This window comes from Monodon monoceros, unplaced genomic scaffold (genome assembly GCF_005190385.1).
Source record: "Monodon monoceros isolate NGI ecotype Baffin Bay Population unplaced genomic scaffold, NGI_Narwhal_1 Super_Scaffold_1, whole genome shotgun sequence".
Lineage (NCBI taxonomy): Eukaryota > Metazoa > Chordata > Mammalia > Artiodactyla > Monodontidae > Monodon > Monodon monoceros.
In genome coordinates, this window is record NW_021703765.1 from 58,906,088 (window position 1) to 59,047,666 (window position 141,579).

Here is a 141,579-nt window from a genome sequence, read left to right on the forward strand (position 1 = left end):
TCCCCTATTTTCAAAGGTCATCTCGGGTGTTACCTCCTCTTCCAAGCCTTTCCTGATCCCCTCTGTTGGAAGTGTCTGCTCATTTTATATGTAACTCCCTTAGAATACCTTTCCTTCTGCTGTGGACATTCATAAGTTTACCTGGAATCCATGATCAGACTGTATCCTATGGGAGTCATGTCCACTTTGGTTTATCTATTAAACCTCCACGCCACCTGGCAGAACCTGGCATAAAATAAATGGGAAATTATCGTTGGCAAAACAGAAATGAGAACGCGGAAATCCTGCCGTGCATTTTAATTCCAACCCAGAAAGATTGCCATCTGTTCTTTTCTTAATTGAAATATAATTCACATACCATGAAATTCACCCTTTTAAAAACTGTACAACTCAGCAGATTTTTAGCGTATTCACAAGGTCGTGGAACCATCACCATTACCTCATTCCAGAACACTTTCATCTTTCCAGAAAGAAGCTCCCTGCCCCTTAGCACTCACCCCTCCCCCTGCCACCCCTGACCACCACTGATCCACTTTCTCTCTTTATGGAATTGTCTGTTCTGGACGTTTTGTGTAAAAAGTCACACAATATGTAGTCTTCTGTGTCTGGCTTCTTTCACTTGACAGGATGTTTTCACCCATATAACATGGACCAGCACTTCATTCCTTTTTATGGCCAAATAAAGGCCACCGTATGGATCTGCCACCTGCTACTTATTATCTGTTCTTTCAGTTGGTAGATATAATAGCTAAAATGTGTGTTTCCACTTCTTAGCTATTATGACTAATGCTGCCGTGAATGTTCGTGTACAGGTTATTGTCTGGACGTATGTTCTCATTTCTCTTGGGTGCATATCTGGGAGTGGAATGGCTTGGTCATATGGTAACTCTCTGTTTAACTTTTTGATGAACTGCCAGACTGTTTTCCAAAGCAGCTGAATCACTTTACATTTTCACTGGCAACATGTGAGGGTTCCAATTTTTCCACGTTCTCATCAACACCTGTTATTGTCCATCTTTGTTTTTATTACAGCCATCTTAGTGGGCGTGGAATGGTATACACTGTGGTCTGGATTGGCATTTCTCTGATGACTAATGTTGCACATCTTTGGGTGCGCTGATTGGCCATTTGTACATATTCCTTTGAGAAATGTCTGTTCAAATACTTTGTTCCTTTCGTAATTGGGTTATTTGTCTTTCTGCTGTTGCGTTGTAGTGGTTTCTTAAATATTCTGTCTGCTGGAACCTTTTGTTCTTAACCACGTGTAACTCTGCACCTTATGCCCTAACCTGCAGAATATCTGTTCAATAGTGAATAATGTCAAGTTTTGCCTCTATTTTTATACTTTTAATTGCCTTGTACAATTGCCTTGCAATATCCATAGTCTAATTCCAAGTTTCTAGATATGGACCTTACCAACATTTACATATTTATGGAGGGGTGGGTATGTGAAATTTTCTCAGATGTCAGTGTACTTTGAAACCCTGTTTTATCAACGTAGATGTGAAATCAGCAGAACCCGATAGTTTATGATGAACAGGATAATTTAACAGCAGTAACACAGAAATACAGGGACATGGTGGGGGGGTGGGAAACAGCGGCCTTAGGAAGAGGGGAGGGAGGGAAGGGATGGGTAGGGGAGGTTGTGTATTTTGAAATAGGCGCGTTGTGAGTTTTGACTAACTGACACGTGAGAACAGAAAAGGAGAAACAGAAAAGGAGAAAAGGAGCCGGGAAGGAAGCGAAGTTGGGGCCGGGCTGTGGGGACCCAGGGCCTCTCGAGGCGAGGCAGGTGCGCGCGGCCGGTCGTTCCTGTGGCGGTCGCCAGGTGGCGCTGCGGCGCGGGAAGTCCGATGGATGGGCAGCAGCTGCTCCCGGACCGCGGTCCGCACTGGCCGCCGGGCGGGTAGCGGGGAAACCGGCTTGTACTGAGCTCCCAGGTGTGAGTGGTGGTGCTGGGCGAGAGGTGAAAGCGAAGGATGCCCTGCCAGTGGCAGAGCGGGCCCTGGAGGGGTGGACCCCACCGACAGGGCCCTTACCTGCGCACACCTGCACACACCTGCAAGCGGCAGCATCCCCCAGTGGCGGTTAAAGCGGCGCCTCCTTTGTGTGGTCCCTTTTCTCTCCTGGGAATAATTGTTCTGTGTGCCTGTGTGATGCTGTACATCCCCGGACAGGTCATGCACCTGTCCATTCTGCACGACTGTTCCCGCCATCTCTGTCCCAAGGAGGGCACCCCACCTCCTGACGACCACCGGTTCTAGTTTTGTCCGGCCTGTAATCAACTCTCCACGTAAAATTTGCCCCATCCCTGTCCTGCTGACAGCTTTGACTTCCGGCCGTCCTGGGGATAAAGAAGCATCCCTAACAGAACCCACAGCCGGACAGCGTGAGTCGTGACTCCTTGGGGCAACACCGGCCGTGCCATCAGCACTGCATAAATACTCGGGGAGACTGATGATAAACTCCACACAAACAAAATCCAGCTCGCCAGCAGGTAGGAAGGAAAGGAACCAAGAAATGAGTGAGAGGGGTTCTCACTTCTCCATGACTGATGTTATGTTCCCTTCTCCCCCCCCTTTATTTATCTCTTTGTTGTTGGCATGGACACATGGTATTTCTATATTGTTCAGTGGCTTAGAAGTCACTCCTGTACTTAAATACCTTGGTGCTGAAATCATCCCAGATTTGGCCAAATAGGAGCCCCTTCTGTCTGGTCTTGTGTTCTCGGGAGGTGCCCCCAGCATTTGAAAGCACTTTCCTACTTTCTGGCATAACAATGTTCCAGATTTATCTGTGGCTCCCCTGCCCCCACCCCGGAATCTGCCGTTTCTCCGAGGAGGCCTGGCTCCTCTGGGTTGCGTGATACTGAAGACCAAGGCCTGGGCACTAGGTGCGCTCACCGCCACTGGCGTGTCTAATGCCTGGGTCTTTTCAGCAGACAGAACGAGGGAATAGATGCGTGTGGCACATGCACAGGTGTACAGTGCACATAATCACAGACACATACGTACATACTCTAGACATCACGAGCTCATTCCGGTCGCTACCATTCCAGTCCATCCCATGGGCGTGCCTTGCGTTTCGCCATTCCGTGTTTGTCCATCCTCTTTCTCTCTGAAAATCCTGGTTCTCGGTAACCACCTCAATGCACCTGTCCACCTGCCCCGTCCTGTCATTCATGCACCTAAGGGTTTGGGATTTGCACTCAGAGTGTCCCTTTTGAACCTCAGTCTTGAATTTATCTGTCGTCTAAATTCATCAAACCGTTCCTACTTAATGAGCAAATAAACCACGAACGGGAAATACAGACGATCCCTAGGCTTTGTCTCCCTTGTTCACAGCCCGCGAGCTTCAGAAAGAGCCCGTGCAACCTTCCTGGGAAAGGCCCATAGTTCCCACCTATGATGGAGCAAGTTCATGTTCTGTTTCATATACAGGTTGACATTCTATTACAAGGGAAACTGTTGCTTTACACTCTGTGAGCCAAATTCTAAAAGAAACCAGTTGCTAAGGCAACTGAGTGAAGAGTTAATTAATTCATCAGTCATTATATGCAGATTAATCTGCCTGTGTTAGCAAGGAGGTGGGCTTGTTTGATTTCTCGTTTTGGAAGAGAGAATGGTGCGATTTTTTTCACACCAGTCAGAGTTCCTTCTGGAAAGGGCTCAGGCTTTGGGATCAGACAGAGCTCCACCCCCATCAGGCCCCTGTGGAACCTTCGGACCAACAGCCTTCTCTGCAAAGTGTGGATAATCTTGTAGCTGTTGCGATGATCTGATCAGATGAGCCACTAGAAACAGAGCACCTTTCAGTGTCTTTTTAAAAATAAGACGAAGGGTGACTTACAAAGGTTAACACACATCGCTCTAAGGAAGGAAGTGACATTTTTCTTCACTTGTATAATTGACTACACACCCCTATGTGCTCCCACTGTAATCTCTACAGAATCCCGAGGACTTGATTGCACGTCTGCTCCTCTCTCCTAGCCGATTAAACTGCTTGCGATCAGGGACAAGGTCGAGTTCGTCCTTGTAATCTCAAGGCTACGTGTGTGTAGGATTCAAAAAAGGCTCTTCGGTGAGTGAATGATGGAAACTCACCGCTTTACAGGCTCCCCGGAGCCCCCTTCTGACTCCAGGGTGTGCATCGCCACCTGCTGGTCAGAACTATAACTGCAGTAGATGTTTGTATAGGAGGAATTAAAGTCACGTAGCTGTAATCGGAAGCCTGAAAACGAATAGCGAGAAATCACGGGCGAAAAGGATTTCTGTCTTCAACCACGGTCACGATGAAGACCCTAAATGTAAATTTTTTTCTTGTCTTTTTGTGGTTAAATATACATAACGTATAATTGACCATCTTAACCATTTTTAAGCACACAGCTCAGTGGCGGTTAAGTACATTCTCGTTGTGCAACCATCACCTCCATCATCTCCAGAATTTTTCATCTTCCCAAACTAAAACTCCAACCCCCATCAAACATTGGCTCCCCCTCCCCGTCCACCACTCCCTGGTAACCACCATCCTACTTTCTAATGTAGTCAGTGACCACCTCGCGTTTTCACACCAAAACTAAACCCCTGTCTTCGGCACTGAGTGGCATCTTCCAATGAGGATATTTCAGTCCTGGGTTTTTGGACACAGGGTGAAGTCAAAGACAGTTAACCTACCTTTCCTACTCATTTGCTATTTGGGTTTTTTAAGCCATCAGTTAAAAAGACTGCATCCCTACCCTTTATGGATGGCACTTCTGAAAGCTCCTTAATACTACTTTGCTGTAGGAGTAGGGGGAAAAGAGAAATTAATTCAGTAAATTCTAAAATATTTGATTGCAGAGTGCTATGTACAGAAAGGGAATGTTGAAAACGTTTCCCTACTTTTCTATTTAAAAATGTAAAAAAAATTCACAAGATTTTTCAAGTGTGTTGTGATTAGGTCGTGGGGTGAGAATGCTGCTGAGAATGAAAATAATCCACGCAGACCATTTCCACCGAGACACTAAGAAAGGAAAGAGAGAAAACAACTAACTGCAAGGTGTTAAATGACAGGGAGCAGCACGAGGGCCGTGTGCACACAGGCCACTCCACTGCCCCGGCTCCAGCTCCACCAAGTTTGTTTACAAAACTGGGCGCAGCTTTTCGTTTCTTCGGCCTGGTCACTGCATTGAGTGAGGGTTTGGCTCTCCCACTCTGCTTTGTTCCTCTTCTTTAAAATCTTTCAATGTACCTGCTCCAAATGCCTTAGAGTGCAGTTTTAACCCTTACAGTATAAAATGCTAGACCAGTTAACGTTTTAAAACTTTGATTTTTTTAAAATTAAATTCAATATGTCAGCTATCTCATGCCAGACAGCATTCTAGTCACTTTTCAAACTGGCTCAGCATCTCCTGGATCCAGGCCTGTAGTGATGTGAAACAGTTCCTTTGAATTTTTCATCTTGTTAATTAAATTTCTGCGGAGGTCCTCCTTATAACGGGAGACAAATTTTGTTCTCATTGTTATCAACGAGGACTTGGGTCCAGCTAACCAGAGAACAGCTGTGATCTTTTCGACATTTGCCAACTTCAATCGGAGGGGCTCAAACAAAAACAGATTTCAAAATTGTTATTCAAAATTCACAAAACTAAGTACAAAAGAAATTCAAATAATTCAAATGCACTTAGTCAAATGCACTAAGACTTCTGAGACACCTTGTCTTAAACATCAACAAGAGCAGGAAAACACCACTTTGTTTTACGTTTGCCCTTTCGCCCCAAACTTTGTGCCTTCCCAACCCTTCTTGCTGCCCAGGGCGTCCCCCGCCCGGCCGCCCCCTCTGCTGGCAGCGCGCTGCCGGCGGCCCTTCGCCTCCGTAGGTGGGTGTGCGCCGCGCGAGTGGTGCTGATGCTGCGCTGCCGTTGCCTAGCGACAGATGCCGGCACTGCCAGCTCCAGGCTGCTCCCCAACAGCGCCGCTCCCGCGCTCCAGGTGAGCCAGCAGGGATTCTGGATTCTGATCCCAGGGTTCAAAACTCAAATGAGGATCGGTTTCCCAGACCAGACTAGGAAAAGGCCAGGTGACTGGGTTTTTTTTTTTTTTAAAGTGTCTTGAGCTCCTACCTGATAATAGACTATGTAAAGATGGGCTTGGCATTTCTCATCAGAAAGGTTGCATCGCTGTGTAGGCACGTAGCTTTTACGTTTTGGAGTGGTTAGCAGTGTTGTGTGCACTTACAGTGCAGACGCTGCAGCCAGGCTGCAAGGGTTTAGATCCCAGACACACCTCTTATGCACCCTCTAACATTCTGTAAAATAACGGTCACAGTAGTTCCTTTTAGGGTTATTGCAAATACTAAATAAATTGCTCCATGGGAAAGGATTTAGCCCAGGGCCAGTAATCACTGGATAAGTCGTAGAAACGAGTTATTTTAACCCTAATTCCTAGATATGAACAAGTGAAAACCTTTTGCTATGTTTTCAGGGTTCCAGGTTCTAACTTTTTTCTCCCTTTATAAGTTTGGTGGGATTTGTTTTGTCCCCTTTTCTTCCAGCTAACAATTTATAGAAACCTTGGCATTAAAAAAAGAGACAAATCTTTTAAAACATCCCACCGCACTCTATTTTTGTACACCTGTTCTCGCCTCCGACTGCCCCGTCAGCCACCGAACAGGCCATGTGGATGTTGCTGTAGGTGAATGCTTGTGTTAACACAAGGAGTGAGGCCTCACAACAGTGCTAAACAGTGTCCCTCCACAAGCTAAAACTTATCCAGCTCAGAATATGGCATGGCACTGCGTGTTTGCTTCTGCTGTGTCAAGAAGAGACACTACTGCTTTTGTTTTTTAAAGAGTATTCTTATTTGGATACAGTACTAAACTGGACAAGTATTTTATGAATTTAAAATCTGATCGTCAAATTCCTTTCATGAGAACCCACACTTGGAGCGGGAGTTATCTTTGGCCTTCGTGAATTTGTTCATCCATCAAACAAAGACTCAAGGGGCATCTCCCCGGGCCAGGCACTGAACTGGGCACAGCCCGGCAGGTGTGAAGTGCAGGCTCCGCCCCGGCCCTCACTGGGTCTCGAGTCCAGTGGACATTTGAAAGAGCAGCAAACAAACCATTACAGTGTACGTGCTGTGAGATACTGGAGAACAGAGAAGGGGGCCTGGCCCTGACTGTGGAAGCAGTGGTGAGGCAGGAAGGGTGACTAAGAGTTGGTCAAGTGAAGAAGGGGCCACACGTCTCCCAGAGAGTGAAGCAGCGCATGCACCCACGCCATGCACTCGGGTGTCCATGTGCAAGGGGTCAAAGGGGGGCTGGGGCAGCGCCAGGAAGGGGGGACATGAGAGCTGAAGCTGAGGAGTTTACACGGACCCAGTCTTGATGGACCGTGGCTGGGGGCTTGGCAGTGGTGGGGACAGTGATGTGGTGAGATTTGCATTGTCACTGTGGCAGCACTGTGCAGGTGTGCCGGAATGTGTGAGCAGGAGGCCACTTGTGACATCCAGCCTGGACAGTGACCATGGCAACGGCAGATGGGGTAGAAAGAACAGGAACGATGTTTAGGAAACGGACCCAAAGGAATACGGTAACTGGGTTTGCAAGAAGGGAAAGGAGTCAGGAATGACTGCCATGTTCTGGTTGGGAAAATCAGTGGCCTTATTCACAGAGAGAGAGAGGAGCGCGCTGGAGGTGTGGGTGGGCACGGGGAGGAGATCCTGGAGGCACGGAGGTGGAGGTGTGCTTGCCGCACTGGTGGTCAGGAGGGTGGGCTGGGCTGGAGGTCTTGTGTGGCCGTCGTCAGAGCCGCGTGTGCAGAGGATGGGGGAGGCAGTCAGCCCCCGAGGGCAGGGCATTAAGGGGACAAGGGCTGTGCTGGGTCTGAGCCTCCTCTCCAGGTGGAGAGTGGGCGGGAAATCCAAAGGCCACGTCGGGGAAGCCGAAGGACCGGAGAGACTCCAGGAGGGTCAGAGAAGGTAAAGACCACAGTTCCTGGATGAAGTTTGACCCCGGGGGTCCACTGATGACCCCGTGAGAGTATTTCAGTGAAGCAGGTGGGCCGAAGCCAGGTGCCGGGACCTGAGGCGTGAATGGGAGGTGGGGAATGGCAAAGGGAGTCAGATTCCGGTTTTAACTCGGAGCCGGTCTGTGGGCAGGAGGACACGGCGGGGCTGACGCAGGGCCTGAGGCTGTAGGATGGGCCGTCAAATGGGACGGAGTTGAACGTGTTTGTCCGCCCGACGGAACAATCCGTAGAGAAGGGAGGAGAAGAGAGCGGGGAGGCGGGTGAGGCCCGCGGGGCCCAGGGCACAGGGGCAGGGGCGGCGGAGACCGCGGTCCGTGCAGGAGGCCAGGCGCGATGACCGCGAGGGAATACGGTGGAGCCGGAGGGGAGTGGGGACTTGACGGCGGCGTCAGGGCCCCTGGCCTGGAGACCCGAAACTGGTACCAGCGACGTACCGGGAGGCGACCTCCGCGGTCACGGCTCTGCGCCCCCCGCGTCCAGCAGCGCGGATGGGGAGCGACGGGCATCCGCTCAACAGGTGTAAACCAGCAGCCGCCCTCACTGGTTCTGGCAGCGGTGCCAGGCTCGGGGCCACGGCGTCTTCCAGAAAAGTAGCAAAGCTGCTCAGAGCGCGCAGAGAGCCGGGGGCGAGAGGCACACAGGAGGCTGCGGGAGGCGGCGTGGGTGCGCTGGAACCGTCTAGAACGGTAACGGGGGAAGGCGGGGTGCCCGAGCCCGGCACGGACCCTCCCCCTGATAGAATATGCATGATCATGCGCGAGGCCTCGCGCGCTGGGAGCCGGAGGCGGCGCGGGATCCGGGAGCGCACGCCCAGACCTAGTGCCACTGGGGCTGCGAGGGAGCCGCGCGCCGCGTCCGGACCGCAAGCGGGTGAGCCTCCGCGGGGGCCCTTCGAGGGCGGCCGCCACCCCTCCAGACCCCGGGACCCGCGGCCTGGACACCCCCGAGCCGGCTCCCCACCCCGCCGCGGAGAGGCCCTAGGGGCTCGGACCCGGCATGGGGCGCGGGTGGCCGGCGGGTGTTCGCAGTTATTGGCGGGGACCCGGTGTGCTCCGTCCCTCCGCGTCGCGTTCGGCCGCTACCGGCGGGGCCCGGGCACCGGGCCGAGCGTGCCTGCTCGGGGTATCCCCGGGCAGCGCATCGGGCGCGGGGCGAGGGGAGGGCCAGCGCCACCCAGCTGGCTCCGGCGGTCCTGCCGCCCTTGGCCCCGTCTCCGCTCACTGCTGTTTATCCAGCAGATAATTCTAAACAAGTGTCTTTAAAAAGTAGTTGGCTCCGCGCGTCTTCCTTGTGTCCTCTTAGTCGAGAGTTCGCGGCGGGGAGGGGGAGGGAGAAGAAACGCCTGTTCCGATCGGAAAACACCGAGAGACCTGAGCATCTCTTTCAGCAGCGAGGAAGAGGGGCCGCCGCAGGATCCACACACAAACCTACAACTCTCTACTTTTGTGCAATTCCTAACTGCACCTGACGTCCACGCAAGCGGTCAGGCATGGGGTGTTTGGGCAACAGCAAGACGCCAGAAGACCAGGGCGTCGATGAAAAGGAAAGACGTGAGGCCAACAAAAAGATCGAGAAGCAGTTGCAGAAGGAGCGCCTGGCTTACAAAGCGACTCACCGCCTGCTGCTACTGGGTAAGGCGGGGGGCGCGCGGCGGCGCCCGGCCCGAGCGGAGCGCACGGCCCGGGGCGCACGGCCTGGAGCGCGGAGAGGGCCGGGCGGGCAGGGCCCGCGCCCCCGCAGATAGCAAGAGCGCACCTGGAAACGCCCGCGTGGGGGCAGGACACTAGTTCAGGCTCGGTAGGCGTGAGAGATGGCTACGGTCCTCGGCCACAGATCACAGCATTCTCTCTGTTTGTTTGTAGGGGCTGGTGAGTCTGGGAAAAGCACTATCGTCAAACAAATGAGGATCCTGCACGTCAATGGATTTAATCCCGAGTAAGGAATGACCGATTTCGGGTTTGCTTCCCAACTGCATGCACATTTTGTCACTGCTTTCCCGGCCTCCCCAAAGTGTTTTCTCTAAACAGTTAATTTGATCTTTGAGTCGACCTTTTGGGGGAGGGGGGGCGGACATAGAAGTAAGTTGTTGAATTTGGCATATTTAGGCAAATCTTTCTTCTGGTAGTGTCTACATCAAAATAAAATAACAATATATGATTTATTAAATACTCTTGAGGTATTGATCTGCATTATCGATATTGCGCTGAGCACACTTAACCAATGTGTCTATATATACTTCTCTCTATATCATTTGTCTGCATCTATTTCAATCAACATATGGATAGATTCAAATAAAATATATTTACAGGTGTAGCCCTGTAGTGTTTATATGCAATAGTCATGATGATTTTGCCATGTTATGTAAAACCTGTGTTGTTGTCTAGAGCTAGAGATTGTGGTGTGTGCACGTTTGTTTAGAGTCCAAACCAGTAAAGGTGGATGTTTTCCTTTTCCACATAAAAAACTTTGCACTGTTGTCCTGGGGCTAATGTTGACCTCTGGTAGTACCATTGTAGACCCCCTGCAGCTGGGAATTTAAAATCCCACTCAATTGATTTGGGGCAATGTGTAAAGTTAATTAATAGCCATTCTGTTTTCATACAGGGAGAAGAAACAGAAAATTCTGGACATCCGGAAAAACGTTAAGGATGCTATTGTGGTAAGGAATTTTTTTTTTTTTTTTTGGCCTTGCCACGCAGCATGCAGGATCTTAGTTCCCCGACCAGGGATTGAACCCGTGCGCCCTGCAGCGGAAGCCACTGGACTGCCAGGGAAATCCCAGGAATTTTTAAAAATATTTGTTCAGTAGTAAGGTTGCACCCTCTGCTCCCTCAAACTGCGTAGACAGAAATTATGCACTAGATTACCACACATGGAGCCTAAATGGTTTATTTATCCATGATTCTTTTTCCTTCACTCCACTTTAGACGATTGTTTCGGCGATGAGTACTATAATTCCCCCAGTTCCACTGGCCAACCCAGAAAACCAGTTTCGATCAGACTATATCAAGAGCATAGCCCCCATCACTGACTTTGAATATTCCCAGGTAAGTAAATCCTTACTGAAATATTTTAAATGGTACACGGTGGAACAGTTTTTTAACGAGGTGGCTTACTGAGAACCAACGTTAATATTATTTCATCTTTGACTTTCTTCAAAATCTAGCTCTCTGCTTAGGAGAAGTGCTTCCCTCCATACCCAAATATTAACGTGTTAAAAATACTAAAGACAATAAGATTGTAAGAAATGCTTTTATGAGCATATCAGTGGGGGTGATGATCAGGTAGACAGCATACCTCTAAGAAATATTGGTAGTACTTTTTCCACTGTGTATTCCTAAATCAACAATTAAGCCGTTTCCCAGATAACAAAAAAGTAGAAATTACACGAGCAGAGAGAAAGGCTTTATGGTATGTGACTGCATCCTTGGGAGTAATAGAACAGAATTCAGTTCACTCTTAAAAGACATGCATCCTTCAGCTCAAATGAGAGGCGCATGCCAGCTGTACGTCATACATGGATTACTTCTGAATGTTGACTGTATCCTGGGAAAACGTGATTTACTTCAGATCTGCAGGATTTAGGGCTGCTTTTCTAATCACTTGGATGGCAATGTTGCTTATGCGAAAGGGTGTTATGAATATTAGTTTTCTCTTGTTTGGTGGACGTACGTTTCTTTAAAATATTGTTATTTGGTAATTTGATTAAACATGTCTTGAAGGAGAAAATAGTTTTTCAATTTCTCAGAAAATCATTTTTGTTAGCAATTGTGCCCAAAGAGCATGTGTGTGTGTGCATGTGTACCCCTCCAAAACAGTATTTCAAAGTCTCCACTGCCTGGCATGGTGGTCTTGAGACATTTTTCATTCTCAGAATCCTCTTTTCTGAGGGAAGCTGATGCAGGACCCAGTGTGTAAGACAGATGGGCCCATGTGCCCCCTCCCCTCCCCTTCAGTAGAACACACCTGCCCTGTAGGTTCTGTATCCAGATGGCGGATAAGAATTACATTTTAAAGCTTTTTTTTTTGCATCCTCTCATGTGATTTTTGTTTCTGATAAGCATTCCCATATAGCCAGTGAAACTCCTAGAATTTCTAAAAAGACAGAGGTAGCGGTGGTGAACTACCTAGAAAAGGGGGCCACGCCAGCTGGCGTGGCAGGCACAGTGTTTTTTAGTTAACTGTGTCTTTAACTGAGTGGTGTGGAGGGGGCTCAAGGAGACGATGGGAGGCCAAAGCCGTGCTTCAGCCAACTGGAGCTCTGGGTCCTCCCAGCTCACTGTGATGATTTACATATTGGAAAAGTCACCCAAGACTGCAAGGTCCTAGCTGAAATCAGGTTGTTCTTATTCAACTTCATATTTACACATTTATAGACATGTATTTGAGTTTTAAATTTTGTCCTGCATGCTTGCCTAAAAGTCATCATAAAACATTTCCTATGTGGTTCTGATGAAGGGAAAAGTTATTCTTAGCATATAAAGAGAAATTAGCATCAAGATGTATCGATCTGTCACATCTTCTTTCTTCTGTTTATGACAAACTCACATGTGACAAGAGCTCCCAGATTCTATCTGAAATCCAGTAACTCCCACGTGGGTTACTAAGGAATCCAAAGCACCTAATTTGCAAATGTGTTTTTGAGGTATAGCATGATTTTTAATTAAAAAAATAAAACTCAAGAAACCATTTGCATTGAAGGCATGTATTTTCGTATAGATGTGTTGAGGCAACTTAAAAATGATTGTCGGGGGCTTCCCTGGTGGCGCAGTGGTTGAGAGTCCGCCTGCTGATGCAGGGGACATGGGTTCGTGCCCCGGTCCGGGAAGATCCCACGTGCCGCGGAGCGGCTGGGCCCGTGAGCCATGGCCGCTGAGCCTGCGCATGAGAGGCCACAATAGTGAGAGGCCCGCGTACCGCAAAAAAAAAAAAAAAAAAGATTATCGGAAATCATAATTAACTATTAATAAAATAAAAGAGAATTGGGAACCAGCAGATGCAAATGCAATTATAATACTTTTTCAGAGGTAATACTTTTTTTGGTAGTTTTTAAACCTACATTCTGTTGTCATATGTGTCTCTGTCCATGTCAAGTGAGATTATTTTTACAACTGAGCCTACACTTATATAAATGAGGAAATTAATATCTAATATATAACTTTCTTCCTGAAAATTGTGTTTTAATATGCACACAGTTTTCAGTAACACTTATTCTATAGTACTCTGAAATATTCATCACTTATATCGTTAGATTAAATAGTTCTTGAATTTATGTTTTGATGATCCCCTTAAGAGTGACATTAAGACAAATCTCTGACTTATGTACTAATAACACTTGGTACATTTGAAGACAATTAACTTTTGTTTAAAGAAAATGTGTATTGTAAAAGTCATAAAAGTAGAGCTAACTCAAGTATTTCAGTAGTAAACATAACACGAATTTACTAAGTCTAGTACTTTTTTTTGGTTAAATCCTTGAGAAAGTCTGTGTCGCAATCCAGTTCCTTGAGGATCTTGTTTATTTTCCTGTAGATCTAGAACAATTTTTGAACCAAATATGTCCTATCATTAAAAGTTAATTTCAGAGTTATTTAATTTTAGAAGGAAAACTTAGAAGAATGTTTAAGATTCTTCTTTATTATTAAGAAGTTGAGATTCTACGTGAGATTACTCTTTATAATGAAAAATCTACAGTATCTTAGTAGAATCCTAAGAATTTCCTCTAAGAATGTCACACTTGGGTTTACTCTTTACATTGCCTCCTACTTGAATTTCAGTTGGATTATAGAAAGAAGAGTGAGGCTGGCGGGTGGCCTGCCTAGGGGACGGTGCCGGGGGAAGTCAGGGCCAGCATCAGGGGCCACAGATCTCACTGGCCTCTTAGGCCTGGTCTGTCCCGACCTGGAAGGGCTCTGGAGCCCTCTCAGAGGGCATTTTCGTGACCTGAGTGTTTTATCAAGGTCGCTCTGGCCTTTGGCGGAGACGGGCTCTGGGGAGGAAGAGGTGACTCCTGTGACAGTCCGGATGGCAGACACCGGGGCAGCCTGGGTGGCCTGGGATGGCTCACTGGCCGTTGCCTGTTCACAGCGTTTTGCTCATGAGCACGCCAGATCACCTCCGCTCTGGACAGGGCTCCACCTGGGACCCCTTCCTGGGACGGCACCCCGTCTGTGCACCCAACCCATCGACACGGGAAGCGGTAGGAAATACACAGGCTCAGGTGGTGGTCCTGAGAGAACGCACATCACCTGATCATTTACAAAGTGGGAAAATATTGTGGTTGCCCCCGCAATTCCCAAAACTCTTCGCACAATACGGGACAAAATCACTGACGGATTAAATTGGAGTAATAACTTGTTCGTTTGGTATTTTCTTCCCAAAATGTGGTTATTTTATTAGCTCCTTAAAAGTGTGTTTTGCTGGCATTTATAAGGGTCAGTGGATAAGTGAGGCTTAGTGAGAAATGTGAAAGCAGTCGGGTCAGTCAGTACTCTGTTATCACCACCCATTTCCTAAGTGAACGTTTATCAGAATCGCATGTGGTCACACACCCGGAGAGCAGGCGTTACTCTTCCCAGCAAACATTTGCTTGGGGTGCAGGCCAGCTCGCCAGAGTGGACCTGGCCGTCCCCGGGAGCCTGCCCGCCCACCGTGGGCCTTGGCTCCACTTCAGAGCAAGTTGTGACCTGGAGCAAGAGGCCTCCCGCTCGGCGGACAACAGGGTGGGAGCTGGGCTTCCTGGGGCAGCGCTGCGGAGGGCAATGGGCTGGGAGCCCTGCCAGGTGCCAGCGCCAGTGGCTCCCAGCTGCCCCTCCTTTGGGGAGTATATGCAGAATCCTGATTCACACCATCCAGGCTAGTGGTTTTCCTTGTGATATTTTAAGCAACTGAACCCTCTCGCTCCCCCACCCCAAAAAGCCTTTGAAGCCCACCGTACAAGTCAGGTAGGAGCGCCCAGGCCGCAGCCCCACGGGGACCCCCGGCATCTGCCCTGGACCCCACCAGGCACCGTCGGAAACCACAGGGGGGTGGGGTGGCGGGTGGCGCCAGAGCCAGACCACCTGGGCCCAGATCAGACCCGTGGCTGGATCTGAGCAGTGTCCCCAATGCCTCCCAGCCTGCCTGGGGGTGTCTCAGCTGTCCCCAATGGGTGATCCTTGCCTCTCAGATTACAGAAGCCCAGGTGAGAGCCCTCCCAGGTAACCCCTGCCTGGTCTCCGTCACCAGCAGCCCCCAAACACTGAGACACTGTATGTGCCAGGCACTTTGCTAAGTGTTAGGAGCACAGAATAGCGATGAATCAGAAGGTCTTGCCATATAGTGAGAGACAGATCATAAACAGAAAATTCCAATATGCCAGGGTAGTGCTGTGAGGCCACAGCAAACAAAGAGGAAAGAGGACTTACTGTCTAAGGAAGCACTCAGGTACCCTGCTTCCTTGTCAGAAGTACAAGCTACCCGGACTAACACATCGATATTAACACATCCAGGAGTCTAATCTTCTCAACAAGTATGACCAAAGAGTCTACCAAAATTGCCAATACCTTGTAGTTTGCAAAGTCCCACCCTGCCCTCTTCCTCTCCCTGCACCTTAGTTTCAGTCAGATTCTCCTAAACCGGCCCTGGTCCTGCTGCTTTGCCACCTTCTCTGCCCGCCTCTGTCCTGCCCTCCAGGTGGCCTCACCGGCCACAGGTTCTCTGAGGCCCCTGGACGCACCTGTATTTGCGAGATCTCAGATCTCGGTCAGACCCCTGGGGTTCCAGGTCCCACCCAGTTTTGCCACAAGTTCCAGCAAGCTTCTGGCTGTTCTTCCAACCGAGCACTCCCCCACATGCCTCTGCCTTGTGCTGCCTGGTGATGGGGGCTGAGCCGGTCCCCACCCACAGGGAGCTCACACCGAAATGTCCCATTTCCAGAGCCGGTGTCTTTTCAGGACACTTACCCGCATTTTGAATTTTCGTAAATAAAATATTTAAAATGTCCTAGGGTATGTTCTCTAGTTATTAAAAAAAAAAAAAAAAAACCTCATCCAGGGGCCACCCTCTGTCTGTGCCCCTGGAATGTGCTCAGGGGCTGGTCTGAATTGGGAGGGGGCGCTTTCTCCATCAGAGACCTGCCTCCAGGACTCCCATGGCTTCTGTCCAAACGCTGCCAGGAGGAGGGTGGCTCAGACAGTTAGCGCTTAGATCCGTCCTGCACGTTCCTTGTGCTGGGGAAAGGAAGGGCTGTCCTTTTAGTAAAATATCCCAGTTAGATAATTAGTCACACTAGGGCTTCACAGAAGATACTTTTTAAAAATTCCATCTTCTTCTTTGAAATATTATCATAAGGGATATTCCTAATAAATAATAACTTTTTTTGAAGCAATTTTCAACTTACCCCCAAAATGCAAAAGTAGGACAAAGAACTCCCATACCCCGCACCCAGGTTCATCAAGAGGTAACCTCTGGCCACATTTGCTCTCTGGCCCTGTCTATACTAAAACACACCTTTACGAGCCATTTGATAGCTGGTTGCAGCCATCATGCTCCCCATAAATACTTCAGTGTGTATTTCCTACAAACAAGGCCCTCCGCTTGTATAACGAAAGCACAGTTATCAAAATTAGGGGATTTAGCATTAATACAATGCCTATGCAGATTTCACCAGTTGTCCCAATAATTATAGTGAAATTATGGTAATAATAATAATTCTGTTGGTAACCCTGGTCAATAATCCAATGCAGGGTCTGGTGGCCTTCCCAGTGGTTGGGGACATTAACTCTGGTCACTTAGTGAAGGTGGGGTCTGCCTCTTTCTCCTCTGTAAAGTTACCTCCCCCTCTTGTAGCTCATGAGTACGTTTGGGGAATATCCTTTGAGACTGTGTAGATACCCTGTTCTTTTCAAAACTTCCACACTCTCATTTTAGCACACTAATAAATTTCATCCACAATAAATATTTAAGAGGGAAAGCTATTGGCAATTCTTTCAATTATTTCTAAATCCCATAAAGAGAAGTAAATAGAGTGTGGAGCCTGGTGCTGCCTTGCGTATGATAAAAAGCTTGTCATTCATGCTGTTAACAATCAGAGTTTGTGAGGGTCACTCAGAGCAGCATCCTCTCATCTATACCCTCACGGCGAGAAATCTGGGCTGAAACCACGAGACACATTCTCCCTAAAGTATTTTTCTTTATAGAAAATACACTCTAAGGGTTACAAAGTAAGGCAACATTTTTTTAAAATTCCTTGGAGAAGATGTCACTGAAACTTTAGATCCTTTGAAAGTGTGAGATTTTTGTTGTCAGGGTTCCCCTCAAATTTGGATGTATTGGAAGTTTGTCATCAGGTTTACCAAAGCAAAGTTCACTTCTGAGGACACTTGCACTTTTCAGAAGCATTTGACATTAAAAATACCATAGTAATGGGGCATTTTGTCCTTACCATTGCAGTTTTTTTTTTATTTTATTGAAGTATAGTTGACTTACAATGTTGTATTAATTTCTGCTGTACAGCAAAGTGACGCAGTTATGTGTATGTGTATGTATATATATATATATATATATATATATATATATACTCTTTTTCATATTCTTTTCCATTATGGTTTATCCCAGGATATTGAATATAGCTCCCTGTGCTACACAGTCGGACCTTGTTGTTTATCCATTGTATATATAATAGTTTGCATCTGCTCATCTCAAACCCCCAGTCCTTCTCTCCCCCACCCCAACTTCCCCTTGACAACCACAAGTCTGTTCTCTATGTCTGTGAGTCTGTTTCTGTCCCGTAGATAAGTTCATGTCGTATTTTAGATTCCACATATAAGTGATATCATATGGTATTTGTCTTTCTCTGTCTGACTTACTTAATATAATAATCTCTAGGTCTATCCATGTTGCTGCGAATGGCATTATTTCATTCCTTTTAAGGCTGCGTAATATTCCTTACCTTTGCAGTTTTATGTAACTCTGAGAGAAAACGTTTTTACCTTTTCATCTATCTCTCCGGAAACGGAGGAAGGAGCAAAATGAGTTGATCTTCTTGTGTCAAATTAAGGCTTGAGTGAGTCAACACACGTGGCTTATGACACAGGTACATGAGGTTTTCAGAAGCAGAAAAAGGAAGTTGCTCCTGAGAAGATTCCTTTGAAACACTGACTTTTCAAGTTTTTAGTTTTGCATGAGAATGTCATCCATGAATATGTGGGGGTTTTCTTCACCTCTTAAAATAATCCCACACAGTTTTTATCCTGTCCTTTATTACGGCATATAGATTGAATTAAATCAACTTCACATGTAACATTCTCACTGCACATAGCAATTTCATGTTTTAAGTTGTATTTGTATTTGTTTGAATAGGAAGTGTCTGTATGTGACACAAAATCCAAAAGATAGGAAAGAATGACAAGTCCTTCCTCACTCCTGCCCCCAGGCACCCACGTGTCGTCCCCAGAGACAGCCAAAGTGACGTAAAATCGACTTAGGGTCCTCGAAGAGCAATCTTTTAAACATATTTTGATCTCATAGCAAATAGTCAGTTATAAAATGTCATTGCAGTTAATCTTATCAGTATGGAGAAAATATCTAGCCTGAATTGCCAAGTAAGCATTTTTTCAAATAACATTTAACATTACAGTAAATTGTATTGAAACTGTTTTGATGCCGAGACAAAATGCCAGAGTGGATGGTGACGAAAATAAGAGAGGTTTATTAGGCATCCATAAAATACTGAGATTTTAAAGTGCAGAAGCTGCAGGCGTCATCCTTGGAGGGAAACCACAAATGACACAGTTAAGCAGAGCAGGACACGGGAGGGCACTTTACCTCTGGGTTCTGTGTGGTGGGTGACCTCTTCGGTCTGACCCCATCCCGCCTTGGCTTTAGGACACACCGTCTCCCCCGACACCCAGCTTCCTTTCACAGACCTCACTGGAAGTTTCTGCCCAAGAGAAAGCCCTAAAAATACGTAAAGGTATTTTCCATGTCCTATTCTTCTGAAAAGGGCAAGTGTCCCCAGGTGTGACGTGCTTTCCTCCATCTGCAGGTCATTCCCCAGCTCTGGCTCTTTCCACCTTGAAAACCCACCTGCTGATTTTTCTTCCTCTGTTTGAAAAGCTCAGATTCCCGAGAGCACAGTGTTCACGCTGTATATTTGCCCTTATTTAAATAGTGATTTGCCAGGGTCCGTCCTGAGCACTCAGTAAGCACCCAGTTAATGCTGAGTGATCAGAATAACTAAAGAAACAAGTTATTGGCCGCTTTTAAATCCCTCCAACTAACAAGGCTAGACTTACTTAGAAAGCAGATTATGTGTCATGATTCCAAATGCTTAACGTTTACGCCTGTCCTTTTATCTGAAGCTCACATCATGACTAGTCATGTTGAGTTTTGCCAGTAAACGTGCATTTACGGGGTGTGGGAGTCTCTTCCCCTTGCTTGGCACGGCATGTGGCATATAGTTATGCTCCGAAAACGTGCTCGAGAATCACGTGTTTGCCATGTGCTCAGTGCTACACTTAGGACCGTGAGTTACACTAAGAAACTCTGAGTTATGACTTCTCACCTCCAGAAACTTACGACTTAATGAAGAAACAACATGTTCGTAATGTGTAACATCTGTAACATATAATACGTAACATAGAATTAATGAACAATAAAGTATCCTGTAATGTCAGGCTACCTTCTGTGGGGTAGACTGGAAACTCTGTACCCATTCAGGGAAGAAGACCCGTAAGAACCACAGGTGCTCAGACCACAGGCTTGGTGACCATGCCCTGGGGGAGAGGGGCTTCCTGGGCTAGTAGTAGTGTCACCAGCAGAGCAGTAAGAACTGAGGGTCGTGGTAGGGAGGACCCAGCACAAGTCAGAGGTGTGTATTGAAGGGAGATGGAGCATTACAGAGGTGGGACATCGAGCCCCAAACTAACTGGCACACTCAATCAGATGACTGTCGGTAGAAGAATGACAGTTGGTATTTGAGCTTTCATTTTTATCAGCTACAGTGTTAAAGGATTTATGGAGTTATCATCATTTATTCTCATCCACAGTAGTGTGTTCATTACCCAGAAGAACACCTTTTACTACAAGTTGGTTGATTTGAGAAATTACTAGGGGGTTCCTACACCACTTTCCCAAGCCTCTACTCCTTAGTTTCCCAAACCCTCTCCTGAATTTTAGACATTGTCTAAATGTCCCATTGCTTTACATAGTAAATAATGGCATATCATTTCAAAGTATTCAGTATTAAATTTTTAAGGGTATTTTTCATAGTTCTTAAACCATTGTATTTTTATTTGTTTCTTTGCTAAACTGTGTCATCACCTCCCAAAGAAACTCAAATGGCACCAACTGGCATCTTTAGCTGCTTGAAAGAATTTAGGTGATAAAGATTATCATCCATGTTTCTTATTTCTACGGTTAAAAAATTATAAGTAAGTAGTACATCATATCCATATCATCACATAAATTCCTCTAATTCACTAGAAGTTAAAATCTTTCAAGTCAACCTTCATCCGTTTTATCTAAAGAGGCATCCTATTCGATTTTTTTTTCAGTGATTGCCTGATATGTGTCAGGAACCGTGTTAGGCGTTGGAAGTACCAGTGTGAATGCATGCCCGTCTGCATGCCTGTGAGGAATAACAGGGTGCATGCAGAGTTCAATAAATAATTAGGAAAGGTTCGCACATGGGTGCAGGGGAGGAGGGATTGCTGGTGAGGTTTGGGTGGCTCGGTCCCAGGGGAGCCTGGACTGACTTGTGGACAGGTCCACAGGTTGACCGGGGACAGAGGGCAGTGTGGCCAGAGTTTACAGTGGGGGATGCATCCAAGGGGTCCATCTCCCAAATCCCTACATCATATGAAGAACTTAGAGAGTCTAGCCCTGCAGAAGTACCATGGCCAGATGGTCTTGGAGTCCCAGCCCTCATGAAGCTAATATTTAGGTAATTCAGCTGGAGACTTTTACACTAACTGCAGTGTAACATTTCATAGTATGAATATTATGGTAGAAATAAAAACACCAGTGCCGGTAGTAGAAAAGAATTATGAGGCATTTAAATGGTTGTGCCTCAATAAAAAGATTGTTTTACATTGTTCTGGTTGATTGTATGGAGAGTACATTTGAAACTACTTAGTATTTAAGCTAGATTACTAGCCATGCTTCTCTTTGGTTCTCTTTACCAAGAAGTCTGGGAGAGTGAGCGTGTGAGGCTTCTGCCTCTAGCCTTGTTCTGTGCTCCCTGGAGCCCCCAGCCCTGCTGTGGCGTCAGCGGGTCCTGGGTCGGGCACACCTGGCAGCCCACCTGGTGTTGACGGTGCCCCTTGTCTACACTCTGGCGGCCGCTCCTTGAATCTCGGCCTTTCAGCCGGTCGTGACTTCAGGGTGTCTGGTCCAAGTCTCACTTTGTAGACCGGCACAGAGTCTTACGGGGGGTGTCACCCAGGCGTGCTGCCCTGGAGGTCGGGTCAGGACAACGACAGTCTTCTGACCCCCACAGGCGGTCTGCTCACCATCCTTATCCGTGTGTGGGTCGGACCCACATTTGTGCCGAGGAGCTTTATGATCTGTTCAACAGAAACATAAGAAATTGCCCACGTGTGGCCATTTTTGACCTACAACATGGCCGTTTCATGAGGTTTAACCTTGTGGACTTCGTGCCACCTGCCAGCCTCGGTCCCTTCGGTCGCCTGGTCCCTTGCCCTGCATCTGTGTGGCGGGCGCCCCCGAGGGGCCCAGCTCTGTCCTCTCCGTGCTGGGCTCCCTCCTCAGGGCTGCCTTTCACTCTGGTCACTTCCGTCACCCCCACCGCCAACCCCGAGGTGCTTCCCTCCCATCCCGGGTCTCTTCCTGTGTTTGGGCAGAAACCTTCCAACCAGCCCTATCTCCTGGGAGACCCCCCCACCGTGAGATGAGAGACAGCCCCAGTGTCCCCCTCTGAAGCCAGTGTCCCCCCCCGAAGCCATGTGCTCACGTGTCCCATGCCCACTCCCCACCTGGTGCCTCTCATTCCTGCGCCTTCAGTGCTGGTTTAGCCAAAGCCACAAATTTTGGGTAACTAAGCATATGATGTGTTTGCTTATCTACAGTTGTAACAACTACAGGTTCACACAGTCTGTTTAAAGGATTTTGTGTGAAATCACCCCAAAAGAGCCTCAGTGTATGTTGGGGTGGGAGAGAAACAGGATGCTCTCTGCATAACAAGTCTCTGAAATAATTCCCTTAGTCAGCTCGGTGTCCTTTCTTGAGGCTCTTTTTTGGAAAGAAAGGAAGCAGAGTAGTACCAAAACTCTAATCATAAGAGCTTGACATATATAATTATATAAAAACCGTTGTATCTGAATCATTCTGGTGGATACAGTAAAAGTTCCTCAACCATGTGTCTGAGGACGCAGTCTCTGTGGTTCCTGTCCTGTCTCTGCCTCCTCCTGCAATCTTGGGAAAGGTGAGGAGCATCTCTGGGCTCAGTTTTCTCATCTGTAAAATGGAGTCAGTAATAATGATGCCTGTCTCATGAAACTGTGACGGGAATTCAGTACAGTCATGCATCTAAGTGCTCGGGATTGTGTCTGGATGCTGCAAACGTCCAACAAACGTCAGCCGTCATCCTGGTTGCCCTTTCATGTGATATTTGTAAATGTATGTACACTGCCTTCTGAGATGTTGCCACATGCTAAGCTTTGGAAACTTCACTCAGGGATTTTGTCATCAAATCACACAGAGAACCCTGTTGCTGATGAAAGGAGAGTTGAGACCTTACATCTCTCCTGAGGATGGCAGTGAGCTCTCAGTGTCCTTGCTGGATTCCTGAGACCAGCAGGGCCCTGGGGAGCAGGGAGACGGGAGCCTCCACGAGGCTGGGATGGAGCCCGACCATCCCCGCTGTTGGATGTCCGAGCTGCACACAGGCTGCCCCGTCTGACGGCACCACTGGGAGTGGTCCCAGAACAAGCCTGCCTCTGACTAACGGGTCTGGCTGTGGTGTTTGCAGGGGCCTCTCTTCTGTAGCTTTTCCAGGATTGGGTTGCATGGGCAGAGTCAAAAATACTATACTGTGCAGAAAACGTTTTGATCTGGGATAAATTCATAGTTTAGAATAAAAATGTAAAGAAAAACAAAATTGGGATTTTAAAATACATAAAAGTCTATCAAAAAATTTTTTCTCCCCCTCGGTTTTCATCCTTTTTTGGCGATGTTGGTCAATCAGCTTGATACAAGTGAAAATAAGGCCTCAGCTCCCAAAGCCCTCAGGCCACACCCTGTCCTGAATCCAGTGGTCACAGCATCTCTGTCATCCTCCCTGCATACCTCAGGAGACAGGAGCTCGGAGAAGGCGGTTGACTGGTCCAGGGTCAGAGCTGGGATCTGGGAGCAGGTGGTCGGGGCTGGAGCCCGGTGGTCTGACTCTGGAGCCTGCTGTGTGGCCTTCCTGGGCTCGGGAACTGCTGGTCCATCCTGATCGCTGGGTCAGCCTCATTCCAGCTGAGGGTGTAGGGGTGGGGGCTTGGTCAGGCCACGTGCAGCCCCTCGGAGCAGCCTGGAAAGGGGAAATTTCCTGGAAGAACAGGGTGTTCTCTGGAGTCACTCCGGTCCACCTCTAGTGGTGCTGTAAACAGTCAGCTTTGGTGGCCACTCAGTTCTCTTAGGAGCAAAAATGCAAGTGAATGAAAATGAAAGTTGGGAATTATTGGATCATTCACTCATTCAAGTAGAATTTCCTGAAGGCCTCCTGGGTGAAGGCTAGGGTGGCCTGGAAAATGGAACATCCCAGTGACCAAGACACGGTCCTGCCCCGAAGGGCACTTCATTCACCCGACTTTCACTGCAAGTTGGCCATTTCCACGGGCACACTCTTGCAGCTGTGTTCATTCCCTTGCATCATACTGCAAACATTTAGCTGTACAGTCAATTAATTAATCAAGGTGGAAAGTATCAACCAGGGATTATTTTTCTACTCCCTTGAAGAAGCGTCGTGCAGCTTCCTGAGCTGGTGAAAGACGCCTCTAATAATTTGTTGTTGTTGTTTATGAACTAAATAGGCCATTAGAACGTGGATCATCACCCCATTAGGGCCTCTTCCCAGCTTTTGGTTTATGCTCTTCCTTGGGGTCTCAGATGGCTCGTGTTACATTGCTCGGACATAGTATAAAAATATCTCTGTGATAGGGACCTCCCTGGCGGTCAAGTGGTTAAGACTTCGCTTCCAATGCAGGAGGTGCAGGTTCCATCCCTGGTCAGGGAGCTAAGATCCCACATGCCTTGCGACCAAAAAACCAAAACATGAAACAGAAGCAGTATTGTAACAAATTCAGTAAAGACTTTAAAAATGGTCCACATCAAAAAAATCTAAAATCTCTGTGGTAAGTTTCTATTTTTAACTTTTTAAACTTCTTTTCATACTCTGACACCCGAAATTATTCTATAGGAACTTGAGTCCAGTCCCCAAAGTAGAGGGATTTTTGCATAGTCACGTCCATGCCCTCCTGGCCAGGTATTTATCCCTGTGTGCTGTTGGTACATATTTGAATTCTATTATGTAAGCCCATCTTTTAGAGAAAATATCTAAAAATTTTTATAATGTGCCTGATATTTTAGAAAGGATAAGGTTTTGTCACATTTAAGATGTGCTAACTCTGGGACTTTAAGTATTTTCAGGTCTTCAAAAAAGTCAATGCTTATGGGAGCCTCTTTGGCTTTTTAAAATAAAATATTCCAGCTGTAAGTGGAAGGATGGGGCCTCTCTCCAGACAGTTTTCAGAATTATTCCAACCAGCCCCAGTGAAGTCAGGTGCAGCACGGCGAGCCCAAGATCTGAAGGACTTGAGTCAGTTCTTGGCCAGACACAGTCTCTTAGCCAACTTGCCTTTGAATTTTCCCGTCTGTAAAATGGGGACAGTAATAGGTGCTTCATGTCTGAGAATGAATTAGATCTCATGAGAAAGCTCGGTAATTTAAAGAAGAGAATAGCCGTGAATCATTATGGTTACTACCGTTGGCCAAGTTGAAATACGAGAACCAGAAAGGGACTTGGAATTACAATAAAAACTAGCAGGAAATCCAATTTGATGTACACACTGCTGCCAACCCCACTCCTCGCCCGTAAGACCTGGGTCATCCCAAGGCCTAAGTGACTGATGACAGGTGTTATCCTCCAGGTGTCTGTCATTTTAACCGACTCAGAGCCTGGGACCACAGGATTGATATTCTACAAGTTCAATTTTAAATATCAACCAGTGAATGACTAAAACTTCTCAGTGCTTTTTATGGCTGTTTCAAATTAGGGTTTAAGTGTAGGGAAAATATATTTTCTTTTTCGTTATAGACGTTTCCTCTTATAGGCATCTTTTCAACATGCCACATCCATGGTCGCTGCAAATTAAGCATCCCCTGACCTATACATAAGAAAGTGGACTCAGAAATGCCTAACCATTGATGTACAGCTCTGAACAACTCTGAAGTTTCCTTTGTGTCACCCAAGCCAGGGAGCCCAAGCCAGAGTTGAGGGAGCCTAACCCAGGATTAAGGGAGCCTTATTACCATACACCTTTAAAAATGTGGAATCTCTGAAATTGCCATGTGTCTTATAATAGCTATTCACATTTACTGTGACAGCATTCTCCTCCCATACACCCCCTCACCCCCAAAAATCTATTATTATAACTGTAGTACATCCAGAATGGAGAAAATACAGCATTTTGTGGAAAATTAAATATCATATTGCTTCGAAAAAAGGAAAAGAACAGTTGTAAACATTTCCTTGGCTAATTACATAATTCTTAAAAAATATATCATTTTACATAATGAACAAATTACTGAGTTCTTTGAAGATAAACCTTGTCCTTTGTGGTGTGTGTGTGTATATATATATATATAATTAAAGGGACTGAAAAGCTGTATTTGATAAGCAATATGGAAAGGAAATACTGAGTTGCACAGGATAGAATTCCCAAGATACTGGATGTTTCTTTATTCTGCCATTTTTGAGGAAAACCTAGGAGATTTCTGGCTACTGCAGGGATTACAGTGGATTTCAGAATTAAGTTTGTTTTAATTAATAAGTGTTATCGTGAGGAATGTATAACAGGAAACGTAGTGGCACTGTTCTTAGAACCAAAGGCTGGAACAGCCCATCCCATCCATAGGATAGTGGACACAGACCCTGCGGGAACCAAGGGGGACGGGTGCAGCAGCAGTGGATCCCACCCCCATCACGACATGGGTGGGTCTCCGTGTCTTTATGGTGAATGAAGAACTGAAGTGATGAAAGGTTATATAGAATACAGTACTCTTCTATGAAGTTCAAAAACAAGCAAAACTGGGCTTCCCTGGTGGCGCAGTGGTTGAGAGTCTGCCTGCTGATGCAGGGGATACGGGTTCGTGCCCCGGTCCGGGAAGATCCCACATGCTGCGGAGCGGCTAGGCTCGTGAGCCGTTGCCGCTGAGTCTGCGCGTCCGGAGCCTGTGCTCCGCAACGGGAGAGGCCGCAACAGTGAGAGGCCCGCGTACCGCAAAAAAAAAAAAAAAAAAAAAATTTTGTAAGAGAGAAGAGAATGAGCATCACAGTACTTGGGGTGCGCGCGAGGAAGCAGGAGAGGGCTGCAGAAGGTGAACATCAGTTATCCATCACGCTGGGTGCGGGGGATGGGAGGGGCTCAGAGTGTTCCCTGTATTATAAACAAATACGTAACAAAACAAAGGCAAAGAGGGCCCTGTGTCATTCCCCAATTCTGCTCACCTGCAGTCCCCATTAAAAAGAAATTGGAGTTGTCTAATTTATTAGCATAGATTCTTCTTTGTGCCCTGTTCCCACTTAGAGGGAAGTTTACATAGATGAACTCGAAGGGGCTGTGTGAGCACAACATCCAGTAAAGAAAATCCTAAATCTCAAGAGTTTTACTGAGGTTTGCATTTCTTGTGATAGAAGATGGTGCTTTAAGATTCGCTGGCACGACGCTGCTGAGGGTATTTCCTCCGTAAGGACAGATTCCAGGGACTTCCCTGGGGAGCAGGGGTTAAGAATTCCCGCCTGCCAATGCAGGGGACACGGGTTTGAGCCCTGGTCCGGGAAGATCCCACATGCCGAGGAGCAACTAAGCCCGTGCGCCACAACTACTGAAGCCCGTGCGCTCTAGGGCCTGCAAGCCACAACTACTGAGCCCTTGTACCACAACTACTGAGCCGTGCACCTAGAACCTGGGCTCCACGACAAGAGAAGCCACCACAATGAGAAGCCCGCGCACCACAACAAAGAGTAACCCCCGCTCGCTGCAACTAGAGAAAGCCCATGTGCAGCAATGAAGACCCAATGCAGCCAAATAAATAAATAAATAAAATTTAAAATAAATAAATAATTAAAAAAAAAAAAAAAACAGATTCCGATTGTGCAGAAGGCACAGTGGAAGATCGGTGTTGAAGTAACTGTCATTCTGGAAACCTCATATCACATCCTGGCAGTAATTCTTACAGTAATTCCAGAGATGGGTGCTGTCCCTTTTCTTTTTTATTATGAATGTAAGCCAGGTTATTTTGAAAGTATTCTAAACTTTCAACATTCAAAAGAAATGGGTGTGGGGAGAGGCTGCTGCCTGAGCCTGAGTCCGGCTCTGCCCTTCCTGGCGACCCCACCACCCTGAGCCTCAGTGTGTCCCTCTGTTGAATGGACATGACAGCAGAACCTCTGCCCCAAGCCCATGAGGATTGAATTGATTGAGTTAATATACGGAAAAGGTTGGCCACCACCTTTGCTGGTCTCGGTATTCCCGATTAGCTATTCAGAAGAAAACCATTTTTAAATCAAATGTTTATGTTGCCTGTTTGCAAAGCCAAGACACTCTGCTGATCTCAAAGCAACTGCATCACTACATGAGACCATGGCCGGCCCTTCTCAGTGAGCGTGTCCTCCACGCCAGCACTGACCAGATACAGAAAATAGGGGTATAGTGAGAGCCACAAATGCAAACCATGTGTGTAAATTTACATTTTCTAGTGGCACATTTTTTGAAAAATGAAAAGAAACAGGTGAAATTTAATAATATATTTTACTTAACGTGATATATGACTTCAATGTGCAGTTTTTACAAGTTATTCATGAGATAGTTTGTCATCTTTTTTTTTAATCAATCTTTGGAATCCACTGTGTATTGCGCATGTCAGCACACCTCAAGATGAAGAAGCCACATGCCAGGTGCTCAAAAGCCACCTGTCAATGGCGGCTGCCACATCAGACAGACAGGGCTGGACCCGAGGATGGGGCAGAGGACATAGTGATTTCTTCTTAACCAGCCTGAGCGTTGGTGCTAGTGACAGGTGCAGGCCAGTGGCTGTTTGTTGGGCCTCTCTGAGCCCCCACTGGGACCCTGAGGTCCACGTGGCCATCCGAGCCCCGGCTGGTGGGGAGGGACACCCTGAGGAGGGGCCTGGCCTGGGCCGGGCAGCGTGTGTCCTCCTCACGGGGCAGGCACACTCATCTGCCCTCCCGATGCTGATGAAAACTTCCTCCTCCTATAGAACCTTCTCTGCAAGGCTTCTCTGTCTGCAGGTCGGTGGGTGAGGTGCCCGCCATTTAGCATGACTCCAGTCCAGCTCCCTGCCTCTCAGCCTCCCGTGTCATTCGCCATGTCCTGACTCTGGGACAGTCAGCCACGTGGCCCTCGTCCGTATCTGTAGGTGGTGTTGCCAGCGGCCGGGCCTCTGTGTGTACAGCAGGTGTACCTCCAAGACCTGCTTCACCACACTCCCCAATGACGCCCCTGTCATGATCGAAAGCTGCCATGAGCCTAGCGCCGTGTGTGTGACGCGTACCCTTCTGGGTGCTTTTGCCCAGAAAGTGCCCTGTGGCTCTGGATTGCTTGAGCAGAGACAGATTGTGCGATTTTGTTCTTTTCGTTTTCTTTTATGCGTGCACTTTCTTAGGGCATTGAGTAATTCACTGAAAACATACAAATTAGCATTTACTTCTGAGCCCAGCAATTGGCTCTTTGCTATGTGTGTTTAAAAAGACTGTGTTATGAATCTAAATAGGATACATAGGGGGAGAAAAGATTCCATTTCAGCTCAGTGCGGAGGAAAAAGCCAGAACCCGATTTCTGAGCCTTAAAGGAACTCACTGTGCGTGTTCTGTCGGATTCTGAGAGCTGGGCGGGCCTGGGTGTCCGTCTTTGAGGGAGTCAGAAAAGTGGGAGGAAATGTGTGATTCATGGTGAGCAGAGAATCCGAGTTTGGAAACGGGGAATGAGCAAGAAGCATTACTCAGTTGCTGCTATTTAAAACTGGGGACCAGAGGACAATGCGCACAGTGGTGTTTGAAGAGAAAAAGTTCCAGATATTGTAACATTTTTAGTCTCTCCGAAGTCTGGAATTGCTGTGATTCATACTTTTTGTCTGTCCCATGCTTAGTTTTTGTCCCCTGTCAGCCATTTGAAAGGAGCACCTTTCTTCCCCAGCTTCAGTCCCCTGAAGACTTCTAGGTATTTCTTTTTGCAAGATTTTGCCCCAGTGGCGTTTGAAAATCGAGTGTAGACAGGTGAGAGGGGAGAGGGGAGCTGAGAGTTGGGACGAGGCTTGGGTAGGTGGACCTGGATTCTGCCCACTCCCCGGCATCATCCCTGGGGAGGCTCTGCAAAGGTGCGGTGGGTGTCTGTAGGGCAGATGGGCAGTTGGGATGCTCCAGAGCAAGCTGTGTGCCTTGAGCCTCCCAACAAGTAGAACAAATGGACAAGGTAAATTTTAGAGCTCTGACAATTAGAGGAAACAAGGGTGCTGGGCCGCACTCGGAGGTGCCAGCACTCGTGCCCAGGTGCTGGGGGCTTCCGCCCAGCCCAGCCCAACGACGCCAGCAAGGGTCCGCTGAGAACCCTGGTCCCAGTGAGCTCCCATCCAGCCTTTCCAAGGGTTTTCTTTCTCTCTCTCTCTCTCTCTCTAGCGTACAATTCATCACATTAGGTAAAATAAGTCAGTGCTGGTGAATTTAAAACCGAATTGCATTGTTTCTGGTTTGGTTTTGATTTTCTGACAATGTGTCTTTCCTAAATTGGGCTCAAGTTGTTGAATGCGAGGCCATAAAGGGTCATTCTGACCAGAGACCTGGGGTAAGTCCCCCTCCAGCAGAATATCAAATATTCGGAGTCTCGGCTCCCAACGGGTTACAGCACCCGCACCTCCTCCAGCTCAGCCCTGTGTCGAGCTGTTATTAAAGTCTTGAAAGATTTCCACCCACCTCCCGCCCACTCTCCTGGCAAGTGAAAGACGTTTGAATTCCTCTCTCAAGGGAGAAAATTATTAAAGTGAAAGAAAATGACTGTTCCCTGTTCTGAAAAGGAGAGAGGAGAAAAGTGGGTTGTGGCCCTCCTTTGCTATTCTGTACCTGTGAGGATGCTGTCATGCCGGCTCCCAGAAGTCAAGACAAGGAAGCTGATCCCAGCTGCCTTGTGTGCCTATTTCAGCTTAGAACCCAGGGTCCTGAAATACAGAGCAGGAGATGCCATGACTGGAAGACCCCAAGTAACTGAATGCAGAGAAGAATGTCAAAGGGGAAGGAAAGGAAACTCGGTTTATGTCTCCCACCCCTGGAGCCCTAGAACTGCCACTGAAAATGAATCCACTTGGGGGTCAGATCTGGATGAGAAGTAATGATTCTTTTACACTTGACTAAAGACTGTAGGGGGATGGATCCTCACACATCTCCATTTAAATCTTTTTGTATTTTATGAACATCATTTCATAATTTGTTAGTTCAGCTCACCTTTCTACATCCCAAGCTAATGAAACTGTTCAAGTTATGTTCACAGAGCCCCAGCCATGCTGGAAGCATCAGGTTAGGGGCTCAGACAGGGGTGAGGGGGTGGGGTAAAGATTTTTTAAATAATCCCTGTTCTAGGGCTCGTGGTCTAAGTAGGAAGATAAGACCAACACACATGAAAAGCTACAGATCAAGAGATCCTAGAGGGCTTCCCTGGTGGCGCAGTGGTTGAGAATCTGCCTGCCAATGCAGGGGACATGGGTTCGAGCCCTGGTCTGGGAAGATCCCACATGCCACGGAGCAACTAGGCCCGTGAGCCACAACTACTGAGCCTGTGCGTCTGGAGCCTGTGCTCCGCAACAAAAGAGGCTGCGATAGTGAGAGGCCCGTGCACTGCGATGAAGAGAGTGGCCCCCGCTTGCCGCAACTAGAGAAAGCCCTCGCACAGAAACGAAGACCCAACACAGCCAAAAATAAATTAATTAATTAGTTTAAAAAAAAAAAAAAGAGATCCTAGGATTTCACTAAACCCTAGTCTAAAACTGTCTCTACTTTCCACAAATACAAAAGGAAATAAGAACCTGACAATGGCGAAAGTCTATTCCATACAAATTTCAAAACAATGCCTTCCCCATCCCCCTTCAGATGTAGAAGTATTAGAACTGAAGTCTCTGCCGATAACGCATCACTTTTCTGGCGACAGGTCTGGTGCCTGGAAGTGACAACACGCTATTCAGTGAGATGGGTGGAAGCCATTCTCGACCTTTGCAGCATCACCTAATTTTATCATTAGTGACTTTTTGCAACAATGACATAAAGGATGAATATAGAGCATTTCAGACCTTGGCATCGTTAGGTAGTATCATTAACTAATAAACGTTAAACCCAGTTGGGTGATTTCCTATATTTGAGATCACCTGCCTTGATCAGTTCTACGTCATGAAGTTTTCATGCATATTTAGGGAGCTTACTGGGCTCGTGGGCCACCTGCGCTGGGCTGGCTCCACGATAAAGGCATAGGGTGGACTTAGGCACCTGTTCCATTGCCGTTGCCAGTTTCCCACTGCCTTCTGCAGACTTTTCTTTTTACTTCCTGCTGCCCCAATAAATAATCCTGATCAAACCTGGAGCCGATCCCATAATCAGGCCTTCGAGATCTGAAGCAGCCTGAGAACTTGGCAGCCACGGGGTCAGTGCATTATTCCCAGATCAGGCCGCACCTCAGAATCGTCTGGGGAGCTTTTAAAGCAAGATCCCAACGCCTGCCCTCGGAGACTTTGAGTAGGAGTTCTTGGGGAAGGTTAGAGGAATCTGTGCATTTGAAAAGCTCCCTGAGGTTTCCACTGCACCCCCAGGTTGGGCAGTAATGACCAGACTCCTGGTGTGGTTCTCAGCGCCTGGTGGGGCCGGGTTGCGGCCGTGGACTTGCAGTGACTTCTGGTTATGGGGTGTGGGTTGCCGGACGTATATGTAGCTTCACTTCAGAATCACAGTGATAATTGCACCTTACTGTAGCCATTTTTGTATTTACAATTCAGGGTAAGTCTTGATTCATTCAAAGTCATCGACAGTATTTTTGCTTAAAAACAGAATGTGTGATACATTAAATGTCAAGGATCGATCGTAAGGAGGGCTTGACACCTGCGCCCCCTCCAGAGGGTCGTCCAGCCCCAGGCAGGGTGGCCTGAGCCTCCTTTGGCCTGTCCTTCTGCTCCCACCCCCACCAGGCCTGCGGGGAAACTGGGGCGGCTGGGGCGGGCTTGCTGGGAAGCTCTCTGCGCAGCACAAGTGCTGGGGGGTCGCTTTGGAAGCCGAGAAGGTGGTGGGACAGCCCAGGCGGAGCCGTAGTCCTGAGAATATGGGCACCTCGTGTTTCAGCGGGAAACGCTGAGGGATTAAAGAGGCTTCAATGGCGTTAGGAACTCTGCCCCCCGCGCCAGCGCCCCCCCACTCCGCCTTGTATGCGAGGTGCTCCAGAGTTGGGTACTGCAGGATGGGGTCGCTCCTTGTCGGCTCAGCATTTTCTCCCAGCCCCGCCCCCCCATCTCACCCCATGTACAGGGAGGGCAGGGCTGTGCACCAGGGAGTGTGTCTAGGGGGAGACCACACAGAGACAGCCAGATTCCCTCGGATCAAATCAGGCAGTTATGCATCTTACGGATGACAAACACAACCCACATCTCCTTTGTAACGTGGATTTTTAAAATAAAGTTCTCTGTGTTTCTCCTTTTATCCTATTTACATTTTATGCCCACTTTTTTCTTGGCATTAGCTACCATAATTTGGAAACAATCTTAAACTGACGGAGTTTTACATGTCATTTACACAAATAAGGCTCATCTGATATTGAGGAGGTATAGGAAGAGTTTAGACCCAGAAGCTATAAAAGCACCTTGTTGTGAAATGCGTTGTAACAAGATGCAGGCTGCCACCGTCTGTGCTGCTGTGTTTCAGAGTAAAAGCCTCAACAAAAATGTTTTGTTTGAAGTAAAAGTAAACATTTTATTGGGAGCACCTCACAAACCTGATTACATGTATCTGAGATACACACTTGAAGAAGAGAAGACTCATTTGCGATTATTCAAATGGCGAGTTGGTATGTGTACACCTGAAACTAGTGTAATGTCCTATGTGGATTACACCTCAATAACATGAATAGTAAATAAGTAAATATGTAAGGAAGGAAAGACTCAGGTCACTGATGCGAACATGAGAAGAAAATTTTAGGAAACCAAGTTCAAGGCTATAGTTTTCTGGAGATCCCCAAGGGTCCGGGAAAGGTGCTCTTTTCAAAAAATAATGAGATGCCAGATGTATTCAAAGTAAAGATTAAAGTGAGGAATGGCTTTTAATGGTGTGAATAGAATCACTGAGCTGAGTGTGGGGTCTCTGTGGGGTGGGGTGGGGTTGGGACCTCACCCCGCTCACCCAGCTCTGCTGCGATGGCTGTCACGGCCTCTGATTCCCACGCTGGCATCACTGAGTCCTCGGAGGGGGATGTCTACCAGCTGGATCCACCTCACTGTGAGTGCAGACGTTCCAGGAGTTTCTGACACTGTTGTGAATTCTCAGCACCACAGCAGGTCGGGGTTCAAAGGGAGGGGGAGCCTGTTAACATGTTTGACCTTGATCTCTGAGACCCCTGGGCAGTTAACATCATGTCAAATTCTGTGGTCTGTAGCCTGTTGATTTTTCTATCAGAGCTATTTCAGTACTTAGTAAAAGAAAGAAAAGGACTGCTTAGAATGTACAGAGCAAGGTACCCTGACTTAGGAATGATGCTGTGTCCCTTTAGTGTTGGGAAGGGAAGCTGGGTGTTGAGAAGCTTGTTGGATTCGTGAGACGTGCCTGGGATCCTAACGAAGGTTTCCAGGAAACCTCGGTTATCTTCAAATTCCCTGTCCACGGTGTCCCCATTGCCAGCCACCCAAGCGGAGCCAGTGAGGTGTTTTTCTGTAGCCACAGCAGAGCAATAGACACCCAGGTAGGAGGAGAGACCAGAAGAGCCATAAGGGAGCCTATTTGCCTTCTCAACAAAAGGCTCATTATCAAGAGATCACGCTTGTTTGTTTCAAATACATGAGCTGATTTCTCTCCTGGGTGCTTTTCTTGGTAAAACATTTTAAAGGCTTTCAAAAAGGAAAAAGAAAACACAAACCTATAACCAACTCCACACGATCTAAATAAGATGCTACGCCCGTATCGTATCCCCTCCCCCCACAAGAAAATCAGCGACTAGAGCATGTCTTACCCATTTAGGTAAGACAAGGTCAGTAGAGCATAACCAGGTCAGCTTGTAGGTATGTCACGCAGACTTGGGTGGCCCCCTGGTATCACATCTCCCACCCAGTAAGTTAAGCCAGTCTCTTCAAGGCTCCTGGCTGTTACCACCTTCATCGCTCATGTCCTGCTGACTTTTTTTTTTTTTTTTTTTTTGGCTGTGTTGGGTCTTCGTTGCTGCGCGTGGGCTTTCTCTAGTTGCGGAGAGCAGGGGCTACTCTTCATTGCGGTGAGCAGGCTTCTCATTGCGGTGGCTTCTCTTGTTGCAGAGCACGGGCTCTAGGCACGAGGGCTCAGTAGTTGTGGCTCATGGGCTCTAGAGCACAGGCTCAGTAGTTGTGGCACACGAGCTTAGTTGCTCCGTGGCATGTGGGATCTTCCCCAACCAGGGCTCGAACCCATGTCCCCTGCATTGGCAGGCAGATTCTTAACCACTGCGCCACCAGGGAAGTCCCCCTGCTGACTCTTTGAGTTTAACTCTACCTCCTTTGGAGACCTTTCCAGTCTGTTCTGAAATGGGGCGATCTCGCCCTTTCCCGAATTCCGGCAGCTTTCATTTCCTGTGGCTCTCCTAGTTGGCACTCCAGCTTTGGTCATTATATTATATCCAGTACTTATTGCCCTTTATAGTCACCTAATTATTCGGTATATCTGAGCTGCAATCTCCTTACTGAAAGTGTTAACTTCTTGAGACCAGGAGTCGTGGCTTATTCTGGGGGTCCCTCTCCCCAGCTCCTCGCCTCATGCTGAGCACATAATCTGCAAAATTTCAAGCTCCTTGAGAACAGGGACCACCTCCTCACTCACTCACCTCACTCTCCCCAGCCCCTAACACAACACCTGCCACAGAGCTGAAACTCAGTAAACATTTGGTGAATGATTGATGGTTGGCACTTAGGGGATACTTGGGCTTTGATGACAAGTTTTGAGGGAGGAGGTCATCCTTGTTTTAAAATGTCTTTGACAAACTACCATCATGGTGACATGACGATGAAACTTCCATATGAGATTCTTCATAGTCCATTTTGTGGAAGAGAGAGCACTACAAAAATTTTTAATAAGATTAGGCATGTTTATGTAGTATGGACTTGTTATAGTATTGAAATATGTCATTTTCCAGCAAAAATTCATGTGAATTTGAGAAATAATCTAGATTGAACTAACCCTATTAACAACATACATAACCTTACACCATACACAAAAGTTAACCCAAAATGGATCAATGGCCTAAATCTAAGAGTCAAAACCATAAAATGCTTAGAAGAAAATATAGGGATAAGTCTTCCTGACCTTGGATTTGACAGTGATTTCTTGGATATGACACCAAAAGCTCAAGCAACGAAAGACGAAATAAATACATTGGACTTGATCGAAATTTAAAACGTTTGTGCCTCAAAGGACATTATCAAGAAAGTGAAAAGAAACCCACAGAATGGGAGAAATATTTGCAGATCATATATCTGATAAGGGCCTAGTATCCAGAATATATAAAGAACTCTCACAACCCAACAACAAAAAGACAAACAGCTCAATTTAAATATGAGCAAAGGACTTGAATAGACATTTCTCCAAAGAAGATGCACAAATGGCCAATAAGCACAAGAAAAGATGCTCAACATCATTAGCAAATCAAAGCCACAGTGAGATACCGTTTCAGACCTGCTAGAATTGCTGTAAGGTTTTTTAAAAACTTGAAAATAACAAGTGATGGTGAGGATGTGGAGAAACTAGAACCCTCATATGCTGTGGGTGGGAATGTAAAGTGACGGAAGACAGTTCAGCAGTTTCTTAAAAGGTTGAACATAGAGCTATCATCATATGACCCACAGCAATTCCAAAATAATTGAAAGCAGGGCATTGAGGAGATGTGTAAACTAGTGTTGATAGCAGCGTTATTCAGAACAGCCCAAAAGTGGAAACAAACCAAAAGTTCATCAACAGATGAACTGACAAACACAATGTGGTGGATCCATACAATGGAATATTGCTCAGCTGCAAAGGAATGAAGCTGTGACACATGCTGCAATGTGGATGAGCCTCGAAAACATGCTCAGTGAAGGAAGCCAGACACAGAGGGCCACGTGTTGTGTGATTCCAGTTGTATGAATCATCCACACTAGGTAACATCCATAGAGACAGAAAGCAGAAAAGTGGTTGCCTCGTATTGCGTGGAAGAAAGGATGGAGAGTTACTGCTCTGTGGGCAAGGGATCTTCTTTCGGACGATGGAAGTTTTGGGACCTACAAATAGAGGTGATGGTTACACAACATCGTGGTTCTACTAATGCACACTTTAAAATAGTTCACTTTCTATTCTGTGAATTTCACCTCAATTTTCTTAATCTTTTAAAAAGACGTACATAAGCAGGCATCTAACAATGTCTGTGCCTACCGTCAGGAATAATTACCTTTCTTAAATTTCTGTTGAGTGAAAAATAGATTAAAGTAACTTATAAATATTGCATTTTGACCATGTATTATTCATGCTAAGCTACAGATTTGAGGATAATGACCAAGAGGCAGATGTAATGAAAAGCCTTGTAACTGAAAGTGAAATTAGTTTTGTTGTGAGGAAAGTCCTGCTCAGGCCGAGAGAAGGGGACTTTCCAGAAAAGCTTATTCACCCAAGCACTCGTGACACAAATATTTATTGAGCTCTTACTAAGTGTCAAGGACAAAAAACATGAAGATCCCTGCCTCGTGGGGCTGACAGTGTAGCAGGGGATACAGAGACTAAGTAGGACATAGTGAATGAGTTAATTGCAGGCTTTAGGAAGTGCTTAGTGCTGTGGACACAGGAACAGTCAGGGCAGCGGAGGGGCCTGGGCGTGGAAGACTGAGGATGGTTAGAGAGGGTCTCATTGGGAAGGGGATTGGGGAGACCCCGAAGGAGAAGAGGCAGCTGCACAGCAGGGCTAAGGCGCTGCCCAGGTGCAAGAGAGAGGCCAGTATTGCTGGAACAGTGACCGAGAGGGAGGGCAGAATGGGGACAAGATGCTGGATAGGTCACGGAAAGGGGGCGCCAGAGAAACAGGGCTGGTGTCACGCAGGGACCCTGAGCGGACAGGCTGTAGGCGGTGAGCACGGCAGTGACCCCAGCTGACTGCTCTGTGCAGCCCCGAAGATGTGGCAGGTGGGAGGCGCTTGCAGTAATCAGGTGAGAGAGGCCGCTGGTCGGAACCCGGCAAGCGGTGGAGGTGGAGCCATGGTGATGGATTTTACGTGCCTGAGAGACACAGGAGCGTCCAGGTGACTTCAGGGCTCAGTCTGAGCCACCGGAGAGACACAGCCTCCATCCACCAAGTTGCAGGGCAGGTATGGGGGGTCAGGAGCTCGGCTCCAGCCGTGTCGAGTGTCCAGTGTGCACTGGACATCCGGGGAGAGGCCAGAACTGCTCTTCACCTTCAGGTAACAGGTTCTTCTGAGGAAGTTGCTCGTGGCCACAGAGTGAGGACATGGTGCTCAGATACGTGCTCCCGGGCGGGTCCTCGGAACAGTCACCGCGGTGAGCCGAGCGGTGCAGAATCATCACACGGACCACTTATGACATCAAAGCTTTTTCCAGCATGGACCTGGTTACCCAATTCCCTGGAAGGTTAGGAACATTTTTCTTGTCTAGGAAGAAAGTGGGTTTCGGGTAAAGATTACAAGAAAAATGTTTCTTCTTCCTACAATTGTCAGATGCCTTCTTTGCTTCCCTCTGGACAGTGCACTTGCCAAACAAATATCATTTTCTTGATATTTAGAGTCAAGTTAGCAAAAAACTAATAAAGATCATGCTTCTTATGGGTTTTCCCCCAAGATCCTGTTGTCACCACTGAGGTAACTGGCCTAAAAGATTGAGAGAGTAAGAGCAGAAGCCATCCATTTACAGGGTTTCTTGTGTCACAGACAGCCCCTTGGGCTGCGCTGATCTCTCCTCTTCCAGACCATCGTAGCCAAAGTCAGCTCAGGAGGCAAAGAGTGGGCCCAGGAGGAGGCTTCCTTGTTGTCGGGAATTGTCGGGAGCTCCAGGAATGTCAGGTCCATCTGTGTTCAAGTTTAAATCAGAAACACGTTCAAGGGGCTTCCCTGGTGGCACAGTGGTTGAGAGTCCTCCTGCCGGTGCAGGGAACACGGGTTCGCGCCCCGGTCCGGGAAGATCCCACATGCCACGGAGTGGCTGGGCCCGTGAGCCATGGCCGCTGAGCCTGCGCGTCCAGAGCCTGTGCTCCGCAACGGGAGAGGCCACAACAGTGAGAGGCCCGCGTACCGCAAAAAAAAAAAAAGAAAGAAAGAAACACGTTCAAGAGCTGGATGAGAGTGACATCTTGTAACAGTGGCTGCACTGCCTGCCTCTGTTCGAGTAAAAAAACGTTTAATAAAGCTGCTAAATGCTGAGATGAATTAAGCATGATGAATCAGAAATTCCAACAAGTAACTCTTGTAAAATGGTTCCTGATGTTTCTCTTGGGAAAGGAGGCCCCCTCCTAGGTATATACCCAAGATAATTAAAAACCTACATTTACTCGAATACCTGTACATGAATGTTCACAGCAGCACTATTCACAACAGCCAAAAAGTGCAACAACCCAAATGTCCATCGAAGGATGAATGGATGAACCCACGTGGTCCATCCACACAGTGGCATCTCATTTGGCCATAAAAAGAATGAAGCACTGACCCATGTTACACCCTTGAAAACATTACGCTAAATGAAAGCCTGACACAAAAGGCTACGTATCGTATGAGTCCCTTTTTAATGAAACATCAGAACAGGCATATCCGTAGAGACAGAAAGTGGACTGGTGTTTGCCAGGGGCAGAGGGAGGTGAGAATAAGGAGTGACTGCTCGTGGGTGCAGGGTTTCTCTGGGGTGATGGACACGTTCTAAAGGTGATCGTGGTGATGGGTGCAGAACTCCGTGAATAAACTAAAAACTACTGACTTGTACACTTTAAATGGGTAAACTGTATGGCATATGCATTATAGGTCAATAAAACTGTTCCTTTAAAAATAGACAGAGGGAAAATATAAAACTTAAAATCAGAGAGTCCCAGAACTGGAAGAAATCTTAAACGTGATCTCATACAAACACATGAGTTTAGAATATCAAGGTCTTTGGGTTCTTTGGACAGTTTTCCTTCCCTTTTGTGTCTGGTGCCAGATTCGCAGCTGCTGCAGGTTTGCACAGGAGATCTGCTGCGCCCTTGAAATCTTTTATTTCGTGGAAATGTGAATCCCCTAATCCCTCCAGGAATGCACCGCGGGTGTTGCGTTTCCATTTAGCCATTGTTTCCTCTCAGGGAGGCTGCACATTCCCACTGAGGACACCCTCAGCCTGTTGTAGGGTGTCGGGTACACGTGCAGCTTAGTTAATTACTAAGATCCCCCTTAGTAACTGGGGATCCTTTGCCTGCACCCTGGCCCAGCCCACTCCCCTTCCTCATCCCCGCCCCCCAGCTGCCTACGGGCTGAGGTGGGGTTCTCCAGGGCCCCGGGGACCCCCTCCCGTGTGGGGACTTGGAAGCTCAGCTTCCAGGCGCCCTTCCATGGGGCTGCACACGTTCTCCTACGAGGGCTTGGCCCTTGTTTCTAGAAAGCAGCTGCAGTCCTGTTCAGCCAGCCCCACTCCCTCTCCAGCTGTAAGTGCAGGAATCTGGGGGCCTTGTGGCGGGGAGCGGGGGGGTCTGGGAGCCCAGGCACCAGAAGCTCAGGGTGCAGCTCAGTGCGACAGCAGTGCCCTCGGGGCTCCTGTCCCCGAGGCCCACTCTTGGCCACCATAACCTACCTCTTGCTGGTGATCTGGCCGTTCCCTTCTTGTGTTCAGAACCCGTGCCCCCTCCCCAGCGCCTGGTGTGATGCCTCGTGCCCTTGGGTGTCCTGAAGCTGTTTCTGGAATTCAGTCCTCAAGCCTGCACGGCCTTCTCTTCCCTGCCACGTGCTTCTCTGTGAGCCTGTTGGCACCTGGCGGCCTTGTCATGATGCTGCCAGATCTGCAGCCCGTGTTCTGGCCCTGTCCTTGTGCCCAAAGCCAAGAACTCCCTGGCCCTCCCCCCAGCAGCACTTCACAGGTCGGTCCTCACCTCTTGGCTGTCCTGAGGCCTGGTCCACCCACCCCCTTCTAATTTTGTCTTCCTGCTACCCTCTCACCGCCTCCCTCCTGCCCTGGCCCCTCATGTGCACATCCTCAACCCCCTCCTCCACCTGTCGGCTGTGTGCTCATCACTCCAGCTGAAGCTCCAGGCTCTGACCAGAAGGACCCGTTCTGTCCCCGGGGAACAGGACATAGTGGTCAGAGTGAAGAAGCTCCCCCGGCTGGGACCTGAACCCCAAATCCATGCTCAACCAGAAATATCGTTTTAGGATTCCTCATTAGGCACCTCTACTATGTTTTACACTAAAATTTTCCCAAAGAAATATGTATCTAATTCTACAGCCATTGTCAGTAGGAATATACCAAACCCACTTTTACAGACATTTGTTTTAAATCTAACCTGTTCCCAAAAAGAGGGTCTTCTCCCTCCATTTTGCCTCTCAGCACGTAAAACAGGACTCAGAGTGACTAAAAGACCAAGAATAATACCTCCAGGTGTTACATAATCAAGCTTGATGCCACAGAGAACTTTTGTCAGATGACTTGACAGAGCCTGTCTGGAAGCAAAGACCAAAGTCGTGATTCTTTGAGTCTCTTATCCCTAATAAAAATACATAATTATTTTATTTCTGTTCCCACACAAATAAGTTTCTCCTGTGAGTCTCTTTGGCATGCTTTAAGTGCACAAGTTTCTCAGAGAATTAGGATTTTAGAGAGAGAATCTTAGGTATAAGAGTGGGAGTATTGTGAAGGAGAAAATCAAAAGCTAAAAAATTAATTTTGTGGGGAAAAAATACTTAAGGAAAATTATATGTTCCCATCACAATGGGGTAGATTTATTTAACTCTCTACTATGGGTCATGGATCTAATTACTAGAACTTTATACTTATCAGTTGTTTTGTGAGACTATAATTTGGAAATAAAAGGTAGAGTCCTTACACAAATCTTACTATATCTTAAAAAGAATTTTTTTTAAACCAAGTGCAAGAGCAGCAAAAGGCATGCAACCTGGCCATGGTGGGCAGCAAAGGCCCCTTTGGCTCAGTCCCCCTGAACCTTGGAACCACAGGGAATTCTGATTCTGCCCCAGCCCTTGTGGGTCATGCTTCAGGGAGAAAAGAGACAGGCCAGAGCTTTGTGGGTAACTCTCTGTGCTCAACTACACAGGAAGGAAGTGAAAGCCTCTGGAACTAATACATGAAATTAACAAGGTTGCTGGATATAGGATCGAATACAGATGTCAACTGTATTTCTTTGTACTAGCCATGAAAAATTCCAAAAATGAAATTAAAAAAAAACATGGACCTTCAAAACAACATCCAAAAAAGTTACTTAGGAAAAAAACCCTAACAAATGAAAGATGTATACACTGAAAACTAGGAAACATCATTGAGAGAAAATAAGACACAAACAGATATTACCATGTTCATGGATTAAAAAGCTCATTGTTGTTAAGATGGCACTTCTCCCCAAAGCAACCTAGAGATGCAGTGCAATTCCAGCCAAATACCAGCAGCTTTTCTATAGAAACTTCCAGGCCAGTTCTCAGACATATGTGGAAATTCAGAAGACCAAGAATAGTCAGAATGATGTTGGAAAAGAACAAAGTTGCAGGACTTAACACCTAATTTTAAGACTGACTACAGAGCTACAGTAATCATGATGGATGGAGTTGGCACAAGGATGGACATGTGGGTCGGTGGAACAGAATTAAGTCCAGGAACAGACCCACGTGTGTATGGTCAGTTTCAGCAAAGGTACCAAGGTCAGTTTCAAAAATTCAATGGAGAAAGGGTAGTCTTTTCAGTAAATATGCTGGGGTGGGGGGGGAAGCTGCATATCTGCATGGAAAAAAGTGAAGCATGACCCTTTCCTCCCACCATATCCCCAAATTAACTCAGATTGTAGACCTAAATCTAAGAGCTAAAAATATTAAACTTTTAGAAGAGATCTTGGAGAAAAAAACTTTACTTTGGGTTAGGCAAAGATTTCTTGGAGCACAAAAAGTGAAAAGCAAAAACTGATTAATTAGGGACTTCCCTGGTGGTCCAGTGGCTAAGACTCCACACTCCCAATGCAGGGGGCCCGGGTTCGATCCCTGGTCAGGGAACTAGATCCGACATGCATGCCGCAACTGAGAGTTCCCACACTGCAACTAAAGATCCCACATGCCGCAACTAAGAACTGGCACAGCCAAATAAATAAATAAACTTAAAAAAAATGATTAATTAGACATCATCAAAATTAAAAGCTTTGCTCATCAAAAGATGCTTAGGAATGGGCTTCCCTGGTGGCGCAGTGGTTGAGAGGCCGCCTGCTGATGCAGGGGACACGGGTTCGTGCCCTGGTCTGGGAAGATCCCACATGCCGCGGAGCGGCTGGGCCTGTGAGCCATGGCTGCTGAGCCTGCGCCTGTGGAGCCTGTGCTCCGCAGTGAGAGAGGCCGCAACAGTGAGAGGCCCGCGTACTGCAAAAAAAAAAAAAAAAAAAAAGATGCTTAGGAAAATTAAAATGCGAGCCACATTGGGTGAGAAAATGTTGGTGAAACCTGTAGCTAAGAAAGGATTTGAATCCAGGCAATTTTTTAGAATATTTTACTCTTATGAAAAATAAAACAATAATAAGAAGACATACAACCCAATTTTTTAATGGGAAAAATATTTGAACAGACACCTCAAAATGAAGATATGTGAGCAGCCAACGTGAAACGATGTCCATCGTCATTGACCATAAGGGAGATGCAAACTTAAACCACAGCCAGATGCCATTACACACCCATTAGCATAATTAAAATCAAAAAGACTAACAAAACCAAGTATTGGTGAGGTTTGGAGGAACTCGAACCCCTACCCATTGCTCTTGACAGTGCAAATGGAATGGTCACTTTGGAAAACAATTTAGCCACTTTTTAAAGTTAAACATGCACCTGTCCTGTAACCCAGCAATTCCACTCCTGGGTATTAACCCAAAAGGGATGATAATAGAAGTCCATACAAAGCCTGGTACACAGATATTCCTAGCAGCATTACTCATAACAGTCAAAAACCATAAATAACCCCAATGTCCATCCACTGGTGAGTGAGTAAACAAACAAAATGTGGTCTTATCCATACAATGGAATAGGACTCAGCAGTTTTTTTTTAAGCTGCTAAAATACATAACAAAATGGGTAAATCTCAGAGAAATCAGGCTAAGTGAAAGAAGCCAGACACAAAAGACTATATGACTTCATTTGTACAAAATTTCTAGAAAAGGCAAAACTATAGAGACCAAAGTAGATTGGCAGTTGTCTGAGACCAGGGAAGGGGGCAGATGGTGGAGGGGTTCTAAGACTTGGCTGTGTTAGTTGGGTGTGTGACCGGATAAGTAAATGGGTGAATTTTAGGGCATATAAAGTATACCTCAAGAGGCTGTTAGAAATGATTCTAAGAATAATTAAAGTTGGCTGTCACAGGGGGAGAAAGACGAGTGTGATGTATATTGTAAATGTGGGTTTGCTCTCACTGGTCTCCAGCCATGAGGAGCTGCTACAGAAGAGAAGGAGGAAGCTGGCCAGGCCCTGAGGCTGCTTCCAGATCCAGACTGATCACGTCCTAGTCAGGGGCTCAGGCAAGTACAAAGGATCCAAGATCATTCCCATTTCGTCATCTGTAAAGCGAGAGCTGCATCACCTGCATGGCAAGGTATTTGAGACTCAAGTGAGCCCTCGGCCAAAGACCCTGAGAAGCTTGCCTGGGACCCACGAGGCCCCAGGAAAGGCCAGGGTGACGCCACTTTACGTTTGGTTACTTGCTGTGGTTGTCACCCACGGAGGTCGTGCTTCATGCTGGGAAAGACTCGGGCTTGGGGACCCCTGATTACTGTCGACACTTTATTTGGTTTGTTTAGCCTGGTCTCTGAAAGCTGTTTCTAAATAGAATTTGAAGCATCCTGTATTAACTTAGACCTGAGGATGGACAGAGATTATAAATAACCAGGCGTGACGGATCCCACACAGACCTTCAACTTGCATCCACCAGATATCTGAAAAAAGAAATGACAGAAACCTATTAGATCGTTCTACTCCCCGAGGGGTAAAACTGAGTAGGTGTATTTTAAATGAATCAGACCCAAACTTGAGCTTTAGAAAATTCTACTTAAATGGCTACTCTCCTGACTGTTTCTGAGGCCCATTTGATGGTCGTGGTGGCCGTTGTTCACTGCATTACCATGGAAAGTTCCGGTAATCATTTATTTTTGCTCCAGCGTGTTCCAGAAAGGATTTAGTGCCACTCACAAAGTTATAATACAAGTTAATTTAAAAAAACCAAAGTATGGCAGAAGGAAGCTAGGAACAGGTGAGTGAGTGATGTGGTAGCAGAGATGAAGTTGGTACCCAGAGCATAAAGGCAAGGTCTACACACAAGCTGGGACCAACCCCCAAATGGGATTTCTGAGCTTCTTGGCGGTCAATTCAGTGACATAAATGAAAGCAGCAGAAAAGTCACAGGATCCCAGAGGATTAAAAATTAATAATGAAATTGGTAAAGCATTTTCTTGAGAGATGCAAAAAAGTATTACTGACACTAAAATTAAAGAGGAATATTTTCCATAAGACATCCTAGGAATAACATTTTTCACTCAACCCAGTAAGGGTTTCCACCACCCTCAGGACAGGGCACCACATGTGGGAGCAGCTCCACCTGAGACCTGGGTGCCCTCCAGGCCACTGGACGACATCTCTTTCACCAGATAAGAAATATTATGCTTTTGATGGTTATGTCCAAAACAAAAAGTGAATCTTAAGTGTCAGTGTAACCAAAAGTTGTTTTATTGTATTACATTAGCAGAGAAATCATGCAATAATTTTTTTTTTACATTTCTTATTGGCAGACATTTATTTCTGTTTTAAAGCAGTTATGAAGAATTTAAAAAAATTTTTTTTTTTTTTTTTTTTTTTTTGTGGTACGCGGGCCTCTCACTGTTGTGGCCTTTCCCGTTGCGGAGCACAGGCTCCGGATGCACAGGCCCAGCAGCCATGGCTCAAGGGCCCAGCCGCTCCGCGGCATGTGGGATCTTCCCGGACCGGGGCACGAACCCGCGTCCCCTGCATCGGCAGGCACACTCTCAACCACTGCGCCACCAGGGAAGCCCTAAAGATTTTTTTTAAAGTTGTTACCTACCTGAGAATTCCAGGCTAGCTTTGAGTACACTTTATACCTACAGGAAGGCGTAAACAGCAGAACGAGAAGGAAAGTGCTGTAATAGGAAATGGAGGAGTCGGGTATTTAATTTTAGTTTAAATTTTGATTTAAACATCAAAATTATGCTATGAAAATTTAAAGCCTTGCTTTTTAAAAGCAGGTTTAATTTGGTATCATTATCATGTTTATTTTCTATAACACAACTCAAACTCCTTTGAATTAGAATGACATAAATGACCATGTATTTCAGTTGCTAAATATATGAAGATCACAAGGTGATTCTCAAATTCAATAATACAGAAAAAATTAAGAAATGTCATTTAGTAATTTTCTTTTTATGCTCTCAGTGTCTCTCAACTCTCAGATGTCAAAAACAAGTGAGACTTCACTGTGAATCACCTTTTCAGTCACACACACACACACACACACCACTGAAATTATTTTTATTTAGTATTATTCATCTTAGTTGCTAACGGAGGCATACTAAAAGTATTCCTCATATTTATTTCCCAGTTGTTTTAACAAATGTACGAGAATTCTAGCCAGGCTCTGGACAAATGTGTGAGCACAGCTACAGAAGCTGCAGGGGTTAATGATTTTACAGAATCACTTCTTTACTGGTTTATGTATTTTTATTTGAGATTGTAGTATTGTGGCTATGACTTCTAAAGATTTATCTTTTAGAAATAATGTTGAAATAAAATAATATGGTGTGAGAGAACTGCTATTAAATAATAAAGGTGGAGAAACGGGCTGAGATACAGATAAAAGAGAACAGCCACTTGAGTGTGGAATCTGCCTGTGGGTAGTGAGTGCCCAGGGGGCGTTCTCTCTCCTTGTGTAAGTTTGACATTTTCCCTGATAAAAAGGTGAAGGGGCCACAGCAGCAGCAGCCCTGGAATTTTCCACGAAGATCTGAGAACTCCTTAAAGAGTAAACGTAGGGAGTCCTGGGGACCTGGCCCTGGTCTAACCCCGCGTCTTGTTTCCCAACAAGGAAGACAAAGCAGCAGATCGAGCCTGTTCTGTCTCCTCCGTGTTGTCCACGGCGCCTGCTGTAAGATCCCGGCACTCACTGTTCCCATCTCACTCTGCTGTCGGCATGTCCCCAGGAACCGTGCATTTTGTTTCTTGGGTCAGGCACCCCTCTGTGACTCTGTCTCAAAGGCTTCTGCTCAGACTATTGAAGAAAAAATGATTCTGACACTTGTTAAAGACAGTAAGGAACTTTCTTCCAGGACCACTGCACAGGGGTTTGCAGTAGGGGGAAAGTGGGGCTCAAATCCCAATGTCACCGCGACAGGGGTATAACTGCCCTCCTGGACCATCCGGATAATAGCACAATAGAGCATTTCTCTTTAGACCTGGGGTGCGTGTGTGTGTGTGTGCGTGCATGTGTGTGTGGTGTGTGTGTGTGTCTCCTCATTTGACTCTTTGAAGGAAATTTTTCAAGGAAGCCCACAGACTCCTTCAATGGAGTGATGGGAGCGGCCCTGGAAGATTCCAGAAGGAAGCGTCAATCCAGGGAGACAGGATAAACGCTGAGGGTCCAGCTTCTCTCCTTGGCGTGGAGACTGTCCCTTCCTGTCACCTGTGGGCAGTTTGGGTTTGTTGTTGATGAGGACAGACAGGCAGACACTATAGATACAGAGACGTGCAGCACAAGCTTAAAAGCTGTTCCCGACACTGGGAGTCAGGCTGGGATGGACTAGAGCCTGGTGAAGCTGCACTCAGGGCCCCCTGCTCCCCCTTCCAGGTCTTGTACCTGATTTGTACTCATAACTCTGTGTTCCTTTTTTTCAAAGAGTGTCCACAAGTTGTATAAGCATCAGGCCCCTCAATACTTGGATCCACCCTTGTATGGAATCGTGAACCAACTCAGGTCTTGTTTCTTCCTGCAAAGAATCTGCGCTGATTCTTAGGGAGAGCAGCCTCGACTGCTTCCTGGCGGGGTCACCCCAGGCCCTCTCCTGCAGAGCAGAGATGGAAATCGGTGCTTCCTTGGTTTGGGAAGGGATATAAATATTCTAACAAAGAGTTTTGTGAAAATTTATGTAACTTATTTTATATTTAGCTGCTAATGTATAGTCATCTGCTTCCATAGCACTGTTCATTTAATTTGGATAATTTTGGAAATACGGATTCATAGAGCCACCTTTACTGAGGTAGACAGGCTGCTCTTTCAGAGGCTGCTGGTGCCGTAAGGGATGGGCCTGCGCACTGTGTGTGAACCAAAAATCCCAGTTCACACTTAACTCAGAGTTTCTAAAAAGGTCAAAAACAGTAAATCACTATCCCCAAAGGGTGTAATTTTAAAAGTTTCTTTCTTATGTACCTAATGCTTTGGGGCTGAATTTAACCCGTCTGCTCAACCATGTCTATTCATAATCGTGGCTCACCTAGAAAATTTAAAAGAAGCAGCTAAAACAGAACTTGCCATTGTAACAAGCATGTTTTTTCACGGCTGAAATGGCCATTCTGCTAGTCAGGTCGTTGAGTCCTAAGAACTTTAAATTCTTAGTTGTATTGATAGTTGGTGGATGTCATTAATTTTTGACTTGTCATTTCCACTGTGAGGAACTTTCTGGAACAATAAGAATGTTTGAGCAGTAGACTGAGTGGTGAGATCTGGGCCTTCCACCCCATGTGTGGAGTCAACCTCCACGAAGAAAACAATTTATGCACTCCCTGTAAATGTTTTTGGCATTTTCTTTTTACTTTTAACTTTCAGAAGAAGGTAACACATGGGTTTTCTTATCTGTAACTTTTTCAAACTTCAGGAATTCTTCGATCACGTGAAGAAGCTCTGGGATGACGAAGGTGTGAAGGCCTGCTTCGAGAGGTCCAACGAGTACCAGCTCATCGACTGCGCCCAATAGTGAGTCTGTCCGCGAGGACCAATCCGTGCTGCCCTCCCAGAATCTCTGAACTTCCTTAAGTACAAGGAACAAATAATTAACGACTCATTGCAGAAGCCAGCTTTTAACATAAGACGAGTTTAGTAGACGCATAACTGAAAATCCAGCAGGAGGCAGTGTTTCAGGGAAGAACCAGAAGCAGATGTATTCATTTTACCTCGATCTTTGTATTCAGTTCTAGTCATTTTTTGCCTTCTATAGAGTTATAGGCATGTTCATAAATTATAACATACTTAGTTATTCATTACTATATTTTAATTTTGGAGCCACAGGGCCCCCAAATTAAAATTTAAATAATCCACATCTGCCGTCAAGCCGAAGCTCTTACTTAATGTAACGAGGTCATCGTACACACATTTGAGGTAGACTAGAACCTCAAGGGTAGACGGTAATTAAAATAATAAGCAAATATATGATGAAAAAAATGTATGAGGAGAAATAAGCAAAGGACTCTGGTGCCAAGGCTGGCTCATTGTTTTTCCCTGAAATTCTCATTTTCCTATTTCCTATCTTTCGCTATTTTAGATTCAGTCTATAACTATTACAGCATAATGGTCCCCAGAAGAAGGTTAATCAGTGAGTTTTAGCTGTGTTTGCTCGTTTGATAACAAAAACTGTATTTAAAGTTTGTCTTAGATAACTCTTTGTGCAGCAAGAAATAAGCTTTTTTATATTTTAAGTCTGTAAACTCTAAAAATCCATACTTGTGGAAAAGGTTCCAGAAGCGTAAAACCTGGGAATTCACAGTATTTGGGACCAAATCTACACTATTTAGAAATACACTGTGAATACTGACTTTAAGGACAGGGAGGTGTGGCCGCCCCCGGGCCCTCCTCACCCCGGGGAGCTCAGGCTCCATCACCTGTCACTGGCGAGGGGTGCTGAGCAGGGTGGGCAGGGCCCAGGAGGGGATGCGGGCGTGTCCCCAGCACTGACAGGAAGCGTTGTGGGCACCCAGCGGTGATGGAGGTGGCCGTGGACAGGCGAGAGGGGTCGAGGGGCCACACCCTCCCAGGCCAGGGAACGTGGATTTTCCTCCGGACGCAGCGAGCGGCCATCGGCTGGAAGAGTGAGGCTGTCAGGTCTCTGGTGCTGCGTGGAGGGTGAAACGGAGGCGGCAGAGACCCGTGGGTGCACACAGGCAGGTGGTGGCCGTGGAGGTGAGCCTGGCGCCTCAGGGACAGAGTCAGGCACTGGATCGAACAAGGGAGGTGGAGGAAAGGGGGGCGGTCAATGAGGATGACCACGGGGCCGTTATTGGGACAGGGACCCAGGAGATGTCGTTTATGGAGGACAGGATGCCATCAAGCTCTGGTTTGGGGAAGTCTAGCTGTGATGCCAGAGGGAATTTCTAGCACAGCTGGAGATAACATTAACATTCGTATAGGTTTGCGTTTGAGGTTCTGGGGGAATGTGTCTGATCGTGGTTCCCAGTATTTCTTGAGCGAAGTCGCCTCCGGACCAGAGCGCCCTTCAATGTCGCATTAGGAGTTTCTCTTTCTTATAAAAAGAGACAACGCATCACCATAGCAATAGAATTAATGGTTTACTTTAAAATAGAATATGCAAAGTAAATTTGACAAAAAGAAGCAACATGAGCTTTGACAACAGGCAGTCAGGATCCAGATATTTGCTCTGCTGCCGAGAGCAGAGAGTTTGGGCAGGTTACTTCCATGGGGATAAAATTTTGGGCTGTATTCCTGTACAGTTGTTGTAGGGTTAAATAGAGACCCGAAACCCCAGAGTGGCACCTGGCACACGTAAGCCCTCCTGAGCTCTTGCTGCTGTGTCTCCAACGTGGGAACCGAGGTCCAGGGGGTAACCTGAGGCCACTGAGATCAGGGTTCCCACCTGGGGGGTGGTGGGGCGGGGAGCCCCCGCCAAGCTCTGCTATTTCTTTCCGTACTTTCAAATTACAGAGAGTGAGACTCTGAGGCACGAGGTCAAGACCCCAGGCTCGTCAAAAATAAAACACCAAGATTCCTGCGGTCTTCACTCTGGGCTCGGCAGAGTCACAGAAAGCCGTTCGCCCCTAAACCTCACTATCTGGGTCAATCATAGCGTCCAAGCTTTGCTTTTTTAATCCATTTTAATATACATGGGAATCAGGTTAGGTCAGCAACCTTTGTCTCTTAATAACAATCTTGTTTTTCCTCTGCACACAGATGTTGAGGTTAGGGGTGAGACATTTCAAAAACAAGTAATATTTCAGTAACTCTTGTTAGACCGACACATGGAGACAGATGTTTTTTTGTTGTCAAACAAGATGTTGAAGGAATGTAGCTGCTTCCACCTCCCATCACCTTTGCTCATGAAATAAAGGACAGAAAGGACATTTCAATGTCCCACCGGGGATGTCCTGGGACCAGGACGCTCATGCCGGCTTGCCCAACACCCCGGAGTTCCAGTTCCTTGGGGAATGCGTGTTGTTCCTCCTCAAAGACCTGACTCCTTAGTGGGAGTTCCTGCATGAAATCAGGGCTATTGGAAATAAGTGAATGGGCAGATCGGGAGCCCGGGGCTCAGCGCAGGGCCGATGGGGCACTGAGCTTTGCCCTGGCAGAGTCCAGGGTTCTGACAGGTCTTCTTTTCCTCTCTCTTCTGAATCCTCTGAGAAAAAATCTGCCGACATCTCGGTGTGACTCTAAGTCACTATGTTACCTGCTCAGCAGTCTTGTGTTTTGAGCCCAAGTGCTAATTAAGAAGGGATTCATTCTAAGCCCTGTTGAAGTCATTTCTTCCACGGCAGAAACCAGGGGAATATCTGGGGGAAGAGGCGCTTCCCAGGGGGGCTGAGCTGCCAGTGAAGAATCCAAGGATGGTCTCACCACGGTAACTCAAAAGCTTAAACACAGAGGAACCCGGCAGTTTCTCCCCTGGGTATACACCCAAGAGAATTAAAAACATACATCCACATAATGATGTGTACATGAATGTTCACAGCAGCATTATCCACAACAGCCAAAAAGTGCAAACAATGCAAATGTCCATGAAAGGGTAACTGGATGAACAGACGTGGTCTGGCCACACAATGGGATCTTACTTAGCCATAAAAGGGAACGAAGCACCAACACATGGTACAACATGGATGAACCTTGAAAACGTGAGGCTCAGTGAAAGAAGCCAGACATAAAGGCCACATATCGAATGAGTCCAGTTGTATGAAATGCCCAGAACAGGCAAATTCATAGAGACGGAAGGTAGATTAGTGGTTGCCAGGGGCTGGGGGAGGGGGAAATTGAGAGTGACTGTTAAAGGGTACGGGGTTTCTTTTGGGGATAATGAGAATGTTCTGGAACTGAATCGTAGTGATGGTTCTAAATATACTAAAACCCACTAAATTGTGTACTTCAAAATGGTGAGGTTTATGTTATGTGAATTATATCTCAATTTAAAAAAAGAAATATTACGGGGGAGGGAAGGGTCCAGGGCAGGACAAGCAATGGCACCACCAGTCAGTCTTGGTGAGGACTCCTGAGAGCAGAAATCCTGCCTCTTCTCGGTCCTCTTCCCGACAACAGATTGAAGTCTAAGCAAGTATTTTAAGGGCTGCTTCTTCGTACCCGCCGCCCCCTCTCCAGTCTGCGACACACGGGCGCATGTGGAGCTCCCAAGTTATAAATCACCTTTCATATAAAAATGAGAAAGTCTGCTCAGGTCTGTGTGTGCTACCTGGCATGCAAGGTGCGGACACTTGCTAAGACTCCTTCAGGAAAGGGGGGATTTGTTCTGAGTCTCTCAGAGCCACTGAAGCCCGAGGCATCACAACTTCTCTGTCCCTGTCTGCTGACCCGTGGGGCCATCCCATAACCCTCAGACCAGGGCCCAGAGGAAACAGGGCAGACGGGTTTGCTCCAGCTGGGCAGCTTTGTCCCTGTCACCCCGGCCATCGGCCACCTCTGCGTCCCCAAGCAAGGCTGCGGCAGGCGGGGTGGGCACTGCACCATCCAACACCAGGACCAGCCTGGCTGGAGGAGCGTGACAACAATCATTATTATGAGCTTCAAGGGTTATACATTTGAGTGTCTTTGCAGCATCAAGCAAGCTGAGCAAATTAGCAGAGATTATATTTCATACAGACGTCCCCAATTCCCACTGTGAAAATTAAAAACAATCTCTACTGCATTATCCCCCAAAATGCGTTTCCTCTAAGTGCTAATAATATGTGATTATGTAGCCATGGAAACAGCTATTTTGGGAGAAAGGAAATCAGGGAAAATCGGATTTTTATTTATTTATTTATTTTTGGCTGCATTGGGTTCTGGGTTGCTGCATGCAGGCTTTCTCTAGTTGGGGAGAGCAGGGGCTACTCTTTGTTGCAGTGCGCAGACTTCTCATTGCGGTGGCTTCTCTTTGTTGCGGAGCACGGGCTCTAGGGCGCTTGGGCTTCAGTAGCTATGGCACGTGGGCTCAGTAGTTGTGGCTCACGGGCTCAGTAGTTGTGGCTCATGGGCTCAGTAGTTGTGGCTCATGGGCTCAGTAGTTGTGGCTCGTGGGCTTAGTTGCTCCGCAGCATGTGGTATACCCGGACCAGGACTCGAACCCGTGTCCCCTGCATTAGCAGGCAGGGATTCTTAACCACTGAGCCACCAGGGAAGTCCCTGGAAAATTGGATCTTTAGAACAGGTTTATAAAATCATACTCTGCTTAATCTAACTTGAAACTCTACAGCTTGGAGTGTATGTAGGTTCTCACGCTTTGCACACGTGTGTTTACGTGATACTCACCTTTCGTATACATCCATTTACATAATTGGTTTTAGAACACTCTGGAAAGGAGAGAATATCCCCCTCAAAAGAAAAGAGCAGTGAGAAAGGTGTAGTGATTTCCCACGTGTGCCCTTTGCCGCCCGGCAGGAGCCCATGGGGGCCCTGTTTGTCCCCTCCACACCAGCCTGGATCTCAGGGCTTGCAAGTCCTTGAATGTGAGCTTTCAGGACAATCTGGAAATTATTCACAAAAATGAAGTTTCAACTTCAAAGTGGATTTTTAGGTCATTGTAAAATAAACTATAATTTTAAATATGCATCTTACTATATAGTGTTAACTCACTAAATATCCAGTCAATTATCTGAGTGCTTCTGAACCCTGGATTTGACCTTCATTTCAGCCAAGTTTATTTTCACATTCATTTTCTAGATCTGTAGCGTTGGAAGTGCTCCTGTTTATGGGCAGTAACGTTTTTAAGTATGAAGAATAAATTACATGCAAATATCTCAGTATAAGTGGGTCAGCCTGGTTCCCCTCTGCCCTCTTTGGAAACTTCACCCCGAGAAGCAGCTTCTGAGAGGGTCCTGAGGGTGGGAACCTGCACTTTCCTCGTGGGTCCTCTTTGCTCCCACTGTGACCACACTCACCACACTCTGACACCAGATGTGTTACACCAGCGAGGTGTCCCACCATTTAACTCAGTTCTGACACTCCCTTCCCAGGAGATCCTCAGGCCCCACAGGGTAAGGGCTCAGGCCACAAGACACCCCACTTCAGGTGCCAATCATGACGAGGTCCCCAGGGGACCCCCCACGTCTGTCCCACTTGACTGCAGATCAGAGGTGCCCGTGTCCTCCTCCACCTTGGATTCAGTTTTCTGCTTAGAACAGCTCACAGAATTCAGGGAAATGCCTACTTAACGTTTACCGGTTTATTAAAGGATATGATAAAGGACACAGGTGAACATCCAGATGAAGGGGTCCCCAGGGCAAGGCCTAGGAGGGTCCTGAGGGTAGGAGCTTCTGTTCTGTGGAGTTGGGGGTCCCCCCTCCCAGCACGTGGGTGTGTCCACAGCAGGGGAGCTCTCCAGGCCCCATGCTGCTGGGTTTGCTGTGGAGGCTTCCCCATGGGGGCATGATACATCATTAACTCAGTCTGCAGCCCCTCCTCCCTTCCTGGAGGATGCAGGTGGGGCTGAAAATTCCCAGCTTCTAATCACAGGTTGGTCTTTCTGGTGACCAGCCCTCAACCAGGAGCCCACCCAGAGTCACCCCATTAGAACAAAAGATGCTCCTCTCACTTAGGAAATTTCACGGGTTTCAGGAGCCCTGTGTCAGGAACCAGGAACAGAGACTACCTTTTTTTTCCGTGATTTCACACTGTATACGTGGGTTTTTTTAAACCTTTCAGAAAAACTACTCCCCTGAGCGGAGAATCCTGGGGGATTCCCGTTCCTTGTCTCATGGGTCCTCAGACTTCCTGTAAAGGCGGCAGGACCCCACGTCCTCGCCCCTTCCAGCAGGTGGAAGGAGTTTCCTGTTCACTGTGTATTGTCAGATTCATTCTGAAGGCTGTGGACATAGGGCCATTGAACCAGACAGTGTTAAGCGCGTGCACACACACACACACACACACACACACACACACACTTTTCGCTGCCTTACAGCTGTTCTTCCTCGTGTTCCTTAGAGCTAGACCCTTTGTCAAACAGTATCCCACGTGGGGTGCCAGCGTGCCGAGGGCTCCGCAGGGCTGAGGAGCAGGATGTGTCGCCCTTAGAGCCCCCCCCAGAGCCTTTGTGGCCCCTCAGTTGATGCCAGGAAACCCCAGTCTCCACGGGGCCCAGGTTAAAAATTAGGGCTAGTGTCCAGAATTTGTAGCAGCAGAATGAAATGCATCAAATACCAAACCAAAGTGGTACTTGAGTAGAGTGAAATTTTCAGTGTTCACACTGGTAACACTTAACTTACTATACGACCTGTGTAGTGTGGGTATGGAAGGCGGCTGGTCTCCTCTGGGCTCAGCGTCCAGGGTCTCCTGCGGGGGGAGGGGTGTGTGGAAATATTCTGGTTTATGTGGTTGAGTAGCTGCAAATGGCAGCAGAAATGGGTTTTTTCGAGTTGGCCTTATAATCAATCACAAGAAACATTTAAGTTAATTATGCAGGAATGTGGAAAGGAGAAATGCAAGAAATTTCCCACCAACTGGAATTCCTAGCAGCCCCTAACCACTCCTCCCATTCCTTAAGGTAAATGTAAAGTCAGATAGATGCTTAAATGTTTTAATGTGTCACATTTCCAACTGTGATGACGGGACTCTGACCCTCACGTGAGCCCGAGCTTCAGTGACATCTGAAGAAGCAGGTGCCCTGTCCTCACCTCGAGGTCCTGCAGCTGGACGGGGCTGGTCATCTAAGCAGTAGATGTCCTTTCTCCCAAACAACCGCACATCTAAAAACATGTGCATAACGTCTTGATAAGAGTTAGCGTTACACAGGTGTACGCATTTGTCAAAACTCAGCAAACGTACACTCACAATTTGGGTTTCTATGGATCAAAATTTCCATCCAAAGAGTGAACTGTGAACAAACATTGATTTTAGCTAGTGACCTGGGTGCTGAATCATGTAGGAGGAGGCATTCTGGTGTTTGCGATTTTGTTGAAATTATCAAAAATAAGATGGATAAATGGGGTAGATGTGTGACTTTTAAAAGTACAGTAAAGGGATTCCCTGGTGGCAGGGAAGTGGTTAAGAATCTGCCTACCAATGCAGGGGACACGGGTTCAAGCCCTGGTCCAGGAAGATCCCACATGCCGCGGAGCAACTAAGCCCCTGCGCCACAACTACTGAGCCTGAGCTCTAGAGCCCACGAGCCTAGAGCCCGTGCTGCTCAACAAGAGAAGTCACCGCAAAGAGAAGCCCGCACACCGCAACGAAGAGTAGCCCCTGGGCTTCCCTGGTGGCTCAGTGGTTGAGAGTCCACCTGCCAATGCAGGGGACATGGGTTCGTGCCCCGGTCCGGGAAGATCCCACATGCCGCGGAGCAGCTGGGCCCGTGAGCCATGGCCGCTGAGCCTGCGCATCCGGAGCCCGGGGAACAGCAACAAAGACCCAACGCAGCCAAAAATAAATAAAATAAATAAATAAAAAATAAAGTACAGTAAAAATGGTAATGGCAGAATCTAGGTGGTGGGTATTCAAGTATTCACTATAAAATTATTTCAAGTTTGCTGTGTGTTTGAAATTTTTCATAATAAAATGTAGGGGGAAGAAAAATATACATAAGAATAGATGTGATCAGAAGTCTACAGAAAAATAACATAGCGGCACAGAGTAATGCATTGGTAGTACCCCATGAAGTATATAATGTGGCACATAAGACATTTGATGTGGAAGGGTTTTACTACCATTCTTTTAAGTGTTCGTTGAATTATGTGAAACACTTGCAAAGAGCCCAGGGAACTCAGGCTGAAAACCACTCATACTACTAACTATTAATAAGATGTGCAGCTGCAGAGTAATGTTAAGAGACGTGTCCTGTAATTCTCAGCTTCCAAGTGTAGCTGCAGAGTAGCCCATTGTTATAGAAACTTACCGTGCACATCATATGAGTTAACATATCCATCCTCACACAAACCCAGGGAGTTTATTATCTCCATTCTACAGAGGAGGAAACAAAACTGCCCACGACTACATAGAACTACCAGGCTGTTACTTGATTTAGCCAGGATTTCACATTTTAAACCTAAAGATTGTGAGAGACTATTATGGTTTAAAAGTTTAACAAACATTATGTGAGCATGAAATGCATGCCAGGTGCTGCCACAGAATAAATTTTAAAGATGATGAGGGTGGATCCTAGCTTATAAATAAGTGGATTTTCACAAGGACACCCATTTTCTCAGATTCTGAAGTCACTCTCCTTAACTGTTCATTTTTATCACATTCGTGTATCAAACATAGTTTGCAAATGAAAACCAGGATAGTTGGGGTTTTTTTATAGAGGTCCTCATAGTTCAAGAAATTTAAAGGATAATTCACCGAAAAGGGAAAATATTTGTAAACTATGTATCTGATAAGTTATTTGTATCCAGAATATATAAAGAACTCTTACAACTCAATAACAGAAAGATAAATAGGGCTTCCCTGGTGACACAGTGGTTAAGAATCCGCCTGCCAATGTAGGGGACACAGGTTCGAGCCCTGGTCCGGGAAGATCCCACATGCCGCGGAGCAGCTAAGCCCATGTGCCACAACTACTGAGCCTGTGCTCTAGAGCCCACGAGCCACAACTACTGAGCCCACATGCCGCAACTACTGAAGCCCGTGCTCCTAGAGCCCATGCTCTGCAACAAGAGAAGCCACCTCAATGAGAAGCCCGCACACCACAATGACGAGTAGCCCCTGCACACCGCAACTAGAGAAAGCCCACACACAGCAATGAAGACCCAATGCAGCCAAAAATAAATAAACTTATTTTTTAAAAAGATAAATAACCCAATTTTAAAATGAGCAAAGGATCAGAAGAAACATTTCCCCAATAAGATATATAAGTGGCCGGTAAGCTGTGAAAATGTGGTCAACATCATTGGCTCTCAGGGAAATGCAAATTGAAACCATAATGAGACACCACTGTACACCCACTAGGATGGCTAGAATCAAAGAGTCAGATGAAAACTAATGTGGCGAGGATGTGGGGAAACTGGAACCTTCATATTTTTGCTGGTAGAGATGTAAAATAGTGCAGCCGCTTTGGAAAACAGTCTGGCAGTTCCACAAAAAGTTAAACACAGAGTTACCGTATGACCCAGCAATTCCTAGGTATACATCCAAGAGAATTGAAAACATACATCTATACCAAAACTTTAAGACAGGGACTTCCCTGGTGGTCCAGTGGTTAAGACTCTGTGCTCCCAATGCAGGGGCCACGGGTTCGATCCCTGTTGGGGGAACTAAGATCCCGCATGTCATGCAGCACAGCCAAAAAAAAGAAACAATCCGAATCAACTGATGAATGGATAAACAAATTGCGGTCTATGCAATGGAATATTATTTAGCTGTAAAAAGGAATGAAGCACTGACACACACAGTACAACATGGATGAGCCCTGAAGATGTGATAAGTCAAAGAAGCCAAACACAAAAGGCCACATACTGTGTGATTCCATTTATATGAAATACCTAGAATAAGTATTTCTGTAGAGACAGGAAGTAGGTTAGGATTGCATAGGGCTGAGGGGAGTTGAGGGGGCGGATGAGGAGAGGACCTGCTTGATGGGTACCGGCTGCCCTTTTGGAGCAATGCAAATTCTAAAAGTGATCGTGGAGCTGGTTGCACAAGTCTGGAAGTACGAAGAAAAGCACTGAATTGTGTGCTTTAAATGCACTTTGAGACCCCCTGTTGCAACTGGCTTGTTAGATTAATTTGGACACCACAGTAAAATTAAAATGGAGACTGCGGACCATTTGAATCTGCCTAATTTCAGGGCATTTCTATTTAATACCAAGGAAAAAGCAAAAAGAGAGACTCCGTTCAAAAGTGGTGAACGATTGCTCCACAGAAGTGAATGCTCCTGACCCTATAAAAGGATCTCTGTCTCACCTGTGTGCTTGAACTGGCAGTACAGGTATGCTGCTGAAAGAAAAGGGAAGAGGAGAAATGGAAAAACAAAAATACTGATTCAAAATATGATTCCCATACTGAAAAGATGTTTTGATATCTCTAAAAAATATCTTTATGGAAACTGGCAGGTAATTTTATAAGAAGTTATTTCCATAGGATTTTGAGCTGTTCTTCTCCACACAGTGCCCGACACAGTAACATCTCATTAAATATTTGTTGAATGAATAAGTAAATCTAATCAGGTATTTTAAACTCTCCGTTATGGATGGGTCAGTGGGCCGCTGCTGGCTGTTCCCCACCATGCCTGGAACAAAGCCCAGCACACAGTAGGTGTTCAGAAAGCAACTGTTACATGAATGGACTTTTACATTTTAACTGTTCATTCTCGTTTGTACAGAATTCATCTTTCTCTAAAACTCAGATAAAGGCACAATATCTGTTCATAGCGTTATTCAGAATAGCCAGAAAGTGGAAATAACGCAAATGTCCATCGTACGATGAAAGGAGAAACAAATGTGGTCTAATCAGACAATGACTGTTGTTCAGCCTTGACAGGATGAAAGGCTGGTTCCTGTTTTCACATGGCCTCCTTTCGAGCAGAAGCATTCACTTCTGCTCAGAGAAAACGGGCTGCTCTAGTAAATAGTACATCACCTAAGGACTTCCCTCCTTCCAGTAAACAGTGAGCATGTGTTCACACTGTCAAGAAATGTAATTACAGCCTTTCAAGTATGATTCAAGGAGTGAGGAAGCTGCCCTTTGGTAATTTCACATCAAAGAAAGCTTTCAAAAAAGGAAGAAAGTAAAACCGTCCTTCTTCCTTACACCAAATTCCATTGATCACATAATAATTAGACTCCATGATACCAACAGAAAGCTACCTTTCAAATACAAACTTCATTCTGTTCTTATATTAACTTACTAAGCACAGATGGAATTCCCGTGTGCTCGCTAACAGTTTTATCCACGTGATCACAGTTAAGTGCTTGGTACTCAGTGTTTCCCATCCTGTTCTCCATCGATGTGAACCTCGAGGGCCGGGCATTGTTTCTGAGGAGAAGGAATGAAGGATTCCTCATACCAGCTACGGGGGATCAGAAGGAAGTCACTTTGCCGTGACTCTCTGCTAAGATGTATGCAGTAACTAAATATATCCTCTTCTTTTTTTATATATAAATTTATTTATTTATTTTATTTTTGGCTGCGTTGGGTCATCGTTGCCGCGCGCAGGCTTTCTCTAGTTGCAGCGAGCAGGGGCTACTCTTCGTTGTGGTGTGCGGGCTTCTCATTGCGGTGGCTTCTCCTTACTGCGGAGCACGGGCTCTAGGTGTGTGGGCTTCAGTAGTTGTGGCACACAGGCTCAGTAGTTGTAGCTCGTGCATGGGCTTAGTTGCTCCACGGCATGTGGGATCTTCCCGGACCAGGGATCGAACCCATGCCCCTGCATTGGCAGGCTGATGGTTAACCACTGCACCACCAGGGAAGTCCCAATATATCCTCTTCTAAAACTGACAAGACTTACATCATTTTTCCAAGAAAGGATACATTTTATTATCCTCAATTGACCATGTTTAACGACATCTCAGATCCCTTCTAAAATAAGAAATTTGGCGTGAAGTGAGCACAGATTGGAGGGCCCGTTTCTCACTGCGGTTCTTCCTCTGATACATGGTGTGCTGGTGTGACACAGTGGTGTATCTGGTCTCTGACGACAGGGCGGCCCTGGGCCTCCAGAAGACTGTCTGCATCGGGAAGCCCTCAGTTGACCCCCTGCTTCTCAGGCTGGCCTGCCCTCGGTCAGCTGCCTCTCCAGGACCTGGGAGGTGGTGGGACCTGCGTCCCGGGGCTGTGACAGGCACACGACACGGTGGACACCACCTGTGCTATTTCCTTGCTTTATTTCACGTGAAAGACATTGAAGAATTTGCAGCATTTCCCCCATTTGTGTAAGCTGAAATTCAGGGAGCTCTGAACTCTCTTTTAACCCCTAAACTGCTCTGAAAATACATTTTCTCTCTCCTGCAGTATGCTAGAGTTTACTGTTAAGTATTGTTTTCCAGATGTTAACCCTGGCTAGGATTTATTATATTTAGGACACAGTTAAACATGCCTCAAGGCAGCCTAGTGGTTCCTGGAATAGAAATATCTGCTAGAACCTAGCCTCACTGGGCAGATTTATCAGGGAAGCTCCGCCAGCACCTCTGTGCCCCAATTGTGGCGACCCTTCCAAAAAAAGAAATGCGGGGGAAATGCACCCCTCTGCTTTGTGGAACAGTATAAATGCATCACGTGTGTGGATTACTTACCTGTCCCCACCTCCCACCTCCGCCGTACATCCCGAGCCTCGAGCCAGGCAGTACTTGTGGAAACAGGTGTGAGCTGGAAGAGTCTGGCCCAAGTCCACAAAATAGTAGAATAAGAAAGCATAGCCAATATATTTTAGTTCAGATACCTTGTATCTGATGACTTAGTTCAAAACCATTTTAAAGCTGACACTGCTTTTAAAAATACCTACCTTTGGCCTCCTTCAGACCACAAGTGTTCACTGTCTCAGAGAAACTGAAGGCTATCATAGTAATTATAGCAATGTAGACGTGTTAACAAGTATCTGGCTTTTTTAACAGGATTTTCCACGTTTTAAATAGAAGTTTTAAGTTATTTCTAGTAGGATTCATTGAGTTAAGTTATAGTGGAGTTCTCATCCTGTTTTGCTTCCTAACTAAAGATATCAGCTTAAACTAACAAAACCTTTATATTTTGGCTCAAAAGCTTGATTGCAGCTCCTCCTTGAACAAAAGAAATTGCGAGCTTGGGCACTAATGGCCCGGGACTCCTTCTTTTATGTGGACAGTGTGGGTTAAACTAGACCTGGAGGGACTTTAAGTGGTTGTCAGAGTACATGGCTGTCAGCACTGTCCTTTGTTCTGTGGCCATGGGTATTTTAAATCACATGACCCACTTAAGCTTAATTTAACTGTGACAGGATGCTACTTAAAAGCTGTGTCCCGGGATGGGTCAGATACAGCACCGATTAAGGATGTGGGTGTATCAGCTGCACACACCGGAACCAGGAGCGGCAGTGAGGGACCCAGGGTTGGGTCCCGACACTCAACCCCACCAAGCCCGAGGACGCTCTGCTTCTAATGTCTCCATTATCCCCAGAAGGAGCTGCCAGAGCAGGCCTAGACAGGGCTGTGATGTGTCGCAGATTTACTGCCCAGGGTGCACAGTAGCTGTTTTTAACGTACGGCTTGTAAGCTGAATGTTCAAGTTTAAGGGAAAAAAAGCTTGTGTGAGAACCGTCAGCCTCCAGGTTCCTGGAGAGCGGTCCCCTCTGCAGCCCGGCTGGACCGGCGAGCAGTCCTGTCCACCTGCCCCAGACCTGTGGTCCTGAAATCCCTTCCGACCCAGAGCAGTGGCCACAAGATGACCTACTTCCCATCAGGCACCCAGGCACCTGTTAGGTACTGCAACATGTTTCTATGCAGGGAATAAGCTTTTCTTTAAAATAAAGAAAAAGTCGCAGAATAAAGATTCCCAGTGACGAATGGAAAGAGTGACGGGAAGAGGCGTGCAGGCACATGTCCCAGACCGTGAAATATTTCAGGTCTTTGTTTTCCAACCACAGTTCCTTACTCTCTGCTTATGTTCATCTGTCCCTTTGAGGCAGGAGGAGGAGATTTTCTCACCAAAGGAGGATATTTTCTTCCTACAGACTTTTGTATGTGGAGGAGTAACATAAAGATAGACACAGTCCGCCTTCTCCCTTTTGCTGAATCTTCTCTGCGCGTTCCACATGAGATCTGGCAACATCCATCACAAATTGCTGGGAGAAAAGCAATTTAAACAGTACATTTTTTTCTCTAAGTAAATCGTAAAACGAATCTCTACAGATTGTTTTAGGGATTTTTTTTAATGGGATTATGCCGTGTATACCATTTTGGTCTGTTCCTTTTGCTCCAGTTAAGTTTTTAGGATGTATTCATGCTTTGAGTACGGGTATAGCTATTTATTTTCATTGCTATGCAGTATTCGATTGTAAAAATCTGCTACAATTCATATCTCTGTTCTGTTCACAGTTACGTTGTTTCCAGGTTTAGGTCATGACGTCTTGTTTTGTAGCCGGGGCACACATGCAAGCGTTTCTCTGGGGTGGATCATTGCAAGCAGAACTGGTGCTCATGGGGGTGCACTTTTTAACTTTATTAGATAAAAAAGAGAGGTTATATCTACTGACACTCCCACCAGTAGTGTATGAGAGTCTTCACTGTTTCACATCTTGGCCAAAACACACTATTTTGAGACTTTGCCTGAATTATTTGAATTCAGGGATTTTTTTTTAAATTTAATAGTTTTGAGCAGCCTCCCCTGGTTCCAGGACCTGATGAAGACGTGACTGTTAGATCCTAGGTCCTCCCTTTCCAGTTTTACAATTGAGGAAACTGAGGCCCGTAGAAGTGAGCTGGTCTACGCCAGATCACACGAGGAATCACCCAGCTTTACCAGAAGGGACCAGCGCCCGGTGCCCTGACTCCCAGTCAGGGTCACACCCAGGCCTCCCCCTCTTGCTTTCACATTGCTTCTTTTGTTGGGAAAGTCCAAAACCGTCCTAAAATAAGACCAAACTGAAGAGAATCTGGAGTTATGTTTTAACAAAACTCAAGTGGGGAAATTAATATTTAGAGTCTTAAAAAAAAAAAGAAATTACTGCTATTGCTGTTTTCTGAATCAGATTGTTCTTTATTGCAAAGAGGATCGGGAAGGGGTGTGGAGGCTCCTTCTGTGAACGGCTGGGTGCAGTAGGGATTGCTTTCCTCTGCACCAAGGGAAATCCCGGAAGTCTTTAGAGCCTAGAGTGTTGAGGTTTCATTTTCAGCCTGTCGTCAGATCAGTAAGGTGTTCAGCATAGAGCAGGAGAATCCCTGTGTCCGTGTGATTAGACCATCAGGACAGGGGGACTCGGGCTGTGCTGCCACCGTGAGGACCACTGACCGGGCGTTTCCCAGCTGCACCTGTGTGGAGCATCGTGGCAGTCCACTCAGGGGCGACTTTTCTGTTTCCTTCTAACGCTTTCTTGTTTTCATTTTTCAACCTGGACATCATGTTAATATAATTTGAAGGACAATGGCTTTGCGATTTCCCAAGGTTTGAGGAGTCTCGGAGTCTCACATTATGGCTGTGTTCCTAAATGAATAGAGAGGAAAATTGTATATATAATAGGTGCAGTGGTGTATGTCATGCACTCCTGGAAATGGTCACCAAGGGGGTATGTGCCCAGTGCCGGGTCCTTCGCCTGCAGTCATATGTTCAGCAGAAACACATTGAGCTTCCGTGTGTCCCCGAGGGTGACTGGTACCTGGTGCCAAGCAGTGAACTTTCAGAAGCGGGTGGTTCCAGATGATCCCTAAGAATCTGACCTGAACAGCTGGGTGCATGGAATGCCCTTTAGCAGGAGGAGCAGGTTTAGGGGGAAGGACCGAGCAGTCAGTGGGAGGACTTGCCAACGGCCTTGCACCCCCAGCTCTCCAGGGTCAGCAGGTCGTTGGAACATTGGGCTCAGAAGGAAGCTGGCTCTAGGAAAGTGACCATGAGAGCTTCAGCCTGGGTCATACTGAGCACAGTGGGGTGGCTGAGGTGTCAGAGAAGAAAGCAGAGGGCCGGGCCTGGGAAGCAGGGCCCACGGCGAGGTCAGCCTCCCCTCGGCATCCAGTCTGCCCGGGCCTCTGGAGTCCTCAGCTGGAGTCTGGAGTCCAGGCTGTCCAGCAGCCAGAGGAGACCTGCCTCGGTCAGCAAGCATAGCCTCAGGGGCTGTCAACTTCTCTGAGCAGCCTTCCTTAGCTCCTGTTAACCTTGCGGTCAATCCAGTCCTCAGCTGTCTCAAAACAACTCCTGCTGCATCAACCTCTTCCTTTAAGTGGAAATGATAGCTCCACTGGATCCCATGTTAACTTACTGCATCCCCCATTGTTTCTTACTTGTCCCACCGCAGCCCTGGAATCCCATTCCTCACGCTCAGCAGCTGTGGACCCAGCCAGTGGCTTAGCGTGCTGTGCTCCAGTTCCCTGGCCCGTAGGATGGAGGTGTTAACAGCGTCTACCTCCTAGGGTTTGTGAGGATGACATGGGTCAATTCATGCAAAGTGGCCGGAACAACCCAGCACATCAGGACTTAATATGTTAGTTGTCATTATCCTCATAATCTGTCAAGGTTTCTCATGCTTATATTCCAAACCCTGTCACCTAATGGAACAGGCCATGGGTAATGGTCAAGGAATTGGCTTGCTGACTGCAAGGGACCCAAAAGAAAGGTGGGGGGGACAGTGGGTGAGCAGTGGAGGGGGTGGGGCCCTCTAAGCCCCACTTTAAACAGATTTCTTCCCTTTATTGGTCTTTTATATTCTGTTTCTAGGAATGTCTCACGTGAAGAAAGAGTTCTGCTTTAGGGAAAAAAAGTAATCTTGGCTAAGCTGCTGACGAGGGTAACGTCTTAGCCCCTCTCAGCCACAGTTCAACTCAGCAAAACCTTACTGGGTTCAGTGCCTGCTGTTTGCAGAGCGTGTGCTGGGTTCCACAGGGAGAAAAAGGAATAAGACTGTTCTCTGCCTCCACGCAGTTCATAATATAATAGGTACCCGGACCCCGTGCCAGGCAGTCTGACATGTGTGCTGTGCGGGGTAAGGGGACGGCACGGAGCGGGGGTCCTGGAGAAGCAGCTTTGAGCAGGGGCAGGATCACAACAGGCAGAGATGCGACGGCTAGAAGCCCAGGCAGTGGGGACAGTGTCCGGAGGACCATCCCTCCTCATCCACACTGACCAAGTGACACAAATGGTGTTCAGCCTCCAAGCTCAGTCTGGCTTGACTGGGTGGGGAGGGAAAGAAAAGGGAGGGTGGGGACTGTGTTCGCTGTGTGCCTTTCTGCTCAGGTTTTGGAGCAAGAGAGTGATATAACCAGAGCTGCGTTTTAGGAAAATGCATGTGCAACAGCACCACTGGCAAACTATCACACGAGGCCCAAAGGGATGGTGAGACTTTGGATTAAAACTTTCTCAAACAGAATTACTCTCAGAGTTCATTTTCAGCCTAGCTCCTTAGGGCAGGTTGGGCCCTGCTATGTTGTTATTGCTGTACGGGAGGAATCTTCCTAAAAGAAAAAAGCCACAGCACAGTCTGCTGCCATCTGAAAGCCTGCACTTCTAAAGGGTATAATACATGGTGACAGTTTTGATCTATGCCAGTGGGTGTGGGTCCCAGTACTTCACCATTTAAAATGACAGTTTCGTGTCAAAATGAAATGTGAGTGAAGTTCCTTGGATATTTATAAAATATCAAACAGAATCATGTCAGCAAAAGATGGGTCTTTTATTACTAAACCACACAAGGATTTTTGTATGTTTGGAGTTGCTGGCAACTCATCTACAAGCTGACCTTCAGCCACAGCATAGACGAGGTGGTCCGCGAACCAGAAGGTATTTTCACCCGCTGCAGTAAAAGGATGTCACAGGCTGCAACCAGATTGTCCTCAAAGACCGAGGCGCAGGTCAGTGATACAACTTTCTCTGTTTCGTACTTTTAATTATTAACGGTCCACGTTCCCCTGAGAAAGTGGAATTTGCCAGAGCAGATGGAGAAGGCTGTGGTCTGCTAACCTCAGGACAGCTTCCTGGTTTCCAGCCGCTGGCCGGACACCTCAGGCCACCAAGTTTGGACAGTTTTTACGTGCAGCTCCAGACAATCCTGTCCGTGCCTACGAAAGTGCGTGGACACGCATTTCCGTTAATTTACTAATGCTTCAGTTCTTTAACAACTGGTGCGGGGGGCGGGGGGGGACTCGGTGCAGACGGCGAGCGCGGGGGTCAGGGGGGCCGCGATAAGCGCTGCAACATCTGGCCGCCTGGGCCCAGGTGCGCCTCGTCCAGGTCCGGGAGCCCCGCCCCCTACGCCGTGCGCCCCGCCTGCCCGCTCCCGGCGCCGAGCGATGACGTCACGGTCTGCGCCGCGTGCTGCAGAAACGGGAAGTGGGACCAAAACAAAGGAGCGGCGGCCGGGAGCGGTCTTTCTTTTCCTACCTCCTCCGGCTTCCACCTCGGCCCCGGCCGCCGACCCCCGGGAGCCGTCCGATCATGTCCAACATGGAGAAACACCTGTTCAACCTAAAGTTCGCGGCCAAAGAACTGGGCAGGAGTGCCAAAAAATGCGACAAGGAGGAAAAGGCCGAAAAGGCCAAGATTAAAAAGGCCATTCAGAAGGGCAACATGGAAGTTGCGAGGATTCATGCCGAGAACGCGATTCGCCAGAAGAACCAGGCGGTGAATTTCCTGAGGATGAGCGCGCGGGTGGACGCGGTGGCCGCCAGGGTCCAGACGGCCGTGACGATGGGCAAGGTGACCAAGTCGATGGCCGGTGTGGTTAAGTCGATGGACGCGACGTTGAAGACCATGAATCTCGAGAAGATCTCCGCCCTGATGGACAAGTTCGAGCACCAGTTCGAGACGCTGGACGTGCAGACGCAGCAGATGGAGGACACGATGAGCAGCACGACGACGCTGACCACTCCCCAGGGCCAGGTGGATATGCTGCTGCAGGAAATGGCAGACGAGGCCGGCCTCGACCTCAACATGGAGCTGCCGCAGGGCCAGACCGGCTCCGTGGGCACGAGCGTGGCCTCGGCCGAGCAGGACGAACTGTCCCAGAGGCTGGCCCGCCTGCGGGACCAAGTGTGACCGCGGAACCCGCTCTCAGGCGTCCCGGCCGCAGCCACCTTCGAAGACGGATACTCTACGCTAGAAACTCGGAACCGGCCGGAATGCTGAACTGCTCTTACTCAAGATGCTTCTACCTTTGGGTTTTACAGTGCTCTCCAGATACACGAAGACGTCCCAGGCCTTCTCCACTCTTAAATGGATTTGAAAGTTCTGTATAGCTTGTTATCATGTGTATTTTTATAGCTGCCTTTTAACAGATCTGGTTAATTTGGCGTATATGAATCTTTCTCAAAAATTTGGTCAAAACTCTAGTTCCCGTGTATTCAGTATTCTGCCCGAATTACCAGAATTGAAGGTTTTCTTTTTAATTTTGTGTAATCGATAATATCTAGAGTTGACGGGAGGTGATTACTTAGGTTGATTACAGCGCTATCAACACCTCATTAAGAGATTTATTTCATGGGCAGTGCTATTCTGTGTATCCTTTGTTTATTGTAATCAGATCCAGACTAAAGGTGACTATTCATCTGTTCTCATAACTTACACTAAAATTATTTTACGATTTTCCTGCATAATGTTCAGTTACTCTTTACGTCCTATAAATTTTTCTTATGGTAGTTGTCTTTTTATAACTGGAAATGCCACGTAACTTCCATTTATCATAAGAGAAAAGTGTTCATTTATGGTTTTAAGATTTACAAGGTTTAACGTTAGTATGACAGTTTTTTCCAAGTGAACTTCTCTCTCACGTTTCTAGTTATTTTCCTATTTAATTAGACTTCTTTTAAAGTATGGCAATTAGCATGACAGTCACATTACTCTGACGTTGCCAAAGAACCGTTGATTGGTTTGAGAAAGCCCTGGGACTGTGTGTTTGTAGGTTTTGTTTTGATTTTAATCAAAAATAGAAATAAAATTAGAACTGCATTTTAGGTTCTAATTATTTGCATTTATTATCTTGTCTTAAAAGCAACAGCTCTTTTAAAACCTCGAAAATACAAGTTGGAGTGTTTGGCTTAGCCATGCAAATCCCTTACACATACATGCAGCCACCTGGAAGTCTGGGAAGGACAGATGCAGGGTCAGACAGTAGGCTCGACCCTCTCAGGCCAGAGCCCGGATGTGCTGCCTTCCATCTTTCTGGAATGGTGGTGTGTAAAGTAAAAGTGAAAAAGCAGAGCCTGTAGCTACCACTTTCTCAGAGCCACAAAACATGGAGAACAGCAACTTGCTTTTGCCTTGGCGAGCATATTAATCTACGTTAAACACTTAAGGATATTTTAAATTCCCTCTTCCCTTCACTGGAGAGAATTCTAGTATTTCAGAAAATAATTAAACGGACTCTTCCAAGCCCTTTGAAAGATTGAGAACCAAGTATTCACTGTTACAACATGTCCTACTGTATGAATGTGTGTGTATTAAGGGGGGAAAAAAAATGAAGAGTTGTGTGCAGATGAGGACTGACCCTCGTATATAAGTGTCATTATGTCTGACTGGATGTTGTTCCAAAGTCTTCTGTAAGGGACATCTGCCAGTCGTCTGCCCCAAGTCCTCTTTCTAGAACTTGTCCCTTTTGGTGTCACCTCTCATCCACAAGGTTGCCCAGAGGCAGCTGTTGGTGAGCACAGCATGAGTCCTAACCCCTCTTTAGACTGAAAACATCATTACAACTTAAATAATAGCTTGGTGTTGACCCTTTGGGAAATTGAGGACCCTTTTATAGTGCAGATAATTCCCAACAATACTAATATATTTTGTGAGATTAAACAATGCTTATATATGCTTGAACTTTCTTAAAATATGTTCATTTCAAACTATATGAATGTACATTTTTATGAAACATAAATATTTTCAAAAGCATACCAGGCCCATGAATTATTTCCTTAGTTTTGCAGTTGATGAAATGCTGGAATATGAACCACAGAAGTTTGTCAAATAAATCATTTTAAACTGCATGTTATTGCATACTTACTGTACATCCTGTTTACAAAGCTATTTAAGGAAAAAGAATTCAGAGGTTGATTTGGTTCAGAAAGCATAGTATTTTTCCAGACTCACCTTTAGCACCTGAATTTCTGTTTGCATGCATATTTCTAGAAGCCCAAGTTGTTATTTCTTTACTGTAATAGTTTCTTCGTGGCAACAAGGTTCTTCCTCATACTGAAACTTGCCTAGGCTAAAGAGAGAATTTCCAAAAGGATCCAACTCAAACATACCAGGGAAATGGTTCATCTTCCATGCAACTACTAGTATAATTTTTGCTCTTATTTCTCCTTTGTATTTTTCTGCCTTCAAATTCACAGTTTCCAAATGGATTTAGAATAAAATTTTAAGTTTACTTTAGGAACTATTCAGTTTATTTCAGTTCAGATGATAACTGCACTATTGGAGACCTTTCTTACTACAGATGCTTCTTCCTGAAGGAGCCTTAATGTGTGTGTGCCTTTCAGATGAGGGTGCCGTGTGCCCACCCTGCTGTCTTCGATTTGGAAAGGTGCCGCCTAAAGTAAGCACCCATCTGACAACCTTATTCACTGAACGTGATCTCAGGGTCAGCCAGACAACCTCACCTCATTGAGCAGAAGTGAGGCACCTCATGTTCTAGATTCCTCCCCTGCAACAGGCATGACACCCTCTTGGAAGCGTTTCCATAGCCAAAATCCAAAGCTCAGGACCTCGGGTGCTGTTGGCAAAAAGCTGTGAGCCTGTGGTCACTGAACAAACTGATGAACAGGCCCCCATCTCTTTTTTTTCTTTTAATCAACTGGTTGGAATGAGACAGTGCCTGCCTGCTGTACCGGGGTTTGTTTTCCTACAACCAGATAGTAGGTTCCGTGTGGGGCAGGACCAGTGCATCTCAGTCATGGTTCCTGGGCATCAGGTGGTATACCCAGCTCAGTAGGTGTGAATGCAGATCTCCCTTGGGTGCTGTCACTCGTGACCACGCCCAGAGCTCCCCGGTGACAGCATCACAGTGGGTGCAGGGGCCCTCAGCAGAGCCCAGATGTACCCTCAGGACCACCCTGTCCTCTTCCTTCATCGTGTTTCTCCAAATTGAGGTATTTGCTCCTGCTCTTTAGGGTTTGTACATCCTCCATCCCTCCTGAACGGTCAGGACAAACAATTCAGCAGTGTTTGTTGAGAACAACTGAATACAGTAGAAGATTTGGACTGAGGTGTGTCAGATGCTGGCTGTCTGGGGCTTCTTTCTAGAAATAAAGACATGCTTCTGCCTTAAACGGTCCTCAGTGGAGTTAGGTAGATAAGGCACGAGGAAAATACACAAGTGTACACAGGTGTGATAGAGTCATCAAGATGAGTAATGTCAGTGCTCTTTGCGCACCGTTTTATACCTCAGCTTATACAAGGGGGGAAATCACGATGTAAGGTGTGTTCCGAGCTAATCAAATCATGAAACAAACTACATGGAGGATGGGATTATAGTGTCCTGAAACTGGTTTCTTTTTTCTTTTCTTCCTTTTTTTTTTGAAGTAGCACTGGGTTATGACACATAAGTTTCATGTTTACAACATTCTACTTCTGTACACACTACAGCAAGCTTGCCACCAAAAATTTCGTTTCCAGCCATCACCTCACAGTTGATCCCCTTCACCCATTTCCCCCTCCCCCTGCCTCTCCCCCTCTGGTAACCACTACTCTGTTCTCTGTATCTATGTGTTTGTTTTTATTTGGTTTGGCTTGTTCATTTATTTGGGGGTTTTGTTTGTTTTTTTATAGTCCACGCATGAGTGAAATCATACTGTATTTTCTTTCACCACCTGCCTTACTTCACTTAGCATAATACCCTCAAGGTCCATCTGTGTTGTCACAAATGGCAAGATTTCCTTCTTTGTGTGGTTGAGTAATATTCCTTTGTGTGTGTGTGTGTATGTGTGTGTGTGTGTGTATGTGTGTGTATATATATAATCTTCTTTATCCATTCATCTGTCGATGGACACTTAAGGTTGTTTCCATATCTCAGCTATTGTAAGTAATACTGCTATGAACGTTGGGGTGCACATATTTTCTGGAATTAGTGTTTTTATTTTCTTTGGATAAATACCCAGGAGTGGAATTGCGGGTCCATAAGTAGTTGTTCTGTTTTTAATTTTTTGAGGAGTATCCATACTGTTTTCCACAGTGGCTGCACCAATTTACACTCCCATCAACAGTGTACAAGGGCTCCCTTTTCTCCACATCCTCACCAACACTTGTTATTTCTTGCCGTTGATGACAGCCATCCTAACAGGTGTGAGGTGATATCTCATTGTGGTTTTTGTTTGCATTTCTCTGATGGTTAGCAGTGGTGAGCATCTTTTCATGTGCCTGTTGGCCACCTGTATGTCTTCTTTGGAAAAATGTCTCTTCAGCACTTCTGCCCATTTTTAAATCATGTTTTTTTTTTTTGTTATTGAGTCATGTGAGTTCTTTATATAGTGTGGATATTAACCCCTTATCAGATATATGATTTACAATTACCTTCTCCCATTTGGTAGGTTGTCTTCTTGTTTTGTTGCTGGTTTCCTTTGCTGTGCAGAATCTTTTTAGCTTGATGCAGTCCCATTTGTTTATTTTTGCTTTTGTTTCCCTTGCCCGAGGAGACATATCTAGAAAGATACTGCTAGGACCAATGTCAAGGAGCATACTGCCTATGTTTTCTTCTAGGAATTCTGTGGTTTCAGGTCTTGCGTTCAAGTCTTTAATCCTTTTTGAGTTTGATTTTTATGTAGGGTGTGAGGTAATGGTCCAGTGTGATTATTTTCCATGTAGCTGTCCAGCTTCCCCAACACCAGTTATGGAAGAGACCATCCTTTCTCCACTGTATGTTCTTTGCTCCTTTGTCATAAATCAGTTGTCCGTATGTGTGTGGGTTTGTTTCTGGGCTCTCAATTCTGTTCCATAGAATTGGCTTCTTAGAAGAGGTTGGGTTCAATCTGAGGCTTCAAAGAAAAAAAAGTGGGGATTACACAAAGGTCTGAAAAGCGAAAACTACGTGGGGATTTGACTGGAGTGGAGGGTTTGACATCAAGAAGAACAAGGAAGAGATGGGACGCATTGCAAAGGGCTCGGAGGCCAGATTCAGGGTTGACTTCACTGAGGGCGGGAACAGGATGTGAGTCATCGGGTGTGCCATTCAGGTGACGGGGGAGGACAGGCCAGGGCAGGGGAGGAAAAGGCATGATGCTTCTCAGACATCCAAGGGCACGTGGGTCACTCATCCAACCCGGCTCTGGCTCAGCCGCAATCCCGATGCCCGGGCTCTGGTCCGAGGACCACCTCTGACGTGGCCTGGATCTCAGCCCTGCTGCACATTAGATCAGGCTGATGCTCTGTCACTACTGCTAACGTTTTCCTCCAGTATTTTTTTACATCAAATTTTTTACATCATCATGAAGTGAATTTTAGTAAGACACTGAGAAAAGGGTTTTACTTGTGTCGATTTAAAAAAATGCACATCAGAGTTGCGAGTTGTTTTATTTGGGGCAAAATGAGGACTACAGCCCGGGAGACAGCCTCCCAGATAGCTCTGAGAAACTGCTCCAAAGAGGCAGTGGGGGAAGGTCAGTATATATGTGATTTTGGTGAAGGGGGAATACATGCAACTGAGCACATACTATTTTGCAGAAGGTTTCTGCTAGTCACGAGGAGCAGTCGTCACCATGAAGGATTTTAGTGCTTTTCTAGATATGAACAGATACAAGAATTGGGCTCATAAAATCGGCTTCTGAAAACATCCAACTCTCTGAAGACCTGTTCTGCCAGTTTTTCCCGGAGCACAGAGTGCCTCATTTTTGCTGTCCACCTGAACTCCTTTCAGGGGGTGTTGAAAGCCAGCAGCTGCAGCAGCACAAGAGTTAATCCTTGTAGAGGTCGATGGCAAGTGCCAATGGAAAATGCCAATTTGTAGTTGACACTTGGCTTGACACAGCTCCGACTTGCTGCATTTTTCATAAAAGAAATAAATCATTTTAAGTACATTTTAATTAAACGTCGTTGGTGCTTCTCCTGAGATCCAGTTGTTCAAAGGCATTTAACAGGATAGCTTCATCTTTTCACCATCCCCCCCCCTCAACCCCCACCCCCGGCCCACAAGAACCCGAGTTACTGGGGTGGCAGACAGATGAGAAGTGAAGAGTGAATTGCTGTTTCGTGCCAATGTCGAGCAGAGGGGGATCCCAGTGGCCAAAATAAAAACACTTCTGCGAACGCAAATATCCTCAGCTGTAGCAGGAAACAGTGAAGAGAGATCAAAGTCAATTGCCTTTTAACTGCTTTTCTTAAAGTGACCATAAGGGTGGGGGGTGGGGGTGACACTTCTTTTTACTATTTATTTATTTACTTATTTATTTGGCTGCACCGGGTCTTACTTGCAGCATGTGGGCTCTAGTTCCCCAACCAGGGATCGAACCCAAGCCCCTGCATTGGGAGCACAGAGTCTTAACCACTGGACCACCGGGGAAGTCCGGGACGTGACTTTCTATAATTGTATTTTGTTATTGTCCTGCGACTCTTTATCTAGTGGGAGTGAATGGTCTACAAGTGGAATTCTTAGATCTTGTTAATTTTATGGCAAAGCAGGCAGTGGTATATTTAGGGACAAAACCTTTTAAATTTTAGTCATACAAAATTCTGTGCATGATTTGGAAGATCCTTTTAAAACTCCTCTCTCTATATATTAAGAGCCCCAGTTTGAAGAAGTCCTACTACAACGTGTGGGAGATACACCAGTTGAACCAAAGATTAAGTCAAAAGTCTGGCAGAAGTCAACTGCTAGCCTTTACTCCTTAGAGAGGCTCTCAAATGTCCAGGGAAACATTCACATCCGGGGAATTTTCACATTTTACTTCCATTGCACAAACTTGAAATCCATGAATTCAGAGGACTATTCACCATCAGTAACAATTCAGAAGATGCTCTGGGAAATGTTCACTGATGCCGGTCAGGTCTCAGGTGGTTAAGTACCAGAGCTGGAAGGAACCCTGGACACTCACCCCGGGCTCAGGGGTGGGGACAGATGGTATATCTTTCCTTAGTCGCGGTCAGGAAGTGGTCAGGAAGGTACTCCCACGTGTCCTCGGGAAGGCGGTCTCTGATCTTTCAACAACTTCTGATGTCTTTTTTGTTAACCACACGTCATTGTTTCTACTTAACCCGTTATTACCATCTGAACAGATTCACCCACCCCCTCCACCCTGTCTGCATCGTGTTTGAAATCGGGCGCCTCCTACCCTCTAACCAGGGCTGAAGGCTTCATATTTGGTTTGATTTTCAGTTCCTTCCAGCCCTTTCGATCGGAGATGATCAGTATCTGTATCACCTTCTCATTTTAGATGTCCCTGCCGAGAGGACAGACCACTTCTGCTTCAAATTATTACATCCATACACAGGGAAGGGGGGTGGCTCATCTCCCCACCGAAGCCCCCAGGTTTCTGGGCTATAGTCTAGAGTCCCTCCCCACCTCGGCAGACACCCCTCCCTCTTCATCACAGACTCAAGTCTTCTTGCCCCTTTCCTGTCCTGCTAGACGGTCGGGGTGGACTTTGAGGTGCCCTCCACTCCACCAAATGCAAGGCCGGCAAGGACTGGGCCAGAGTGCACTGTGGTTTTCAAACCAGACTCAGCTCTCAGGGGTCCCCTCCTGTGGCTCCTCCGGGGTCTTCTGCACTTCCACCTCCTCCTGTGAGCAGCTCAAGGGCCTGCAGTGCTGGCTGGGGAGGGGGGCTGTGTGGAGGTGGGGAGGTGCTCCCCCCTCTGTGCAGAAGCTCACGGGCACACAGGCTGGGAGAAAGGCCCACCATGACTTTACTCCAGATACGGAACAGTGGACCCCGAGCTGTCCAGGCAGGGACTCCGGCCGAGTCCCCCTGATCCAGGTCACATCCACTCTCCCCAGGGCCAGAGCCCCACCTCAGCCACAGGGACCCCCCACCAGGAGAGCCCCGCCCACTCATCACACACTCTGCTACCCCCACCCCTCGAGAAGTGGTCCTTTGCTCACTGGTTAACCAGCGCTGTGTCTTCCTGTGTCGGCTGCAGGCTGGGCCTCACAGCCCCCTGCTCACTTCATCCCACAAATATGCAGGGTCTGGGCTGCCCCACAGGCGCTGGGGAAACCTGGCCAACAAGCCAGATCTGCCCTGTGGGTCCCACATTTGGAGGGAGAGACAGACGATAAACAGAAAGACAAATACATGTCAAACCTGTCAAGGGAGGGCAGAGGCCTGGACCCCCGCTCCCCCACCGCGACGGATCAGGACCCTCAGGACTCTGACCTGCTGGGGAGACATGTGTCCAGGAAGAACGCGGGAAGCTGCTGGCCCGTGGCTGCCCCGTCCCCCTGGGCTCGTGCAGGCCCTGCATACCTGCCCCCCAGCCCAGAGGCATCCCCAGAGCGGTCCCAAGCACGTCTGGCTTTCTTTTCAGCTTCCTGGAGAGAATTGACAGCGTCAGCCTGGTGGACTACACGCCCACAGACCAGGTAGGTGGGGTTGGGCCACGACCACCGCCCGAACCGGGGGACACTGTACCCTCGGGGCCCAGCCGTGCTCCTCCGGGAGGCTCCCTGCACACCCCCCCCTCCGCGAGGTCTGAGCTCCTGGTCGTCCCCTGGAGTCCATCCCTCTACGAGGCCGACCCTGGGAGCTCAGTTACCCTGGCCTTGAGCCTGCCCCTCGAGTCTGTCCTCACACTTCTCATCGGGCTCACAGGGGCCACCGCCCTCCACTTCCAGAGTCACTGCGGTGGCCAGTTTACATCCTAATGGATCTGGTGACCAGGAAAGAAACCCTGACACCTGACAGGCCAGCAGAGGTGTCAGCCTTGTGAAACTGTACGGCTTTCTCATCATCTTTTACCTTAGAGACTAGAACTGTGAGAGGAGAGTGAGTGAGTCTGATCCGGAGCGGCAGCTGGCGGGACGGGTGCCTCTCCCCAGACACTGGGGGGCTGTTGGGGACATGGTGTCAGTAGGGAACACTCAGGAGTGATTACAAGAAGCTTCTAAAGGAAATAAAAGCAGAGCCATCAAGTCTCCAAGACCAAACCAGTACATTAACTGTGACTTTCTCCGGGGAGCGAGACCAAGAGCATTTGTCTCTTGGTCTCAAGTCCTGTTTCTTTTCCGATGGAGGGAATTGCTGTTTGGGACACTCGCAGCCTGTGGCTGCCCCGGGCTGTCCTCCTGAGGACAGGGGTCACTTGTTTGCTTCTCTCTGCCCCCAGGACCTCCTCAGGTGCAGAGTTCTGACGTCAGGGATTTTCGAGACACGATTCCAAGTGGACAAGGTCAACTTCCAGTAAGCGTGTGGGCAGGACCCTCCCGCGGGGCCCCCAGGCCTGGGGTCGGGGAAGCGGCCTGGATACCGGGCGATCCCGGGCCTGCAGTGCTGCAAACCCGTGTGCGCGCCCGCAAGCCCAGGTGTCAGTGCAGGGAAGGGAGGCACTCGAGCCCGGTGGCCTCAGGCAGGTGCAGAGGAGGAGGACGCAGGCAAGGGGCTGCCCAGGGGGAAGGAGAGCCAAGCAGCCACTGATCACAGGGCTAAGGGCCGGGATCAGAGAAATACCGGGGTGTGGACACCCATCTGGGCCAGACTGGGGAGGCCCCGCTGGGCCCGTCTGCAAGGTCACCCTGGGGAGCAGAGCCACGGGCCAGGGGGAGGGAGAGAGCAAAGGACGGATGTCCTCCCGCCCCTGGCTAACGGCACCCCCCAACCCATGTTCTCCCCCAGCATGTTTGACGTCGGAGGCCAGAGGGACGAGAGAAGAAAATGGATCCAGTGCTTCAACGGTGATTTCTCCCTCTCTCAAGAAAATGGGGACAAACCCACACTCCCTCCTGCTGCTGTGTTTCAGTAGCTTTCAATCCGCTCACCTATCAAGTGTCTTAGTTCCATGAATACGGAAGTTAAATATCCTGGGGTCACACTGTCTCTGCTAGTTTGGGGGCCCCGGGTCAATTCTGCGATCACAAGGGAGCTCTCCCCGGACACGGGTGGCTGTAACTGCTCTAAATAACCAAGGTGCCTCCCCCACTCCTCCCACCCAGACGTCACCGCCATCATCTACGTGGCCGCCTGCAGCAGCTACAACATGGTGATCCGGGAAGATAACAACACCAACCGCCTGCGGGAGTCCCTGGACCTTTTCGAGAGCATCTGGAACAACAGGTGACAAGACAGTAAACTCGGCCTCCCGCTGCGTTTAAAAATAATGCCTCTCGGCTTGCTTTCATCTTTGTTCTCTGATGCAGTCCTTCCTTGTGATAAATCTTCTAAAACCGTAAGAAGCTTCTTTCAGTCCATTTAATGTAGAGACTTACTTAAGATGGGGGTGTGAAGCTGATGGGACTTTGTCAGGAAAATCCAGCCTCTGTTTTGGAAGGTTATATACGGTTCAAAATTGGTTTCGTTTGGTTTTTAAAATGCAAAAAGCGCCCATTTAAAACATCGCTCATGACTCGATGACCCCTGAGCCCCTCCCTCGACTTGTCAGCGAGGTGACAGGTCCCCACCCAGACCCTCAACACCCAGCTCCTCGCCCAAGAGCCGCAGATGCCCTGCGTGACCATCTATTCTGTTTCTGTTGTTGTGAGAGCTTTAACTTCTCCCGCTTTTCTGACCCTTTACTAGTAAATTACACCACACAAATCCCAGCGTATTTATTCCTGACGTGAACCTTGGCTTTGGCGCCAGTACAGCCCTGTGGAGCTGAATCCTCCTCCTGAGGGTTTATCCTCATGAGGGAGTCTTGTGTGCAGATGGAGTGGGGGCTGAGGTTCCGGGGCATCAAATAATCCCAAGCCCGGCGCCTCGTCCGGAGGGCAGCACGTTGTCCTCTCCATGGATAATGCCTGCGACTGAGGTGCCTGCTCAGGCAGTGGGCCCACACCTGTGTGTGTTTCCTGCTCCTTTCCAGGTGGTTACGGACCATTTCCATCATCTTGTTCTTGAACAAACAGGATATGCTGGCAGAAAAAGTGTTGGCAGGGAAATCAAAGATTGAAGACTATTTCCCAGAGTATGCAAATTATACTGTTCCTGAAGACGGTAAGATTCCAAAATAAGTATCTTGCGATTAAGGGAAAGAACTGTTCTTTCCATAGCCCTGTAACTGTAATTCCTACGGTTCTGATGAATCTAGGAAACTCAGTTAATTTAGATCAATCTTCTTGACTCCTGCCCCACCCTTAGCTTCTAGAGTATTAAAATGTCCTTAGGGTCCCATTTGTAAAATTTTCAGAGTTCAGCTTGGTCCACGCTGAGCAGAAGGAGGAAGGGCAGCTTGACGTGCATGCGGGGTTTGCAGGGAAGCTCTGCCTCCCGGGGCCCCGTGTCGGTCGGTCCGCCTGGACCTGCCTGCTGACCCCGCACAGTGACTGACCGGGATGTCGCTGTCTGAGTCACTCCGGCCAGGCCCGCAGGGATGGGGCAGCAGTGACCTCTGTCCCGAGCCGCCCGCTGCCGACCACCGTGTTGAGGCCTCTGTCCCCAGCGATGACTTTGGCCACAGCATGGTGACTTCATCGGGTGACCAGCCGTCCCGGGAGGCTGTGAGGCTCCTGGGACGCGGGAATTTCAGTGCTGAAGCCGGGAAGGTCCCGTCTGGCAAACCTGGAGGAGTCAGGACACATTTCCAGTGGCTGCTCTTGGGTTTTGAGTTTCCTGGGCCACCAGAGTCTCCAAGGAGGGATTTGCTTATGGCAAAATAACCCCACTCCTCAAGGTTTTATCCGAAACTGAATAAAGCAGGATGAAGGGGGCTCTCCCAGAAACTTCAGTTAGAAGTTAAGAAACCTAATCGCGGTCTTTGCACCAACCTCAGCCAGCCTGGCGGGGTGCTTCCTGGGCCCGGGTAGTAGCCGCCTTCTGGGAGCACCCCAGCCCCCATGCCACCCACCCCGCAGCAGCCGGGCCTGCTCTGACCTTTCCTGGGAACCAGCCCCTTGCTCCCCTTACCCTGTCTGGTCAGCATTTTTCCTGGGAAAAGTCTCAGGATGAGCTGGCAGCCCTCCCTGCAGGACGGTTCACCAGGTGCAGGCGACTGGGGGCTGGCTCACCAGTCAGTGAGACGCTTCATCTGACTTGAGTAGAAGCTGTTCACCCGGCACCAAACATAAACCACTGTTGAAGTCAAAGTGACCTGGGAGGAGGAGAGAGATGAAGGTCACGTTTCAGTCTTTGGCTGCATGGCCCGTGTGCTTCCGTGCTCTGTGTGCACAGGCTCCATCCAGCTGTATCTGTGTGTCATGTCACTTAAATAAAATTCCCTTTGATTTTCTACAGCAACACCAGATGCAGGAGAAGATCCCAAAGTCACAAGAGCTAAGTTCTTCATCCGGGATCTGTTCTTGGTGAGCATTTTCCTTGCCCTTTGCTGTCCTGCCACCTTAGGGTGACCCTGCTCTTTGCACTTAGTCTCTCACGAGCTTCTCACGAGCTTATTTAATCTCCCCCAAACAATGAGGGATGGGAAGGTGTTGTTCCCTCATCTCACAGCGGAGCACACGGAGGCTCAGAGAGGTCGGACTTCCGACCTCAGGTCACACAACTTCCCAGCAGGAACGGGCAGGGTACAGGCCCTGGGGCAGCACTGAGATGACCGACCCCGCTTGCGTGTTGCCTTTCAGTGGGATGCGGGGTGTGGCCTCTCCTCAGCTGAAGGGTCACATGGAAACGGACCTGCTCAGGTTCAGACGTTCCCTTTTTGAAAAAACTCTGTATTTTGAGATGATTTCAAACTTACATAAAAAGTGAGAAATGGGGGGCTCAGCCCTGACACAGACGCCCCCACCCCCGGCCCTCGGTCCCCCGGAGCTGACGGGCTGCATCTCCGCAGCGCATCAGCACGGCCACGGGCGACGGCAAGCACTACTGCTACCCGCACTTCACGTGTGCCGTGGACACAGAGAACATCCGCCGTGTCTTCAACGACTGCAGGGACATCATCCAGCGGATGCACCTCAAGCAGTACGAGCTCCTGTGAGCCCCCCAACCCCGCCCCGCGTCCCAGGGCCACCCGGCACAGAGCAGCGAGTCCCCGTCCATCGTGCGGGCTCTCGTGACCTCCGGGCCCCCGGCCACCTCTGCCCCCACCACCCCGCCCCGGTCTGTGTGGGGGTGAGGGGGCCCCGACTCGTGGAGAACTTGGCAGATGGGGAGACGCACTGGCCCAAACGTGATGGGGTGTCGCCCTTCTGACCCCATGGGCCCACGACTCAGAGGAGCCCCCAAGCCGCAGTGGGAACAGACCCCCCTTCAGTCCTGTCTCCAGGGGCGGCTGGCCTCAGCCTCTGTGTCAGAGCCCCTCTGACCATCCACACATCAGCAGAAACCCCCCCCTCGCTCTGGCCACATGTGTCCCATCCACGATGGTCCCCAGACTCACGCTGCTCAGGCAACGGCCTCCTTTCATAGGTTCTTTTTGTTGTTTTACTGCTGGTTTATTACACTGTACAGACCACGAAATGTAATATTATTTTGTATAACTACTCAAGGAAAATCCCTGTAGATCTCCGTGCCTTGACTATGGCTGTCCCTGTAAAAGAAACGTGTTTCTGTTGTGCTGAACAGCTGTCATCATACTGCCGCTTGCTCTGAGAAAGGGAGTGAATGGTGTATAGAGAGTTTAGGGTATTTTATCAGGTTGGTACTTTTTAACAATACTCCTTGATAAATATATATATAAAAATTTCTATAAATATAAATGATACACGTTAATCATCCACATTTCACAAAATGCCACACCCACATCACAAGCTTCTTTCGGGGAACCAAGGATGTCTTTTTCTCTCCAGAAAACATGTTTCTCAATTATCTGGCAATTTAAAGACTTTTCCAAGGTCACCCATTCCCTTAGTCAAAGTTTTTGAACCACTTACTTGACCACAGGTCTCATCGTAAACAAAGAGTGAGAAAAAGACAAGGGTTCCAGGCTTGTGCCTGGCCTTGGAGAATCAAAGGATAGAATGTGATTTGCCTTTTGAAGAAGAAACATTACAAAGCCTTTATCTGAAATACAAAGTCAAAATACATGGCTGTTTCTCAACCTTGAAAGACTTGCAAATGCAGCCTCATGAGTTACATCCAGCTCAAGACCTAGAAAGCCATTCTCATCTATCCATGGCCTTGAGGGCGGTTTTCTCAGGTCAAAGACAATCTTTTAAATTGTCCAAGCTTATATTTCAACGACACAAATGCAGAGATGGGGCAGCCTAGCCTGCGTTACTGCATTAACTTCCATTTCGTCTTTTAGTCTTTAATATTTTTAAGTTTACTCTATAAAGCAGCATCTTATAATCCTTTGTAAACTCATCCACATTTAAATACTGCTCTTCCATGAAATAAAGGATGACAACTTTACAGACAATGCACCATCACATTTTTTTAATTTCATTATCATCGAATTCCTCTTCCTGTCATCCTTGATTATTTCATAAAACTCTCAGTTGAACTGAGACATATAAAGTGGAAATGATTTTCAGTTTCCATTGCATTTTCAAAGTAAAACATGAAAATCTGAAGAGCTACAGCCCCACACATACACCCAAAAAAATGAAATTGTATATTTTCACATGCATTATTATTCAACAATTCCACTGTAACTAAACTTCCTATTTAAAAGTCTGATTGAAGAGCCAGACTCTTAGGAAAAAAAACACAAAAAGAATACATTTTATCCGGTTTAAAATTACCACAGCATATTTATTTTTAAATACAAAAAGCCTCTTCCTGGTCCATTTTCCAAGTTTCTTTTGATCACTGACAGGCATTCAATTCAAATTTAACAACTTGGTCTGCTGGAGAGAAAATTACACTCATCTAAAAATCTGATTCCAGGGACTTCCCTGGCGGTACAGTGGTCAAGACTCTGTGCTTCCACTGCAGGGGGCACAGTTTTGATCCCTGGTCAGGGAACTAAGATTCTGCATGCCGCATGGCGCAGCCAAAAAAAATTAATTAATTAATAAAAATCTGATTCCATTAATTTAGCACAGAAATACAAAAGCCTTGAGAACAATGTATTCCTGCTTGTAGCATCTGTATTTTATTTTAAGTATACAGCTTTATAAAATATAAGAACTTGAGAACTACTCATAGGAGGACAGAAGCAAACCCAGCATTTGTGAACAGCTGACCCTCCGTCTTGGGGAAGGGAGGCTGTCTAGTGCATGCAAGTGATGACATTCATAGCTTTTACACACTGTACAGACACAATCTTTGATTACACATATATTTGATAAAACGAGAAGACAGACCAGCTGTAGAGACAAGTCCCATTTTCGCAGCGTGAGAACAGCACAATCAACTATTGATTCTGCAGGACTCTGCACCAGCAACCCAGATCCTACGAGCTGTGCCCATGGCCCACTTTGGTCTCGCCCTCCGTAAGCACTGCCCGAAGTTCAGTTTCGTTGGCTTCGGGACTTACTACTAAGTGCAGAACGTCTCCTGCTACTCACGTGGTCTTAAATTTTCTGAGCATGTTCCAACCGAAATGAAAAGGTGAGGCTACAAGCCCAGCGTGGACTAACGTGAGGAGCACAAGGCCCCCGGCCGCCGTGCAGTACGTGGTCAGAACCGTGTCCTCGCAGGGCAGGTAGCACTTGGCAAGGGCGTACTCTGTGGGTGTGACGCTGCCCTGGAGAGTAAGCGAGACCGTTAGCTGCCGTGACAGCGCCAACCCACAGACCCAACCGAGGAAAGGCAGCCACTGGGCGTGAGGCACTGAGACTGCGGGCACAGCCTTTAGCCACCCCCCCCCCAAGCACTGGGTGGGAGTGTGCTGAGTGCGCACGACCTGGAGCTGACCTCCGCTGAATCTAGCCCCTAGCACGGGGGGTTCCTCTAAAACCCGCGGGGGGGCACATGGCAGAGGGGTTCAGAGAGGCCTGGAGACTTAGCATCAGTGGTCATCCAGGAACAAGCAGGACACGGCTGTTTTCCACACCACTTGATGCTGAAATAAGCAACTGTTACCAGAAATACGTGTGCTGGGGGCATCTCAGTGGGCTTTTTTTTTTTTTTGGTAGATGTTTTTGCTATGTGGAATGACAGTGGGGAACGTTCATTTACTTTGAATTTGAAAACAGGAGGTTTTCCCCATCTTGTTATGAAGTAGAAGCCCCTGACATGAAAGCACTGTGACCTGGATGCTGGACTCATGTGTCAAAGAAAGGAGCTGAAGCTTCAGGTCATCACTAATTAACATCTTTAATAAACATGCAAGAGCTGTAGCATTTTTCTGTCAGAACAAATGGGCATGTTTGGAAAATAACACAAGATGACCCTGCTTCCTTAGAAAACGGAATAGGCAGAGCTGGTACCCAAGGGCACTGCAGGGACGCAGGATGAGACGCCTTGAGGTGTCCCTGCGCAGCCGCAACTGTCCCCTGAGAGGTGTTCCTGCTGGTACGCCTGGGGGGTGGTGTTTACAGCTTCTGTGTATTTTCACAGATTGCAGCAATTCAGTAGTTGATCACTGTGTTGATTTAAATACGTATGAAAGCTTTGAGACGAAAATAAAGGTTCACGTACCATGATGAAACTGGGGTTGTTTCTGTTCCTCCAACTGAAAGATGGCACGCTGACCTCCAGGACGCCGGCCCCGTGCAGGACCTCGCAGGCGCTGTGCGTGTGGCCACTGAGGACCAGGCGCGGCCGGAGCCACCACAGCAGCTGCAGTGACAGCAGAGGTGGGGAGAGTGCAGCCGGGGCCCAGGGCCACCACCACAGACACCACCCCGCGGCCACTGCCCCGTGGCTACCACGAAGCCCCCACAGGTGGGCGGGCCTGCTTCCCTCGGCCCTGAAAATCCTTTGGGCTGTTTAGACTCCACCAAAAGTTGAGCTCAGGCTCTTAGGGAGAATCTATTCTTCTCATCCCAGATTTCATATTTTCAATTATATTTTTCTCTTTATAAATATTTTTATAAATCTACTTCATAAATGTACTTATATTTTGCTTTGCATATTACATACACCATATAGTATATCAATATTCGTGTGAATATATACATACAGACACACACACTTAAGAAAGCACATTCTAATTAAGTCCCTAAAAACTTAACTCTAAGTGTCATTCACCTTCCCAAATACGTGGTGATAGGAAAACAGAATAAAGAATAGCTGAGAACATTATTAACTAGATCTTAGGGAAGAGAAGTGGATTTCCTGGGGAGGGGGCGGGGGGGGAGGATGAAACAGCTGTGCAGGCACTGCCTGTCCCACCCCGCGTCCCTGTGTCCCCAACATCCCTGCGTCCCAGAGGCAGCAAACCTTCCTCGAGGCCTCCTGGGAGAGCGCGTCGTAGCGCTCCTTGAAGGGGGTGTACTTCTCGTCGGGGGGTGCCGCGTCCTTTCCGGAGCAGTTGGCGTCATTTCTCCGGTAAAGCGGGAAGTGCTGTCCAAGGTCAGAGAGGAGTCAGGGGACCATAAGACCCTGGACGCTTCCTCCAAACACGGGCGGGGACCCCCTCACCTGCAGGAGGATGGGGGCCGAGGCCGGCAGCCGCTGCCTGTCTCCACACTCTTGGGGGCGATGCTCCTGCTGGTCAGAGGTCAGGCCCTTAACTCACACCCCGGCCTTCACTGGACGGTGGACGGTGGGGAGGGAAGGCAGGGAGGCCATGCCCTGGGGGTGGGAGTGTGTGGGGTCCTACCTCCCGGGAGCAGTTCAGCCGGTGAGAGATTTCCAGGAGCTCAGCCTCTGCTCCGGAGCAGATATCACAGCTGTCCCCTTCCAGTGCGACGCTGTTAACCATCACGAAACTGAGGCAAGGGCAGGAGATCAGCCATGGGCCACCTGTGCTGTCCGCTGGCAACTGTGTCCCTGGGACACAGAAGCTACACACCCACGGGGAAGAAACCCCAGCACAGCTGTAAGTCTCAGCCCGGCTGTGCTGTGTCTGCAGGTGCAGACGATGCTAAGAGGACAAAACAGCATCTCTGGGCGAGTCCAAGATGCGGTAAAGGCTTTTCCACCCTGAACGTGTGAAAGGTCCCAGGTGACCGCCATGCTGAGCGTCTGACCTTGTGTGCCTGGATCTTGGCTGTAAAATGGGGAGACGAAGACCCACCCACACACCCTGGCTCCCTTTGGAGATGACGTGAAATAAGACAACAGAGCAAAGCCTAAAACCCAGCGGGGGTAGGGGTGCTGCAGAGCTAGCTGGGCCAGAGGAGCCCAAACTGGGATTGACAACAAGGCCAGCTGTGGTTCCCTGGGCCCCCTTCCCTCTAGTGCACTGTCAGAGACGCCCACTACATGTGCCTTCCTTTCCCACATGCACGTCCACCGGGCACGAAGAAGGTGCCTGACACTTAAAGAATTTAGAGATAAGAAGCCGATTAATCCAATGATCTGGGACATGACCATCGTGTTTAAACTTTCTTAAGGAAATTCAAGTTCTAGGGGTCTTCATAAGAATTCACAGATGATACTCACTTAATTCCTTTCCAAGAAAACAGCCTTTCAGGGTTGAAAACTTTCTCAAATCGCTTTATTTTGTATGTGTTCATCCTACGTTCAATTGTAAAAAGAAACAGTTTTCAGAACGAGCCATTTTAAGACATCTTAAGGAGTATCATGAACACAGAAAGTAACTTCCGGGACCTGAGGGCCTGACCAGCACCCTTCGTTCTGAGCTCCCATGGGCCCCAGGTGGGCGAGGTACCACCCCTACTGCCCCACCACTGACCAGCCCAGGGCCTGGAGCCTGGGGCTAGCGGCTTCGTCCCCAGGGCCCCAGCTTCCTCACTGGTACAGTGGGTAAAGTAATAAAAAATACTAGGTAAAATAGGAGATTAAATGTACAGAAGTACAGTGCTTCCAACAGGCTGGCACATCAGAAGCACTGTGTGAACATTAGCTAGTAAAGCCCAAATCGTCTTGTTTTCTGATTCCCGAAGAAAACTGGCCACGAAATGTAAGTTTCAAGTTAGAATCACTCCAGGGCACATACAGATCAGCCGTGGGGCAGGTGTATGATGTGCAGGACAGCAGTCCCGCCCGCGTGGAGCCCCGCCATCTGACCGCACAGGTAAGGCCCCCCAGGCTGGGCAGGCAGGAAGGCACAGCCGTGCGCAGGGGCCTCCTCTGACCACTCACTGGTAGTGGAAGCCGATGTCATGGTTACCGGCCACGGCCCTCAACTGCACATGGGGCGGGTGTCGGAAGATCTTCCAGAAGCGCCCCACGTCGTCCGCCCAGGCCTGCGGGGAGAAGCACCACCGCTGTGGCCCGGGAGCCTTCCCTGCCCTGTTTTGAGGGTGAGGAGGTCACTCCCGCCCAGATCAGACGTTCATAAAGCCATCGTGCGGAATTTCTAACATTCTTTTCCCAAAACTAACTTAATATTTTAACTATTTAATTTGATGCCAAATTTTAATGAAATGGTGTTATCTCCCCAAACCACCTGCTTCATACACCCACTACTACTTCAAGGTCACCTGACGGCCACGCACAGACCCCAGGCTGAGTGAGGATGCCCGCAGATCTGAGCATGTCCTAAGAACGGGCTCTGCAGAAACGTCAAGTACACTGTGTGTCCCCCGAGGATGAGGACCAGCAGCTCCCGCGGGGTCACACTCCCTGGGGCTGGACGGTGGGGTAGGGCCCAATGAGACGTGGGGGAAAGACAAAGTCCAACAAATCTCTCAAGACTTTTCCGACTTTAACTGTTAAAGCTTGAGAATGATGCTTGTTTAGTTCTTATTTTTATTAAGCCTAAAAACATAAACTGGACAAACACTCCAGGCTGGACGATACCTAGTTGAATAGTAGTCAACTTTATCCTAAAAGTTTTAAATTTGGCCCAACCAAGGGAAATAAGCTGGATAGAGATTCCTTCAATACATTTACAAAGACCTTAACAAATAATACTTAAGGTTAGAATAACATAAAATTAGAAAAAGATAAAATGTTCCCTTTGATTTGCAAAACCACCATCTATATCCAACCTCATTTTAATTAGCTGCTTTTTACACACAGCATTTCCACTGTTTCATACTTAGTTCTGCACTAGGTCACAACAAACACTGCAACCCTATGAATACTGGGTTTCTGTCATACCCGGACCAAGACTTTCTTTGTACAGCTTAGGACCGTCCTGCGAAATTTCAATGAATTTTTTAAAAATATCTTCCAGGGGACTTCCCTGGTGGTCCAGTTGGTTAAGACTGCACTCCCAATGCAGGGGGCGCGGGTTCGATCTCTGGTTGGGGAACTAAGATCCCACATGCTGCACGGCGCAGCCAAAAAAAAAAAAATCTTCCAAAACCATTGGTGACAGAACATTTTTAACTAAGCAGCGAGAACAGCTTTTTTTTTTTTTTTCCCATTAATCCCAGGAATGTAGTAGGCAAAGCATTCTGACAGCCAAGGTAAGAAGGGCCTTTCTCTCTGGTTTGTGGAAAGGGTCACATCACCCGGTCTCGGGCCCGAGGGCAAAGGAACCTCCCACCAAGGCCTGGCTCCCCCCACCTTCCTCAGAGGAAGGAAAATGAGAGGAAAGCAAGTAACCTGTACATAGCACAATCTCATGATGTAGCCATTATATTTTAAGAGCCTAAAGTCAAGCTACGTTTCAGCATGTACTCTGTAACTCTGGGGACAACTGAAACACTTCCCTCTTGCTTACTTTTCCCCTTCCGAGAGCTTCGTGGGAAGCGTCTGGCTAACCCAGGTGTCTCCTACACAGGCAAACCTAAGATAAGCCGACCTAACTCACGACTGTCTTGACACACAGCCCAAAGACCTCAGGACAGGCCACACACTGTTCATGCTGGAACCTCCGACCCACGGCCAGGGCTCCACGACCCCCTGGGCTTCCTATGCTGGACCTCAGCACAGGACCAGGGTGCCAGGGTTGCAGGGTCCCACCTGGGAGGAGCTCCACTTCCCTTCGTCAAAGACGTCTCCCAGGATGAAGACGACTTCGGGCTGCAGCAGCCACAGTGCCGTCTGGAAGGCTCGCTCCATCTGCCACTCCCTGGAGGCCAAGAGAAAAGGAAGGGTCAGTCCACTTCTCGGGCAGAGCTACATCCAGCGGACGGTCTGACAGGCCATTTAAAATGTGAACTAAAAGGTCCCCGCTCCTTCTTCCATGGCCCCCCTTGCTTGGAAGAGCCAGGGTCCCCACCTGCTTCACTGAGGGGGCAAAGGCACCAGGGGACCGTCAGGCTGCCCCTCCCACCACCGCAGGGACTGCCTCCCTGGGTGGGACCCTCAGACCAGCCCCACCCTGCACATGAAGCTGTCCCTCCTTCACCAGAGCCCAGGGGCCTGGGAGGCCTGGATGCGGCTTCCAAAGATGCCAATGCCGACGGACACACAGAGGAGATGCAGCACAGGGCTTATTGGGGGAGACGAGAGACACAGCCCAGCATTAGAACTCCCGGAGGAAGATGATCGCTCAGAGCCTCGGGTCTGCAGCCCATCAGGCCACAGCCCAACACAGCGCCCTCCAGCAACCCGTGGTCGCCTCGCCAACGCTGCCTACTGCCTTTGATTCCTGGTTTCTCTGTGGTCAACGAGACAGTGAAACCTGCTTTCACGGCTAGTCACGGGATGAAGCGAGCGGGCACGGTGCCCACACTGGTGGGGCTTCAAATTGGCAGCGCCTGTCCCGCCTCCAGCTCCCTGGCCAACTCCGACTCCACCACTGTCCTGCGATCCCAGCTCCTCTCCCCTCCCAAAGCGGGCGTCACGTCTGGTACACAGTAGAGGGGACGGTAACTGTCCGTCAGGGGAGACTGAGGCCAAGAAACCTCTCTGCGTGGCCACTGCTTCACCCAGGACGCCTCACAAATACACATCTTGGTTTGCCCTGATTTACTGTTATTCACCCTGGCGAGGAAAGCGTGTAGAAGCAGCAGAAGGAGGACACGGCAGGCTGCTCGTGGGACTGCTCATAAACAAGGCTCCCTAGGTGAGGCCCAAACAGAGAACCCGGGCCTCACCCTAGCCCTGGTCTAGCTCATGCCTCCTGGGGTTTAAAACTCTGAGGAAGAAGGTACAGCAGCCCCACCATCCATCCCGCCTCCTTCGCCCACCCTGGGGACATCCCAAGCACTGGAGGACATTCCCGCCCACAGGAGTAAAGGCCTGTCCAGGGAGGCACAAATGAAGCCATGGTGACGAAAAGGTGCCAGGGACAGGGCCACCAAGCCAGGAATTGCCTTCATGCCATCAAGCACAAAGGCCAAAGGGTGGAAGCAACCCAGTGTCCAGGAACAGATGACGGATAAACAGAATGTGGTCCGTCTAGACAGCAGAGTAAAACTCAGCCTCAAAAAGGAAGGGGGTCCTGCTACCTGCCACCACACAGATGGACCTGGAGAACGTTCCACTCAGTGAATCAAGTCAGACACAAAAGGACAAACACTCACTGTGGGACCCACTTACTGAGGGACACAGAGCAGTCAAGTTGCTGGAGACAGAAGTAGATGGTGGGGGACCAGGGCCTGGGGGAGGGAAGGGGAAGTCAGTGCTCAGTGGGGACAGTGTCTCAGCTGGGGAAGATGATGGGGTTCTGGGCATGGATGGGGTGACAGCTGGGCAGTGCTGTGAATGTGCTTAATGCCACCAAGCTGTGCACTTAAAAATGGTTAAGATGGTAAGTTTTACATTATTTGCATTTTACCACAGTTAAAAATAACATTTTTAGGAACTTCCCTGGTGGCACAATGGTTAAGAATCTGCCTCCCAATGCAGGGGACGCGGGTTTGATCCCTGGTCAGGGAACTAGATCCCACATGCATGCCGCAACTAAGAGTTCACATGCCACAACTAAGGAGCCTGTGAGCCGCAACTAAGGAGGCCACGAGCCGCAACTAAGGAGCACACATGTTGCAACTAAAGGAGCCCACGAGCCGCAACTAAGGAACCCACGTGCCACAACTAAGACCCAGCGCAACCAAGAATAATTAATTTAAAAAATTTTTTTTAAATAACATTTTTAAAAGCCTTCCAATGAGATAACAAACTAAGCCAAGCAGGTCTAAGCTGTCCCCAGGGAAACAACCACAAATCTGCTCCTCCTCCAGTCTCCCAGAGGGGCAAACCCAAGGGCTCAAAATTTCACACCAAAGAGGTGAGGGGGAGAGGAAGACCGCTCCGCGGACCTCGTCCACATGGCCTGTGAGGTTTCCCGTATGAATCCACTTGCAGACGGGGAGACAAAGGAGCTCAGAGGCCTGATAACTATTCCAGAGCCACAGGACTCAGACCCACACCCGACTCACAATCCTGGGTCCTTGTACGTAACAGACACTCAGTAAATAGTAAGTTAAAGGAAAAGCCAAATGCCCCAAACGTCCTTCTTTGAGAAGAAAATAACGAATGCGTCCCTAAAGCCGTGAGGCCCAACCTGTGGGGAGAGGCCGACAAGCCTCCAGCCTACGGACCCACAGAAAACCCTCCGTAATTTGTCCAGCCCCTACCTCCGTAATTTGTCCAGCCAGTGGCCTCTCACAGCCCCAAGCAGGTGGGTGTCAGCCAAGAACATGGCCCTGAGCACAGGCTCAGGGGTCCCGAGTCCACCGGCATCCGCGGGAGTTTTCACTGCAGGCCAACTGCACCGGAAGATCACTAGGTAATAGATTAGAAATTCACAAAAGAGAAGCACAGCAAAGACGATGGCCGTGAGTCTCAGCAGCACCAAGCCCCTCCTCTTCAGTGGACGGAGGTGCTGCCTCCCGGCCCCCAGCCGGGTCGAGGCCGTGTCCTCTGCAGCCATGTCCCTGCCTGGGGGTGCAGCAGCCAAGTCAAATCCACGAGACTTCCCACAAGGAAACTAGACTCCTGGCCAGGTGCAGCTGGCGCTGGTGTCTTAGCTGAGTACCTGCAGGGAAAGGAAGAGGACGGGTGATGTGTGTCCCTTAACAAGCCACTGTCACTAGACCTCCATTAAGAACTAGCAAGTTCCAGAACCCTATCACCTTCCCAGATAAACAGGACTGTCCTGTACTTTCACAAGGACGACCCACCACATGACTTACAGATAAGGGAAAACAGTGGCTTCCTAGGCGGTCTCTACACCTCCACATGACAGGATAGCGCTACTAGAATGATCTTCCCACCAAGATGACAAAGTTTTGTTACTACTTTAGAAATCATGAGGTGGAGGGAGTCTAGGGAAGGATGTTTAAGGTGCGAGACATAACAGGAAAAGTCAACAATTAGCAAACAGGTGCCACTTGGCTCCCAAAAGGATGCCCACCCACCTCCGCAAAAATCAACAGGCCGTAGCCCCATGTAACAGCGTTGCCTTTGGTGTGAATTCTCCACCTTTCTACACGGCTCTTCCACAAAAGAAGTAGACATTCACAGACAAGGTGTTTCCTCGCTGGCTCAGGGCTGGGGTCTGATGCAGCCACAGCCATGAACACTGCGTTGGGTTACACACATTCCCACAAACATGGGTTTTCACCTGCACATCAGCCTTAAACTCTAGATGGCCTTCCTTTATAAGACATTTATGTGCAGTTGTCTCTCTTCGGGAACCTTTCAAATGTTCACGGGTTCATCTGAATCACAGATGAACTTTGCATCCATTTTTGACACATCTGACGAGAATGTTGATGAAAGAGTGGCCTGAGGTGGGTTTTGAGAGGTGGCCTTCCACTTTAGGTTCCTCCACTAGTGCTCAAGACCAGAATCCTACAACAGGCGGTGACCTGGAGGCCACAGAGAGCTCAGACTCGGGAGAAGCCCCAGAAGGCAGGGGGAACTGTGGAGACACCCACCATGGATCTTAACTGAGCCAATAAATACAGAGTCCTTTCCAGGGAGGTGATTTTCTAGGATGGATCTAGGAACCTTCATATGGTTGACAACCAAAGGGACAAGGACACTCATTCTTTTAGGGCTTAAAACAATCGCCGCAAAGGCCGGCTTCCAGAATGTTCGCACCTGCACCTGTAAAAGCCCATCCTACTCCACAGTGGGGTTTATAACACACAACTCCTAAGACGTGGGAAAACAGCAAAACCTCACCTAAAAACAAACAGGGGCAAACGTGTATGCTGAGCCATTAAACAAAAGCTTAAAACACAACCCAGTGTTGAAAATACCAGAAACCGATCAATGAGGAAGCCGGCTTGCGACGACTGAAATCATGCTGACGGCTGTGGGGCTGCACTGCTCAGGACTCACCTCCACAGGCGGCTTTTTAGAAACGAGGAAATGACGGGCAGGTGCTTCCCACCTCCCCATCCTGTCCCGTGTCTGCCCGCGAACCGCATTGTTTATAGCAAGTACCCGATGGGAGAGGGAGCAGGGCTCAAAGGCTAGATTTTAAACACGTCCCTTGGGACACAGAGGTCACAGGCAGCCGCGCATGTGACCTGGGATCACGGAAGACGCACGACACACGACAGCTTTACCCCCAGGTCTGGGCCGTCAGTGATGGGAGCCAGCCCTTCCCCTCTGACCTGGACTGTCCTCCCCACCTGTTTTCTCCAAGGAGAGTGCAGAGTGGCTCTGAGGGTGGTAGCGCCGCCTCCTGACGTGTGGTCACCCGACGCGAACCTCTGCCCACATGGCCAGCGCTTCCTCGGATGGCACGAGGAGGAGGAGCAAGTCCTTTTTGCTGCCATGCACTCGTCACGGTCACACCTCAGGTGTGGACAACCGTCAGTGTGACTCGGGGCACGGACTCTCTGCTCGCTGATAAAAGAGGGAAAAGCGAAGGGACTCAAAGGAGTAACGAACCCTCTCAACACCATCAGCCTCCGCCTGGACTCATTCAAATGTACCAAAACCACTTGCTCTCACTGTCCCATTTTCTTTCAAAGTCCTAGAATCTCCTAAAATTCTGAAAGCCAAGGCCAAAACAGCAGCTGAAACTTGCTAGACCCTAATGTCCCCAACCACGAGGATGAGAGGGAGGGAGCCCCAGCCCTGGGGCTGGTCTGGAGCCTTCCGTCAGCAGCCTTTGCTCTGTGGGTCCCAGTTTCCCAAGAGAAAACCCTAAGGACAAAGTTAAATGGCTCCTCCACACCCACTGCTCCGTCAGAGAACCTTGTTCCCCACGGCATGGTGACAGAGACCTGGGAGCACAGGGAGGTCACACCCCGCGGGGAGGACACAAGAGCACGAGGACAAGCAGAGACACGGTGGGTTTGCACCGTGGGCACGGGGGACCCCTCCCAGCCCGCCCTATGCCCCACAGCTATCAGCTTAGATAAGGGCCCAGGTAAACGGGTCAGAGGGCACAAGCCGAGCCCTGGCCCTTCCTCAGGCTTCCGTGTTCTTTCTGCCATAAACAAACAAACCAGAGGACTTAGAAGGAAGGGGGGGGGGAAGGGGAAGAAAGGAAAGAAGGGGGGCAGCAGGCCAGCCAGAGGCTGTTGAGACACATTTTCTGGAGAAAACCCCAATACCACGTGAACCTGGTATAATGTGATCATTAAAAAATATAGAACTCACCATCAGAGTGAAAACCATATTTGACAGCTTCTTACACCAAATCTTTCAAACAGTTCCTTTTTCTCAAAGCTTGGAAACTGCTTTTCTTCCTCTTTCCAAAACTCACTGTACCATCCATCAAAGTCGTGTTCCCAACGCTGTCTGCAACGTCATGGCCACAGCCCACCCCCTTGACCTTCTGAAGTGAAGGCAGTGTTTAGGGCTGACATGGTGGGGGAACCAGGCCAGGCGTGGCTCTGAGCCCCACGCCAGGGGCCCAGACGTCACTTCCACCACGGCTGCTTTCTACGGCCCTCTGCTGGCTCCTAGCCTGCAGCCGGCCTCAGGGACCTGGCTGCTGCTCACTTCCTGGCCCGGCTCGAAGGAACCTGCAGCCATGGGCAACCAATCACTACCCTGCGGCCGGCGGGGCAGGAAAGAGCGAGACGGAGCAGCCCTGGCTCTTCTTCCGGTGTTGCATCCTCCGTCAGATCTGTGAGAATCGACCGCAGCTCTGCTGGGGGACCTCAGCAAGTCCCCGACCCTCCCTGGGCCTCGCGGGGTCACAGCACCTGCCCCCACTGCACCCATGGAGATTAACAGAAATGTTCACAAAAGGGCTTTTTTTTTTTTTTTTAAAGTAAGTCTTTCTATTGTTGACAGTAAAATTAACCAACAGTCGATCTAAGGAAAAAATGGAAAATTTTATTCAAGCCAACCTGGGAGATGCTCTTTTGTTTCTGAGACAAAGGGTCACACATCAAATGTATCACTGACAGTTTACACAATCCAGACCTGCATGTACAAGCAGTGAGTGGTGGGCCATCACGGTCCCTTACAAGTTGAAGAATGAAGGTCACCCCATAAGGAGCTGTGACCCTTGATGAGATGAAGAAGGAAGGCCCTCTCTAAGTTAGGAGGGCTGGTCAGTGCAGGTGCACAGCACACACTAAATGGGGGATGAGGCCCAAATGGGCAGAGAAAAATTTTGTATCTAAGGTTTTCTCGCCTTACCATAAAATATGAATTATATTTCATCCCTATGAGGCAGGCTTCTCAGGACAAGATTAGAGTCAAGCTCACACCCTGAGGGATTCCCGTAGGCTCCGTCAGTGGAACCCAGCAGGTCCAGGGAAGGAGGGCCAGTGACCGGAGGGTCTGGGAGCCATGGCCGCCGGGCTGACCCTGCTTCTCCATTCATTCACTACGTGGTGCTTCTAACGCTTCACACCTGAAGCCCCCAGACCCTTGCCTCACTAAAAGTAAACCTTATGTTTTATCTCAACCATAATAAAAACCAGTGACTTAAGATCCCCACAGCTGTTAGGGAACCACTGACTGAAACCGCCCGCCCTGCCCAGGGAGGATAATGACCGCTTGCATGATTTATCTTACAACAGGAGGTCCTGATAAGGAACACAGACTGACAAACAAGCTACCAACAGCCAGAAGAATTAGGGAGAGCCCAAAAGAAGGCAGGAGACGCCAGCGTACAACATGTCCTGCCAACCTCTCAGAAACCCTCACACTGGAAACCATCTTGACTGAGATGCCTGCACTGCCAGGAATTGGACCAAATACAGGCACAAGCAAAATGACTGGCCATAGAGGACCTGGGGAGCTAAACCCATTACCATAAACCCTGAGACTACAAGCATGTGGCAGAGCAGGTCTCCTGGGTTCCCTTACCCTGCTGCTCTCCACCTGGGTGCCCCTTCCCACTAAAGTCTTCTGCTTCATCAGTACATGTGTCTCCTTGGACAATTCATTTCTGGGTATTAAAGACCCCACCCTTGGGCCCTGGGACGGGTTCCCCTTCCGGTAACACAGCCACAGCTTGAACTACCAAATGCTACTGTCCCTTTCACGTCCAGGCTCTCACAGGTGAATGGAGAGAAAACGTGTCCTTTCCTATACTAAGCGACAGGGGGTCTGGTCCCTCCCAGGCGCAGATGCCACTGTCCCCTCCTGCCTGATCAATAAACACACGAAAAAGATGTGTTTATCCATCTGTATCACCAGCCTGTAAGAGGAGGAAGTGGAAGGTTATGATAAAGACTATATTCTGTGTGTTGTCTTCTTGGGATTAATGATGAATAATTCTGTCCATATTAGAAGCTTTCCTGTGCGTTAGCAGGTTTGGGCTCAAAAGGCAAAATTAATAAAATGTTATTGTTTTCACTCCCCAAGTTCAATTTGTCAGTTTTATTAAGCTCATCAAATTTAACCCATCAGGGCTTCCCTGGTGGCGCAGTGGTTGAGAGTCCGCCTGCCGATGCAGGGGACACGGGTTTGGGACACGGGTTTGTGCCCCGGTCCGGGAGGATCCCACATGCTGCGGAGCGGCTGGGCCCGTGAGCCATGGCCGCTGAGCCTGCGCGTCCGGAGCCTGTGCTCCGCAATGGGAGAGGCCACAGCAGTGAGAGGCCCGCGTACCGCAAAAAAAAAAAAAAAAAAAAAAATTAACCCAGCAGGAAAGCCATACAGGCTCCTGACACAGCTCAGTCTGGCCTCGGATGAAGGAGCAGACTCACAGGTCTAGGACCCCTCCTGGCTTATCTACACGTAAGAGGCCCTGCTGACCCCTACAGGGCTGAATCTTGGTATTTTGATTTCTACTACACACACACTTCTTATTCCTGACAACACAGACGACAACAGTATAAAAACAGCTCAGTAACATCTACTGAAATGGAGCAGGACCCTATGGGGCCCACTCCGGTACAAGGCCTTTCTGTGTGCCCCGTTTCTCATTTGTAGAAAACAGGCTTCACTCAACCTCCTTGACCTTTCCTGAGTCCCAAAGGGCAGATTCAAACAGTTACTAATCAGGAAAGGGAAGGAATGCAGAGACAAGGAAGTAACAGTCTAGAAACAATAGTGCCTTGGGGCAGGGTCCTCAAGATACAATAATGACTTTGAGCTCTTCTGCAGAACTAAGGCTCCCACACAGGTGGAGGAAGGCAACTTCAGGCTGAGCACAAGATTCCTGGAGCCCCGCCCTGCTACTTCACCACCAACCAAACAGAAGAAAGCCACACACCCCGCACCCTCCCCCCAAATTTTGCCTATAAAAACTTTTCAATGAAAAACCATGGGGAGTTTGGGGTTTTAGAGCAGGAGCCACTTGTCTTCCTTGTATTGGCGCCTTTCCAATAAATACCCCATTTTCCTTCACCACAATCTGGTGTCAGTAGATTAGACCCAAGTTTGGTTCGATAACACTACTATCCCAGAATTTTTCAAAAAGCTAGAATAGACTCATCACTGGTTTATAAAATCAGTTTGGTGGTTTCTCACCCAAATTTTTAAAAATAAAATAGAATAAAACAAAACAGAAAAGACAAACTTGTAGGGCACACTGTGGAGGAAAGGCAGAGTAAAGCTCTGAGCTCCGTTTTTCTGTACACGTGCCTGTGTGCACTGGCCATGACATCAACAATACTTCCTACTGCACTAGGCTCTCCACTCCCTGCACAGGAACCCAGCCCATTTATCTTCATGTCCCCCCCTCTCATGCCCACTTGGTGCCTGCAAACAGTAGGTGCTCAATTAATGTGTGTGGACTTAATGGCTTACGTTTAGTTTTATTTATTTTCCCGGGCATTTTAGAATTACAAACACACAGCGTGGCTGTTTCAGTCCATCATCTCTCTTTAAATGCACAACAGTCTACCCTCATCACAGACACAAGAGGGAAAAGGACAGAGGCTGTTCCTGCTCCTCTGAGTGGGAGCCAGGCAGGAACGTAAAGACTGGCAAATGCGTGCCCAGAACTATCCTCTCACCAGCCCCAGTGTGGGACTCAAACAGAGGAAGAGCCCGGGCAGCTCTCTGGTTGGTGGGAAGTGATGACAGTCTTCCCCAGCCTCTTTGGAGAAAACACTTTCTTCTAAAAGGGAAGGATACAGAAGCGCTTGGAGCTCCTGAGGTCTCCCCTAATGTCTGGGGCCCGGGTGATCCCAACAGCCGGGGAAGCCCACACCCCAGTGTGTTATTTCCCAGCAAGTGACCTCACACAAGTCACTCAAAATAAAACAAATAAAAAAGGGACAGGATGGTTATTATCAAAAACGAAACAAAACAAACAGAAAATAACAAGTGCTGACAAGGATGTGGAGCAGCTGGAATCCTTGCACACTATTGGTGGGAATGTAAAATGGTGTAGCCACTGTGGAAAACAGTATGGTGGTTCCCGTCCAAATTACAAATAGAACTATATGATCCAGCAATCCCACTTCTGGGTACATACCCAAACGTATTGAAAGAACAGACTCAGATATTTGTACACTAATTTCACTGCAGTACGTTTCACAACAGCCAAAAGGTGGAAGCAACCCAAGTGTCCACTGATGGATGAATCATGAATAAACAAAATGTTGCATGAACATCTAATTACAATGGAATATTATTCAACCCTTAAAAAAGGAAAGAAATTCTGACACAGGCCACAACGTGGATGAACCCTGAGGACAGTATGCTGAGTGAAATAAGCCAGACACACAACAACAAATACTGTACAATCTCACTTATATGAGGGCCCTTGGACTTCTCTGGTGGCTCAGTGGTTAAGAATCCACCTGCCAATGCAAGGGACACGGGTTTGAGCCCTGGTCCGGGAAGATCCCACATGCTGCGGAGCAACTAAGCCCGTGTGCCACAACTACTGAGCCTGGGCTCTAGAGCCCACGAGGCACAACTACTGAGCTCACGTGCCACAACTACTGAAGCCCGCGCGCCTAGAGCCCAGGCTCCGGCAACAAAAGAAGCCACTGCAATAAGAAGCCCGCCCACCGCAACGAAGAGTAGTCCCCGCTCAACGCAATTAGAGAAAGCCTGTGCGCAGCAACAAAGACCCAACGCAGCCAAAAATAAATAACTAAATAAATATATATATGAGGGTCCTACAGAATTCAGTTCCACAGAGACAGAAGTGGGATGATGGGTGCCAAGGCCTGGGGTGTGGGAAATGGAGAGTTATTATTTAATAGATGTTGAGTTTCCATTTGGGAAGAGGAAACAGCTCTGAAAATGGATGGTGGTGATGGTTGCAGAACAATGTGAATGTACTTAATGCCACTGCACTGTGCACTTAAAAACGGTAAAATTTATGTTATGTAGGTTTTGCCACAATTTTTTTAAAAAAGAAGACGAACACATGCACACAGAAGACCCTATAAGTTAACAATATCCTATAACAAGGGCTTCCTTTTAGATTTAAATTTACTACTTTTATATTTAAAAAAAGAAGAAAAAGTGTTGGGAGCTTGGATTCAGGGGAATATCACTGGGTCATCTTCTCACCTTTTAACGACAGAGACCAGTATGAAGGTTGGCTTGTGCTCCCCAAAATCAGAGCGCCTCTACCTGAAATAAAACACAAACTGTGCGCTTTGTGGCAGAATAATCTTTCATTCATTAACTATCGTTAAAGCGGAAAATGCATCACCTCCTAGAGGGTACAGTGGCTGCTGCCTCCTGCCCACGAGGAACCCGAGCCACGCTGAAAGTAAAAGACACCGAGAACCACACAGCTAACGACCTAACGACCGACATTAGTAACTGGCCAAGAACAGTTCTTTTAAGTTGTAGTATAAATACTTACACATAAAACACGTATACAAGATTGCTCTGTGTGGCCCAACACACAACAATAGTTGCTGCAGTCCATCACTGGGAGCAAAATATTTCATCCATTGACTGATTTTTAACTTCAAAGCTATCACTGAATAGCTAACTTCCCTCCCCCCAAAAATTAGCATTAAAACATGTTTAATACTTGTCCACTAATGTTAAATTCATCATTACCACAATGTCATCAGTGGCTGTTTGCATGTTAAATTTTCCATCTTAAATTACATTTTAAAATAAGGCGGGTTTTTAAAAATCTACAGCAGCAAACTAGGAAGGGAGCAGCCCCTACGATTTAATACATGGGCCTTAGGTAATGGTAATTTTCCTGCAAATAAATAATTTCCAGTATACCGTTTTCTCAAGAGGTAAACCTGCGTTCCTAAAAGGGCAAGGGGGCTGCAGCTCGCAGGGCCGGTAACAGCAACGAACGGAAGCACCGACGCCTCAGCGCGGAGGTGACACGGAGCCCGGCTGCCTGGCCCCCACCGGCCTGCGCAGCCGCCTGCTCCTGTCCCGGAGGCCCAGACCCGCGCCGGCCTCTGGTCGCGGACTCCCACCACGGGTCCGCAGGGCGCGCCCCGTGCGTACCCGCACCAGTCTCCGTGCGCCGGACGTCCCGAACCTGCCAGCGGCGCGACGCTTGCTCTGCAACGCACCCAGCTGGCTGCGGGCGACGAGCGCGAGGGGCGGGGCCCGAGCGCCGTTGGGGCGCGGGGGGCGGGGCGTAGAGGCTCGGGAGTGAAAGCGCAGGGGCGGGGCGCACTGGGGGCGGGGCGCAGGGCGTAGAGGTGCAGGGGCGGGGGGCGGGGCGCGCAGGCGGAGGGGCGGGGCGCACTGGAGGCGGGGGCCGGGGCACTGGGGCGGGGCGCGGGCCGGAGTGGGGCGCGGGGGGCGGGGCGCGGGCCTGGGTGGGGCGCGGGGAGGGACGCCCACGGAGCGCTGGGCGGGGGCGCCTGTGACTGGAGACGCTAGGGGCGCTGGGCAGCGGGGCGCACGGCGGGGCGCGCGGCGCTGGGCCGGCTCTGGGCCCTTCCCCGGGCTCCCGCGGAGGGTGGCTGTGCGGCCGCTCACCTGCGTCCCCGCCTCTCCGGCTGCTGCGCGCCGGCACCGGGCCGCTTTCATCCTCTTCTGTGGGGCCTGGCTTAGCGCCTTCAAGAAACGGGTGCGAAATAAGTGAGACAGACATCACAGTAACTGTTTATTTTGGATTTTCTTTTCTTAATTTTTTTTATAACACTATAGCAGGGCGTGTTCTACTTTTCAATATGCTTTCATATCATTACTTCAAATAATCCTCAAAATAACCCCGTAAATCAAGAGCAAGAATCACTATGTCAAAAAAACAAATTGAAGCTCGGAGCAGTGGTTCAGAGTCTTCCAAACAACCAAGTCCGGTCCGTTTTTCAAATCTATAAGTACAGTGAATGTACTGAGATGTAATATAAGAAGTCGCATAGAAAACAATTAGCAAAATTCTTGGTATATGTAAGTAAGCAGTAAGTGGTAATTATTATTATTAATTAAAATATTGGAATATTTTCAAATATGCCCAGATAAACAATTTTAACATCACCAAAACCGGCACAACTGGACTCTATATGAACAGTGATATGATGCAACAGGAGGTAAGCATTACCTCCAAAGTATTCTCAGTAACCGGAAAAATAAAGGAAAAAAAATGAAATCCGGTTACGCCTAGAACTACAAGCTTAAGGAAATACAGGGACCAAAGGAACATGTTATGCTACAGCAGCAGGAGGCGGTCAGCCGAACCCAGAATGTGGGGAGTCTACAGACCAAATGACCCAATTTCTTTATTCAACAAGTAGCATCACGACAAAAGGGAGGAGGGCAGGAGGAGGATCTGTTGTTGCAAATCAGACGGGAAACAAGGCAGCCAAATGCAGTTCCTGGCCTGGGTTGGGTCATGATTGGGACAAACTAACTTCAAAAAAAACACCAAAAACACTTTTTAAAAGATTGGGAAACTGGGACGTGGAATGAATGTTAGGTGATACTAAAGAATTATTGGTAATTTGGCTATGATAATGCTCTTGGGGTTTTTTGTTTGGTTGGTGGGTTGGTTGGTTTTGGGTTTTTTGTTTCGTTTGGCTGCCCCACGCGGCACGTGGGATCTTAATTCCCCGACCAGGGATCAAACCCATGCCCCCTGCAGTGGAACCTTGGAGTCCTAACCACTGGACCACCAGGGAATTCCCCTGTATTTTTTTAAGATTAGAGAATCATACTAAAATACTTAAAGGTAAATTATATGATTTCTGGAATTTTCTTTAATACTCCAGAAAAAAATTTTACGGTAGGGAAATAGGAGAATAACCGCTATTGGCAAAATGTTGCTAATGCTGAAGCAAGGAGATGGGTGTATGGCACAGTGTTTGGCAGAATAATGGCCCCCAAAGATGTCCATTCCACGTCTGCCGACCTGTGAACAGGTTTCCTTACATGGCAAAAGAGACTTCGCAGTTGTGTTGAAGGTTAAAGGGCCATTTATCCATTAGGTGCTGTGAACTGAGTGAGTAGGTACCAGATCCAAAACCCATAGACGATGCTTAGGGCAAAACGATCTGACAAATTATTCCCACAAACCCCCCAAATGTCGGGGGAGTGAGGATGAACCAGAGATCGCTACAAGACCAGGTGACATCAGTGTAGATGCAGGTAGAAACAAGAACAGTAAAGAATCTAATGGACCTGATGACAGAGAACCCCAAATAGCATCAGGTTCCGCAGGAAGCATGGAGAGGAGAGCAGCTGAAAACAGGAAGGATTTTTCTTCGTCCAGCGGCAAGGGGCCCACGGATGGGCCTGAGGGGCTGGAGAAATTCTTCTTCTGGAACAAAACCCCACATGGAGGGGGACTCCCAGGGTGGGATGAGAATTTTCAGGACATGGACGAGAGACATGGAGGAAAGAAGTGCAGATAAAACTGGGAAAGAGGGAATTGCAGAAGGCAAGCTCTCACATGTTAGCCCGCCGATGACAGCAACAGAAGGTGTTGCGAAAGCTCTCTGAACGCTCCTCCTTTTGGATGTTCAGAAGTAAATTCAGGAATGAGCATTAGGGAAGAAGTGAGGTCAAAAGTTAGCAAAGTTATCATCAGAAAAAAGAGAACAACAAATAGAATAACATTCCTGAAGACGATGAAAGCATGCCACAGAAACATACCCACAAAACAGACCAAAACTGTCACCTACTATTTCAGAACAAACTAAAGACATTCAGAGAATGAGAGACAATGTAAATCAGAATCAGGAGAAATTAGAAATAAAAGAAAAAATTAAGAAATAAAGACTGAACTAAAGGAATGAAAGGAACTTAACAAACAGCACCTTAAGAGAAATGGAAAGTGAAAAGGGGAAAATCTTTATAAATTTTAAAAAAATGAAGAAAGACAAATGAGTGTAAGAGAGGCTGACAAATATTGAGGACAGCCAAGAGCAACCAACAGATAACAGGAGTCCCAGAAGATAAAAGCAACGTGAGAGAACAGTTCTAAAACCTGCAATTCAAGGAAACGTTCCTGAAATAAAAAATAGGCATACTTGAAACATATCGAAGGCAAACACTACGTACCTGAGGCTATGAATTCAGAATGTTCATCACCAAGACATATTCTAGTAAAATTATTGGGCTCTCAATAAAAATGAAAAAATATCTTTGGGCATCCGGGCAAAAACAGCAAGTGAGGGAATAGGATTTAGGTTATCATCAAACTCTGACAGTGTGCTTTATGCCACAAGAGACCAAAGTACATGTACTTAAGATTTTGTAAGGAAAGAAAATGTGAGCCATGAATTTCAAGTATTAAGGTCATAGACCACTGTTATCAACATGCAGGAATTCAGAGAATTCAGTTCCTGTGATTTCTCCCAGAAAACAATCTTCAGACCATCAGAATGACTAGGGAGAGACATTGCTGTAAAGACCAGAGGTGAACATCAAAGTCACAGTGTCATTTGAACTAAGACCAAGTTAGGGTTAAAAGAGAGAGTGGTATGTAATAGCTATACGCTCTGACAAGATAGATGTACAGCTTTTTTTTTTAATGGCGGAAGAATGGAGAACACAAATGCAGAGACGAATTCTTGTTTTCAGTAAGCATTATTGGTAGCAATATTATTTGTAGTGTCCTTCTAACACTCTTGCATGTATAAGAGGGGATAAAGATTAGTAACTATGGGATATTCTATCAGTGCCTGATGAAAAATGATTCTGATTCTTTCATGACTTTTGCTCAAGATATTATTGGTTCTTTAATGTTTTCGAGATTCAGGGAAACTTTTTCTCTCTTAAGCTATCTATAATCTATCCAACTTGGTATATTATACTTTTATAAAGAGAAACAAAACAATCCAGAAGTAGACCCAGAGCTTCTAGGATTGGTTCATTGCGTTTCCAGTTCATATTAGACACAGCAATTTTCTTAAATCCCTGCAGGTAGAACTAGCTGGAGCCATCGGTGTAGAAACACTGCCGTCACAAGCAGAGGAGAGCAAGGATTAAAGTACCCACAGTTGGAGCAGCTGGATGGAGCTTGGAAGAGCAACCAGTTGGAACCAAGCCGAGAAAGCAGTGGACCCCACATCTACAGGGAAGGCCAGGTCGCGAAGGCCAGTGTCCACACCGCCACACGGGGGTGCTCCCAGGGCAGTGGAGAGGTCAGGGGCTCAGCACCTCTGCAGGCTGGATGGTGGTAAGAGAAACAACTGATATTGGCAACGAGACCAGGGCCAAGTTTTGAACCCCAAAGACCAGGTCCCAGGCTGCACCCTTGCTGTCCCTCTAGGCTGCAGAGGCCCCACCAGATAGGCTAGTGACAGGGTGTTCCCAGCCTAGCACTCAAGAACCACAAGGGCCCTGAGTTCCTGGGCAGATGTCTTTCCTCAGAGCACATCACCGTCCTCTGCCACGACTGGAGGTGGGGAGTTTGCCAACAGAAGGATATTCGTAGAGCTGTTTCACTCATGCTCTTTCTTCTGGACACACATCAGATTCTCCAGAAATGGTTTTTGTTAATTAGAAAAGGAGAGGGAAAGACAGACAGATGGAGAGAGGAGGAGGAGGGGGAGGAGAAGGAAAAGAAAGGAGGAGAAGGAAGAATAAGAGTGGAAGGATTAAAGGAAGGGAAAAGGGAAAGAACTGAGAGACAGAAAACTGAAAAAAAAGAAAGAAATGGAGGAAGGAGGAAAGGGAGGGAGGGACATCATTCTGGTGGGAACACGTGCGCACACACACACCCACACCCACACCCACTGTGATCAGCCTAAAGAAATCCGCTATTTTCAAACTACACCTATTATCTTAGCCCTTCCTAGAGCATCCTTTAGGGTAAGAGCAGATAATGGCTGGGATAACTGCATGTTTTGGTTTAAATTATTTTTATCTCTAGGGTCAACTATACTTTGCTTTTTCCTGAAACATAATCTAAAAGACAGAGGGTCTCAAGGCAAATAATTGTCGGTCAGAAAAAAAAAAAATTGTCGGTCAGAAGTAGTAAAGGCGATCAGGTCGTGAACTAACTAGATTGCGGCCAATTACTTCATGACCGGATGGAAGGACTATTAATGTCCCCAGCAGATGGCGCGAGCTGCCCTCTGCCGAATGAGACTTCGCACCCTGGGCTCCATTTAGTGTCAAAATAGGTTTCCTCTTCACGTGATGGTCAAAACAGTAGCCCCTAACCAGGTAAGTTTGGGTTAGGAAATAAATCGTTCAGCAGAATTCCAGGGGAAGCTGAGTAGGGAAGACAAAATCTGGAGGCTTTTACATTTATTTCTCATGTTAAACTGTTTAAAAACATGCACTGACCTCACCGATAATACTGTTCCATTCACATCATGTGGGGCTCTGAAAAAGTTAAGAATTCTTCCAAGACAGAGTTTTAAATTAAGTCACAAAGGACAACAAAGTACTAAGAATTAGGACATCTGAAAGTATTGTTATCTGGTAGGATAATTGGTGAAGAGCTCATAAATGAGGAAAGCTTTCCTGTAACAAATGAAAGATAAACCAATTCTGAAGGAAACCTCAGGACAGGGAACGTTGACTAGGGATTACTGGGATAAATCAATGTTTCTGCTGCTTCACTGGTTACTTACATTCTGACCTCTGGGCTGTGCGTTTTCAACGAGCGAGCACACAGCAGAATGGAAAGCATTTACATCTCTGGACAAGAGGCAGGGAACATAACATGTTTTCTTTGGAATCATCCTCAAATCTGGGACAGAAAGTAGAGCTTTATTAATCAAGTTCTTAAACATCTGTCTTCACAAGTTTTCAGAGAAAGAGTTTGGAAGTTCAAGTCTATGACTAATTTCCAGTGAACAGTGGAGCCCCCAGCCCCTGCAGCCTCCCTTCCTGCCCATCCACCGATATTTTAACTCTCTGCAGCTGCTTTTGCTGTCAGCCCGCCACGAAAACTTTACTTTCCAAAGACATTTTAAATGTAAAAGTAATATGTTAACTGCAGGACGTTTGAAAACACTGAACGGTGTAGAGGAGAAATTACCCACAATTGAGTAGACATTGGCTTGTATCCAGTTGTGGCAGCAAGATTTCGAGTCACGTGCTGTGTTATGTCTGCTTCGACTGCTGTTAGCCTGTCTGATGGGGTCAGGGCGCCTGATTTGCTGGGATTGGAAGTCTGATGCATCAGGTGGATAAGAACACGGACGTGTGCAGGGGGAATCTGCCCTCAAGGATTATAAACGTGCCCTGTGGAAGTGTTTGAAAGAAGCAGATACTCCATTCATAATTACAGCTTGAATTATCTACCGTAACTTGGTCAAGTTTAGAAATGCTGTTGTTTGGGGGAATTTAATCTGTCAAATGTATATACAAGCTGAGCATTGATTACAGAACTGTCTTCGGACTTGCTGACATTATCAGGCCATTGACTAGATTAGCAAGACTCATAAACTGAACATAAAGCTTGAAGAACATTTGGTTTTGATTTTATAATTTTAGTTCATTAAGGACTGGTAAAAAAAAAACACCAGCTTCTTTTCTTTTCTGAGCATAACACCCCCTCCCCACCAAACACTCAATGGACAGGCCTCTGGCCACAGTTTCGAAAAGCAAAGGACATGCAGCTGCTCAAACCGCAGAAAAGGCCAAAGCTCTTTCTTCTTAAAGACCGTAGGATTTTTTTCTGATTAATACAATTTTTGGAATATTTATGTAACAGTAGTGTTTTCCAATGGGTGTTTTTCCACCCAAAAGGGCGTTTTGGGAGAGAGCGAGTGTTCCCTGTTCAGTTCCTGGAACAGCTCAGCGAGTTCTGCAGATTCTCACCGGCTTGTTTTTCTCTTCTCATCAGGCAAGGATGCAGCGTGCCCTCCCTGGACCCCTCTGATTCTTCCCATCCGGTTAAGGAAAGACTCATGACAGGGCCCCGGGGACAAGCCCTTTCCATGGTTCCCAGACTTCTGGATTCCAGACGCCAACGACAGCTCAAAAAAAAAAAAATTTTGTTTTGGTGACCTACATAGATTTGTCAACCATTTATGTGGCCAAGTGAGAGGGAAAAGCAAAACAAAACCTGCCATCTCCCATCAGAATCATTTTATTACAGAAAACTTTTTTCACCCAAATGCAGAAAGGACATTACCTCAGCTAAAGACAATGTTTTGCATGGAATATACTTAGCTGGGTGGACATCTCCCGGGCTTGGCCGTATTACTGTCATGTGGGTGTGACCATCTCTGTGGGCAAACTAGTGCCCAGCTTGGAATTTCGGCCCCAAGATCCAGCTGCACGTGGCCAGCCCTGCCCCCGTCACACCCGCTTGGGGCTGGGCAACCTGTGCTCACATGGCCCAGCTCATCGCCCACTGCCTGTCACCCACGCCCAGCTCTGCTCCCGCTGTGGCCTCCCCCGGGCCAGCCTGGCTGCCTGGTCTCCTTGCTTGAGTCGGCAGAAGCATCAGCCTCATTCTCCTTAAAGCATCTGTGGCCCTTGATTAATGTGCCTTTCAAATGATTACTAAGTTAGCATTATTTTAGCCTCCACAGTTGTCACTGGGCCAGTCCTGAGCCCAGAGATATCACTTGAGCCCTTCCATTCTCCAGGGAGCAGAAAAAAGAAGGTCCTGCCTTTCCTGGGAGGAAACTTAGTAGGACTGTGCTGTTTCTACCATCTTTCCCAAAGAAAATGTGAAATAAAGACTTCCACCCTATATAGAAGCACCTCCTAGTCTCAGACCACAAGCGTTTTCCATGTGTTAATCATCTCATGCAGCGGTGGAGGCTTTTAGACACCCAGATATTCAAGCTTTCTGAAGAGCTACCCAATGCATTCGATGACTAAATGGAAGTTATATTAGTTTTCTACAGACTGGGAAAGATTTTTTTTTTTTAATTTGAGTCCAATATCCTTTACCTTCCTTTAAAGGCTTTCAATTTGTATGTGACTGTTTCATAGGACCTCTGATGATTAGAATATTGATAACCATAATTGGGCAAATACTTAAGACATATTCATTCATTCAGCAAATGTTCTTAAAGCACCTACTACGTGCCAACCACAGCACTGGCTTTGGAGATACAATAATGAAAACCCATTCTTTTCCTCAAGGGCTTAGGAATATTAGTCCGGGGAACAGACATGTCAACATAAAGAGAAGTGCTCAGGGCTTTCCTGGTTCCCTGGGCAGGTCCAGAGCAGCGTAAGGGAGCGGGCATCACCAGTTCCACCTGAGTGATGGGGAGCAGCTTCCCAGGGGCAGCAGACACTGGGGTGGGGGGGTTGCGGATGGTGAGGGCCGTGGGGGCCACCCGAGGAGTCTGGGCATCCTCAGGGAAGGAGGGCAGGGAGGCTGTGCTGCTTACTGGTCTCCCAGCTCAAAGCCATCTTCTCAGCTCTGCATTTTGACGCAGGGCTAAGACTATGCAGGTCCCTTTGCCAGCTGGCTCCCTGCTAGGCTCCACCAGCGAGAGGCCTGGAGGAGCTGGGCAGCTGGAGGAGGGAGCAGGGCCTGCTCGCCTACTAGTCTTGACAGCACTGCACCCTGAACCAGCCTGCCCGCACCTGGCAGAGGTGGCAGCTCCCACAGGCAGCAGTCTTGCCCCCAGCGCCTCTTGGCCGCAGCCCCTGGCACCCCTCCCTCCCAGCAGGTTCTGGCAACCCCAGCTCTGAGGCTGGGAGCTGCTTCCTGCCTTACTATCTCTGCGGCCTCAGTTCTCTTTTTTTGCCTTTTTACCTGCTTATCCAATTTCTTTTATTCAGTTCTCTCTGTTGAAATACCCAGTGTTGTTTCTCTTGTCCTGACCGACCATGATTGATGTCATGCTGGGAATGATGGTCCAAGAAAGCAGACTCACAGGTCAGGCCACGGGACTGATGTGGGCAGGGCAGGCCTTGAATGCAGTGCCAGGCTCCTTGCTGATGAGAAGCGGCCCATGGTGGCCGCGCATCACTCTCAGTCAGATGATCACCCGTGGTTCGTTGTGATGAAGCATTGACTGGCCTGTCTCAAGGACCAAGAGGCTGTGGCCCTTGACCATTAGGGCAGCAACAAACATTCCTGGGTGGTAGCTGGGGGGGCCTGCAGCCGTGTTTAAGAAGGAAGCCAGCATGTGAGGGCACGCCTACAGGAGTGGTGATTCGGACTCTCCTGCAAACTAAACTCAGTAACTTCTTCTTGGTTTGAACATGTGTGAGAAAGCTCATTCTGAAATGCCCTTAATCACGTGTTAAAGTAAATAACTTTTGGAGCATGCCGAGAACTGAACAAGATACCCCAGGACGACCCGCCAGAGCACAGTTGGACGCTAACCTAAGCAGCTTTAAGTATCAGGGAATCATAACACCTGCTCCTCAGTCCAGGCACCTGCTCCACACTTGCAGTTACTCTCTGAGAGCAAAACGGAGGGGTTTACTTTGACCCAAGTTACATTTCCCTTTGCCAAGCCGTCCACAAAAGTCCCTGAGGCCTTATTCTGTTATCTACTGTGAGTTACCTCTTTGGTTTGTCAGCTCAAAACTGACACATGCTTCTGTTCGTTCAGTTCTAAAAGCAAGTGCCTACTAGATTCAAAGACAAAGAAAAGCAAATAATTGCATAATGTGTCTAGGTCTGCAGCCAGTTGGGAAGTTGCCGGGACCTAGGGGCCTGGGAGGGGCCTGGGGAGGCCTAGGAGTGGAAAATTACTGATTCTGAGTCAGAGGAGAGACAAGGTCTTCAAGGCCCCCAGACAAGGTGGTCTTGGCAGAGACCCTGAGAAAGGGGATGGAGGTGCCTGGGCCGGGCTCACAGATGTGCCCAAAAGCACGGCTGGGGAAGTGGGTGGGGAGGCTTCTGAGTCTTGGGCTGAACTCCCTCCAGAAAATGGCAGCACGCTGGCCGAGTCCCAAGTCCAGTGCAGGGAGGGCAGACCCCACCCCAGTGAGACCTGCCAGGTAAAACTCTGTAGTTGCCTATGGTCAGGTCTGAAAAATCACACCTGTAATTTTGACCTGGAGCCAGACTCCTTGGAATAAAGTTAAAGTAGGACGTGATTTCTCAACCCCAGCGTTATTATCCTTTTGCGCTGAACAATCCTTTGCTCTGGTGTGTGTGGCGGGGGGAGAGCTGTCCTCTGCACTGGGGGATGTTTGGCAGTTTCCCTGGCCTCCATCCACTAGGATCGTCTCGTGTGTCTCGGCACACGGTCAGCGTGGAGGAGGGTGGATCCAGATGACGGGGGGTGTGGGGGGTGTGGGGGCCCACCTGAGGTTAAGAATGGCCAGACGTCATACTGGGATTCAGATGAGATGAAACAAACAACAAACTCATCAAATGTCCAAACCAGCCGTCGTGGCCCTGGGAAATAAGATCAAAGTAACTTGGGGAGGTAGAGAAGTAGGTAGAAGAAAAGAAAACTTGGACATTTTATTTATTTAGACTTTGCTTTGTCCCAGAAAAGACAGGAGGGAAGGGACTCCCAGATTAATAAGGACAGAGGGGGAGGCATAAAGGAGACAGTCTCTCCTGAGTGCCCTCCCACCTCTCACCGCACCCCCGCCTTTGGCCCAGCTTGGGCACCTTACATGCCACCTCCTGATAACCAGAGCACCCACCTAGGCTGCACCCTCAGGTGGGGGTGGGAAGGGGCAGTTAGGAAATCGTTTTCCAGGGTGGAGCCCGGTACTCTAGGGGCTACCAAAGTTACTGTGGTTCCCCAGGGCCCCTGGAAGAGGCAGCGAGCAGACTGGCATACAGGGCATGATGGTGAAGGAGCATTTCACGTTTCCACAGCGAATCACCATTAAAGCACGGGAAACTTGGATAATCCATTAGAAAAGGCTGATTTCAGTATTCAATGATTTAAGCACCCATTATAGCTAAGCAGTATGGTGATCACCTTAGGGTACATTGGTGAGCAAGTCTTTAATAACAGAGGTGCCAAATATTCACAACAGCCAAGCCATGGAAACAACCTAAGTGTCCATCGACAGAGGAATGGATAAAGAAGATGTGGTACATATGTACAATGGAATATTACTCAGTCATAAAAGAGAATGAAATAATGCCATTTTCAGCTACACGGATGGACCTAGAGATGATCATACTAAGTGAAGTAAGTCAGAAAGAGAAAGACAAATACCATGTGATATCACTTATATGTGGAATCTAAAATATGACACAAATGATCATATCTACAAAACAGAAACAGACTCACAGACATAGAGAACAGACTTGTGGTTGCCAATGGGGAGGGGGCTGGGGGAGGGAAGAACTGGGAGTTTGGAGGTAGCAGATGCAAACTATTTTATATAGAATGGATAAACAACAAGGTTTTACCGTATAGCACAGGGAACTATATTCAATATCCTGTGGTAAACCATAACGGCAAAGAATATATATGTATAGCTGAGTCACTTTGCTGTACACAACACTGTATATCAACTATACTTCAATGAAATTAAAAAAAAACAAGAAGTACCAAGCACATGTATGTTAACCCGTATAATACTTACCAAAAATATTTTACAGTTGAGGAAGCTGAGTCAAAAGAGGTTATTTGTAACTTGCTCAAATGCACACAGCAAGGAAGGAATGAGGCCAATACTTAAAGTACTTAGGAAACCTGGGGGCACCAAACTTCACACTAGTTAAAACCACATGATTCTGCCTTAAGATTTTTGGAAGTTAGGCAAGGAAGTTACGGTCTTTTTCTCTAGATGTGTGATAGGCTGGACTCCATGTGAGTTTATCTGAGCCCCAGGTTGGTCCGGGCCGGGGTTGAGGGTGGGGGTGTGTTCAGAAAGGGTAGCTGAGAAGAGGCCAAAGAGAAATGTCCTAACTTCCTAATTTTGCTTTGTGCTGGGAATAATCTCTAATGAAAACCTGCCATGAGGATCAGCAACTGAATACACTTAATTTTAAAATGAAGCATCCGAAGCGCAGTCTTAAGTATTTTCGGAAACCAACTCCCTATTTGACAATCATGAAAAATATGAACAAGAAAGATGGAGCGGAGCCTGCCCTCGGCTGCCCCAGTGCGGCCGGGCGGAGCGGGCAATTCTCCGCCAGTTTCCCCACGTTTAGGGCGAGGTGGCCGGGCGACCCTAACACACTCCGTTTCCTGATTCCTCCTTGTTGTTTGTATTTCCACCAGTCTCTCGTTCCTACACCTAAAGCCTCTCTACCAGGTGTCCAACGCACGGTGGACACAGACGAAGGCTGACAGTGTGAACAGGGTCCCGTCGGGGTGCAAGCGGTCAGCACTTGTTACAGGGCGGGCCGGGCAGCTCCTGAGCTCCTGAGCTCCAACTGCAGGAGGACCGCCGCCCGGTACTCGCGGTGGGCGGTGCCCGCGGTCAGCGGCGCCCGAGGTGCTGCCGGCCGGGTCCGCGCGGGGGACGCTCCTCGCTCGCGGCCACACCCTCGGGAAAGGCTCTGAGCTCCGCGAGGGTCCGAGCCGGGCCCCTCTCCCGCCACGCGGCCCTCAGCTTCCCACAAGCTGGACCCAGCTTCAGCGGGGAGTCGGAGGGGCGGGGCCTGGCGATGTGGGGGCGGGGCTCATCGCCGGTCGCGCAGGGAGAGGGACCCAGGGAGGAAAGGAGCGGGGCTCGGCGCGGGGCGGGGTTTGCGCAGGAGGGCGGGGCAGGGAGGGGCGAGGGGCGGGACGGGACGCTGGGCGCTGCTCCAGGGCCAGGGGCAGCTCCAGGTCCGCTCCCCGCCAGCTCCCGGTCCCTCGCAAGTCCTCACGGGCGGGCGAGCGCGGCCCAGGCGCGGAGCGGCGGGAGGCGCCGGCGGGCCCGGAGGCCGCGATGAAGCCGAGCAGCGAGGACGGGGCGGCGCAGGCCGGGGGCCCGTGGGAGGAGTGCTTCGAGGCAGCGGCGCAGCTGGCGCTGCGGGCTGGACAGGTGAGCGCGGCTCCGGGCGCACGGCAGGCGCACTCGGACTTGGGGCAGAGCGGACGCAGGGCGTGGACGGACGGAGACCCAGAGGGCCGGGCCGGGACCTGGGGGCGCGAGCCGCGGAGGGGCTCCGCGCAGCCTACCGCACACTGTGCACCTGCCACGCCTGCGCCGGGACGGGCGCCCTGGATCCCGCGGCCCGGAAGCGCGGGCCGGGCTCGGGGCGCAGGGCGGCCTGGCGGGAGCGGGCGGGTCATGGCGCGCGGACTGCCTCGGATTTGACCCAGTGGGCGGGACACGGTGCGGTTGCCCCGCGTTAGAACCCCTACGCGTGGAGGTCGGGCGGACAGCCTATCCTCGCGCATCCGGAGTCTAGAGGGTTCCACTCTGCGTTTGGAGGAACTGCTACCCGCACCGGAAGGGTGACGGTCAAGCAGCGGAGCTGAAGAAACCTTCAGAGGGCAGCCCCTCTCTTCGCACTTTCCTGTGTGTTTTGTTCCCCCATTTCCTCGGTGCTTCACGCCTGGGGTTCCGCAGGCCACGTGCGGCGGCGAATGGGGGGCGCGGGGGGAGGCAGGGCGCAGGGACCGCTCGCTCCCTGCTCGCGCGTCAAGGCGCTCGGCTGCGTTACTGCGAGCGGAGCAGGAGGGTGGACAGAGGAGGAGCCCTGCCCGCAGACGGATTTTCTGTTCCCAGCGGCAGTTCCTTTTCGGTCTGAAAGTGCCCCACGGGCCAAAGTCAGGCTGTCGCCAGTCCTGCATTTGAAGTGAGTCCTTAACGTGAACAGTCACAGTGCGGTCCCTTGGTCCCCTAAAAGTTAACTTTCAACACTAGTGGACCCTCCCTCTGTGAGACTTGATCCTTGGGGAAAAGGAGGACCCCAGCCTTACCTGCTGCATTGATGGAGCTCATGGTTTCAGGGCAAACGTTCTTCCTGGAAAGCTGGTCCACTGTGTGAGGGGCGCGCTTGACCTCCCCCCTCCCGAGGCCCTCACTTCCTCTCCAGAGTGAGCGTCCTCAGGATATTTGGTAACTTTTAGGTTCCACCATACAACTTTTCTCCTTTCAGCTTTGAGAAGAAGCCAGTTTAGAATTCAGACACCACTGTGTAAACCCTGGTGAGTTGTTACGGGTTTCTGTGGTTTTTCAAATTTAGATCCTTGAGGAAACAGAAGGGTTTTTGAAAACCCCCCCCTTTTTTTTAACAAATTTACAAATGCTTACACAGAACTTGCAATATAGCAGGCACCGTTCTAAGGGTCCTGGGAACTTTAACTTATTTAAGAGATAGCTTCTGCTTTTGCAACTTGCCAAGAACAACAGAAAAAGCTTTTTTTGACAGTGGGGGAAGGATGCAATAAGGATTCTGCCACTGGGAGTCTGATCAGGGGGCCCAGCACTCTGGGCTCCCTCCCTCCTGGGCATTATGCTGAGGCTTCCTGCCTGCCAGGCAGTGGCGGGGAGAGTGGCCGAATTGTCTGTGGCTGGGAGGGACAGAAGCCACACAGGGTCATCCTAACCCGTGTAAAGAGGGACAGACTGTCTTAGTAATGTTCTGACAGTAACAAGGTGCTGATTGGAGAAAACCTGGCCTGTAGCCAGAAAGCCCCAAGAGGCATGAAGGGTGGTTAGTGGTGATTCTTGGGAGTCCTCCTTAGCCAGAGGCACATTTGGTACAGGTTCTGTGGCCTTGTGGCCCAACGTGCCCGCCCTCTCACGTTCTGCTGTTTTATTAAGTCTGCTACTCCCGAGACAGCTCTGTGTGCTCCACCGAGTCTGGGTTCTCTACGTTCAGAGGGAGTGCCCTCCCTCCCAGGAGACAATGTCTGCCGTCCATGTTTCAGACATTGGTTCAGGGCAGCCCTGGACGATTTGCTGCCACCTCCCCTCTACCGCATCCTGAGAGGCCTCCCAGACCCCTCCTTCCTTGTCTCTCCACCACCCATCCCTGTGGTGCCCCTGAGAAGCATCCCTTCCAGTCCCAGCCACCGTACCACTGAAGAAGCCCCTCCCTGGCTGTTGGGCTTTGGGGAAGGGGGTGATGTCAGCCCCACACCATCACCACCACGAGTACACAGAGTGATATTCATCGAAATGGGTATTTATCATCTTTTACGTGATGTGTGAGCAAAAGTATTTTAGGGCTTCCCTGGTGGCGCAGTGGTTGAGAGTCCGCCTGCCGATGCAGGGGACACGGGTTCGTGCCCCGGTCCGGGAAGATCCCACATGCCGCAGAGCGGCTGGGTCCGTGAGCCGTGGCCGCTGAGCCTGCGCGTCCGGAGCCTGTGCTCTGCGACGGGAGAGGCCACAGCGGTGAGAGGCCCGCGTACCGCAAAAAAAAAAAAAAAAAAATCTTAGAAAACTATGCTTTTTAAGTTCTATCCTGCAGGGATAGATCCAGGTTTTCTTGAACCTGAAGTTTAGAAAATTTACAGGACCTCTTTAAGAAAAAAAATACAAAATTACAAATTCAAAATTAGATATAAAAGTTTATTTAGAATAAGAAAGATCACAACAGCGTAAATTTTAAGATGCTAACAAATATAACAAAATACATAAGAGTAATTTTTTAACTGCTTCTCAATCTTCTGTAATACTCTTTTCCCATTTTTGGCTTTATACTCTTTACATCTTTGAATGACAACGATTTTGTAGTACTTTCTATGGAGAGACTAGAAAGGTAAATTCAGGCTTTCCTGTAGGATGGCTCATTGAAATTGATTACTATGGTTTAGAAAAGTTTAATTAGGCTTCAAACTTGTTACTGGTAGGGTCATATAAATGTTTAGGATTGCCATCAAATTTGAGAATCCTGTCAGTTTTATTTTACTTATTAGTTGTCAGACAGGGAAGAATTTTCCAGTGTGCTCTGAGGGGATGCCCTATGTCCACCTCCAACTGCCCAGAGCAGAGGGGCACAGCGGGGGCTCTGACCCAACATCCCTATTTGTCTGGCTTGCATTGCCACAGGTGTTTTTGTTTGTTTCTTTGTTTCTGTTTTTTTGTGTGTGGCGGCATTGGGTCTTCATTGCTGTGCATGGGCTTTCTCCCTAGTTGTGGCCAGCATGGGCTACTCTTATGGGCTACTCTTCCTTGTGGTGAGCGGGCTTCTCATTGTGATGGCTTCTCTTGTTGGGGAGCACAAGCTCTAGGTGCACGGGCTTCAGTAGTTGCAGCACATGGGCTCAGTAGTTGCAGCACAGGAGCTCAGTAGTTTGTGGCTTGCGGTCTTTAGAGCACAGGCTCAGTAGTTGTGGCGCACGGGCTTAGTTGCTCCACAGCATGTGGGATCTTCCCAGACCAGGGCTTGAACCCACGTCCCCTGCATTGGCAGGTGTACTCTTAACCACTGCACCACCAGGGAAGTCCCCACAGGTGTTGTCTTGATTTGTGATTTTATTTTTATCAGTTATTCACACAGGGAGTTTAAAAAGTGAAATACTGCTAAAGGGACTGTCGTGGAACCAGCAGTGTCCTGTCCCGTGTCATCCTCATCCTTTTCCCCAGAACTCACTGTTTTCAGTTTTCTGGTAGTTACACCCGTTTTCTAAATAGTAGCTCTTTTTTTGCATCATCCGCATTAGACACTGTTATGTCCTGTGGCTGTGTTACCTGTTGGTTCCATTGGTGCCTGTGCTCACGTGCTATGACCACATGTAGCACACGGTCAAGCTGGGTAGCATGGTTGTATTACATATTCTTTTCTTTCTTATGCAGCTTGTGTTTTCCTTAAGGTCAAAAAAACATATTTTTTTAGCTTAGTTTTCTACACACCTACCAACAGCCATCTTCTGACTTCCCAACAGAATTTTTGATGATCTCCTTGGTATAGACACTCATGGGTCTCGCTGCTGGGGACACGTGGTCCTCACACCTTCGTGTGCATCAGAAGCACCTGGAGGGCCTCCGCAGCAGGCTGCATCCACCGCAGGGTTCCTACTCACCGGGTCTGGAGTGGGGCCGAGAATGAGCACTTCCACCAAAACCCCAGCTGATGCTGTCCGGCTGGGGATGGCACTTTGAGAAACACTGCCGTATGTAGTATTTTGTTACGTGACTATATGACAGTTTATTCATTCAACTCTTGAAGAAACTCTGGATGATGTCCAGTTTGGAATTATTAGGCATAATGTTGCTCATCCAGCACTCTCGCATGTGTCTTTTGGTTACCTCCATATGCATTTCTGCTGGGGTTAGATTAACAATAGGAGTGAAATTGCTGTGTCATCGTGTATGAAATTCTGCCAGGTGGTTTTCCAAGGCGGATGCAGGGATTCATGATTCCCCAGCAGGAGGTGAGGGTTCCTGTTGCCTCATCTCTCAGACGACACTTGGTATTGTCTGTCTTTCTATTTTAGCCCGTGTGACCAGTTTGAGGTGGTGTTTTACGGTGGTTTTAATTTGCATGTCCTGTATGACTAATGAACTTAAGTGCCTTTTTATGTGTTTACTGGCCTCCGTTTTTAAAATGGTGGTGCTAAAACAGGTTAGAAATGTATTCATTCACACAACAACTATTTGAGTAACTCTGGACAGGACTTTAACCTTACTCTGAGTGTGATCGAGGTTCGGGGTAGAGTCCCATGTGGAGCCCTGCAGGGTGATGGGGAGACCACCCTGGCTGCTGCTGGGGTGGGGGTGAGGCTGCAACGCCACAGGGGGTGGGGCAGAACCAGATCTCCGATGGACCGAGTGAAGGATGAGGGTGGATCTGACTGGGGGTGGTGAAGAAGGTGGTAAACAGATGTATTTCAAAGGCAGAGCTGCCAGGTTTCCTGCCAGATCGGCAGCGGGTGTGAGAGGAGCCAGGGGTGCCTGCAGGGTTCGGGTCTGAAGAACTGTCCAGTGAATTTGCAGGAACTGTAGGGGGAGCAGGTTTGGAGGTGGAGGTCAGGTCCTGTGTTCCACGAGCTGTGAGCTGTTGACCTTGAAATGCCGGTGGATCTCTACGTGGGGGCCTTTGGGTGGAGAGTTCACGTGAGAGGCTGAGGGTGGAGGCGCCAGTTTGGGAGCCGTCAGTCAGCCTGGGCTGATGTCTCAGGCTGGGTCCCGCCCGGGACAGGGACAAGCAGGCTTGTCTGCCCTGGGCTCTCCGTAGGCGGATCCCATGTCGAGCTACCGGCATTTCCTCTGGGAGATCGCAACCTGGCGGGACGTGGAGGTGGAGGTCCCCCTGCTGTCCTGGCTGAGGATGGAGAGGGCAGCTGGTGACCTCGCCATTTCCACTGTCAGTCCTGGCCTTGTCAGCCCCACCTGCACCGCGCCCCAAGCTTCCGCAGAGTGGGGTCACCCATGTTGACATTTGTAACACTTTCACCCACATTTGAAGCCTCAGCCAAGATGGAACTTGTGAGATAGCAGCTGGCAGTTGGAGCAGCAGCCCCACTGGCACACATGGGCTGAGGGTCCAGGGACAGTCTATGGAGAGCTCTCTCACGCAGAGAAGGGTTTGTGTTTTCTGTCTGTTCTGGCCTTCAGCTGATGGGGCCAGGCCCACCCACATTCCAAAGGGCAATCTGCTTTACTGATTAATATGTTCATCTCATCCAAAAACGTCCTTGCAGAAACACCCAGAATAACATTCAACGCAGTATTTGGGTACCCCACAGCCCAGTCAAGTTGACACATAAGATTAACCATCACATCACATTCATAAGTCTGGAACCTGAAACGTGGCAGTACCGCCAGGCCCACATCTGCAGGGGAAAGATGTTGCCTGTTGAAACCCCACTTCTGCAGAGTTCTCCGTGTGCGTTCCATGGGTCCCCGAGCTCACACACGTTGCTCCATAGGGATGGGTGATAATCGTATGGTCGACTTGGGGACAGTAGCATACAACCGAGATGGTTCACAGACAAGAAAGAGGCATTTGGACGTGTCTCTGAATGACACCTCAGATGCTGGAGCGGATGGGGTTTGAAATTCAGGCTTCAGTGACTTAAGTCCCATATTTTATATATTAAACATTAACAGAATGTTATTTTGAGGGAGAGATCCAGGCCAGGAGGTCTATGAAGTGCAGGCTTAGTTAGTGAGTAGCTGAAAAACATTAATTAAAAAACAGCCACACTAACTTATTGCTGGCAAAATGAGAATGTTTAAAATCCCAAGACTGAGAGAAAACAGTTGTGGTAAAGGGTTTTAGCAGGTAACTCACCCGGAACCCCACAGGCCTTTCCCCTGAGGATGCGACTGTGATTAAAAGGCAGGGCTGATTGAGTCTCATAATGATTTGTTTAAAAACAAGACACTGGGCTTCCCTGGTGGCGCAGTGGTTGAGAGTCCACCTGCCGATGCAGGGGACACGGGTTCGTTCCCCGGTCCGGGAGGATTCCACATGCCGCGGAGCGGCTGGGCCCGTGAGCCATGGCCGCGGAGCGTGCGCGTCCGGAGCCTGTGCTCCACAACGGGAGAGGCCACAACAGTGAGAGGCCCGCGTACTGCAAAAAAACAAAACAAAACAAGACACTATCCCCACCTTTCCTCTCAGTGTAGGAAATTGTCTGAATTGAACTTTTCTTAACCTAGTACTGAGATTTGTACATTGTGTATGTAGTAGGTTTGGGGGGTTTTGTCGTAAGGCATTAAGTGTTTTGAGGCCTCGGCCCCCTCAGATGGACGGATGGGCCTTCAGAGGAGTGGACAGGAGAGTGTCTGGGGCCAGGATGGCTGGCTCATCTGAAGGGCAGTGTAGTCTGGGACGATAATTCAGAAATGGGATCTAAATATCTGGGAGTGCAACCGGATGAGAGGGAGGAGTCGGGAATGGTCTGCAGGTCCCTCCCAGGCGTCCAAGGCCCGAAGGAGCAGCAGCTGGTGAAGAGGGCTGGCCATGGCAGCACTGCAGGTGGCTGGGAATGCGGGTGTGGCCTGCCCTGCGCTGAGGGACACAGGCCCACAAGGAAAGGATCATCACACAGCCATAAACACTAATAGAAACGGAAAAGAAATCCTTATAAAAGGACACGCTCTAGCATCCTCCTCCTGGATCCGTAATTTCCGTCCTTTGCATGATCTGTGGCTGGGGGCCTGGCTCCCCTGGAAAGAAGCCCAGATGACATCAGGACGCCCCCACTGCCCCTGGGCATGTCTCCTCTCCGTTGGATCCAGAGGATGGAGAGGCCAGGGCGCTCAGATGAGGCTTCATGAGAGCACTTGCCGAGCTTCTTCCCGACTTAGTTACCTGACCCCGTGTGCACCCAGCAGGTGTTCTCTGAGACCCCACCATGTGTCAGGCTGCAGAGCCCACCCGGGGGTTGGGTTCAGACACAGGGCAGACGAGGGTTCTAACCCGGGAGCCAGGAGCGAACTTGCAGGGTGAGCGCCGGCTCTGCGGGGAGGTGACATCCCAGTCACAATGGAGGAGTGCTGGGGCCAGAGGAACCTGGCATCCAGTGGGAAGGGGGCGGGAGGGTGAGTGACGGTTCGGTGCAGCATGAGGGGCAGGGTATGTGGGGGCGCAGAGGTGGGCCGATGGGCTGGCTCCTTTAAAGTCGGGGACAGAGGCAGGGGGTCCTTTCTCCCCACCCCTCCCAAGTCCATTTAGAGTCTGGGAGGCAGGCTCTGCTTCCCAAGTCACCCAGGGGCCCGTCCCTTCCCGCCACTGCTCTGACCCCACTGATCTGACCCTGGCGACCACGCCCAAGTCACAGCGGAGGGAGTGGAAGGGCAGGAGGAAGTGCCGTGCCAACAATGGCTCTTTGAGGACGTGGCTCGGGAGTCACACGCATCGCTTCCCCTCGCGTCCTCGGGGCCGACCTTGGTCCCAGGGCCACACCTGCCTGCACAGGAGGCTGCGATGCGGGCTGCCATGTGGCTTGGTGCCCTGCTAACCTTGGGCTTTGTTCCTAGAAGGAAGAGGGCCAGCTACTCGGGTCCAGTTGTCTCTGCTCCAGGCCAGCCCACGGAGGCCACTGTGAGCTACGTCGGGGGTGACTTCATCCTCGGGGAGACGGGGCCATTAGGTGCTTTATGCGGGCCCGGGCTTAGCGAGCCCTTCTGGCTGTACTGCAGGGAGTGGACATGCGGGGGGCGGGGGGGGGGGGGCGGGGGGGCAGGACAGGATGGAAGCCAGAGGGTGATGGGCTTCGAGGGCAACAAGAGGCGAAACAAGACAGATCAAGGGGTCAGTGTTCCACAAGTGCATGAGGTCCGGTTGGAAAAAATGGTGTTGAGTCTGTTTAAGCAGTCTGAGGTATAATGTACTGGTGACTTGAATGGTTTTGCACCTCGGCTGTGTGCCGGGCACGACCCTAGACACCAGGCGGGCAGCAGGGAGCAGAGAACAAGCCGGGTTTTCTGTTAGAAACCATTACAACCAATCTGTTATCTTTGCAACCAAGCTCGGAAAACCAAACAACTGTCTGGGCTTGGTGCTGGGATGAGGACCGCCCCTGTTTAGGGGGTCCTGCTTATTCTGTGAAATCCTGCGTGAGGAAGCCTATCTGCAGGCTTCCTGGAGGCGTCTTCCTGGCCTCCTCCTCTTCAGCGAATGGGTACATGGGATGTGGGTGCAGGGTATGTGTACACAGCATGTGAGTACATGGGATGTGGGTACAGGGCATGTGTGTACATGGCGGGTGGGTACAGGGCATGTGTGTACACGGCATGTGCGTACAGGGCATGTAATTACACGGCGTGTGTGTACAGGGCATGTGGGTACACGGCATGTGGGTACAGGTCATGTGTGTACACGGCATGTGGGTACAGGGCATGTGTGTACACGGCATGTGGGTACATGGGATGTGGGTACAGGGCATGTGTATATACGGCATGTGGGTACATGGGATATGGGTACAGGGTATGTGTGTACATGGTGTGTGGGTACAGGGCATGTGTGTACACGGCATGTGGGTACAGGGCATGTGTGTACAGGGCATGTGTGTACACGGCATCTGGGTACAGGGCAGGTGGGTACAGGGCATGTGTGTACACGGCAAGTGGATACAGGGCATTGTGTACATGATGTGTGTGTACAGGGCATGGGATACACCCACCTAAGGTTGAAGAGTAAGTATCACGGGGTGGGCGGTGTGGATGTCAGGTGGCGGCTGAGCGAGGGGGTCCATGGAAGGAGGTGAGGGACCCTGGGTGCAGCAGGTCTTGGAGGAGAGGTCAGAGGTCGCTTCAGGGTCCTGCTGTCACTGTGGTTGGGGACTCAAGCTGTGACTCGGGCAGAGGTGACAGGATAGGCCCTAGCTGCAGTGGGGCTGTTTCCTGATTAATACCCTCAACGACTTCCTGTGTGGGCCCCCGGGGAGGCCCTGGCGCTCAGCCCTCTGTCCCGGGTGTAGGTGAAGCGCTGGCAGCTCCTGGGAGACCAAACCACACGATCCTGTGACCTGATGCACCCAGCCCCCGGGGCGTGAGGCCAGGGCCTGCCTTCTAGTTCTCTGCGTGCGTTTTCACTTTCCCGGGTTTGGTTTCGGCTGCACCGTTTGGGCTCCCGATCCAGGGGCACGTTCGTGTGACGGGTAAAGTGAATGAGGAGAAGCGGTTCCTGCACTGAAATCTCCCGAGTTCAAGCTCGGGGGCTCCGTGGGGCTCCGTGGCTGAAGCTTCACGTCCTTAGAACCGCGTTCCTTTCCTGCAAAGAAAGACTGTTCCACCCATGACCGCCTTTCTCGCGAGAAGAGTTCCCAGGAGCCCCACAGAGAGCCGGGTGCCACCGGTCCATCTGTCTGGCCATCCGCGGTGGGGGAGGGGGCCCAGTTCTGGTGCAGGACCGCCCCCAGCGTAGGGGGTGCTGGCCAGCATCACCCACCTCCCGACTTGCATTGCAGATCATCAGGAAAGCCCTTTCTGAGGAAAAACGTGTCTCAACAAAAACGTCGGCCGCGGACCTGGTGACAGAAACAGATCACATGGTGGAGGCTCTGATCCTGCAGGAGCTGCAGCAGCGCTTTCCCTCCCACAGGTGGGTGCGCTGGGGCCTCGCTGACTCTTTGCTGTGACCCGCCCCCGGCCGCGTGTCCCCCCACTCCCCGCCCCACCGTGGATCCTGGCAGGGAGTCCCCTCTGCTGTGCCCTGTCAGCCCAGGGTCACGCGGACTTTCCCAGGACGCATCCCCGCGTGTGGCCGTCGCCAGGGCTGCCCGCCCCTCCTGCCAAGCCCACACCAAGCCCTCAGGGCCAACCCCCTCCAGAGCAGGTGTCCCTGACCTTTTGGGTCACTGTGTGGAGAATCTGATGCAACAATTAATCTTTTCCTTGAAAAAGGCCAGCATTTGCCCAGCACTGTGTGTCTAGTTCCAAGGGGGCCCAGAGCCCCAGGGGCAGACGCTCTGAGCTCGGGGAGGGGGCTCCTTGGGCACAAGTGTCCCTTTCCTTCCTTAGGGAGCTGCTCACCCTGGAGCCCAATCGCTGGATTCCCAGGTGTAGACGACATGTCTGTCCAGCCCCACGTCCATGTGGACCAGTGAGGGGCTCCCTCCTGCCACGTGATGCCCTGCAAGTGACTGGGGGGTAGGGGACAGGCCGTACACACTCGCACCTTCTCCCCGCTCCTTTCTTCTAACCCACATCACCTGGGGGGTCATGTGTGTGTATATGTGTGCGTGTGTGTGTGCAGGCGTGTTGACGGCAGCCCTTGTGTTTCAGCGTCTCTCCCTTTTTCCTTGTTTGGCGTAAAGTCAGGACCCTAGCATCTATTATAATGATTACAGGCTCTGCACTGTTTATGATTTCTTAACTTTCAAAAATCTAAATTAAATGGCAGCGTCCAAAGAATCAGAGCTGACCTTTGAACAGCATGGGTTTGAGCCACACAGGTCCACGCAGACGTGGCTGCAGATACAGGGCAGGGTGGGCGGGGCTGGCTGGCAGGGTCAGTGCCCCTGGCCCCGCCGTGTTCAAGGCAGTTGGATTCCCTGAGAGGTGACGGCTCAGGAACCACCACTGGTTCTGGCTCAGGAGCTCTTTCTGTCCCTGTATCGTGTGGTGGCTCCAACAGCAGTGAGGCAGCTGGACTGTGGGGCCCTGGGGTCCAGGGTCCAGGTAAAGGCTCTGGTCACTGCAGGGGTCTGCGTGGTGGTGGTCCCAGGCCTCCTGGCGCTTTGAAGTCAGATCACTCTGACAGACTGAATCCTGAAAGTGCTGGCCAGTTGCTGGTGCTTTGGATGCACTGTTGTGTCGATATGGGGCCTGGTGTCTGTTTGCACAGTGTGAATTTACACACTCCTTGACAAGTATCACAGGACAGAAGACAGTGTGTCACACGGGGTGCCTCAGGCTCCAAAGCCCCTTAGGAAGACTGTCTGGGTCTGCCCAGAGCAGCAGTCCCCACCCTGGGTGGGTGTCAGGCCCCCTAGAGCCTCTCCAACCGTGCCTGCCAGCCCACCTGACAAAGCCCTGGGCAGTGCAGGTACCCCCCACCCCCTAACAAGAGGCAGCGGTCCCCAAGCTGCAGGCTGCGAGGCAGGGACTGGCTGCCCATGTCAGCCTGGCTCTGCTCCCTCTCCCCTCTTGGCTCTGAGAGCAAAGCCAGGATGCTACTCTCTGCTCTGTTGCCTAGAAAATCAGGTGAAATCATTTTTCAGCATATCTAAGTCAGGTTTGTCTTTTTCCCAATGATTAAGATTTAAAAGAAAGTATCAGAATTTGGGGACATTTAATTGTATTTTAGATCAGAGACAAATTGAGAAACTTGTGATGAGGAAAAAAATTGCATGCATATTATAAGATAAAATAGTATATTGTTATTTTTCTGCATTCAGAGTATTAAATATATCCCTTAAACAACAAGTTGGTATAAGGCTGTCACCCTTTCTTAAGAAGTCTGAACTTATGCTCTTCCTCATTTTTAGTCTTTCACAAAACAGTATTAAAGATAGATTGCATGGGACTTCCCTGGTGGTGCAGAGGTTAAAGAATCCGCCTGCAACGCAGGGGACACAGGTTCAATCCCTGGTCCGGGAAGATCCCACATGCCGCGGAGCAACTAAGCCCGTGAGCCACAACTACTGAGCCTGTGCTCTAGAGCCCGTGAGCCACAACTACTGAAGCCTGCGCACCCTAGAGCCCATGCTCCGCAACAAGAGAAGCCACCGCAATGAGAAGCCCACACACTGCAACGAAGAGTAGCCCCCGCTCGCCACAACTAGAGAAAGCCCGTGAGCAGCAACAAAGACCAAACGCAGCCAAAAAAAAAAAAAAAAAAAAATTAAAAGACAAGATAGAATGTAGCTGTTTTGACTTTGATAAGATAAGAAACAACCTGACTGTGGGCTCCCTGGTTTTGCTATTTTATTTTACTCACTGGTGAAATCCAAAGCCTGGGAGATGGGTGTGGACAGAAACTGCACTCGCTTCTGCCCTCGGCTGGGCAGTTGCTCCACCCCCAGGGATGGGAATCTGACCACAGTGTCACCCAGCACTGACACTGCCGCGCGGAGGAGGTGACACAAGGAACCAGGTCAGGGCCGCGTTCCCTAAGCACTGTGTTGGCGCCGAAGGCATGAACTCAGTCTGCGTCCGGGCCGCCTCTGTGGGTGCCGAAACCTGTTCCAGCTGTGCTCCCAAGTGAGATCCAAGTGGGGCAACTTTGAAGACATGCAGTAGCATCGCTAAACCTGTCTGCGTCTCCTTGTCCGGGAGGCACAGGCCGGGGGAGGAGGATGGCTGGTGCTCTCTCGCCTCTGCCAGGGCTGGGCCCCTGGTGGGATGTGGCCGCACTGTTGTGCTGACCGGCCCCTGTGCCCTGTGGGGTGAGTGCACTCGGGGATAAGGCGTTCCTGGCCACCACCACCTGAATGCCTGCCTGCATTGTCTCCCCGCTGCATTTCACGCTGTGTCCTCGGGCAGCAGAGCCTGGGCCGAAGCCTGAGCGATGAGGCTGAGGACATTAGCTGGCTCCCTAGTGGACTGAAGGTGACCCTGACCTTGTCACAGAGTCAACAAACTGGCCGAAGAGAAGGCCTGGGTGCTCCTGGCCATCAAAATCATAAGGAGGGTTTGTTACGACTCTTAGGAAGAAGTAATAAAGCAGAACGTATTGGTCTAACTTGTTTCTAAGCTCTGAACCTTGTGCCTGGTGCTCTTTTCCTCTGTACATTCGATAGGCCTATGAAATGGCCCCATGCTCAGTCACATGTGTTGTTTCTGTTTACATTGTGGGTTTTTCGTGGACGGTCCAGCGCTCTTGTTGAGGTGTCTGTTACTCTCTCACACACCATCTGAGTCCATGTACCCCGGCCTCTGCAGGAATTACCTTCCCACACGGAGAAAATCAGGGTCCACAGTCTGGGGAGGTATTCTGGTGCCTTAGAAGAGTGAACACGTCTGAGGCCCTGCCCCCAGGGCCACCCACGGGCACGAGGCAAGTGGGGAGGTGACCAGTGCTCCCCCCGCCTGGGCTTGTGGTCAAGAGGAGGGTGCCCTCGGCCTCAACAGTCAACGCCCAGAAAGGCCAGGCCTTGGAGTGGCTGCTTGGAGTGACTCCCACCAGAAATGCCCCACAGGACGAAAGCTGTGTCTGCAGATGCATCATGGGGGCTGCTCCGGGAGCCCAGAGACCGCGTACACACATTTGCTGATGGACTGACGGCCAGCCGCAGGCTGTGGTCCAGCTGTCTGAGCTGTCGGCCCCTCCTCCTCCTCCAGGACCCCAGCGACTCCTGCCAACTCCCCTAGTAGGTACCAGCTTCTCGCTTAAAATCAGGTTAGAAAAGGAAGAAGATTCCACATTCCTCCCAGGTTCCTGGGATCATCTTTGTTGTGAGTCATTTCTATTCTCGACCTTAGTGACGTATTCTCACTGCTTCCTGGACCTTGTGCCCAGTTCAAGCCTGGGACTTTGTCCTCATGTGTGTGTGTTTCGGGTATGGCCCCCTTTCTTTAAGAACATAATCACAAACTGTTGCAGGAAAATCACGTAGCTGCGGAAAGCACTGAAGACAGATTTAATACCTTACATCTTTGACTCAGAAAACCTCAGAGCTAATTGCGGCATAGGATCGTCCCCTTGTTTCTGCCGGGGTTAGCGGTCGGGAGTCACCCTGCCTGGCCGCACCCCGCCCAGCCTCCTCTGACTTGATGGTCACCACGACCTTGTTCATCTAGACCCGCCTACCTGGGTCACATGATCCGAATGATCCAAATTCCCAGCGGGGAGGATGGCAGGGAGGCTGCCCAGCAGGAGGAGGGACAAAAGCCAGGAGCTTCCCGGATGCATGTGGTCTGCCCTCTGGGCTGTAAGCTCCTGGGGGCAGCTGTAGGCTTTCTCCACTCACACGAATTTTCCAGGTTCCTCATCCCTGCCCCCAGTCCGGTACTTTGCTTGCTCACAGATGGGTTTTTCCAGGGACAGCGGTGGGCGGGCTGGGAACAGCAACCTGAAAATGATGATGTAGCCTCATCGTGTACACGGACGAGCTTCAGGTGGTTTGTCTGTGTCTGGATGACTCTGCACATAGAACGTGAGTTTCATAATCTTTGGGACAGAAATGCTGCCAGAGTTGAGGGGGACCAGCTGAGTGACGGTGCAGGTGACGGCACTGTGTCAGTTGAAGTGACACCAGAATGAAGGGCACCTTCACAGTGTTAGGACCGTGACATGCCAGGCTGGAGAGCTTCCTGCGGTGACAGAGGTGTTCTGTCTGCATGTCCAGTGTAGTGGCCTCTGACCCGTGTGACTAGTGAGACTAAGGCGCCAACGCTAACTTTTTTTTTTTTTTTTTTTTTTTATTTATTTTTGGCTGCGTTGGGTCTTCATTGCTGTGCGTGGGCTTTCTCTAGTTGTAGCAAGCCGGGGCTACTCTTTGTTGTTACAGTGGCTTCTCTTGTTGCAGAGCACAGGCACTAGGTGCACGGGATCCAGTAGTTGTGGCACGCAGGCTCAGTAGTTATGGCTCGTGGGCTCTAGAGCACAGGCTCAGTAGTTGTGGCACACGGGCCTAGTTGCTCCGCAGCACGTGGGATCTTCCTGGGCCAGGGCTCGAACCCTGGTGGCGCAGTGGTTGAGAGTCCGCCTGCCGATGCAGGGGACACGGGTTCGTGCCCCGGTCCAGGAAGATCCCACATGCCATGGAGTGGCTGGGCCCGTGAGCCATAGCTGTTGAGCCTGCGCGTCCAGAGCCTGTGCTCCGCAATGGGAGAGGCCACAACAGTGAGAGGCCCGCGTAACGCAAAAAAATAAAAATAAAAAAGAGCTTCCCGACGACTACAACTGGGGTGTGCAAAACGCCAGCAGTAGGACACCAAGCATTTCTTGTTTTTCACTCGTTTTTCCTTCTTGGTAGAGGTGTGCTGTGGTCAGGGCCCCTTTTCCTCTAGGACAGACATGCATGTGAGGACCTAGTGAGAAGCCCTTGGCAGGACAAGGTGAACCTGATCTGTTGGGGACGGTCGGAAACCTGTGTCGGGCGCCGTCCTGGGGGTTTAGGTGGAGTTTGTTCTTTCCTCCCAGGAGGCAGGGATGCAGACACTTCGGGGGACCCTCCAGCATGAGCCAGCATGGTGCGGGGGGACAAGAAGGAGGGGTAGGGGAGCCATCCCTGGTTTCCGGCCTAGGCGGCTGGCTCCTGGCGGCTCCCGTTGCTGAGACAGACCAAGTGGATTCTGCCTTGTTGCCATCTAGTTCAGGTTCCCAACAGGGCATGGACGGCCTTGCGGTGGGGCTTGTGTTCAGAGGACTCGTCACAGAGGACGGGCGGGGACAGGGGACCGGGGTGTGTGGCCTGCGTACTCCTTCAGGATGGGGTCCAGAGGGGAGCCCAGGGTGGGTGGGGCCTCCCAGGAGCAACGTCAGCTCCTGTCTCCCGCATGCGGGACGGATGCCATGTCACCACCTGCGGTTCGGGGAGGCTGGGCTGGGTACAGATGGAGTGTCAGCTGTGATGCAGCCTGTTCCCCCAACCCCAGGCCAGCCCCCCCAGCATCCTCAGGCCCCTGGCTGGCTCTCTTCTCGGCCTTATCCCTGCAGAGTCAAGTCAGCGCAGAGCTCAGCTTCTCGCCGGCAGCTCTTCCCACATCCATCCTCGGACCCCCGCCTGGCCCACCGCACCCCCGGTGCTTTAACAGGTGTCACCTTGTGTGTCTGGGTCCCACCAAGTGACAGATTAGCAGAGGGCAAAATGCAGAAGGTCTTTCCCGGACGCTGCCCCTGTTTGACCGGAGAGGCCGGATGAGATCTCCTCACCCTGCCTGCTGGTCTCCGGGGCCGGGGCTCGAAACGCTGAGTCTCAAGTTCCTGGCCTTTTCTCAGGCTGAGCTCTGTCCACTGCAGGTTCATCGCGGAGGAGGCTGCAGCCGCTGGGGCCAAGTGTGTGCTTACCCCCAGCCCCACCTGGATCGTTGACCCCATTGATGGCACCTGCAACTTCGTGCACAGGTGAGCGCAGGCACACCCCGGCTTTTCCGAAGCAGCACGTCAGCAAACCTCTAGCGGGTTTGTGGTCTCACTTACAAGTCATGATACTTTAAAATAAAGTTTCCCATTTGTGAGATACGTTCAGAGCATGTAGGAGATCTTCACTTGTTTAAAAACTATTGCATTTGTCACATTTAAACGTTGGGTTGAATTAAGAAGGACCCTTAAGGAGGCCCCTGGAGAGATGGGCAGGGTTGTAAATAACACAGGTGTCTGGTCCAGCAGCTTTGGGAGCACGTGTATGGATGGTGGCCTGGGGGGTTGAGGAGCCACCGGCTGCTGGCCTAATCTGGACAGATGTCAGCCCAGAGCAGCAGGTTTTCGGAGGTCAGAGGCATGTGATGGCAGTGACCTGCCCAGCCCCAGAAGCGCTGACGGGGGGCGGGGTGGGGGGCAGTCAAAGCCTCCCACGAGGACACTCGTGCAGCCCCAGAGCTGGTTGGCCCGGGCTCCTGCCCCATCCCGGGTCCCCATCGGCAGTTGGGGGGCCTGTGGACCTGCAGCCCCCACCAGCAGGACCCGCGGGGCGGGCCCCTCCCATAGGTGAGCCAGCCGCCTGCTTCCTTCCTGGCAGTGAGAGCGGCCGGGGTGTGGGGTCCTCAAATGCAGCATTTATGTGTAAGTGTGGAAAGTGATTCAGCGCATCACAGGTGGTCTTTTAGAGACGGTGGAACAGAGCCATCTGGTGACAGCAACAGTGTCATCAGACTCTAACTAGAGCATGACACCCCTGGGGAGTCCTGTGGGACCACAGGGCTCCCCTCCGGGTGTGTATCTCTGAGTGGGGCTCCTGTTCCTGTCCCACTGTGTGAGGGTGGTAGGCACAGAACGGGCCAAGCCCTACCATGGACAAAGGCCACATGTCCACCCCAGGACCAGAGAGAGAACCTGGACGAGAGTGTCATTTGGGAAACAAGCTGTGAGGCTGACCCTTAGACTCCAGACACAGTCCAGGGCCGTCCAGGTCTGTGGTGACCCTTGAAGCCTAAAGGCACTTGGGGGCCTCTGGCCACTGCACCTCGGACAGGACCTGTCCTGCTTGTGTCCAGCAGCACTGGGACTAGAGCAAGTGGGAAAAGCCTTCTGAGGGCGGGAACCACAGCCAGGCCCGGCCGTGGCGTGTCAAGAGCCTCCGCATGGAGACGGCAGGGGACATCACGGCGCAGCCTGGGCAAGGCTGGGTTCCGAGTCTCCTGGGTTAGAAGCAGCCCTTCCTTGTTCCTACTCGTTAAGCCCTAACGATCCTCGCATAAAGGAGTAATCGTTCTAGAGACGTAACCTGTAAACCCGCAGGCAGGATGCGAGATCACCGCCTGCCTTCCACGCAGTGGCCACGCCTGCTGTCCTGTGCAAGGCTCACCCAGGGGTCACGGCAGGAGGGACGCGATTGTCTTGGACCCAGCCCCTCGATGGACACAGGAGCCAGGCCCCTCCGTCCCTTCAGCCTCTGAGAACCAGAAAGCTGATTATTAACAACTCTCCACCAGGTCCTCCGTGGTCACTGTTGAGTCACGTCCGTCCTGACGACGGCCAGCATTGTTGTCTGTCAAGGTCGCTGTCCTACATGTCAGCTCGGCCTGCTTGTCCTCGAAGCGCTCAGTGAAATTGTGGGAGGTACTTTTTGACAAACCCAGCCACGCTGTAGAAGGGTCCTCTGCGCCTCCAGCCATACAGAGGCTCCTGAGTTTGCACGCGTCCGTGTGTGTCACCGTGTAAACCATCTGTCTTCTCTGCAGGTTCCCGACAGTGGCAGTGAGCATTGGGTTTGCTGTGAACCAGGAGGTATGTGATGAGTGGGGCCTGGCCACGCGGCCCCTTGGGTGTTGTTTATTCATCTTGCTTCTTGGTTCCAACCTCAGTTTTCCTCTCCTTGTCCTCGGCCTTCATCATGATGAGTAAATCCAAGCATGTGTTTTCAAATCCAAGAAAGTAAACAAATGCAAACCAGTTTGGGGTGTTTGGGTTTGGGACTCCAGCCAGCCCTCCCTCTCGGTGGCCATTTAGCGATGCCGCGTGGAGGGGACGTTCTGGACAGATGTTCCCAGTTAGTCTCCATCTGACCCCTGGGGCGTGTGATCGAGTCACACACAAAAGAAACTCCTATTTTTGGAGGACATTTCTAATCCCAGTGTTCTATTCTTCATTCTCCTCTAGCTGTTGGGTGAGAACATGGCTGTTGCGTGGTTCCCATATACCCTCGGAACTGGGCCATATCTTGGGACCTGCAGAAAAGGCTGGATCCAGGCTTAAGCTTTATTATCCAGTTTCAGCGATTACACTTAGGAAAAGCCTTACCTTCGTTGCAGTTACTACAGTTACACTTGAATAGGGCAGGGGGCCAGGCTTTGCGGAGGGAGCCCTCATCAGGGCACCCTCAGGGTTAGCACAGATTCTGGGGCAGCAGAGTCATACCCGTGAGAAAGAACTTAACTTTTGAGGTGAAGATAAGCAAGAGCCTTAATGTTGAGATCTGGTGAGGGAGTCAGTTACTCACTTGTTTCTCTGTTAAATGTGGTCATTGAGATGAGCAAGTGAAGCAGGAAGCTCGGGGCCCAGGGGCTGTTCATCCTGACGGCAGGGTCTCTGACTGGCCAGACCCAGGCCTGTGACGGTCCGGAGTGTGCGCTGGGTACACGTGTTCTGGCCTCGTCGTGGAGGCCCTGGCTGCCTGCCGCAGTGTCTCAGAGGCCGGCCGGTTCCAGGACTGACCTGGGCTTGAGAAGGGGGGCGGTCACGTGCTGACTGGAGGGGGCACAGGATCTGGGTGTGTGCTGACTGGAGGGTCTTCCCAGAAGTGAGCCCTTCTCCTGCCTGCCCAGACTTCCCTTGGGCGTTTGCGGGGCTTCTCCTCGTTTTCTCTGTCCGTTGGCAGCCCCAGGCACTCGTGCTGTTCTTAGCCCAGGACGGCAGGGAGTCCGGGAGGAGAGGCAGACGGGCTCCGGGTGTAGGGAGGCCTTTTCCCAGCTCCCTTCCTCTCGGCACTGGCTTGTGGGGACTGAGGCCGAGGGCCCAGTGATGTGTGCGGTGAGGGAGGGATCAGCCCCTCTGGTGAATCACGTCTCTTCCTGGGCCGCCCCAGGCTCTGTGATGCTCTTGGATCTCCAGATGCATTCTGAATTCTTCACATGTCAGCAATTTTGAGGGTTTCTTGTGGGGTTTGATTGGAGTCACAAGAGCCTTTTTTCCCCTCCCAGAGAAAACAAAAGAGGCCTTTTTGAAGAAGGAAGCTTTTTCAGTAATTTTCAGTTACTAATGCTTGATTATGATGTCAGTTTAAAATATAGTTTTATTTGTTTAAATATATCTTTAAATATAGTTATTTAAGAAAAGAACATTTGCTTTCATGTCCAGGTCTAGGTTTGAATCCAGATGCTAATTTTTTGAGTTCCCTTTCGAAAGCTAATTTCCATCCATGGTCCTTGTGTTAGTGGTCACAGCTAGAGCTGCATGGCCTTCGGTCCCTGTGTCACATCCTGTATCTGTTTTCTGTCCTGCCCACCCCACAGCTGGAGTTCGGGGTGATTTACCATTGCACAGAGGAGCGGCTGTACACGGGCCGGAGGGGCCGGGGCGCCTTCTGCAACGGCCAGCGACTGCGCGTCTCCGGGGAGACAGGTGGGCCCCGCTCGTGTCACGCATTCCGCGAGGCAGTGGTGGGGATCTCCTACCGAGGTCCAGTCTCTTCGGGGACAGCGCACCCCTGGTGGGCTGGACGTCGAGCCAGTCTGTGTTTCAGTGTGGATGTGGATGTGGCCGGGAGCCTTCAATGGGCCCTTTCTGTTCTGCTCTCACCTTTCATCCCTAATGTGAGAAGGAACCTGGCAACTAGTTCCCCTGTGGTCCCAGTGGGCCTGGGCAAGCTGGCCAGGCCAAGGGCAGGGTCAGAGGCATACTCTGGCCCTCGGAGCCCCTTGGTGACCCGGTTCCCCAAGTGCGGGCTGTGGCTTCCTGGATGTGGACCCACTGCTGTTGGCTCCAGTCCCTGCGAGAACACGGACGGCCGCAGGGGAGCCGTGTCCGTGAGCCGTGGTTTGTGCACCACAGATGCTCCCTGCCCTTGTCATTGCTGGAGCAGGACCCAAGCGCACCGGTGGCTTTTACAAAGGGCTGCTGTTACACTCAGACTGCCTGTAACATACAGTATTGACAGTATGTGCCTAGTTGGCCTGAGAGGTGGTGAGAGGGTTCAGGAGTGTCCCTGCCCCCGAGCTGCCTGCAGCCAGTGAGGAGACAGGCCTTCCAGCCCAGGTCAGGTCCGCTGAGGTCCGGTGAGAGCAGCGCCGTCTGGATCCCTGGCCAGGGTGACTGTGAGCCGTGGATCTGCCAGGGAGATGATCGCGCCGTGAAGGACGGGCGAGGCAGGAGGCCCAGGCCTCACGAGTGTTGCGGGGGAGGTGGGCAGGAAGTAATATCGCAGGAGCTCCAGAGGGAGGGGCCCGGCAGGACCACGGACCGGCCTCTGCCACCGCCCAGCTCAGGCTCCTGCCCGGGGACTGTTTGGTTTGGCCACGTAGACAGCAGTGTTGATTACAGCTGTGCCTGCCAGGAGTTGGCCTGCCAGCCAGTTGTGTAACTCGGGGGTGAGGGAACGAGTTGTCAAAGGCCCTGGTGAACTTTGCTCCACATTCATTTGCTGTGACTTGAGGCTCGGTGCCCACGCTCACACCCATCCCAGGCCCTCCGCCCAATGGGCCTCCTTGCTCAAACACGCTGTCCACCCCCCTCTGCAACGCAGAACCCTAAGTCCGTCGGTGCTCGTGTCCCAAAGCTCACTTGGGATTTTTTAAAAATTCTGACTCATAAAGTCCAGGGTGATGTTTTCATTCCTGGTTGTCTTCTATTTGCCGGGTGACGAGGTTTCTACAGGAGGTGACGGAAAGCTCTCCTCAGCAGCGTGGTCCTTAGGTGTTGTGCAGACCTGGCTGCAAAGCCTGACTCTGACACCTTCCACATGTGACTTGTCAGCTCTGCTCCTGGAACCTCAGTGTTCACGTGGGCGGGAGGTGACGCTGATGACAGCTGTGAGGATCAAATTGAATCCTGCCCACAGGGCACTCAGGAACGGCCTGGCGCTGGTGCCCAAAATGAGAGTCATTATCAGAGAAGGAATTTGAATCTTCGCATGAGATCAACCAGCTGTTAATTCTGGGATGCATTTCTGGAGGAAGCGGTCGCTAAAACAACCACCACTCATCTCCCTGCTTTCCTTGCCTTCTCTTTCCTGTGCTCCTTTCTGCAATGTTTTCAACTCACAAAAACAAAGCAAAGACCACACTGCATAGCGGTAAAGGATTAGATGAGGCCAGAATTTCTTTGGTAGCTTTTTCTCAAAATTCTACCTTGCAGAACTGCAAACACATACAAAGGAGACAGAAAAAGTACAGTGAACCCACATGACCCATCACAGCCTGATGTCACCCCTCTGCCCTTCCCCCACGGCCAACCCTGCTTCCTCCAAGCTGCCTGCCCCCACCACCCCAAACAACCCCTTGCTACAAACCCCAGACATAATGGCACTTTCTAGCCAGCATTTCAGTACGTATCTCTCCGTCACTTTCTCTTAAATCTTTTCCACCTTTTTCACCGATTTTTTAATTTTTAAAAATTTCAAAAAAAAATTTCCTCCTTTTCACCTTCCATGTCTTGTAAAGCATAATCTATTGTGTTTATTTATTCTTGTTCCTTTAGCTTGACCTTCTTTTCTGAACTGTTTCCTTTCCTAATTCTTTCCTAGGTTCCCTCCCCTCTACTTTTGAGTGATGTTCTTCTTCCGTGGATTCTCCGTTTCTTTCTCTTGCAGCTACTTCTGTTTTATGGACAGGTCTTTCTGGAAATCTCTGATCGACTGGAGAGATGTTATTCTGCTCCCTATTCTCTTTTTTCTTATGATAATTGTGTATGGGATTCAAACATCATTCTTTTACATTCTTTCTAATTGAAAGAGCTCTGGAGGCCGGTGGTGTGATGGGGTGGGGGGTGAACACTTTCCATCGTCTCGTGGCTCTAGGGCTCCCTCTTCTGCTGTGTTTGTGAAGTGCCTGCAAAGTTGGCCTCTTCCTTGGACGGTTGGCTCTGCTCCTCCCGCAGTGCTACTGTATCGTCTCCCTCCTTTGCCCCTGATTCCCGTCCAGTGAATTTGGGGTTCACTCCCATGCGTTTCTGCCCAGTGGGTCCTGCCCTGAGAGTCCCTGGAAGGTCGGTTACGAGAGGTCGTAGTAGCTGTCAGGGGTTCGCCCGCCCACTTGCCCTCTGGGGCCTGGATACGTCCTTGTGGATGTAGGTTTTTGTAGATGGTTTTTGTCTGTGGTTTGTGTTTTGCTCTCCCAGCTGCTCTGTTTTCTTGTCAGAGGGGATTTGGAAGAGGTTACATAGGTTTCCAGGGCAGTCTTCTCCAGGATTCTGAACAATACTTTTTTTTTTCCAATTATTTATTTTTGAACATAATGTATTGAGGTGAAGGTCGCGTAACATGAAATTAGCTGTTGTAAAGTGAATAATTCAGTGGCGTTACATTCCTGGCGCCCCGTGTTTGGGTGGCTCCGGGGTAACCCCTTCCCGTTGGTCACTCTCTGCCTCTCCCTCACAGCCCCCAGCCTTCTTTCTGTCTAGTTCTGGGGTTTTCAGTGAAGTACAGCTAATACTACTTTTCGTGTGAGGAGCTCACGGTCTGCAAGGATCTGGAAGCCCAAGCACGTGTGTCACATATGCCGGTCCGAGGCCATCACAGGAGCTGCACGACCTGCGCTCATGCCCACACTTCAAGGCACAGTCACCTCTTTCCTGTAAGGATGTATTTCAGGGCAGACAGAGGACTTGCTTCTCTCACCTCTAAGTTGTAAAATCTCTCTCAAGACAACAGTGCTCTGATCCTCAACCAGAAAAAGGGTTTTCAAACTGTTGGAAGTCACGGACTATTTTTTCACCCTAAAATTTGTTTATTGAAAGAGGATGCATAGATGCCCTGCTTCAAAATCTATTTGATTTTTTTATAGTGGTAAAATATATATAACATAATAATTGCCGTTCTAACCATTTTTAAGTGTACAATTCAGTGGCATTAATTACATTCACGATCTTGTGCGTCCATTTCCTCTATTTCCAAATTATTTATCGCTGCAAATAGAAACTCTGAGCCCATTAAGCAATAGGTCCCCGTGCCCCCCCCACACACACCCATGAAGTCACAGAATATTTTAAATTATATATATATATTAGTATTTGATTAAGAGCTAAACTATTATGATAAAAATAGTTTGAAAGGTAATAAAAGTCATAGTAATTGTGGAGAGCTAGTCAGAATTAATCATAATATAAGACAATATTAAGTAGAGGGGATTGCCATTTTTACCTTTGTTTCATTATCTGGGCAAAAGAAAACAGTAGAAAGTATTTTGCCTCAGGTGGCAGAGTTCAGATGACTTCTTAACTGTCTGGGTTTCATTTAAAAACACCACTGTGCAAGCATGAGGAAGAGTGGATACACTGCAGCTGGGGGGCGGGGGACACTGGGCACAGAGGTGTCTTCTCACAGATGAAAAACTACGGGAAGAAACCCTTTCTTTGGCGTCATCACCAGACAAGCTTGAGTCAAGGTCTGGGCCTCACGACCTCCTGCAGGTCACCCACTGCTCCTGGCCCTGTTGAGGTCTTTTTCTTCAAAACAAGTCTTTTTTCCGTGGGAAGGTGCCCTCTCAGCTTGCAGCCCAGTGAGGGTGGGGTCGGGAGGTGAGCTCTGGAGGGCAGACTGGGTCCTGTCCCCGGAGATCCTGGAGCCGCCGCCCTGTGCCCCTCGTGTGGGTAGAGCCCGAGCCGCCACCAGACACATGGCAGGGCTGGTCGCTGGCCCAGCTGTGGTGCCAGGTCTCAGAAAGTCTTTACAATATAAAATGAGAGCCTCCAGTGTGAGAAAAGGGGAAATGGTACAGACTCAATGTCTCCTCCCAGTGGTCTGTCCCTGGTGGGAGGTGACTTTATGGGAGTCAGGCGGGATTGGGCCCCGGGGAGTGAGGTTACCTATGGGCGTGGTTTTCCTCCACTTCATGGAGGGGATTTGTTCTCTCAACTGAACACACAGGAGTGGCTGATCCTGCCTGAACGGCAAGGCCTGATGAGACAGGACACTAGATCTGGATGTGATTGTGTGTGTGGCCAAGAGGGACAGTGCTATGACCCCCGCAATGAGTCAGGCCCGGCCCGCCTGCAGCCACTTTCCTGTGTCTGATGGCCACAGCATCTACCCCCGATGCTGGGGGGTTACTCCCGAGGACCCCTTTCCAAAGACGTTGCTTAGCAGTCACTTCCTCCGCAGGGATGACGTTTCCATCTTTGTCATCACGGCAGCTAGTGAAAAGCTTTTATTTTTTTTTTTTTTAATTTATTTTTGGCTGCGTTGGGTCTCCATTGCTGCCCGTGCGGGCTTTCTCTAGTTGCAGCGAGCGGGGGCTACTCTTCGTTGCGGTGCGCGGGCTTCTCATTGCAGTGACTTCTCTTGTTGCGGAGCACGGGCTCTAGGCACGCGTGCTCAGTAGTTGTGGCTCGCGGGCTTTAGGGCGCAGGCTCAGTAGTTTTGGTGCACAGGCTTAGTTGCCCTGCAGCATGTGGAATCTTTGTTCCCTGACCAGGGATCGAACCCGTGTCCCCTGCATTGGCAGGTGGATTCTTAACCACTGCACCACCAGGGCAGTCCCAAGAAAGGTTTTTAAAGGCAGATTTATTTGATGAGGCATTTTTTTTTTCCTCCAAACATGGGGCGTTCCCAGTTTGGAGTCACTTTGTTTTTATTTGTGACTGAATGATGCTGGTTTCATGAGCCACCAGACCCGTCCGAGTTCTTGCTGGTAAGCGTCCCTGAAAAGAGAGAACTGGGAGGTCTGCCCCCCACCACCCCTGCATCTGGGACTTTCTGGGGCCTGGGAGGTGAGATGGTCAGAGTGTGGCTTCGACTCTAGTCAGCACGTCCTTCCTTTCCCAGGCCAAAAACCTCTGCAGCATCAGCCACCCAGGGATGACACTGAATCAAGCAAACCCACTGGAGGCGGGTTTGCAGTTTGCTTCAAGGAAAAACCCGACTGCTGGGTGAGAACTGAGCCTTGGTGTTTCTGACTTGGAGAAATTCTCTCCACGCAGATCTCTCCAAGGCCCTGGTTCTGACAGAAATCGGGCCCAGACGAGACCCCACAACACTGAAGCTGTTCCTGAGCAACATGGAGAGGCTGCTCCGTGCTGGGGCCCACGGGTACGCGCTCCCCTCCCGGGCCTGGGACCCATGGGTGCATGCTCCCCCTCCCCGAGACCCACAGGATGCCCAGGCCCCACGAACAGCTCGCAGGCTGCTCCCCCCCGGGGCAGGAGCAGTGACACCCGAGCCAGCCCGGTCTCCAGCCGGGAGCTCGTGCAGCCCGTGGGGGTGGGGTGGCAGGGGACCTGTGGGAGCCCATCTCAGCCCCGTGTGCGCCCAGAGCTCAGCGCCCTTCGTGATGACAGTGACGCCCCCCCCCAGCCCAGTCTCCCCCGGGTCTGTGCTGTGACTGTGGCCATCCCAGATGGTTTAAATCTAAGGTCGTTGAAGGTCCACAGAGTGAAGGTTGTGTCCTTCAGTTTCACCAGCCACACTTCAAGTGCCACGGCCTTGGGCTGGTGGCTTCGCGGGGCCGAGTGGTCCATCACCACAGAAAGTTCTATTGGACGGCATGGCTCTGGGCCCAGGGCTCAGAATTGAGCTTTTGGGAAGAGGCCCTGGGCTCTTGTTTAGCTCCTGAGGGTGCCTGCGGTGGAGGGGGCGGGCACTGGAGCAGAGCCATTCAGTGTGTTTCCCCTCCTCCATCTCCGCCAGGGTCCGAGTCATCGGCAGCTCCACCTTGGCGCTCTGCCACCTGGCCTCGGGCGCCGCCGACGCCTACTACCAGTTTGGCCTGCATTGTTGGGACCTGGCTGCAGCCACTGTCATAATCAGGGAAGCAGGCGGCGTCGTGATGGACACGTCAGGTGAGCTCGGGCCCTCAGCCCGCCCTCCGCCCCCAGGGGCGCATCCCCAGGACAGACCCGCAATGCCCCAGACAGACAGGCCCCCTCCTCTGCTAACAGGGATGTGTAGGGAGGGCAGCGGGCTAGGCCAGAAGGCCCCTCCCCCTTCCTACCTCCAGGTGTGAAAATAGACCCAGGGTCAGGACGGGTGGCTGTGTTTTCTAAACACTCACTTCCCCGCCGCACCCACACACACACACACAGTCCACTGAGACCACAGAGCAGGCAGCATGCTCCCTGATCCAATGACAAGGATTTAGGTGATGGATCCTAGAGGTGACCTGTTCCTCTGCCTCAGAGTCACCGTGCCCAGTTACCGACCCCATGGGGGCGAGTCCCCTGTCCCGGGGACGCCCGTGGAGCCTCATCTGACATTAGGGTCCTCTGTGGAGCCCATCATCCCCCAGCTTTAATCCAGAGCCTGTTGCGGAAACACTGGGCTCCGTTTAACTGCTGGCACTGGCGGTGGGCCCTTCATCCCACTATCGCTCTGTTTTTGCTCCTTCTCCTCAGGAGGCCCTAGTTGAGCTTCCGGGAGGGTGTGAAGTGAAGAGGGGTCAGCCTTGGGCATCGAGGCCAGGCAGGCCCGTCCCCATTAAAGACATGTCTGTCCTGGATGTGACCACGCGCACACGCACGCGCACACACACACACACACACACACGCACGCATGTGCACTGAGGTCTCCAGCGAGGCCTTTAGGCCTGTTCACACCTCCAGGAGGTCGAGGGCCTTCATCCTGCCCCAGATACCTGGTACACAGAGCAGCCACATCGAGGGGCCCAGCAGAAAGGCCACCCCCAGCACCCTCCCACCAAGGCCTCCTGGGTCCCTGGAGGCCTGTGCAGCGCAGAGTTTGAGAACTGCTCCCTGTCCTGACCTAACATTGTTTGAGCCTCCGGCCTGAACGCTGTACCTTGAGCCACTTTCTCCCAGCGCAGCCTCAGGAGGTGCCGGTCCTGGATGGCACCCAGGTTGGGGCAGAGCGGGGCTGAGGCTCCACCCTTTGGGCTGGCTCAGCCTGAGTGCTGGGCTGATGGGGGTCGTGCCGCCCCCTCCCTAACCCAGACACCCTGTCCCTCTGTCCACAGGCGGGCCGCTAGACCTCATGTCTTGCAGGGTGGTTGCTGCGGGCACACGGGAAATGGCGGTGCTCATTGCTCAGGCCCTACAGACGATTAACTACGGGCGGGACGATGAGAGGTGAGGGGAGCAGACAGGGCTGCCCCAGGACGGGGCCTTCCTGGGAACCTGGAGCAAGAGTTCCTGATCCCCAAAGGAGCCATCAGGCTGGAGTCCGGGCTGTCTGGCTGAGCCCACGTCTTGGTGACTTTGGTGTCCTGCGGTTCCTCTCTGTAATCTCACGTAGCCTTGTGTGGGTTGGTCCAGCCCTCCTACCGGGGCCGAAACCTGGATCTCACAGGATGTATGTATTGATACTGCAATTGCAATTTTTTTTCCAGAATGCAAATCTCAGGTAATAAGGCTTTCGAACTGCTGAGAAAGCAGACTTGCTCTCAGCGACCTCCCCGGCCTCTGTCCATGGTACTTCAGAATGCAATAAACCAAATGATGACTCTCTGCTTGTTTCCCTCCACAAGTGTGTCGCCTACTTCCCCAAACGACCCCCAAAACCAACAGGCTCTTTAGGGAAGTTTGCATATGACAGCCCAGAGGTGACATGCTTGCTATCTGCCAGCCGCGGGTGATGAAAACAACTTCAGTAATTATCACGTCAGTATTTAAAATCCGAGACGTGGGTCAGACTGAAGAAAACCAAACGTCTAAAATGCTGTGTTAAAATGTTTTTGTGATCGGTTTAACGAAGAAAATTATTTTCTGGGCCTTATTTTCCTCTTTAGGAGCAGGAATTATATATAAGAATAATTCTAATGAGGATATTCACTGGCTGGCTACGGGTCTTTTCTGAAGTTTAAAAATCGAGGAAGTCAGTCTTAGGACGGAGGAAATTCCAGCCCACGCTTAGCTTTCTCCCTCGTGTTCCTAATTTGCAGTCAACAATAATTAAAGAGTATTTAGGGGCTTCCCTGGTGGCGCAGTGGTTGAG

General features: G+C 49.3%; 4 protein-coding genes across 18 annotated transcripts in view; 3 read left to right on the forward strand and 1 right to left on the reverse strand.

Annotated features, from left to right (window-relative positions):
- The first annotated feature begins 9,251 nt into the window (after positions 1 to 9,251).
- On the forward strand, positions 9,252 to 80,697 carry GNAL (G protein subunit alpha L). Its single transcript, XM_029224811.1, has 12 exons — positions 9,252 to 9,639; positions 9,871 to 9,943; positions 10,613 to 10,667; positions 10,936 to 11,055; positions 48,544 to 48,641; positions 76,140 to 76,194; positions 76,938 to 77,011; positions 77,444 to 77,502; positions 77,761 to 77,881; positions 78,630 to 78,760; positions 79,997 to 80,064; positions 80,550 to 80,697. The coding sequence occupies exons 1-12, from the start codon at positions 9,498 to 9,500 to the stop codon at positions 80,694 to 80,696; spliced, it is 1,143 nt and encodes a 380-aa protein (XP_029080644.1). The 5' UTR covers positions 9,252 to 9,497; the 3' UTR covers position 80,697.
- CHMP1B (charged multivesicular body protein 1B) lies at positions 67,024 to 68,655 on the forward strand. The gene has a single exon (XM_029224824.1). The coding sequence runs from the start codon at positions 67,134 to 67,136 to the stop codon at positions 67,731 to 67,733; it is 600 nt and encodes a 199-aa protein (XP_029080657.1). The 5' UTR covers positions 67,024 to 67,133; the 3' UTR covers positions 67,734 to 68,655.
- Positions 77,494 to 100,445, reverse strand: MPPE1 (metallophosphoesterase 1). 15 transcript variants are annotated; one of them, XM_029224720.1, is made up of 13 exons: positions 100,346 to 100,445; positions 99,428 to 99,490; positions 91,156 to 91,556; positions 88,595 to 88,703; positions 86,822 to 86,925; positions 86,159 to 86,233; positions 85,374 to 85,557; positions 85,193 to 85,261; positions 84,992 to 85,114; positions 84,248 to 84,388; positions 81,099 to 83,351; positions 79,670 to 79,853; positions 77,494 to 79,324 (listed from the first exon to the last, which is right to left on the reverse strand). In XM_029224720.1, exons 3-11 carry the CDS (start codon positions 91,449 to 91,451, stop codon positions 83,169 to 83,171), a joined length of 1,284 nt encoding a protein of 427 aa, XP_029080553.1. In that variant the 5' UTR covers positions 91,452 to 91,556; positions 99,428 to 99,490; positions 100,346 to 100,445; the 3' UTR covers positions 77,494 to 79,324; positions 79,670 to 79,853; positions 81,099 to 83,168. The 15 variants fall into 15 exon arrangements, with proteins under 15 accessions (XP_029080553.1, XP_029080545.1, XP_029080577.1 ...); XM_029224712.1 differs by lacking the exon at positions 100,346 to 100,445 and adding an exon at positions 100,109 to 100,330; XM_029224744.1 differs by lacking the exons at positions 99,428 to 99,490; positions 100,346 to 100,445 and adding exons at positions 93,166 to 93,382; positions 94,145 to 97,102 and having other exon boundaries at positions 85,193 to 85,258.
- Positions 100,446 to 112,914: 12,469 nt separating this feature from the next.
- Positions 112,915 to 141,579, forward strand: part of IMPA2 (inositol monophosphatase 2) — a 30,272-nt gene continuing 1,607 nt past the window's right edge. The window contains exons 1-8 of the mRNA XM_029232122.1: positions 112,915 to 113,128; positions 122,905 to 123,038; positions 129,345 to 129,449; positions 131,225 to 131,270; positions 132,995 to 133,103; positions 138,615 to 138,723; positions 139,321 to 139,472; positions 140,603 to 141,579. The exon at positions 140,603 to 141,579 is cut by the window's right edge and continues 1,607 nt beyond it. Of these exons, the coding sequence (XP_029087955.1) occupies positions 113,033 to 113,128; positions 122,905 to 123,038; positions 129,345 to 129,449; positions 131,225 to 131,270; positions 132,995 to 133,103; positions 138,615 to 138,723; positions 139,321 to 139,472; positions 140,603 to 140,718 (867 nt within the window). The 5' untranslated portion in view covers positions 112,915 to 113,032 and the 3' untranslated portion in view covers positions 140,719 to 141,579. The remainder of the gene's footprint in view (positions 113,129 to 122,904; positions 123,039 to 129,344; positions 129,450 to 131,224; positions 131,271 to 132,994; positions 133,104 to 138,614; positions 138,724 to 139,320; positions 139,473 to 140,602) is intronic.

Bases quoted from the DNA above. Each gene is read 5' to 3' on its own strand.
- CHMP1B (XM_029224824.1), top strand. From the start codon at position 67,134: ATGTCCAACATGGAGAAACACCTGTTCAACCTAAAGTTCGCGGCCAAA.
- MPPE1 (XM_029224720.1), bottom strand. From the start codon at position 91,451: ATGGCTGCAGAGGACACGGCCTCGACCCGGCTGGGGGCCGGGAGGCAG. The intron at 86,926-88,594 runs GTGGGACCCTGC...TTCTCCCCGCAG, and splicing joins GGAAGTGGAGCTCCTCCCAG to GCCTGGGCGGACGACGTGGG. The intron at 85,558-86,158 runs GTGAGTATCATC...GTGGGTGTGTAG, and splicing joins TTTTCTTGGAAAGGAATTAA to CTTCTGTGTCCCAGGGACAC.
- GNAL (XM_029224811.1), top strand. From the start codon at position 9,498: ATGGGGTGTTTGGGCAACAGCAAGACGCCAGAAGACCAGGGCGTCGAT. The intron at 48,642-76,139 runs GTGAGTCTGTCC...CTTTCTTTTCAG, and splicing joins CTCATCGACTGCGCCCAATA to CTTCCTGGAGAGAATTGACA. The intron at 77,012-77,443 runs GTAAGCGTGTGG...GTTCTCCCCCAG, and splicing joins GTGGACAAGGTCAACTTCCA to CATGTTTGACGTCGGAGGCC.